The 114,915-nt window shown below is 38.6% G+C and overlaps 2 protein-coding genes across 2 annotated transcripts; one reads left to right on the plus strand and one right to left on the minus strand.

Annotated features, from left to right (window-relative positions):
* Window positions 1-621: 621 nt before the first annotated feature.
* On the minus strand, window positions 622-89,186 carry MFSD14B (major facilitator superfamily domain containing 14B). Its single transcript, XM_070590105.1, has 12 exons — window positions 88,775-89,186; window positions 62,338-62,433; window positions 38,950-39,012; window positions 25,182-25,309; window positions 23,005-23,119; window positions 13,105-13,323; window positions 11,359-11,472; window positions 8,306-8,377; window positions 6,594-6,706; window positions 5,013-5,110; window positions 3,111-3,253; window positions 622-2,410 (listed from the first exon to the last, which is right to left on the minus strand). Exons 1-12 carry the CDS (start codon window positions 88,856-88,858, stop codon window positions 2,159-2,161), a joined length of 1,497 nt encoding a protein of 498 aa, XP_070446206.1. The 5' UTR covers window positions 88,859-89,186; the 3' UTR covers window positions 622-2,158.
* Window positions 88,857-102,123, plus strand: LOC103543168 (sterile alpha motif domain-containing protein 1-like). Its single transcript, XM_070590205.1, has 4 exons — window positions 88,857-88,902; window positions 88,970-89,653; window positions 97,352-97,429; window positions 100,912-102,123. Exons 1-2 carry the CDS (start codon window positions 88,857-88,859, stop codon window positions 89,470-89,472), a joined length of 549 nt encoding a protein of 182 aa, XP_070446306.1. The 3' UTR covers window positions 89,473-89,653; window positions 97,352-97,429; window positions 100,912-102,123.
* Window positions 102,124-114,915: the final 12,792 nt, after the last annotated feature.

A 114,915-nucleotide genomic window follows, 5' to 3' on the forward strand; every position in this document is an offset into this window, starting at 1 on the left:
TACTCTCTGTCTCTATGAATTTGACTAGATATTTCATGTAACTGGAACCATACAGTATTTGTCCTTTTGTGACTAGCTTACTTCACTTAGCATAATATCTTCAATGTTCATCCATGTTGTAGCATGTGTCAGAATTTCCCTCCTTTCTAAGACTGAATAACATTGCATTGTGTGTATATACCATATTTTCTTTATCCATTCATCTAACAGTGGACATATAGGTTGTTTCTACCTTTTGGCTATTGTGGATAATGCTGCTAATAAACATGGGTATACAAATATGTTTATGTTGTTTTCTTTTTTTCTTAAAGATTGGCACCCAAGCTAACATCTGTTGCCGATCTTTTTTTTTTCCTTCTTCTTCTTCTCCCCAAAGCACCCCCAGCACATAGTTCTATATTCTAGTTGTGAGTTCTGTTGCTTTTTTAGAAAATAAAAAATAGTTATGGTCTGTGTTTGAAGGGAGATTTGGAAAGAAGTTTGTTAAAAGTCAAACTTCTTTGAAAACATACAAATCTTTTGCATTAGCTTAAGGATTAAGAACTTATTTTAGTTGGAAACTGCCCAAAAGAGAACCCAAAGATCAATGATACTATTTGCTTTAAAGAAATACAAAAGACATAAAAGTATCCATTGCAAATTTATTATGCATTAGGAAGCTTAACTTAAAAACCAACAGCATAGTAAAAAGATATGTTATCTCTGTTCATAGCAGAACAGGTTTCAAAATATATTTTCTTTTAAATGTATTCAGTCAGTACACAATCCTTTATAAAAGTTGTATATATTTTTTTCTGTCAACATCTTCATTACATTTATAAATACAAGATTTACACAGCACCCCATCAAAAAAAAATTTTAATTCCTTACAAATATCTACATATATTTCATACCTATAAAACTTTCAAAGGAGTGCTCTGTTAAAGATGGGCCCTAGTTAATGGTCCATTTACTGGTGCAGCAAAATACATATAAATCTGTAAAGTTTTCTTTGTCCATAAAACATCTCAAAAAATTAGCAAGACACTTACTGTGGATCTGGGCTTCCTAAACCATCATATTTTAAAAAGGAATTTGATGTGCATATTTCCATGAGATTCAAAAGTCAGATAAACAGACGGAAACAAAGACCGATTGAAAACAAATGCATATTACATAGCAGTTAAGGCAGGAGTGTGATGAATGAGAAAGCTTGAGAAGTAGGACATGGTAGAGGTGGAGATGAGCAAATAGTAATAACACATTACATAAGTCTGACTTGGATATAAACTCCACTGGTATCCAGTTACAACTCTTATCCTCACTTAGGAATGTTTACATTGTTGAAAACTTTCTTAGAAGCACCCTTCAATTTCTATGTTGCCACCAGAATGCTCGATGTGTGTTTTTCCTCTGTAAAATCACCTTGAATCTGACCAAGACACTAGGTCCAGGAATCTGAGTTGCTAGTTCTTCATGATTTAAATTTATAAGAATATTTTCCTTCATCTGGTAAAGGATTTCACTGATCAATATTATTAATTTCCAGAGGTGTATATGCTGAATTTTACTCTAGCCAAGAATAGGAAGTTGAGAGGAGAAAAGGAGAGTAAGATTAGGATTTTGTTTGACCTTTGAACAGAGGCAATAGATCCCTGATACTGAGTGACTCTTGGAGCAGCCACTCATAGACACCTGCAGGCTAAGCGGGCAGTCCAGACACAGAAAGGAAGAAAATAAAAAAGGATTCTCTACGACAAATCTTGCCAGAGATGGCAGTCCCACTACAGTCCTGCACCTCATACTGAAAAGGACATGGAAAGACTGCTGTCACTCTTACTCCAGTTATTAAAGGAAAGCCATCCTTTCTACCAGAGTTACGACTTTTTCTATTTGAGTTTCAAAGTTTGAATTCCAGATAACTTTGAGAGTTGCTATTATTTGCAGGAAAATATTTCAAATCTTAACTGGTTCTAATGTACAAACAGGAAGAAAAAGAATGGAAGAAAAGGAATAGGAGGAAGAGAAGGAAGGCAGAGGGATGGAGGGTGTCACTTCTCAAACTTGGCCCTGAAGGGTGCCACTAGCATCTCCCATCCAGCACCATGATGTCTCCATGTGGTGTGGCTCCCCCCGGCTCTCAGAGACAGCATCTGCAGAATCCTCCTTTCTGCTGAGTTTATAGCTCAGTGCACTGATTCCCAGGCTCCTCGAAGGAAGAGAGCTCCCAGATGCTGCTGTCTTGCAGCAGTGGCTCAATGTCCTCATCACTCCCCTGTTCTGGGGTGTTGGTCAGGGTGCCGCTGATGTTGTTGCTATGCTTTTGAATTCCACTGCCTTTGCTGTATTCAGGGATGAATAAGGCAACTAGAAAAGACATAAAAACTATACATGCCCCAAATAAAAACGGCGGGCCTGGGATGACAGCTTCCTGATGGGTGTGGGAAACAAACGGAGATCAAGAATTTGGTTAGTCTTTTCAACCCAAAATTAGTCATGGATGACCCAAAAAACCATGCCAGGAAAAAAAAAGAACCATTTTGTCATAAGCAAACACTTCATTAAGTGTCAAGGCAAATTCCAATAGAGCCTGTGTTTGGAATATGACAGAGGGCAGCTAATCACTGCTTTTTGCACCTCTTCTCAACAGCTTAACTAACCCTGTAAGCGACACGAGTTTATCTCTAATCCCATCCTGTGACCTGAGATCATGCACTCCATACACAAACATTAATTTCAGTTTTGTAAAGAAATCTACACTAAATACCACTTAGAAGGAGGGAAGAAATATCAAAGAAATAGTAGAAAAAGCACTCTAGCTCAATTTCTAGCTGGAATGTTAGGTCATTTCATATTTTATTTGCCCTGGGCTTCTCCAAGGGACAGCATTCTGATCAGAGTAATTGTGTAGGTGAAAATAGAATCTGAACAAAGATAAGACAAATCCTTTCCACAAGGTATTAAATCACTGAAACAATCCCTCTCCAGTCCCAAGAAGCACTGAACACAGCACTTACTACTGTCACATACAATATTAATATTATACAAATAACACTTTCCAAGTTTAAGGTCAGAAGATTTTGCTATAATCAGACACAATTGTTGTAAAACTAGACTTATCACCAAATTACCTGTAGGGCAGCATTGTTAGAGTTCAATTCCGGTTCCAACTCAGTCAGTTCCACATGGAACATGTAGAATATGAAGCCATACAGTGCTGGCCCCAGGCCATTACACAGTCCTCTTATTCCAGTTATGATCCCCTGGGCAACGCCTAAATCAGAACAAAGAGAAGGGAGCCAGTCTTCTCAGAAAAGCCTCTCGAGATTGGGGACTTAACGGTACTTTCTTACAAACTATGATGTATGTACTGATTCAGCTGCAACGAGTAGTCTGTGCTGAGGAAAGTAGATCAGGGACCTCACCCATCATATCTTCATTCATTGCACAAATGTTTTCTTGCTTTCATTATGTCCTTTTAATGCTGTCCTCACTCTCTGCCCTAAGATCTACAAGGAGATGAAATGACAGTGATGTTTCTGAAATCCCTTTGGGGATGAATTTCTCCCATAATAGCTAAATCTTCCTATAAACAGGGAATAATAAAATGAAAAAAACTTTAATATTCTCCATTTACAGGCAATTTCCACTTTTCTGTGGATTGAGATTTTCCTCCTCATTTAATGGTGCTTTTACAATAAAAATCTGCTCTTTGCCTCTGCAATTGCAGCCCTGCCCGCAGATGAGTCCACAGTAGTCCTGATGCTGTGTGCTCCTGGCACCTCTGGGCAGACTCCATCCCTCATGGTGACCTCTGTGTTGCATGTGCATCTCTCTACAGACCTGCACTGAAAACCTTAGAAGAGTCAATTTCTAGACATCTCTGGTTTCTAAGACAGCAGGTAAAAAATTAGCTTGAACCATATGAAATGGATGTTTTTTTAAGTCAAAAATGGTCAAATATAATTCAATCTAACACAATGTATTCTATTAATTTTGTCTGCTGACATTTAGAAAACATCTGTATTAATATATAAAAGCATAAAAAGAGCCAAAGAAAATTCATGTCCTGAAAGACAGGACAGTGTCTGTCAGACACCAAGGCAGTGCCCATCTCCACAGATGGCTCACGCCTTCACCCCAAACAACACCTCCCAAGGACGCACAGCTAGCGAAGTTACCATAGCCAGGGTGACACACAGAATCTGTGGTCCTCAAGTGACACTATTTAAAAATGGATATGAATAAGATGGCTAATTTCTGATATGGGAAAACAGATAGAATGAATAAACTCTCTTTTCCAATCTAATTTTTTATTGGAACTTTTTAAAGGGCTCTAAGATGTTTAAAACATTTTCCTTCTAAAATTCACTCCTTCCTGACTGTAAGTCTTAAGTCATCTTAAGAGACGGAGAAGGAAAAGGATCAATTCTGGAGGTGAGAACTGCCTGACAGGGAAGCCAGAGGCACCAGAAGGACGAAGTGGTAGAATGCTACTCTCCACATAGTTGTCTTAATTTTGTCTCTCACTCTGAATCTTATTATCAACAACTACATAGATTTATTTGTTCTTTATCCTCTCAAAGAATCATTTCCTAAATTAAGCTAATGGACTTTAAGTGATTCCAAATTAAAGAAATTTTAGTGATTAAATAAAGAATTCACTGCTTGACTAACTAGTCTATCATTATTTAACAGATATCTGTTAAAATATGATCAAAGTCTAGTTAATTCTGATGGTAACACACAAAAGAGGAGTCAAAACTGAAAAGAGAAAATGGATAGCTCTAGTGCTGATTCTTAGTACTCTGAACTGTTGAGTCTGGATTTTAACAATAGGAGTATAAGATCAAAGCAGAGAGGAAAACAGAATTTTCTTATTTGCCAAAGTAAATAGGTACGATTGTTGAGAAGGGACCACATGGTTGTCACCTCCTGCTCTGCTGACGTGGAGAGAGGCTCAGAGCTGCTCATACTTCTGACAGGTACATCTCAGCTGAAGGAAGAAAACAGTGAGGGGACAGTGACCTCACCTTGCTGATCTGACTCTGCATTCCGAGAGACAAGGGCACTGACTGCTGGAAACGTGATGCTGGACATGGCAGCCACGGTCCCTGCTGCCCACATCATCCTGCAATGACAGGACAGGCTGCGGTCAGGCAGTAGGCCAGCTCCAAGGAGCCTGCTGTTCAGAGTACAATCAGTGGCAAACGCACAAAATGCTTTCTGTTTTCTCGTGTAAGTTGTGTTTATTTTTCCCTCTTTAAAAATGGATTTTTTTTTTAACCCAGAAGGTTATACGTTACATTGTTAATACTGATCACTTCACAGGCTGGGAAAGTTTCTTTATTTTATTTTGAATAAAATAAAAATTTAAAAAATCTTTCAAAATCTGCTTTTTCCATATAAGCTCAGTGAAGTTCAAAACCGTTTCTTGTCTATAAATACCTTTTTCCCACCGATTTTCCACTTTTGTGTTTCTATTTCTCAAAGGCTCACCTTCACACTGCCCTCCTGCTGCTTAGTTTGATACCCCTCAACAAAGTGTCATGTGCCACCAATGCAAAAAACAGAGACTGAAGTTCAGGATGACATCCTGTAGACTTTCAAGGCTGCTTCCTTTAGACCTTTGTCCTTTTCTCAACGAAAGGGGTTTAAGTGTATGTCAGTATTAAGAGGAAAGTGAGACCCCAACTGGGCTTAAAACTTGCTTGGCCAGACTTCCTTGGGGATGGCTGACATGCACATATGCCCTTACTGAAAAAGAAAAACCCTTCAGCTCAACAAAATCTTTTTAACGTGGCATGAGTTTGACTGAATCAGCTACTGAACCAAAGTTCAGCACTTAGGACTAAAATCTTAAAGAACAAGAATAATTAACTACTGACCACTAAGCTGCTAAAGCATTTCTAGTTTCTCTAAATTATGTCAACCATCTGTGTACGCAAAATGAGGAACAATGCTAATATTTAAAATGGAGATATGAACTCTGGTATTTGGTAACCAGGCACATAAGGAAACTTGCCACATAACAAAACAGCACTTGAGATTCTTTTTACTTATTTGTATTCTATAGGGCTTATTTTGAGCTTCCTTCCTGTTTATGGGAATCTAATATGCTCTCAGTAATAACTGCCTCACAATACACATGATTTTGGAAGAGATTTTAGTGTTCATCTAACAAACGTTTTATGTTATAAAGATTATGTCACTATCTACAGTCACTGAGCTAATTATGGCAGTGAACTCTGCCATAATCAGTCATTTTTCCTCGTCTTTCTGTTTGGTTTTTGACTACATGTGATATGTCCCTAAAAACTGACAAATGTGTTTAAAAAGTAGACATAAAATTTTGGGGGGGTTGGAGGAGGAGGCACATTCAATTAGGTAACAACTCACTGAAAGCCTGCTGAGATGAAGGCAATCTTCACTAATAATACTAAATCACCGAGCTCCACCCTTCCTCAAATTAAGTCTAAACAGTTTTTGAAATGCAGAATACACCAAACCAGTAAAATAACCCTTGCTTGCTTCACATCACACTCAACGAACTTGAGCTCCTCTAAAAGATGCATCTGTCAGTTAGTTCACGAGAATCCAGGGGAGAGGCTTACCAGGCCTGAGATCCAAAACCGTACCAGGCTAACTGGAACATCTGGAAGCCTAAGCCAAGGAGGACGGTATTCTTATTCCCTAATGATCTCATTAAGATGGTAAGAAAGCCTGTCTGTAAAGCAAAGGAGACAATCCTGAGAAACCATGTGAACACACAGATTTAAGGCAAGCTCTCTGAGGGAAGCCCACTAATGATGACCAGGGACCTCTAAGGGCACACTGCCTGACCTCAGACTTTGAAGTCATGCAGAACTGATGCAGTTCTAAAGGGTAGAGCTTCAGGGGCTCCAGACTGACCTGGAGCTCGGGGCCTTCAGCCTCGTCTCCAGAAGATTGTTTGTCTGATGCTTTGCTAGCACTTCCCAAAAGATCATTCACCAGTTACCATGATTGAGAGGGACACGCCTCAGTCTCTTTGGAGAAACACCAATCACTTACCCACCAGTGAACAGCAAACCCCTGCTGAACATTTACAGAATATGTGGGATTTTGCTGGAGGTTAACAGTTTCACAAAGTTGGATTGACATAAATTTGATTTTAACAAACATATACTCAGCTAAAAAACTAGCTGAGATAGTCTGAAAAGGCACAGGATAAAAGATGAGTTTGTGCTAATTGACTAACCAGAGTTAATATAAAAAACAAACCAAAATCATGAGCAACTTGAAAGTTTAACATAGTTTACATTTGCTGATACAGTTCAACAAAAAATAAAAGGCCTTTGCCTTGACGCGTTACTATGATCTTGTCAATTCTAATTTTTGGGTAAACAGTTTCACAGCCGTCTCATTTCTTGAGAGTTATCACAGAAGAGTACTCCACTTGGGCTACCATGCTTTAGAGCAGCATGTAGCTGTTTCAGAGAAATAGCCTCTAGGCAGTCCCATATGATATGGTGAATGCACCTAAGCACATCAGTAAATTAAAGAACATATGCCCTACTTTTTGTCATCCTATATTTATATAGTCATGCACTGCAGAAGGACATTTCGGTCAATGAAGCGCACATATGATGGTTGTTCATAAGATCAGTACCACAAAGCCTAGGTATGCTGTAGTAGGCTATACCATCTAGGTTTGTTTAAGTACATTCTATGATGTTGGCATGACAAAATTGCCTAACAATGCATTTCTCAGACTGTATTCTCATCATTAAGCGACATACAACTGTAACAGATGGGGAAATGTTTAATGCTCTTTACTCAACACATATATTCTAATGCACTGATTTTCCACATTTCTTCAGTCCTGGCGATAGCAGGGGTTGAAACAGTTACTGATTTTCATTTCTGCTTTTCACTTCTACTTACTTTTCAACATTAAAATAATATGGAAATATTCTCCAGGTTAAGTTAATTTTGTACTATCTAGAGTCAGATTGTGGTTGGTAGCTGTAAAAGCAAATTTTTATTTGCTGATTGACCCAGTAGAGGTAACAACAAGTATTCTAAAAAGTACTGAAAGGTTGTACTAAAGTCCTCCTAAATCACAACCTCAACATTCTATTTAAAATGGAATGGTTCTATGGACCATATGCAAGTTAGTTTACTGGGTCTGATATTGTTTGAGATGTTACCATGGCAGGGGAGGAGGGGGGCTGAGGTGGGGGTGCTGGGAACCTCCATGAACATTCTTTGCAGCTTCCAGTGAATCTACAGTTATTTCAGAACAAGTGTTAAAAAAACAGGGAATGGGTAAAACGACACTCACCTGAGCCACAATAGACAGAATTCCTACCATAGCTATGAATGCTGCAATTTTAACAGATCCAAAACCTATGACCTGTGGAAATGGAAAGAAAACTCTTTCGTAATACAGATATTATAAATATAATATGTGTTATGTTCTATTAAAGCCATAGGATAAAATAGCTGAGTTCATAAAACCTTGACAACAGCAAATTAAGGCAGTGCTGAAAGCTGAACCCATTTAACCAGTAATTTATATCTAAACATGATATAAGAAATCATTACAAGCAGGTACAACTTAATTTAACTTTTAAGGTAATATTTTCTATTATAGGTCTACCTATTATTTCCTATCCCTCTGCATCCCCAACTCATCAATACACAAATATAACATTATCAAGTATTAGAGAGAACATGAAGAAAATGATTTGACTTTTGAGACTGCCAATACAGAATTTGCTTACTAGCAAAGTCAGTAGCTCTCAACTTTGGCTGCACATTAAAATCATGTGGACAACGGAGAAGGTGGGGAAAGGGGAGAGAGAAGAGGGGAGCAATGAGATGCTAGAATCCAGTTGAGACCAATTAAAGCAGACTCTCTGGACCCAGGCACAGGTATGTTTTAAAAAGCTTCCATGGTGACTCTAATGATCAGCCCAAGTTAGCTGGCAATGATTTCTAAGCCTTTTAACCTTAACAGCAGCTCTGAAATGCCTAAAACTTTTAAGTTTTAAATATCAAGTTTTTAAAAAGTTAAATTATTTTGACCTCTATTGAACTTCTATAAAATTCAGAAAAAGGACTTAAAAATTACTGTATGCATTCTTCTCATTTCATAAATGACTGTCTTGCTTCAAGTCACACAACTAGCTAATAAAAGAACTAGAGCTTAACCTCTGGTTCCCAAATGAGTGCTGCTGACATTAACAATGTTCTATTACTTTCTAATCAAATGCAATTTTTAAAAAAAAATTAGAACCTGAAAATGTAGCTTTAGGAATTATTTCTCAGCCTATATTTATAAATATATACACACACATATATATCTATGTATGTACGTATTTTAAATAGTTTTATTGAGATAGAATTTAAATATCATACAATTCATCATTTTAAGTGTACAATCCAATGGTTAGTATATTCAAAGTGTTGGGTAACCACCACCACAATCCATTTTAGAAGATCTCATCACTCCTCAAAGAAACATGGACCTTATTAGGAGTCCCATTCCCCCACCTACCCCTCTGTTCAGCCAGTCATCTACTTCCCCTCTCTATGGATTTGTTTATTCCAAGCATTTCATATAAAGGGAATCATACAATATATGATCCTAACTTCTTTCACTTAGCATAATGTTTCCAAAGTTCACCCATGTTGTAGGATGCATCAGTGCTTCACTGCTTTTTATTGCTAAATAATAACATTCCACTGTATGGCTATACCACATTTATTGATCCATTTCATCAGTTGATAGAAATCTGGGCAGTCTCTACTTTTTGGCTATAATAAATAATAATTTGGGTAAAAGTTTCTGTGTAGACATGTTTTCATTTTTCTTGGCTATATACCTAAGAATAGATCTGCTGGGAACACTATGCTGAACACCTTGAAGAACTGCCAGACTCTTTTCCACAGTGGCTACACCATTTTACATTCCCGCAGGGACGTATGAGGGACTCCCATTTCTCTATATCCTTGTCTTTTTGATTACAGGCACCTGAGCAGGTGGGAAGTGGTCTCTCATTGTTTTGAGTTGCATTTCCTTGATGGCTAATGATGCTAAGCATCTTTTCATGTGCTTATTGGCCATTGTATATCTTCCTTGGAGAAATTATCTATTCAAAATCCTCTGCCTATTTTTTCACTTGGGTTGTCTTCTTGCTGTTGAATTATAAGAGTTCTCTCTATATATACTGGACACAAGTTCCTCACCATATATATAATTTACAAATATCAAATGCAATTTTAACTAAAATGTGTGTGTTAACCTCTCTTAAAAGCGAGCACAAATAGAAAATAACAGAATGCTTCTGATTTTTCATAATTGGTGGTGGTGGCATAAGTATACGTATAGAAAAAAGGGTAAAAAAGGAAAATATTCAGTTGTTTATCATCCATGCAAAGGGATAAGATTTTTCACTTTCTTCCTTGAGTTTTCTCATTTTTCCTATATTATTTTCTACATTAAATGCATATTTAATTATAAATGCATATATAATTTTCTACATTAAACACACTACCTCACCACGCTTCCCTTTAAATCTCCAGCATCCACCCACCCAAAATGAGCCAAACCAACATAGAGCTGCTTGAAAAAATGTTTTACTTCTATGCCACCATATAAAATATTACAGTCTTATATTTTTAGGACAACTCTAAGGATGGCAAGTTTAACAAGTTTATTTAAAAATATCTCCAGAAATACAGAAATTTATCTTGGGAGGAGGCTTGCCCTTCCAAAGTGGAGTAAACCATTAGGAGAAGGACTTCCAGTGAAATCAGTAAAAGACCAAGGCAGGATTGCAATGGAAGGCAACTCAAGTCTCAGCAATCCAGAGACCTGAAACAACAGTCGGAAAAAGGAACTTTCTTTTAATTGCCTTAAGTCAATTGCCTTTTGGGGGACAAAGTAAAGCGTAAATTTTTAAAGAGAGAAAAAATCAGAGGAGAGAAAAGATTATCTTGATTATTGTTTGCGAGCCACCTTAGAGTTTACAGTGGTCTTGAGCTCTGGCCTACCAAAGATGGCTTAGCAGGCTGGCTGTGTTCAGACTCAGGGCAGGGCATTTCTGAAATAAACTTTACCTCTCTGTGAAATTTAATGGATATTATTAAAGATTTAAAATATTATGATAAATCCTGTTTCTGCTAATTCTCATTCTGTATATTTTTTCCACAGTAAACATCTTACTAAATTTTAAAGCATCACTGAATTAAAGGTTTCCTGACTACTAACTGTATGTCAGCACCTACATTTGCAACCAGAAGCAAAAATACACCTTTTTTCTCTACACTGTTTTCTCCCAACCTTTGATTTTCCTCTTGTTCAAAAGCTACTAGGCATCTACTACTCACCTGCCTGAGATAGAGAAAAAAACTTGAATACTGTCCAGCTTCAGGAAGATATGAAAGAAACACAGTGATGCAGATTAGTAAGACGGTAGAATCTTTCCCAACTTTCTTCAGTGACTAGGAATAAGCAGAATGAGAAACACATAAAAAGCAAATACACACTAATGTCACTGCTATTCTGGGACATTGGCTTCACTGTTTTGATGTATTAAGGTGGATAACAAAAATTGAATGGATAAAAGGACGTGAACCTTAATATTAAATCTATTTTCATCTGTCTATGGAAGTTCTAATTTCAGAGGTATGTATTTCAAATATTACAGGCTTTTTTTTTTTTTTTTAAAAAAAACACTTGCTCATCTCTGTTAATAATACTGGTTCACATCCTGAAACAGTCTATGAACAGATCCTGAAAAACACTGCTCCAGATACCTTTTAAGAATATCTCATCTTTCTCTTTCATTCATAATATAACTCCTTTAAAGCCATAAACAGTATGGGGTTTTCATTACACGCAAATTCAGTCTATTCTTTACAACGTTAATATTCAACTTGGCTGTAAAACTGGTAGACAAATAAGTAGGTCCCAGCCATGGGGTCAGTAACAAGATTCTCTGACTAGTAACTTTTTAAATGTTACAATTTTGTCCAAAATTCTTTCTTACATTCCTTTCTATACAGGATCATTGAGGAGACCAAAAAGTGCATCATTTCTAAGGAGTAGAGAGTGCTGCAGAGCATTCTAGTCACCATAACTGTAACCTTATTTTAACTAACAGCAAAAGCAGCTGTCTATTGAGACCTTGCTACATTAGTCCACACCTTGTAGACTAGTTAATTTACATATAATCACTGTAACCCTCACAACAGCCCTGAAAAGGAAGCCACAGTCGTTCCCATCACAGAGGAGTTTCCCTGTCTGACCCACTGCTGGGTTCACACCTGGTTTCCTTCTCCAAGCACCTCCTTCTAGATGTCTGACATCATGCACCAACAGAATGGGCAGGGCCCCCAGGTCGTGCCCTGGGGGGGCTTTTTAGAAAAGAATTTCTAAGTTAGTTTTCCTATTATATGTATTTTTCCTAAAAGGTAGACTTGGGGGGAAAAAGCAAAAATCAAATCTCTGATTATTTTTTCCCCGTACAAATTTTCTTAGGAACAAGTGCAAACCAGATAAGGTGGGAGAAGGGGAGAGAAGATTCTTCTTCTCAGTACTTTTTCTAGTTGTTAATGGGATCCTCCTCATGCAAAAAAATAAATTATAGAAAACAATCCATGCAATCTGTAAAAATATAAGTTCAAAGCCTCTGGTCAAAGTGGATGTACACTAAGAATTTAGAAAATAACTACTTTAGTCAGACCAAATGCATTTATCCTTTCTGAATTTAAGTAAATGAAAACAGTCACTTCAAACAGCCACTTTCATTTATTTTGTCAAAGAAAAAGGATGAAAACAACCATGCAAAAAGAAAACAAAAACAACCCAACTTCCTTCTCAAACCCTTTATCAGGGATTAACTGGACATGTTTCTCTTTTCCCTTATGATAACCACATGCTTGACTTAAGAAGTATCAATTCTGTATATTTCTTGGTACATAGACTACCTCAGTCTCTCACTTGCAATTAAATTTTTTCTATTTTTACTGGAGAAAGAAACGGATCAACAACTGCTGGGATGCCTGAAGTGTTCTTTTGTTTGCACGGCTTAGAAAGATATTTAGGAAAGTAAGTGTTTTGTTTTTATTTACCACAAAAGGGTCTGCTTGTTTCCAAGAAATCTGAGCTCCCCAAGAGAGCGGTCTCATTTTCTCCGGCAAAGACTCTGGAACAGCCAATAAGATAAAGCAGATGTCCAGAAGAGCGACCACTGTGGCCACTAGCACAACGAGGTTGTCTCCATAACTGGCTGAGAGGTATGCTCCAATGGCCGGGCTGCTGACCAGACTGGCTGCAAAGGTGGCTGAGACCTGTGGAAAAGCACATTCTCACCAAGGGTCCCATCTACTGCAGGTGCACACCTACAAAAGCACACTCTCACTTAGTCCCACCTGTTGCAGGGGCACACCTATGTTCACGTTCTCACCCAGGGTCCTACAGGTGCATACCTACAGCCATCTTTCCCTGGCTTTAAACAAGACAAAAGGAATGTGTTGCACATAAATTTTAAGAATGAAAGAATTAAAATAATTGTGTTTTAAGAATTTGTTCACAAACTATTAGCCAATTGGAGATATCCTGGAAAGCTGTAAGAGTGAAAAATGATGATCTTATTAGAAATAAAAATTGTGTGTCCCCATAAATAAAACACATGCACTTTAGTTTTCTTTAATTGAGGAATGGGGATGTGAGGAGAAAGGTAAGAAAAAAATTTCTGCAGGGCTGATGACAAAATCTACAAACCAATGAGGGACTACACTTGATTTCATCTTCCAAAAACATGTACTGTTTCACCATTTTATTATTTGGTAATCATTTCATTAGCTCTGAGAAGGGGAAAAAAAAAATCCCTGATATTCTTAGAAAGAGAAAAAGCTATAACAATAAATCCAAAAGATTTGTTGAGAGATGTCAACACTTTTTAAGTTCCCTGGGCTGTGGATTTCTGTCATGCTGTCACCCCCAACCTCCATCTAATACTAGAGACCACAGAGCCAACTGATCACACTTCCAAGCTGAATCCAGGGCTCCTAGGCGCTAGGGGAGCACTGATGCAGGGTCCTCTGGTGCTAACAGTGACGATCTCGTATCTGCACAAAATGAGTCATTCATTCATAAAAGAGTTTTCCATTATCTTAATCTTCATCATATTTAAAAAAAATTATTTTATTGAGATCATAATGGTTTATAACATTGTGAAATTTCAGGTATACATTATTATTTATCAGCTTCTGTATAGACTGCATTGTGCTTACCACCAATAGTCTAATTTTTATCCCCTTTATGTGCCCCTTTAACCCTTTTACCCACCCCCAAGCCCTTCCCCTCTGTAACCACTAATCTGTTCTCTCTGTGCATGAGTTTATCTTCTACAGATGAGTGAAATCATAGTGGTTGTCTTTCTCTTTCTGGCTTATTTCACTTACCATAATACCCTAAAGGTCCAACCATGTTGTTGCAAATGGGATGATTTTGTCTTTTTTTATGGCTGAGTAGTATTCCATTGTATATATATACATATATATACACATCTTCTTTATCCAATGATCACATGATGGGCGCTTGGGTTGCTTCCACATCTTGGCTATTGTGAATAACGCTGCAGTGAACACAGAGGTGAATAGGTCTCTTCGTATTGTTGATTTCAAGTTCTTTGGATAAATACCCAGTAGTGGGAAAGCTGGATCATATGGCATTTCTATTTTTAATCTTTTGAGAAATCTCCATACTGTTTTCCGCAGTGGCTGCACGAGTTTGCATTCCCACCAGCAATGTATGAGGGTTCCCTTTTCTCCACATCCCCTCCAACATTTATTATTTTTTGTCTTGGTAATTATAGCCATTCTGACCAGTGTAAGGTGATATCTCATTGTAGTTTTGATTTGCATTTGCCTAATGACTAGCGATGTTGAACATCTTTACATGTAACTGTTGGTCATCTGTATATCTTCTTTGGAAAAATGTCTGTTCATATCCTCTGCCCATTTTTTGATCAAGTTTTTTGCTGTTCAGTTGTGTGAGTTCTTTATATATTCTGGAGATTAACCCCTTGTTGGATATATGACTTGAAAATATTTTCTCCCAGTTGGTGGGTTGTCTTTTCATTTTGTTCCTGGTTTCCTTTGCCTTGCAGAAACTCTTTAGTGTGATGTAGTCCCATGTGTTAATTTTCTCTTTTGTTGCCCTTGCCTGAGCGGACATGGTATTCGAAAAGATGCCTCTAAGACTGATGTCAAAGAGTGTACTGCTTATATTTTCTTCTAGGAGTTTTATGGTTTCAGGTCTTACAGTCAAGTCTTTAATCCATTTTGAGTTAATTTTTGTGTATGGCAAAAGATAATGGTCTACTTTCATTCTTCTGCATGTGGCCGTCCAGCTTTCCCAACACCATTTATTGAGGAGACTTTCTTTTCTCCATTGTATGTTCTTGGCTCCTTTGTTGACGATTAACTGTCCATAGATGTGTGGTTTTATTTCTGGGTTTTCAATTCTGTTCCATTGATCTGTGTATCTATTTTTGTGCCAGTACCATGCTGTTTTGATTACTACAGCTTTGTGGTATATTTTGAAGTCAGGGATTGTGATGCCTCCAGTTTTGTTCTTTTTTCTCAGATTGCTTTGACTATTTGAGGTCTTTTGTTGTTCATATAAATTTTAGGATTCTTTGTTCTATTTCTGTAAAGAATGTCATTGGGATTCTGATTGGGATTGCATTGAATCTGTAGATTGCTTTAGGTAGTATGGACATTTTAACTGTATTTATTCTTCCAATCCATGTGCATGGGATCTCTTTCCTTTTTTTCTTTTTAAAGATTTTATTTTTCCTTTTTCTCCCCAAAGCCCCCAGGTACATACTTGTGTATTTTCAGTTGTGGGTCCTTCCAGTTGTGGCATGTGGGATGCCGCTTCAGCATGGCCTGACGAGCCGTGCCATGTCTGCATCCAGAATTCGAACTGGCGAAACCCTGGGCCACCGCAGTGGAGCACGTGAACTTAACTACTCAGCCACAGGGCCAGCCCCTTTCCATTTTTTTATGTCATCTTGGATTTCTTTCAATAATGTCTTACAGTTTTCAGTGTATAGATCTTTCACCTCCTTGGTTAAATTTCTTCCTAGATCGTTTTATTCTTTTGTTACAATTGTAAATGGGACTGTATTCCTGAGTTCTCTTTCTGCTAGTTCCTTAGTAGAGTATAGAAATGCAACAAATTTTTGTAAGTTGATTTTGTACCCTGCAACGTTGCTGTAATTGTTGATCATTTCTAATAGTTTTCTGATGGATTCTTTAGGGTTTTCTACATGTAAAATCATGTCATCTGCAAACAGGGAGAGTTTCACTTCTTCCTTTACAATTTGGACACCATTTCTTTCTTTTTCTTGCCTAATTGCTCTGGCCAAACCTCCAGTACTATGTTGAATAAGAGTGGTGAGAGTGGACACCTTTGTCTTGTTCCTGTTCTCAGAAGGATGGCTTTCAGTTTTCACTGTGAGTATGATGTTGGCTGTGATATCGAACCTGAAGTGAGTTCGCTCACCCACTGCGCAGCAAGCCAATCTCTGACACTGGGTGTAGTGGAAAAAAATAGGAATTTTACTATTGCACAGTGCTGGGCAAGGACAGAGGGCAGCTAATGCTGAAATCCCAAACTCCCCAAAAAAGCTAAAAGGAAGGGTTTTTATTTGGGGTTTTAGGTGGCGTAGGGGGAGCATATGGCCTTTCTGGTCGGAGCCTTCCCACCAGTCTGTCTTTGGCCTTGAGACTACTTGCAGAGAAGAGGGAGCCTGTGACCTTGCTGGTCAGCAGCTTTCCCAACAGCCTGTATCTCTTTGTGGGGAGCAGATAATGAATCCAGATGCTTGTCCTTGGCAGTCTGTCTCCATGGAGGATAGTGGATTCTGGAGCTAGGAAGCCAGGGAGTAAGCAGGGAATGAGTGTTTTGGTTTTAACCCCATAGATGCTGGGTTTAATGTAGGGAGACTGATATCAGGGTTGGTATCAGCTATGGGTTTGTCATATACGGCCTTTATGTTATGGTACTTTCCTTCTATACCCATTTTATAGAGAGTTTTATCATAAATGGATGTTGGATCTTGTCAAATGCTTTCTCTCCATCTATTGAGATAATCATGTGATTTTTATTCCTCATTTTGTTAATGTGGTGCATCACACTGATTGATTTGCAGATGCTGAACCATCCCTGTGTCCCTGGTATAAATCCCACTTGATCATGATGTATGATCCTTTTAATGTATTGTTGTATTTGGTTTGCCAATATTTTGTTGAGCATTTTTGCATCTATGTTCATCAGCAATACTGGCCTATAGTTTTCTTTCTTTGTGTTGTCCTTGTCTGGTATTGGTATCGGGGTGATGTTGGCCTCAGAATGAGTTAGGAAGCATTCCATCTTCTTCAATTTTTTTGTAATATGTCGAGAAGGAGACGTATTAAATCCTCTTTAAATGTTTGGTAGAATTCTCCAGAGAAGCCATCTATTCCTGGAATTTGGTTTTGGGGGAGGTTTTTGATTATGTTTCAATCTCTTTACTTGTGATTGGTCTATTCAGACTCTCGGTTTCTTCTTGGTTCAGTTTTAGGAGGTTGTATGAGTCTAAGAATTAATCCATTTCTTCTGGGTTATCCAATTTGCAGGCATACAGTTTTTCATAGTATTCTCTTATAATCCTTTGTATTTCTGTGTTATCCATTGTAATTTCTCCTCTTTCATTTCTAGTTTTATTTATCTGAATCTTTTCTCTCTCTTTCTTAGTGAGTCTGGCTAAGAGTTTGTCGATTTTTTTTATCTTCTCAAAGAACCAGCTCTTAAGTTTCACTGATCCTTTCCACTGTTTTTTTTACTCTCTATTTCATTTATTTCTGCTCTAATTTTTATTATTTCCCTCCTTCTGCTGACTTTGGGCTTTGTCTGTTCTTCTTTTTCTAGTTCTGTTAGGTGTAGTTTAAAATTACGTATGTGAGATTTTTCTTGTTTGTTGAGGTGGGCCTGTCTTGCTATGAATTTCCCTCTGAAAACCACTTTTGCTGGATCCCATAAGAGTTGGTATGTTGCATTTTCATTTGTGTCCAGGTATTTTTAACTTCTCCTTTGATTTCTTCATTGATCCAAATTGTTCAGAACACTGTTTAGTGTCCACATATTTGTGACTTTCCCAGTTTTTTTTCTTACAGCTGATTTCTAATTTCATAGCATTGTGGTCTTAAAAGACGTTTGATATGATTTCAATCTTCTTAAATTTATTGAGGCTTGCCTTGTTTCCCAACACATAGTCAATCTTTGAGAATGTTCCATGTGTACTTGACAATAATGTGTATTCTGCTGTTTTTGGATGAAATATTTTATATATATCTATTAAGTCCATCTGTTCTAGTTTTTCATTTAATTCCACGATTTCCTAGTTGACTTTCTGTCTGGATGATCTATCCATTGATGTAAGTGGGTTGTTGAGGTCCCCTACTATTATTGTGTTGCTGGTAATTTCTCTCTTTAGGTCTGTTAATAGTTGCTTTATGTACTTTGGTGCTCCTGCGTTAGGTGCATATGTATTCATAAATATTATGTCTTCTTGGTGGAACGTTCCTTATATCATCATATACTGCCCCTCTTTGTCTCTCATTGTCTTTTTTATCTCGAAGTCTGCTTTGTCTGATATAAGTATGGCAACACCTGCTTTCTTTTGCTTGCCATTAGCGTGGAGTATCGTCTTCCATCCCTTTACTCGGAGCCTGCGTTTGTCTTTAGAGCAGAGATGTGTTTCCTGGAGGCAGAATATTGTTGGGTCTTGTTTTTTAATCCATCCAGCCACTCTGTGTCTTTTGATTGGAGAATTTGATCCACTTACATTTAGAGTAATTATTGATATATGAGGGCTTAATACTGCCATTTTATCTCTTGTTTTCTGTTTTTTCTTGTTTTCTCTGGTTTCTATGGTTTCTCTTCCTTTGTGTTTCTGTCACTTCAGTTTGGTGGTTTTCTGTGGAGGTTTTCTCAATTTTCTTCTTTTTTATGAATTGTGGCTCTGCTCTGATTTTTTGTTTAGTGGTTACTGTGAGGTTTGTATAAAAGATCTTGTAGATGAGATAGTCCATTTTCTGACAGCCTCTTACCTCCATTAGTCTAAGCAGGTTCCACCCCTTTCCTCTTCCCCATCTAAGTTATTGTTCTCACAAATTATTGTTTTGTGTTGTGAGTGTGTGATTAAAATGAAGTATTTATAGTTACTTTTGATGCTTTCCTTCCCTTTATCTTTAATGTTATAAAGTGTTTGCTAACCTGTTCTGATAGAGAGCTGCAGTTTTTTGATTGTGTCTATCTCTTTGATCAAGACTTTGTAAACCTTTTCCCTTCTGTTTCAGGTATGAGGGCATTCTTGATCATCTTTGTAGGGGGGCTCTTGTAGCAATGAACTCCCTCAGCTTTTGTTTATTTGGGAAAGTTTTTTTTTCTCCATCATATCTGAAGGATAGTTTCCTTGGATAGAGTTTTCTTGGCTGAAAGTCTTTGTCTTTCATTATTTTTGAATGTATCATTCCACTCTCTCTTAGTCTGTAAGGTTTTTGCTGACAAGTCTGCTGAAAGCCTGATAGGGGTTCCTTTGCAGATTATTCTCTTCTGCTTGCTGCCCTTAATATTTTTTCTTTGTCATTGACTTTTGCCAGTTTTACTACTCTATGCCTCAGAGAAGGTCTTTTTACATTGATGAAATTAGGAGTTCTATTAGCTTCATGTACTTGTAAGTCCAGATCCTTCCCCAGGTTTGGGAAGTTCTCAGCTATTATTTTTTGAACAGGCTCTCTGCTCTTTTTTTCCACTCTTCTCCTTCTTGAATACCCATAATCCTTATGTTGCATTTGCTACTTGAGTCAGATATTTCTTGGAGAATTTCTTCATTTTTTCTTTTAGTCTTAGTTCTCTCTCCTCCTCCACCTAAAGCATTTCTACATTTCTGCCTCTAAATTGCTAATTCTGTCCTGCATAATGTCAGCTCTGTTTTTTAAGGTTTCTAGATTGTTTTTTATTTCATTCATTGTGTTCTTCATCTCCAATATTTATGGGTTTTTTTTTAAGATTGGCACCTGAGCTAATATCTGTTGCCAATCTTCTTTTCTTTTTTCTTTTCCTTTTTCTTCTCCCTAAAATCCCCCAATAGATAGTTGTATATTCTGGTTGTAGGTCCTTCTAGTTGTGCCATGTGGGACGACGCCTCAGCATGGCTTGACGAACAGTGACATATCCACATATCCACAGCCAGGATCTGAACCAGCAAAATCCTGGGCCGCCGAAGCAGAGCATGCAAACTTAACTAGTTGGCCACAGGGCTGGCCCTGGTTTTTTTAGAGGTTCAATCTCTTTTGCAAAAAATTCCTTCTGCTCATTAATTTTATTCCTGAGCTCACTGAACTGTCTTTCTGAGTTTTCTTGTAACTCGTCAAGTTTCTTTATGATAAGTATTTTGAATTCTCTGTCATTTAGATCGTAAATTTCTGTGACTTCAGGATTGGTTTCTGGAGACTTATAATTTTCCTTCTGATCTGGAGTGTTAATGTATTTTTTCATGGTGTTTGATGAAGTGAACCTTGGCCGCTGCATAGCGGTAGGATCTGGTTGCAGATTCCACCTGCCTCTTTAGCAGGGGATTGGGGAGAGCCATGGAACTATGTTTTCTGAAGTTGTGCTGATAGGGCTTGTCTATCACTATTGCTTGGTGGGTCACCGACACAGGTGCAGGCATCCTGGTGTGAATCTGCTGCTCTGACTGACTGGCCAAGCTGATGCACCAGGTGGGAGGGGATGGGTGCTTTCTCTTGCATGTGCAAGTCTGCACTGCACTCACTGGTGGCCTGCCTGGGCTGCTGGGCTTGGTAGGGGCATCCATGCAGTGGCTGATCTGCCTCCTCACCACCTTTTTGTATGTAAATTGAGAAGATACTCTACTACTCAATGTACAAATAAAGAAACAGCAATAGAAAGTTAAACAACTACCTTAAATTCACATAATGAGCAAGAACTTAAAGCCATTTCCAATCTCTCAAATTAATCTTTCCAACAAAAATGTACAGTCAGACCTAGAGCTGCTAAATTTCAGCTGAAATTGCTTTTATAATCCCACAGCATTCCAAGTATAAAGAATCTAAAGATCATGGCATGTACAAAAGAAAGCACTCAATCATTTATTTCATTATTCATCAAAAAGACATTTCTAATTCTCCTATCATAACTGCCTTCTAACCAACTGGACATTTTCCAAGATAAAAATTGTTCAATAACTCAAAATTTGGTCATTAAGAACAATGGAATTAAATTATTATCTACATAACAATGGTTTAATATATAAGAATACATTTGATACATGAGTTTTGAATAAAAATGGCTGCCTTTTACTAAACACCATTCCCCCAAATTTAGAGAGGATACAATAGCTCTTTCAGATGTAAAGGACAAAGAAAGACTGACTATGAGATGAATGCTCATTAATAAAAGATGTACTCCAAACCATGGTATACTTTTAAATTCATCCTTCCCATACATGTGACGCTCCCTGCAACACTGCTCTGAGGAAGAAGTGCTCTGAGTATTTTCTGGTATTTCCATAATTTAAACATTTGTGAACTGACATGGAGAAAACTTGAAATTAGCAAAGGCAGAAATCTTGATGAAATCTTTAAGTCTTGCAAAACAGAGGAAGAAATGAGTATTATTATTTACAAATCTATGTATGCAGAGCCAAAAGCCTCATAACTGACTTAGATGGCACAGCAGGGCAGATGCTCTCAGACAGAGGGGCAGGCCCACCCCCTCCTCCTAACACAGCCCAATTCAGTTAGGCCCTTCAGTGCTCAGGATTCCCTCCTCCCAACTCTCTCTCTACTACTGCCCACCTATAATACCCTAATCTTCCTCTCTCCATTTCCTATACAGTACATGGAAGCAGGTATAGCACCTGGGAGATCAATTTAGTTTCCTAAAGCATGCAAAAAGTAACACATTATTATATACATATGTAGCAATAGTGAGAAATAATAGGAATTTAGTGGGAAAATCTCTGCTATTAAACTATATAATAGGGACTATTCTAGGAGCCAATTTAATCATGTGGAATACGAAAATTAAAGTATCTGGGATCTATGATCTCAACAAATGCTATACAAAATGTTGTGTCTTTCTTAAAACTTAAAGTAGCCTACTTGCTTAGTGTGCATATTTATCTAAACCCCTCTTTCACTTAACGCTCAACATGATGTCTCTGGTGAACAAACCCAAAGGATGACTTCCCCACAACAATCACTCAATGAATGTTGACTGACTTAATATGACTACTGATTGCCATGTCTCTGAAAGAATTACCATTTTCTTGGTTTACTGGAGGGGTTTCAGTAAGGAACGTGTGCATATTCTATATATTCTTTAACATATCTCAAAATGTTCCTAAGAACCTCAGCTAAACTGGATTGACAATCCTGTAATGAATTGGCAAATAAATCCTCCAAAAGGTTCACATATTGAACACATGCACACACATGCTCACATGCCATCTTTCCCCCCTTGAACCACTTGAGTAGCTCTCAGAGACATGGCAGTCTGACTTAAAGGGCTTCAGTCTACCATCTTCTATGGGTACTTCTTCTCCTACATAACCACAATGCCATTGCCATGCATGGAAAACTTAGAGATGATTGCCTAATACTCAATTATCCAAAAAGGGGTCTCCTATAACTTTTGTTATGCATTCCTGCCAATCTTCCAACTCTAAAAACAATAATAAATTACTAGCAATTTCTATCTTGCCTTTTTTAAAAATAGCAAATATCTTTGCTATTTTTAACTTTTTGTAAGTTTCCCTTTTTATTTCAATTGCTTTAGATTTTCTTTTATGTATGTCAATATTTACAACATTTAAAAATCTCATTTTCCTGTGAATTTTTAATAGAATGTTAATTATTTCTCTGGCTAAAAAACATACTCTATTATCTTACCCATCCATAAGCAGTACTTCGCTCATGCTCCTGAGTGACATCAGCTACATAGGCAAATATCACAGAGAACGTGACCGAGAAGACTCCCGATACAGAAATCATAGCAAAATACCACCTATAATAAAAAGATTATTTTAATTACCCAGGAGAGAGGTAAAGAGCCAAAGAGATACAATGTAAACATTATAAACCAAGAAATAAAAAAAATACATGAATACGTATATTTCAAGATATAAAGGACAACTAATAAAATTATAATCAAGATGGGGAGGAAGAAGTAGAAACATATTAATTCTGCCACTGCTCAAAGAGCGTCAGTATGTGCAATTTAAAAAATGAATGAATAAGGGGATTAAGTTATAGTTTTAAAGGTAGCCAACAGCAGAGAAATAAAAACGTTCTAAATTCCCTAGCTTTAGCCAAAGAAAAGACTTGTATAGAAAATGACTTTATTTTATTTATTTATTTTTTTTGAGGAAGATTAGCCCTGAGCTAACATCTGCCGCCCATCCTCCTCTTTTTGTTGAGGAAGTCTGGCCCTGAGCTAAGATCCGTGCCCATCTTCCTCCACTTTATATGTGGGACGCCTGCCACAGCATAGCTTGCCAAGTGGTGCCATGCCTGCACCTGGGATCCGAACCAGCGAACACTGGGCCACCCAAGTGGAATGTGTGAACTTAACTGTTGAGCTACTGAGCTGGCCCAGAAAATGACTTTAAAATGGCTACACAAAAGCAGAAAGCGTAGCAAAAAATATTAATGTAATTAAGACCAAAATTTCTATCATATGCACAGATGCTTTAAAAAAATCCAGTTAAAATACTGGTAACAGAATCTCATAAAACAAAAAGTAGGGTTTACCCCAGAATATAAGGATGTTTCAATATTAGAAAATCTATTAATACAATTCATCCAAGTAATAGATCTAAGGAGAAAAATCAAATGATCTCTATTGATGCAAAAAGTCATCTAATAAAATTTTACATCCAATCTTGATTTTAAAAAAGAAAATCTCTGGATAAAATATGAGTAAGTATTTTTCAACCCAAAAGCTAGCTTAACACTTAATGATGAAACATTATGACGTTTCCTTTATATAAACAATCATCACTTTTATTGAACATTATTCATTGGTCAATACAAATAGCAAACACAGCACCATGAAAACTGGAAGGGAAAAGGTAAAATCATTTAAAGATCTAAAGAAAAAAACTTTAAGGTATTGAGAGGACATTAAAGAAGCCCTAATTCATTGGAAAAGCATGACTTGTTGTTAGACAGAAAGACTCAATACCAAAAAAGTATTTTAGAAAAACTCATCATCTGGTAGAAAATAAAATGATCCATTATGGGTACCCAACAAATTTAGAATGTGACAACTGTTGACATAAAATAAAATGCCGACATCAAATGAGGATATTTTTATATAAGCCAAAAAAAAAGAAAATCTACTATTTGCATTTAAAAATCAAAAAATCAAAAACAAAAACAAATCCCTTCCATTTTAAGGTGTGTTCTTCACATGGGAAGAGTATCTCAGCAACAGGAATTTTGGCCAATATCATCCTCTGGACCATAGAAAAACAACTGAGTTACAGCTTAGGAGCAAATTCCAACCTATCTTTGGTAACTAAATAGACTTGGTTACATGCTAAATATTCTCTATTTATCATGAAAAAATGAAATCAAATTAAAATTCACATCATGATTTAGAATAGACTATTGGTCTTACTACAGGATACACAAAAGTGACTCCTGCCTATTGATATAAACTATGCTGTCGGCATCCCAGAGCAATGAGCTGACAAAAACAGCACATTTGCAAAGTCAACTGAGCCACAGTGGTGCGCAAAGGGAGTAGAGATCGTCAGCCCCCTCCCAGGACCCAATCTTGTAACTGACCTCATGGCAACAGCAGTTGCCCTTAAAGACATCTTGTATTTCTATTTCTTTACCTAAGTAACTTATCTTTGACTTAATTCTATGATGTCTTCATTTCCCCATTTATAAAATGGGCATATAGACAACTGCCCAAACTGGCTTTCAGTATTACCAAAGAGATCAAATGAAAACACAGGTACAACTGCTTCAAAATGGTTAAGAAGTGCTCTGCAGATGTATTTTAAATATGTGACCCAAAACAGTCAGTCATGATGGTGGAAGGCCGAGCCACTCACCACGGGCTGATCCTCATCAGTGGAATTGGGAAGCAGGTGAAGAAGACAGTGCCAAGGAGAAAGGGCTTCCTCCCCAATGCATCAGACAGAGCGCCTATGAGTGGCGCACTCAGAAAAGACAGCAGGCCCTGGAGAAGAAAATAGAAGCAAAGGTCAGATTTATAATGTGATCCTCCAATTACTTGTAATTTTTGTTTTCTAAATGCCCCAATTCATTTTACCAGCCCCCAAACAGAATAATAACAGAGACACTGCAACTTGAGCAACAGTATTGAGGCTAAGAGGAAGCAAAAAACAGAACACCACACACATGCAAAGGAAGTAAAGAAACACATTTACTGCTTCCCCACTATTTGCCAGTTACTCCGCTGGCTGGTCACTTTCACATCACTGTTTGATCTCATGGCTCAGTGGCCACAGGTCTGCCCCTCAGACCCTGCTGGTACCATAGTCCTCACGTCACATGCTCTGTCTACACACACGGCCACCACTGCCTACATTATGGACAGTTTTCCAATCTCTTTATTCTGAGCTCTGTATCTACAGCCAAATGGACTTTTCTACTTGGACATTTAACATGCACACTGTTCTCTGTAAACCTGACCAAACGCCCATACTTCCCACCTTAGCTAAGAAGCCATGCAAAGCTTTTTCCTCCATCCCTCCCCTCCCCAAGGTGATTTTTCCAGACTATTCTCTCTTAATGACTACTCTCTATCCATTTGCTGCTGTAACACACTTCAGCATTTCTTGTCTAGATTAAATAAAACCATCTCCTCACTGGTCCCTGACCTGGGTCCTCCCTTCCTCCAATATGTCCTCCACATACCCCCAAGAGCAACCTTGATGAGCTGCGAACCTCAGCTCTTTGATCCTTTCTCTAAAATCTTGCAATGGTCTCCACTGTGCAGTTTAAATTCTTCAGCAGGTATTTATGGGTGAAATAATGAGTGAACTTTGCTTTTAAATATGACAGATAAACACAAGTGGGGGAAAACTGGGTTGACTCAGACAGGACTGGGAAAATGTTGATAAATAATGAAACTGGGTGATGAGTATGTGGGTGTTAATTATATTTTCTCTACTTTTGTGTATTTGAATTTTCATAACACGTTTAAGAAATTCCTCAGCATATGATACAAATAGGACCCTCCAGAATCTGGCACCTAATACACATCTTACACTTTGGCTATACACAATACTTAAGTTTTCTGAAGATACCACTTTCCTTTGTGTCAATGGGCCTTTGCACAGGCCCTTGCTGTGCCTGCATGCACTTCCCACACCTGGACCCTGTAACCTGCTAGTCATTCTTCACAACTCCAGGCAAGGAGCACCTCCTCCTCTATTTATTCTCTTAGCTACTCAAGCAGAATTAATCACACCATTTTTTGGGGGGTGCAAAACAAACCCCCCTACATTTGGTATGTAACTCCTATATGGTAACATTCTATTACAATTACTTGTCTATCTTCTCTATTGGATTAGAAATTGAAATTAGAGTATAGAGATGACTTCTTTTCATCTCTGTATTCTTGGTGCTATCACAGGGCTTGGTAAAATAAGGACTTTCAAAGAGGTTTGCTGAATTGAACAGAACTTTTAAGAGGAAACCAACTCACAGTAGTTTCCAAGGTCACATCACTGGGAAGAAAAGTCCAGGGGCCAGGAGACAGGTAAACTGAAGTGAGGGGAGGTGAGAGAAAGACTCAACGGAGGGCAGGCAGGATCAGGAGAAACGCTTTTTGGCTCCTCTGAAATAAAATATTAATCCATGCCCATGGATCAAACCTTGTCATTTCTAAGCCACAGCGGATTCTAGGGCATTCGGTAACAGATCAAGTATTAGATGATTTCCTTTAACAAGGATCTAAATGACTGGCAAAGCAGGGCTTAAATCCAGGACTTGTGATGATCAGCTTTAATAAATAAATGACAAGCAATAGGATATACTGGAGTATATGAGGAAGCCATTTGGGTTAAAACTAATTCGGCCCAACCTTGTTTTTCCAAAAGGGCCTGATGTGACCTGTTGAGCAAGCACTGTATATCTGCTTTAAATATTTACTATGTCCCAAAGACAAGAACAATGCCCTTAAAAATAGGAATGTAACTTCCCCCAATATTGAGATTTCTTTAAGGATAAGTATCTCTTCCTGGGAACTAAGGATTAATTCTATGCTCACCTTGTTACCACTGACCACTGATCTGCTGTGGCAGCTAAGCATCTCATGACAGTTATAAAAGGGACATTCCGATCATACGTGATGTATGCTCTTTGTTCCAAGACAGTATATAGCCACTCTGTACACCCCACTTCTTTGGGGAAGGAAAGTCTTGGGTTAGTCCTCAGATCTAGCTCATAATAAACTCACCTCAATTTTGATTTATAGATTGGTTATGGATTATTTGCAATAACAGCTTCATGAATTTTAGAACAGAAAATGTTTCATGTTGCTTCAAAATTCTCTCAAAATAGCAAATTCTGAGCACCTGAGTAGTATAGAACTGGTCGAGAAAAGTATGTAAAGAAATTTAAGAGGATAAGACAGTAGAAATAACAACCAACACAAAAACAGCAACAAAAACTCTTTAAACACAAAGAACCCTGGAAAGTTTTTGGACAGTTCTGATTTCTGATTTCACACAATGCTTTAAAATACGGAATGTGGGGTCAGCCCCGTGGCTGAGAGGTTAAGTTCACATGCTCCACTTCAGGGGCCCAGGTTTTCACTGGTTCAGATCCTAGGCACAGACATGGCACCACTCATCAGCACATACTGAGGCGGTGTACCACATCGCACAACCAGGAGGACCTACAACCAGATTATACAACTATGTACTGTGAGGCTTTGGGGAGAAGAAGAAGAAAAAAAAGAAGATTGGCAACAGATGTTAGCTCACGTGCCAATCTTTAAAAAAAAAAAAATATGGAATGTATGCCATTTTTAAATAAAGGATATGAGAAGGCCAAGCATAAAAGTTACATTTAAAATAATGCAGTCTTTACAGAAAAATGGTACTGTCTTCTAGACTATGGATTTAAATTGTAATTTAATCTGTGGAATTGAAAAAAAGATGTAGTCTCTCAAGTTAAGACACTAAAATGGAGCCAGGCAGATATGAAGAGGAGAGGAACAAACTCTTCCTTCAGGATGAACTCTTGAACTCATCAGATGCCTGAAATGCATCTGCAAGTCTTCTCAAGAAAGACAAGATTATCAGGACAGAGACCTCATTTCTGTCAAAGTCCTCTTCTACATCTCTAAGTTTTAATGGATTGTTTCAGTCGACCCTCACTCCATGACTACCTTGCACTTGGAATTTGTTAAAAGATATTCCCTTCCCTTTTTTCTTTCTTTGTGTTTGTTAGCCATAACTGTAAAACTTTCCTTCTCCCTTCAATGGCTGGAACACAATTCAAGTACTGCTTGAATCTGTGTTCCTGGGCTGCAGTCTTAACAAACCCCAAATAAACTTCTTTTTGTTTAAGTCTGTCAGAGCCTACCTCATAATTGGTTGACAAATCCATTCATTAAATGATATTATTTAAATCAAACACTCAGTAACAATGATAGATATGGGAAGGACCTACTTTTTATTAAGATGCTAAAATACAACCTAACAAAATACTTGCCTCTTTGGAAAACTTGTATTTCCTAAAAAATTAAAGACTTCCTTCTGTCCCAGAGTTATTTCTTCACTACCCAATCGTGCCCCAGATCCTATCAGGTCGCATTATTAGAGCAGTAGATTGAGAAAGACATTTGTACCTTGATTGATTGGGAAAGTACTTCATCAGTCCTAAAGATGCACAGCACAATTTTTATTTTTATTTATTTTTGGATGTACATCATATTTCGAATTCTTATTTTTTTTTTAATTTTCGGAGAGAGCACAATTTTCAAACGAGAACAAAACGTTTAAAAATTAAAACTAGACTGACATCAAAGCCTTAATCTTTACCAGAAATACAGCCAATTCTCATTATTCACAGTATCATGTTCTGTAAGTGTGCCACAAACACTGAATTAGAGAATCCAGGACCATTGCTCCCATGGGAAACACAAGGTTAGGTTCCTGCAAGCCTCTGGTTGCATATTTTCATCAAGTGATCAATACATAGCTTTGGTTTATGTGTGTTTCTATTTAAAGACACCTCATTTAATATATATTGTTGATTTATTAACACTGAACTCTCAGCCAACAACACTGTGACTTACGCCTGAATGAGGCTTATCTAAGACAATATTTTCTCTGTAAGGCACACTGTGGACCTCTTGCACTTAGAAAGACTAGATAGCACTTCAGCACTATATTTGGGGACATTTTAAACAGCAAAATTGCCCCCAAAAAGGGGCACAAAAATGCATAAAACGTGGCACTAAATGGACTGCAGAAAAGACAGGTTTACAGTATGATTTGAAACAAGAAGAGAGACTGTCACCTTGTTTGGCCTCAGCTGGGAAACTGTGGTTGGGCAATTCAAATTCCCCCCTCACCCTGTGCATGAATGACCATGAAAGCACTGGATTGATTTTGGGGATACAAATAAACTTAGTGAGTAGGCTAATTTGCAAATATTGCAGCATCTGAGAATAATGAGGATGACTGTAGTATCCTACCTACGCTATGCTACCATAGCCCAACGAGTACTGCATAAAACACAGCATGTAAGAAGTCTAGGTGTGCATGGCAAAATCAACTAGCCATTAATCACAGTCACTTCAGAAAATTAGATTCCCAGTCCAAACAGGTATTTAAGGTAGCATAATTAATCGGCCAGTAATTCTGACATGGTCTTATAGACTCTAATTTGACAAAATAGCAGTTAAAGTTTATTGTTTAGCTAAATGCAATTATCCAATAAACTTTTCAAAGCATACAAAAAACGGCAAATATAACTCACTTGAACAAACATATATGAATTTTACTCTTTATAGAGCCATCAAATAACTTTTAAGTACACATTTTCCTTAATATATGCAGTTAGCAAATACGTGACTAAAACAGTTTGTTCAGTACCCTTAAAAAGTTTCAAAACTAAAAATGTTTTGTTTTCCTTCAAATATTATAGTTAATTTTGCAACTGAGTTTGAGGGAGCAATGGCACCAATGAAAAATAAAGTCCAAAGCCACTTTCATGGGAAAACAAAAATTTTTATTTTTCCATGAAAAAGTTCACATCTTCTAACAAATGTTCAGTATTCCTTAATAAGCCATGAGTAACTTATAACATGTAGATGTAGGTTACTCCAAAATTCGATTCATTCATTTTGATTTTTCATACAGTATTTTACTAATAATGACTTTTATCTCTTTCATTTCTTAAAAGTAGATCAAAGAGAAAATCTCACACAAATGGAACTGTGGTTTTTATTTATACAAATATTTTTATATAAGAACAATATTAAAACAGGGGTCACGTTTCTGACCTAGGACCCACCAAGACCCCAAGCAGTAACAGAGTTTCCCTTCCCAGCATGCATATCAATCAGTTCAACAGGAGACATGAGAAATGGGACACACAAGGTGACTTTAATTCAATTAAAGTCTGCGAAAGGGGATTTGTGAAGCAGGAGGATGGTCAAAGAACAGCTGGTACCAGAGACTTCAAAGAAAGAACAATATGGGCAAAAAGGCTGGGGTGGTTTTTTTTTGATGTGCGGAGCTAAGTGGAGAGAAGTAGGGAAAAATTCATTGAAAGAAAGCAGAAACAAGCAAAAGCAGATGAAAGTACAATTAAATTTATTTAAATAAATGTAAAGACAGATTTTTCCTTAATCATAGAATCAAATTCTAACTCCAAGAAAGCTCAGGGTATGCTTTAAAGTAATAATAACAGCTAGCATTCATATATGCCAAACTGTTTCTATGCCTTTCACACAAATGTCTACCCTATAAGGTGGGTACTATTAGGGTAAGTAACTAGCCTAAGGCCTAGGGCTCACAAGCAGTAGAGGTGTGATTCAGCTAAGATGTGAGGGAGCTCCAGAACCTAAGCCCTAAACCCTAAGCCCACAATTCAAACCAATTTTTAAACTGATTTGTTGTTGACATTTCAGTGTCTCTAAACTAAAGCACATAAAGTACTATGCTTATCTACTTGTGAGTTCTCTTAAACATGTTTTAATAAATGGATCAATTGCAGTCTGATATGAAGACTATTCTTAAAATTTATGAAGTCATCTCTCTCAAGATGGTTATTTTAATAATTTCATTTACAAATAATAAAAGAGTAGTCTTTACTTAAGTTCCTGTCCAAATTAAGAAAGCAAGAATTTGTGTGTGTATGTTTACAAAAAGCATTCTGTACTTACTAAGTCCAGAGAATAGCTATAAGAGGACTTTAAAGGTATCTTGTTTTTTGGTTTAATTTTTAAAAACATCAGCCAATAGTTTCTGTGTGCTTATGCTAAGCTACTATGCTAAGCACTGCTTGATGATGTAATTCATCCTGCTATTTAAGATAGTAGGATGAGACAGTTCAGCAGCAACTCCTAGGACTACAGAAACTCTTAGTTTTAGTTAGTTTGGGACATTGATGAAGATATCTAATTTTGTTAAAAATATAAAACCTGCTAAAGAAAGAATCTTCAAGGTGAGACATTGGGCAATGAGACCAGCTGGTCTTAATGAAGAAAATGATTACAGTCATTCTACCTGCTTGTGTTAACCAGTGGTCATACCTAGACCTCACCTGCCATGTCATCTTACATCACGGCATCTCAGTCTGGTGTTAAACTTCTGACAAAGTGTAGCCAAAATTTCTATGATAGTTTTATCCGTCAGCTTGGCCAGCCTATAGTACCCAGTTATTTAATTAAACACTAGTGTGGGTATTGTTGTGAAGGTATTTTGTAGATGTGGTTAACATCTACAATTAGTTGGCTTTAAAGTAAAAGGTATTACCCTCAATAATATGGGGAGCCCCATCCAATCAGTTGAATGCCTTAAGAGCAAAATCTGAGGTTTCCAAGAGAAGACAGAATTCTGCCTAAGGACTGCAGCATCAACTCCTTCCTGCCTGAGTTTCCAGTCTGCTGGCCTTGCCCTACATATTTCAGACTTGCCAGCCCCATAATCAAGTGAGTCAATTCCTTAAAATATATCTCTTAATATATATGATTTATTTATTCTACTGGATTTGTTTCTCTGGAGAACCCTGGCTGATACAACTTTTTATTGCTCGTCATATAACAATGTTTGCCACATGTTTTAATTCCATAAAAGTAAAAACTCCTGTAGAAAAATGGTTGGAAAGACTCTGGGAATCTGAGAAGTGGGATCAAGTCTGAGTTTTTTTCCTTTTTAATTGTTAAGATGAACAGGTACTAAATTAATAATCATTAAAATGAGAGGATTATTATAAAATAAAGTACATTCTTCAGAAATAAAGAACTGACAATCCTCATTAGAAAAATAAACAAAGAACTTGAAGGTACTTCATAAAAGTAGTCAGCAAATATATGTAAAAATACCCACCCTCACCTGTAATCAAAGAAATACAAATAAAACCAACAGCGAGATATCATTTGCAAGCTGCAAGACTGGTGAACATCTGAAAAGTAATACCTGGGTTAGAGCATGATGAAACAGACACACACACTGCTGGTGAGAGTCTGAAATGGCACAACTGCTCTCGGAGATAATGTGGTACCACATATTCAAGACATTTAAAAATGCCCACACCTTTTTACTCACTAGTTAAACCTTCATAACTCTATTTTTTAGGAAATAAAAAATACAAAGATTTACTTTTAAAAATTTATTACAGAATTATCTTCAATAGTTTGAAATTAGAAACCCTTTATATAGGAAATGAGTAAATTATGGCATATTCATACAATGGAACAGTATATAACCACTTCAAACAGTACTTGCTGTGCATGGTAGTGGAGGACTGTAAAAATGACTGCAAGCTAAAACCATGTAAAGTGACTTTAATCAATGGGAAAAACTGCGATTTGTTCTATAACCTTTAGAAGTTTTTGTCAGAACACTTAAAAACTCTTTTACTGTCAGTTATAGATGTTTAGTGAATTGAAAGTACATAGTAAAACTAGTATTTATTTAGTACACTGTGGCTTAAAACATTAAGAATTACTGTTTTATTTCTTTGTAAAAACTTATCAAGAGTCATCTGAACAGTGCTTGCCTTCTCCATCAGTCATATAGCGTATGATGTGCAGTGAGCATCTTCCATGCACTGGCAAATTGTCATGCGCCTTTCTAAGTTGGGATCAGCTTCCAACATTTTATCCTTTGTGCTTTCAATGTCATGAAATGCCATCTCTCAGAGTTCCTTTAATGTAAAGCTTTTCACCAGCATCACTTCCTCTGGGACATCTTCATCCTTTTCATCACAACCATTCTCCTCATTTTGCTGATAAGTTTATCTTCACTAAGTTCCTTTGGCTGCACATCTAGAGTCTCTCCAACATGACCCAATCAGCTGTTTCTTCCCTAATTCCACTGAGGTCCTATTTGAATCTCACTTCCAGCATTATCACTATTTATTTCTTTACTGCACTTTCACCTTGCTGGCCAATTCCTTCTTTTGACTATCTATTTTCATAAACCGTCATGAGAGTTTATCACTGGAGTCAAGGAGGCAACACAACTACATGTCTTGCTGTATGTGCATGAACTAAGAGATGTGCGGTGACCAGTCACTGACACTTTGAAATGCCGTGACTGGTCACTGATTATGATGTACACCTGTTATTTATGTAGTGTTTTGTGGCCTGAGGAGCTGGCAGGAATTTGTACTTTATGCAGGTCCTCACAGTTACTAAACCACGGAAACAGAAGTTTGAACTGTGTTGTTGGGGGACTACTCTTATTTAACTGAACCATGGTAACTGAAATTTGTGCACATTGGAACGTGCAAAGAGAGGGCTGCCTGTATTTCATATAGTTTTTAATGTCATGGAGAAATTATTATGATATAATTAGCAATTGCTGATAGAAGAAAAAAAAAGTTACAGTCTCCCTATAAGCTGGATCTTGACTATTTAAAAACGCATAGTTGGGGCCAGCCCAGTGGCATAGTGGCTAGGTTCGTGCACTCTGCTTTGGTGGCCCTGGGTTCACAGGTTTGGACACCGGATAGACCTAGCACAGCTCATCAAACCACACTGTGGCAGCATCCCACATTAAATAGAGGAAGATTGGCACTGATTTTAACTCAGCAACAATCTTCCTCAAGCAAAAAGAGGGGGATTGGTGGCAGATTGTAGCTCAGGGCCAATCTTCCTCAAAAAAAAAAACAAAAAACCATAGAGAAAGACTGGAAACAAATGTTAATATGACAATATTTACTGAGCACCTATCTGTACTGTGTGCCAAGAACTGTTGTTCTAGGTGCTGGGGATAGGAGTAAGTAAAGCAAACAAAAATCCATGCCTTCAAGAAATTTCCAGTCTAAAAGAGGAGGAGTGAGGAAGGCACATGATAACAAGATAAAGATAAAGCAAAATCTATAGCATGTCAGAGGTGAGATGATAATGCTTTGGAGAAAAACAAGGCAGAAAAGGGGGACTGGGAGTGATGAGAACAGGATACATTACTTGAGACAGTAGCCAGTGAAGGCTTCACTGAAAAATGACATCTGGGTGAAGAACTGAGAGTTAGAAGTGAGGCCCACCAATATCTGGGGAAAAGCAATCCAAGCAGAAAAAACAGTCCCTGCAAAGCTTTCAGGCAAGCACAGGCTGAGCAAGTTGTGGCTGGAGTGAGGTCAGCAAGGAGTGGTGGAAAAGAGAACAGGGATGCTGCCAGAGGAGAAAACAGGGTCCGGTGGAGTTGGTTAAGCGACAATCTGGTGTATATGAGTATCTCTACTGAAGGGGAACGAGGACGTGTTTTGATTATAGATCTATTTTGAAGGTAGAACCACAGAATTTGCTGATGTATTGGGTTTGGGATGTAGAAGAGAAAGGAGTCAAGACTGACTCCAAGGATTTTGGTCTCAGCAAGGATGGCATGATCAGTAAGTGAAATGAGGAATACTTGTGAGGAGGTCAGGCTGCAGGGGAAGATGAGGAGCTTCATTTTGGAGACCTTAACTTTGAGATGCCTATCAGACAAGGAGATAGAGAGGTCAATTGGGCAACTGGATACACTATTCTGGAGTTCTGGGCCAAGGTTTAGGAAGATATTTATTTCAGAGTTGAAAGTGATAAGTCTGATGATATCATCAAGGGAGTGACTGTAGAGATAAAAGAAATCGTTGTTGAAGGCTTCAGCCACCTATCTTTCAGAAGTCTAGGAGATGAGGAACACATACTACTTGTCAAAAACAGGGTTAAGAAAGAAGTTAATTTGAAAACATAATAAAAATAAATCAAGTTACCATATGACTCAGTAATTCTACTCCTAGGTATATACCTAGGATTAAGTGAAAACATATGTCCACATGAAAAATTGTACACAAATGTTCACAGCAACATTATTCATAGTAACCAAAAAGTGGAAACAACCCAAATGTTCATCAACTGATGAATGGATAAACCATGGTAGAGCCATACAACGGAATATGATTTGGCCACAAAAAGAATGAAGTACTAATATGTGCTACAACACAGGTGAACCTTGAAAACATTATGCTAAGTGAAAGAAGCCAGTCACAAAAGACTGTTATATTGTATGATTCCACTTATAAGAAATGTCCAGAATAAGCAAAACTATACGGACAGAAAGTAGATATGCGCTTGATTAAGGCTGAGGAGGTTGGGAGGAAATGAGGAGTGACTGCTGATGGGTACAGAACTTCTTTTTAAGGTGAGGAGAATGTTCTAAAATTGATTATATGCTGATGGCTGCACAACTCTGGGAATATACTAAAAAGCAATGAATGTACACTTTATTATTTTTTTTTAAAGATTGGGACTTGAGCTAACATCTGCTGCCAATCTTCTTTTTATTCTTACTCTCCCCAAAGCCCCCCAGTATATAATTATATATTCTTGCTGTAGGTCCCTCTGGCGGTGCTATGTGCGACACCACCTCAGCATGGCTTGATGAGCAGTGCCACGTCCATGGCCCAGGATCCAAACCCACGAAACCCTTGGCCAACCAAGTGGAGCACAAGAACTTAACCACTTGGCCACAGGGCCGGCCCCTGAATGTGCACTTCAAATGCAGGACTTGCACGGTATGTGAATTATATCTCAACAAAACTGCTACTGCTGCAAAAAAAAAAAGAAACTAAAACCAGAGAATTCACAGAACAGTTTACTCTTGTAAGCTTTAATGATGTTCACCCCAATCTAAATCTTCTCCTCCACAGAATTATGATAGTAAACTTACAAAGTAAAAGTTAACTGCAGAAATTCTACAAAGATGAACAAAAGATATAAAGAAGAAAACTAAAAATCATCCATAAATCCACACTTTCAAACTTCAGATGATTCCTTCTTATTAACTCTTTTTTTCTCCTGCTTATATACATGTATTCTGGTCAAAACAAAACGGGAATCATACTGCATAGCTTTATATCCTTTTCCTTTCAAAAATTATATGATGTTCTTCAAAAATGTGTTCTTTATGTGCCTGTATTACATCCTACGGCTGTACCACAACATATTTATTCTTTTAAATTTAAGGCATTTTAATTGTTTCCATGTTTACTATTACAAATAGTCCTTTACCTGAAACTTTGAATAACTCTATTTGATTAGAAGAATTTTCTAGAAATGGAATTACTGTCAAAATATGTGAATATTTTTAAGGCTTTTAAAATACTGCCTTCCACAAAAGCTATACCAATTTATCCTCTCATTAACAGTATATGGGGACCCAATTTACCACACACTGAACTAGTTCTCGTCAGTTTAAACTTTCTTACCAATGCATATGTGAAAATATTATCGCATTTAATTTAGGATTCATTGCCTAAGAGTGACAAACTTATTTTTACACTGACATCTTTTGTAAACTGACAGCTTTCACCCTCCTTTGCCCTTCTGAGATATCACTTTCCTATGGCTTTGAGAGAGCTTTTATGTATTCCTCCTTCTACTACACAGGTTGCAAATAACATTTTGTCATTAGTCTTTTAATTTTTATGATCGTGGTTTGGACTTAGCAAAGTTAAAATATTGATGTAAATGACTCAATCTTTTCCTTTATGAATTCTTTTTCTAAAAAAAGAAAATCTTCCCCCAAACTGGTAAGAAAAATGGCCACCATTTTTCTTTCAGAAGATTTTCTTCTAATATTTTTGTTTTTTACGTATTTTTCTTTGCAACATTTATTATTTAGCACATGGAATATGTGCTAATAGCTTTACATATACTAGCTCATCTAATCCTCATAATCATCCTATTAAAAAGATCTTTTATCTTTCTCATTTCATGAATAATGAAACTGAGGTTAGGGAGGTTAAATTATACAACCAAAGTAACATAGTTAATAAGTTCAGAACAGAGATTTAAAGCTAAAGCAATCTGAAGTCGTATTGATTCCACTGTACTCACATGCATATTAAGATAACTTAATAGAGCTATGTTTTGCTGTAGGCTTCTTTCATGATACGTGAATCCCTGAAATAATAACCAATTATTAAAGTCTTCATTAAAGTTTAATCGTTGTTGAAGTTAAATAAGTCCTTGCCTAAGTCCTTGAATCACTCCAAATACTTTTTGTTTTATGTTTTTTTAGAATAACATTGTGGATGACTCTAGGTGAAAGTGTAACAGGCTGCTTGGCTTTAGGGTGTAGACATAGTTAGTTTTATTTTGCAGAACCAGACTAAAACACATTTTATTAGTCCACAAGACAAAAGATCTATGGAGTAGCTTCTCCAAAAATCTGCTGTAAGGATATACTTACATTATATTTTTATCAATGCTCTCTCTCATTTATTTAGTTTTTCTTTTTATCTATGCTGCTCACAAATTGGTGCTTAAACGACCACATGCCAGATTCTTGATAACATTTCTCTTCTTCTCAAAGAATATTAAAAGCTTCTTGTTTTAACCTTTATTTAAATTGCCCTGTTTTACTTATGTTATTATTGTAAGCATTCCCAAATTCTTTTTGAAATAGGTAAATAATAAGTAGTATTCATTAAAGCTATGAATTCAACAAATTCCTACGGCTGAATTCAGCAAATTACTAGGGCATAATCTGAATCTTAAGTATGCTGTTCAGCGCAAACTAAAATTATGCACAGATTGATATTATCTGAGCTGGGAAGGGCAAATTAGATGCTATACCTGTATACTTCACTGTAAATAGGACTGGAACATAACACTATATTTTAACCTCTTATTTATAAGCTTTTCTGATAAATATCACATTAAGATTTAAACAATGAATTAAGGCTAACTAAGTCAAGTATTTGACAACTCAGAAAGTGATGGCTAGAACACCAGCCTTGAAAAAAATATACATACTCAAGTAAATCTTGATGCTTCCTTCTTCCTCAATCTCAAAGTCTATCTCAAAAGAAGACACTGACACTTGCCCATTTTATTCTTGTTGACAGGCAGAGCAATTAAAAGTTCACATAATTAAATCCTTTTAAACTGCTATGTACATGTTAATAAAAATGAAGGACTGTTTTTTACCAGTAAACCATTCTATGCTTTGTGGATTTGCATTGTATTTTATTTCGACTTTGATAATCCAGCGAAAAATTTAGATTTAGGTCTCCAGAACAAATAATAACTGTTTCCATAAGCCCCATTTAAACTTTCAGAGTTAAACTATGGATTCCTGGTTTTGGTTCATCACGAACCACCCAAAAATTTGTTCTTACCTTTACACCTTGAATGAGACCATTCATGAGGAATGTGTGTTGAGGAAATGTTTCATGTAGAACCTACAAAAAGCAAACAAATGTCAAGACAAATTCAAAAGCAAATTAAACAAAGATTTCTGCCTCTGTTAATGGCAGGATAGAAAAATAAGATGAACTCTGGATTGAAAAAATTTTTAAGTATCAAGGAAATATGCAAAATACCCTAAAAGTATGAAAAGGTAAGAACATAGTGAGGGAGAAATCTAAATAAGGCAACAACCTAAAAACGTATGCCCAGCACTCAGTTGCTTTTGCTATAAAAGCGTTTGCAGCAAAAATAAATTGTTAACTGGCTACCCCTTCAATCACCAACAATTTTAAGCAGGTACCACCAAAGGGTTATACAAACTCAGGTATAAACCTGCAGCCCAGCTTCATGTGACCTAGGTAGTCCAGGAAACCTTAAGTCTTAAAACTGGATTACAGTGATTCCAAACTGGTAGCACCTCCAGATGCCTAGCAGGAAAAAATCTAAAATCACTTCTGAAAAGGCGATCATCTAGGCTTCAAATCAATTATACATATATTTGTTCAAATATAATGACCACCACATAATCAAAAGTAATCAGATACAAAAGGAAATAAGACATCATGAGCAAGAAATAGCAACAAAGAAAAACACAGAACAGAAACAGACTCTCAAAATACTTCACATTTTGGAATTATTCAACAGAGACTTTAAAATCAATATGCTTACTTTGTTCCAAGGTGTAGAAAATAACCTTGAAACTTTTGAATTAGAAACTGTAAAAAGGTACACAGCAGACGGAAAAAAGAAAATTCCAGAAGAGAAAAAATATATTAACTTAGGAACTTTATTGATATGATTAACAAGATTAGACAAAGTTAAGGAAAGAATTACTGAACCCAAACGTAGGTCAAAAGAATCCATCCAGAAGGCAGCATGGAGACACAAAAAGAATACAAAAGAGAAAGTAAGAGACACAGAGGATCTAATATAAAGTGTGATACAAGTTCAATTAAACTTGTCCTGTAATGAGATTGAGGCAGAGACAGTATTTCGCAAGTTAATTGCTGAGAATGTACTAGAACCAATGATAGACATCAATGCAGAGATTAAAGTAGCCTAACAAATTCTAAGCAGTATAAAAAGAAATCCACACTCAAAATCAAAATAAAACTGCAGAAAACCAAAGAAAAATTCTTAAAAGCAAAAAGAGAAATACAGACAGACTGCCTTCAAAGGAGGAACAGGTAGACTAAGAGATGGCTTCATAACAGTAACCATGGAACCCAAACAAGGAACATGCTATTCTATCATCAACGTAATGAGGAAAACAAATGCCAACCTAAAATTCTATACCCAGTTAAAATGTCCTTTGACATGGCACCACTTGGCAAGCCATGCTGTGGTAGGCGTCCCACATATAAAGTAGAGGAAGATGGGCATGGATGTTAGCTCAGGGCTGGCCTTCCTCAGCAAAAAGGAGGATTGACAGCAGATGTTAGCTCAGGGCTAATCTTCCTCAAAAAAAAAAAAAAAAATTAAAATAAAAAAAGACCTCCCCTGATTTAAAATAAATAAATAAATAAATAAAAATAAAATGTCCTTTGAGGACAAAGGCAAATATACACAGTTTTTGATCTAGCAAAAACTAGTTTACTAACTTATAGTAATGAGTTTCTTAACTTATAGACTCCAACTAATGAAATATAAAAAATAGATTTCTGGAAGAAAGAAAATAATCCACGTGTAAGGTCCAAGATACAAAATGTAATAAAGAATAAAGAAAAATAGTTCTCAGAAAAATCATCCAACAATAACAAATTTCATAGGATACAGAGATATAGAAATTTTCTTTAAAGAAAAAGGAATACAAATCATTATCATAATTGTTTAATAACTTAATTTGTCACATGCATCACAAAAATATGGTGAAAGAGCAAAACACAAAAGTCAGTATATTTTTAAGCACGTTTCTCTGATCCTGGGTGTTCCAGTTACTTATCCACTGTCTCAGCCCCATCCTCTCCCTCTGTACTCTGTCAGACCAAGGCTGAGAACCCTCAGACACTTCTCAAACTCTCCTTGCCCACAGGCTTCCTCATGGTTCCTGCCAGTGGGAAACAGAGGGTTGGGTGAGTGCCAGTGAACACTGCACCAACAACTCCAGGGCTGCCCTTATGCTGGAAAAGGGTCAGGAGTGCCGATCCTCCGCTGCACCCAGCTCCATCCTCACATTACCAACCTCTGACCTCTCCTAAAACAATTCTACACTCAAAATGATCCAAACACACAATTACTTATAAGAGACAACCTCTTTAATTTGGTGAAACTGTATCCATGTATGAATGACAGAGTATGCATTTATTGAGCTGCACACCCAGAAGACATTTGTTTTTACAATCCCTGATCTATTCCCTCATTTGTAAATATAAACATATAAAACTAAACAAAAAATTTGAGGAAAGCCACAAAAAAGAACACAAAAAGAAAAGGATAATCTATCTTACTGATAAATAACCAAATTATGGTAGGAAACAGAAGAGAGCTTTAAAATAAGTGTAAGTGTCCTCCAACAGATTCAAGATGCCACATGCTTTAAAAACAACGCACTGCACAGGGACCAGCACCAAACAAAGCAAAAGAAAACAGGTAAGGAAAGTCTTCAAGAACTGACTACAGAAGAAAACACAGAAATACACACAGAAAGAGGAAGAAGAGCACAAGAATGGATAAATATTAGGGTAAACCTAACTGAACACTGACTGTGTAAGATACAACAATGTATTGTAGTGTTTAAAAATATATAGAATTTCATCACAACCATGATGCAAAAGGTAGAAGAGAAATACCTTTCTCTCAACAGATGATAGAACAGGTAGACATCACAGGATATTTCTTCGTTTCAGGTCATATGGAACACTTATCAGAATTAACCACATACTAGGATATAAAGCAAGCTTCAACAAATTTCAAAGAACTGAAATAATTCACAGGGGCTGGCCCTCTGACAGAGTGGTTAAGTTTGCAAGCTCTGCTTCGGCGGCCCAGGGTTTTGCCAGTTTGGATGGTGGGGGTGGAAATGGCACCACTCATCAGGCCATGCTGAGACGGCATCTCATATAGCACAACCAGAAGGACCTCCAGCTAGAATATACAACTATGTCCTGTGGGGCTTTGGGGAGAAGAAGAAGAAAAAGTTTCTTTGAAATAATTCATAATATGATCTCTGACAACACAGTAAGCTAAAAAATCCCCCAAATGTTTAAAAATTAGACAATATACTTCCAATAACCTGGGAATCAAAAACGAAATAACGAGGAACATTAGAAAAAAGAATGAACTAAAAGCAATAGACACAACATATCAAAACTCATGAGTTATATCTACATCAATGCTGATGGAGAAATTTAAAGTTTTAAATACATGCAGCTGAAAACCAAAAAAGGGGGGCTGATCCGGGGGCAGAGCAGTTAAGTGCACACGTTCTGCTTCAGCAGCCGGGGGTTCACCCGTTTGGCTCCTGGGTGCGGACAAGGCACTGCTTGGCAAGCTATGCTGTGGTAGGCGTCCCACATATGGGGTAGAGGAAGATGGGCATAGATGTTAGCTCAGGGCCAGTCTTCCTCAGCAATAAGAAGAGGATTGGCACCAGATGTTAGCTCAGGGTTAATCTTCCTCAAAAAAAAGTAAGAAGAAGAAGAAGAAGAAGAAGAAGAAAACCAAAAAAGGGCTGAAATCAACGTTCTAAGCTTCCATTTAAAGACTCTAGAAAAAAGAACAGCAAAATAACCCAAAGAAATAAGGTACTAAAAAAGCAGAAATCAATGAAATAAAACGTAAACATTCAATAATGAAAAACAACAAAGCCAAAAGTAACTTCTTTGAAAAGATTAGTAAAATTGATAAACTCTTAAGACTGACCAAGAAAAACCCCCACAAATTACTAATATCAAGAATGAAGAATAGGGGGCTGGTCCAGCGGTCAAGTGGTCAAGTTCACATGCTCTACTTCGGCAGCCCAGAGTTTTGCTGGTTTGGATCCTGGGCTTGGACATGGCACTGCTCATCAGGTCATGTTGAGGCAGCGTCCCATACAGCACAACCAGAGGCACTCACAACTAAAATATACAACTATGTACCGGGGGACTTTGGGGAGAAAAAAAAAGGAAGAATAAACACAGTTAAAATGTCCATACTACCCAATGCAAACTGCAGATTCAATGCAATCCCAATCAGAATCCCAATGACATTCTTCACAGAAACAGAACAAAGAATCCTAAAATTCACATAGGGCAACAAAAGAGCCTGAATAGCTAAAGTAATCCCGAGAAAAAAGAACAAAACTGGAGGCATCACAATACTGACTTCAAAAGAAAACTATAAAGCTATAGTAATCAAAACAGCATGGTACTGGTACAAAAACAGACACATAGATCAATGGAACAGAACTGAAAGCCCAGAAATAATACCACATGTATTGGACAGCTAACCTTCAAGAAAGGAGCTAAGAACATACAATGTAGAAAGAAAGTCTCTTGAATAAATAGTGTTGGGAAAACTGGACAGCCACATGTAAAAGAATGAAGGTAGACCATTACCTTTTGCCATACATAAAAATTAACTCAAAATAGGTGCCAGCCTGGTGGCGTAGTGGTTGGGTTTGCATGCTCTGCTTTGGCGGCCCAAGGTTCACAGGTTCAGATCCCAGGCACAGACCTAGTACCGCTCGTCAAGCCACACTGTGGCAGCATCCCACATAAAGCAGAGGAAGATTGGCACAAATGTTAGCTCAGCAACAACCTTCCTCAAGCAAAAAGAGGAAGACTGGCAACAGATGTTAGTTCAGGGCAAATCTTCCTCACATACACATACAAAAAAATTAACTCAAAATGGATTAAAGACTTGACGGTAAGATGTGAAACCATAAAACTCACAGAAGAAAATATAGGCAGTATGCTCTTTGACACTGGTCTTAGAAGGATCTTTTCAAATACCCTATCTACTCAGGCTAGGGAAATAAAAGAAAAAATAAATGGGATTACATCAGACTAAAGACCTTCTACAAGGCAAAGGAAACCAGGAACAAAACAAAAAGACAATCCATCAACTGGGAGAAAATATTTCCAAATCATATATCCAACAAGGGGTTAATCTCCAAAATACATAAAGAACTCACACAACTCAACAAAAAAACAAACAACCTGATCAAAAAATGAGCTGAGGATATGAACTGACATTTTTCCAAAGAAGATATACAGATGGCCAACAAGCACGTGTAAAGATGTTCAATATCACTAATCATCAGGGAAATGCAAATCAAAACTATAATGAGATATCACCTTATACCTGTTAGAATGGCTATAATTACTAAGACAAAAAACAAGAAATGTTGGAGAGGATGTGGGGAAAAAGAAACCCTCATACACTGCTGGTGGGAATGCAAACGGTGCAGTCACTATGGAAAACAGTATGGAGATTTCTCAAAAAATTAAAAATAGAAATACCACACGACCCAGCTATTCCACTACTGTGTATTTATCCAAAGAACTTGAAATCAATACAAAGAGACCTATGCACCTCTCTGTTCATTGCAGCATTATTCACAATAGCCAAGAAGTGGAAGCAACCCAAGTACTCTTCTACAGGTGAATGGATAAAAAAGATGTGGTATATATATACAATGGAACATTACTCAGCCATAAAAAAAGACAAAATCATCCCATTTGCAGCGACATGGATGGAACCTGAGGGTATTATGTTAAGTGAGATAAGCCAGACAGAGAAAGACAAATGTCATATAATTTCAGTCCTATCTGGAAGATAAACAAATACATGGACAAAGAGAGCAGATTAGTGGTTACTAGAGGGTAATGGTGACTGACAATAATGTCAACTGAAATTTCACAGTTATAAACTATTATGACATCAATAAAAAATACATATATAAAAACAACTATTGTATTCATGAGAATAAAATTAGTAAAGCAAAGTGAAAACACACAAAAAAAGAATGAGGAGGGCCAGCCCCAGTGGCTAATGGTTAAGTTCAGCGTGCTCCACTTTGGCGGTGCAGGGTTCGTTTCCTGGGAGCGGACCTACACCACTTGTCTATCAATGGACATGCTGTGATGGTGGCTCACATACAAAATAGAAGAAGACTGGCAGTGGATGTTAGCTCAGGGTGAATCTTCCTCAGAGGGGAGGGAAGGGAAGTGGAGAGGAGGGGAGGGAAGGGGAGATAAGGAAGGAAGGAAGGGAGGTAGGGAGGGAGGAAGAAAAGAACGAAGATTCTGCACAGCAAAGAAACTATCAACAAAATGAAGAGCCAACTAAGTGAATGGGAGAAAATATCTGCAAATCATATCCCTGATAAGGGGTTAATATTCAAAATATACAAAGAATTCACACAGTTTAACAGCAAAAAGAGCCACCATCTGATTAAAAAATGGGCATAAAATCTGAACAGAAATTTTTCCAAAGAAGACATACAGATAGCCAATAGGTACATAAAAAGATGTTCAACATCATTAACCATCAGGAAAATGCAAATCAAAACCACAATGAGATATCGCACCTGTTAGAATAGCTATTATCAAAAAGACTAGAAATAACAAATGTTGGCAAGGATGTGGAGAAAAGGGACCCTTGTGCACTCTTGCTAGGAATGCAAATTGGTGCAGCCACTGTGGAAAACAGTAAGGAGATTCTTCAAAAAATTAAAAATGGAACTATCATATGATCCAACAATTCTACTTCTGGGTATTTATCCAAAGAAAACAAAAACACTCACTCAAAAAGATACATGCACCTCTATGTTCACTGCAGCACTATTTACAGCACCCAACATATGGAAACAACCAAAGTATTCATCAATGGATGACTGGATAAAGAAATTGTGTTTTATATATAAATATATATCTCCATATATACATTTATTCTATTTATTTACAGACCCGGAATATCATTCAGCCATAAAAAAGAATTAAATCTTGCCATTTGCAACAACATGGATGGACCTTGAAGGCATATGCTAGCTGAAATAACTCAGACAGAGAAAGATAGATACGGTATGATCTCACTTATATGTGAAATCTAAAAAAAAATAACCAAGCTCAGAGATACAGAGAACAGATTGGTGATTGCCAGAGGCGGAGAGTGGGGCTGGGTGAAATGGGTGACAGGGGTCAAAAGGTACAAACTTCCAGTTATAAAATAAGCATGTCATGGGATGTAATGTACAGCATGGTGACTATGGTTAATAACGCTGTATTGCATATTTGAAAGCTGGTAAGAAAGTAGATCTTAAAAGTTCTCATCACAAGAAAAAAAAATTTTGTAACTATGTATGGTGATGGATGTTAACTAGACTTATTGAGATCATTTTGCAATATATACAAATACTGAATCATGATGTTGTACACCTGAAATGAATATACATGTAATTATTAATATAAATTATATTGTATATATACTATATAATAAATATATATTATATATATATATATATAAAACTAGGGTTATATGTCAATTATACCTCCATTAAAAAAAAAGAATGGAGACGTTATGAACAACATTTTGCCAATAAACTAGATTCTTATATATTTAGTGAAGAAATTCTTTGAAAAATACAAGTTAACAAAACAGACACTAGAAGAAACTGAAAATCTAAATAGTCACAATTCATTTTTAAAAATTAAATATTAAAAATCCTTGCTAAAATAAACAAACAAAAAAACCCTTCAGCCCTAGCAAATTCTTCCAAACATTTAAAGAAGAAATATCAGCAATTTCATTCAAACTTTTCCAGAGACTAGAAAGAGATACTTCCTAATTAATTTTTATAAGGCCAAGAAAAATCTTAATACTAAAACATGATGAGGACATTACAAGAAAAAAAAATCACACACCACTATCTTATGACCATAGATGCAAAGATACTAACAAAATACTAGTAAATCATACCCAGCAATATCTAAAAAATATATATATCACAACTAACTGAGTGAAAGCTATTCCAAGAATTCAAGGGTGGCTTAAAGTTCAAAAGTTAATATAACTGGCCACATTAGCAGGATAAAGAGAAAAATCTAATTATTATCTGCTTATATGCAGAAACTTCATTTGATAAAATTTAATACTCATTCATGAAAACAACTCTAAGTAACAAAGGAAGAGAAGGGAACTTCCTTCCTATGATAAAGAGTACCTACAAAGACAAATCTACAGCAAACATCATACTTCGTGGTGAATTTTACATTGCTCTCCACCAGAGATCATCCATGAGATAAGGATGCCCACTATGGTTACTTCTATTCAACACTGTCATAGTCGATGCAATAAGAAAAGAAAAAGAAGTTAAAAACTGTCATTATTCACAAAAGATATGAACGTGTGTATAAAAATCTACAGATTAAACTATTAGGATTAATCAGTGAATTTACCAAAATCATTACACACAAGGTCAAAACACAAAAACAAACTGTTGTTTTACGTATCAGCAATAAAAAAATGAACCATTAACTACATTGTTTACAATAGCATAAAAACCATCAAATACCTATGAATAAATCTAGTGAAAAACCTCTACACTGAGAAATATAAAATATTATTCAGAGCAATTTTTTTTTCCCAAGGCTACAGCTAAGTGTTTTATTTCGCTTTGCCACAAAAATTATCATAAAAGTCACACGTTACAAATCACATGATAGTACTTAATTTAATTTTCATTTAAATCTTTTTTTCCCCTATCAAGGCCCCTATTCCTTGACATATATCCCACAGGTTTGGGACAAGGTTGGCTATTCACATGTTTTCTAAACTTAGAAAACACACTTAATGATACAAGTAGCCCCGGGTGCAAGTTTTGATTATTAATGAAATTGGTTCTCCTATCAGTTTTGTGGGATCTTCTTCCAAAAGGCTCCTGTCCTGTTGAAGTTAGCCTAGCTGATTTCTATTTCTTGTAACCAAGAATCCTAAATAATATCCAACATTTTAACCACCAAGAAATATCAGTTTAAATATTAGCTATCGTTATATTCTAAAAGAATAGATATTTCAAATTTTAATACATAAGAAAAAAGACCAGAACCTCAAAGTAAAGGTTATTCTTTTAAAGCGAATATTAGCTCTTTGCAAACATCACCTTATTCTTGTTTCTCTGCAGATGACTGACACCTTCACCAGAGACTGGATGCCAGTCCAAGAATTGGCACTCGGCAACCACAAAGTGCACTCAAAGTCTAACATGGAGTAAGTCTCATTATGTTTGTTGAGTTGAAAATATGCAACTCTTTATTAAAACAGTGAAGTGTAAACATTAGCATTTCTAACTGCCATATATTTTTCAAGGCTTTTAGAAGAAAAGTTGCAGTATCAACTTGGATTAGATAGTTTCCCAGTGGTAGAAATGAATTTTGTTTTTTCTGGTGGCCCTCACTATAGGATCATGTTTGTAACGTTAAAAAATCTAAGGAACAATGGAGCTAGAAGCTTCTAGAAGGCTATAATTTTTTCTTTTGCCCAGTGTCCATCTCTAGTCCTCACCCCACCTCTTCCCTCAAACCTTTCACACAGCTCCATCAGATCCCCACCGTCCTGGCTCAACACGCGCACCTGGCCAACAGGCTTCCAGGTTCGTTAAAGTCCTGCGGGAAAGACAGTACACAGTGGGCGGGAACCTTTGAGTAAAAAGAGAACTGCTACCTGAGTGTCAGCTGAACATGTTGAAACTGTGCTCTTTTCGAGCACCAGAGTGTTGTTTACAGTTTTTTTATTGAGTTAATGATAGGTTACAATCTTGTGAAATTTCAGTTGTCCATTAATGATTGTCATTCGTGTTGTAGGTGCACCACTTCACCCTTTGTGCCCACCCCCGACCCCACCTTTCCCCTGGTATCCACTAAACTGTTCTTAGTCCATAATTTTAAATTCCTCATATGAGTGGAGTCATACACAGATTATCATTCTCTAGCTGGCTTATTTCACTTAACATAATTCCCTCAAGGTCCATCCATGTTATTGCAAATGGAATGATTTTGTTCTGTTTTGCAGCTGAGTAGTATTCCATTGTATATATGTACCACATCTTCTTTATCCATTCGTCTGTTGCTCGGCACTTAGGTTGCTTCCATGTCTTGGCTGTTGTAAACAGTGCTGCAATAAACATTGGGGTGCATGGGACCTTTGGGATTGCTGACTTCAAGCTCTTTGGATAAATACCCAGTAGTGGGATGGCTGGATCGTATGGTAGTTCTATTTTTAATTTTTTGAGGAATCTCCATACTGTTTTCCATAGTGGCTGCACCAGTTTGCATTCCCACCAACAGTGTATGAGGGTTCCTTTTTCTCCACAACCTCTCCAACATTTGTTACTATTAGTTTTAGATATTTTTGTCATTCTAATGGGTGTAAAGTGATATCTTAGTGTAGTTTTGATTTGCATTTCCCTGATGATTAGCGATGATGAGCATCTTTTCATGTGCCTATTGGCCATCCGCATATCTTCTTTGGAGAAATGTCTGTTCATGTCTGCAGCCCATTTTTTGATTGGGTTGTTTGATTTTTTGTTGTTGAGTTGTGAGAGTTCTTTATATATTATGGATATTAAGCCTTTGTCAGATATATGACTTGCAAATATTTTTTCCCAGTTAGTGGGTTGTTTTTTTGTTTCAATCCTGTTTTCATTTGCCTTGAAGAAGCTCTTTAGTCTGATGAAGTCCCATTTGTTTATTATTTCCATTGTTTCCCTTCTCTGAGAAGGCATGGTGTCCGAAAAGATCCTTTTCATACTGATGTCAAAGAGTGTACTGCCTACGTTTTCTTCCAGAAGCCTTATGGTTTCAGGTCTCACCTTTAGGTCTTTGATCCATTTTGAGTTTATTTTGGTGAATGGTGAAAAAGAATGGTCAATTTTCATTCTTTTACATGTGGCTTTCCAGTTTTCCCAGCACCATTTGTTGAAAAGACTTTCTTTTCTCCATTGTATGCCCTCAGCTCCTTTGTCAAAGATAAGCTGTCCATAGATGTGTGGTTTTATTTCTGGACTTTCAGTTCTGTTCCATTGATCTGTGCACCTGTTTTTGTATCAGTACCATGCTGTTTTGATTATTGTAGCTTTGTAGTATGTTTTGCAGTCAGGGATTGTGATGCCTCCCGCTTTGTTCTTTTTTCTCAGGACTGCTTTAGAAATTCGGGGTCTTTTGTTGCCCCATATGAATTTTAGGATTCTTTGCTCTAATTCTGTAAAGAATGTCATTGGGATTCTGATTGGGATGGCGCTGAATCTGTAGATTGCTTTAGGTAGAACGGACATTTTAACTATGTTTATTCTTCTAATCCATGTACATGGAATGTCTTTCCATCTCCTTATGTCATCTAATTCTCTCAAAAAGGCCTTGTAATTTTCATTATATAAATTTACCCCAAGGTATTTTATTGCGATTGTGAATGGTATTGTGTTCTTGAGTTCTTTTTCTGTTAGTTCGCTATTGGAGTATAGAAATGCTACTGATTTATGCAAATTGATTTTGTACCCTGCAACTTTGCTGTAGTTGTTGATTACTTCTAAGAGTTTTCCAATGGATTCTTTGGGGTTTTCTATATATAAGATCATGTCGTCTGCAAACAGTGAGAGTTTCATTTCTTCCCTCCCTATTTGGATTCCTTTTATTCCTTTTTCTTGCCTGATTGCTCTGGCCAGGACCTCCAGTACTATGTTAAATAAGAGTGGTGATAGAAGGCATCCTTGTCTCGTTCCTGTTTTCAGGGGGATAGTGTTCAGTTCTTGCCCATTGAGTATGATGTTGGCTATGGGTTTGTCATATATGGCCTTTATTATGTTGAGGTAGTTTCCTTCTATGCCCATTTTGTTCAGAGTTTTTATCATAAATGGCTGTTGGATCTTGTCAAATGCCTTCTTTGCATCTATTGAGATGATCATGTGGTTTTTATTCCTCAGTTTGTTGATGGGGTGTATCACGTTGATTGATTTGCGGATGTTGAACCATCCCTGTGTCCCTGGTATGAATCCCACCTGATCATGATGTATGATCCTTTTGATGAATCGCTGAATTCTGGTTGCCAAAATTTTGTTGAGAATTTTTGCATCTATGTTCATCAGTGATATTGGCCTGTAGTTCTCTTTTTTCATGGTGTCCTTGTCAGGTTTTGGTATCAGCGTGATGTTGGCCTCATAGAATGTGTTAGGAAGTGTTCCATCTTCCCTAATTTTTTGGAATACCTTGAAAAGGATAGGTATTAAATTCTCTCTGAAAGTTTGGTAGAATTCCCCAGGAAAGCCATCTGGTCCTGGGGTATTATTCTTTGGGATGTTTTTGATTGCTGTTTCAATCTCTTTCCTTGTGATTGGTCTGTTCAAGTTGTCTGCCTCTTCTTGAGTGAGCTTTGGGAGATTGTAGGAGTCCAAGAATTTATCCATTTCCTCTAGGTTATCCATTCTGTTGGCATATAGTTTTTCGTAGTATTCTCTTATATAATCTGTTGTATTTCTGCAGAGTCTGTTGTTATTTCTCCTCTTTCATTTCTGATTTTGTTTATTTGAGCTTTCTCTCTTTTTTTCTTTGTAAGTCTGGCCAGTGGTTTGTCAATTTTATTTATCTTCTCAAAAAACCAGCTCTTTGTTTCATTGATCCTTTCTACTGCCTTTTTCGTTTCAATAGTATTTATTTCTGCTCTGATTTTCATTATTTCTCTCCTTCTGCTGACTTCGGGCTTTATATTGTTCTTTTTTCTCTAGTTCAGTTAGGTGTACTTTAAGATTGCTTATTTGGGATTTGTCTTGTTTGTTAAGATGTGCCTGTATTGTGATGAATTTTCCTCTTAACACAGCTTTTGCTGTATCCCATATGAGTTGGTATGGCATGCTATCATTTTCATTTGTTTCCAGGTATTTTTTTTTCTTTAATTTCTTCAATGATCCATTGCTTGTTCAGTAGTGTGTTGTTTAGTCTCCACATCTTTGTGCCTTTCTCAGCTTCTTTCTTGTAATTAATTTCTAGGCTTATAGCATTCTGATCGGAGAAGATGCTTGTTGTTATTTCAATTTTTTTAAATTTGTAGAGGCTTGCCTTGTTTCCTAACATATGGTCTATCCTTGAGAATGTTCCATGTGCACTTAAGAATGTGTATTCAGCTCTTTTAGGGTGAAGTGATCTATATATGTCTATTAAGTCCAATTGTTTTAGTTTTTCATTTAGCTCCACTATTTCCTTGTTGATTTTCTGTCTGGATGATCTGTCAATTGATATGAGTGGGGTGTTGAGGTCCCCTACTATTATTGTGTTGTTTTTAACATCTTCCTTTAGGTCTGTTAATAGTTGCTTTATGAATCTTGGTGCTCCTGTGTTGGGTGCATAGATATTTATAAGCGTTATTTCTTCTTGATGAAGTGTCCCTTTGATCATTATATATTGTCCCTCTGTGTCTCTCTTTACCTGTCTTATTTTGAAATCCACTTGGTCTGATATAAGAATTGCAACACCTGGCTTTTTTTCCTTGCTATTAGCTTGAAGTATTGTCCTCCACCCCTTCACCCTGAGCCTGTGTTTGTCCTTGGGGCTGAGGTGTGTTTCCTGGAGGCAACAAATTGTTGGATCTTGTTCTTTAATCCTTTTTGCCACTCTGTGTCTTTTTATTGGAGAGTTCAATCTGTTTACATTGAGAGTGATTATTGATGCATGTGGACTTAATGCTGTCAATCTGTTGCTCATTATCTTGTTTTCCTGTGTTTCTTTTCCTGTGTGCTTTAGACTACCCATTTAATACTGCAATTTCTTATGCTGGGTTTCTTAGATTTTCCCTTATTTATGATTTGTGACTCTGTTCTGTATTTTATTTTAGTGTCTACCTTGAAGTTTGTATTTAGAATCTCGTGTATAATATAGTCTATTCTCTGGTGGTCTCTTACTTACTTGCCCAATACTGATTTAGACTCTTTGCTCTTCCCCTCCTAAATAATTATTTTCATTTCTTATTCCAACTCGTGTTATGAATTTGTAGTTAGAGTGATAAGATCGTCCTTGCTTTGGTAGTTTCCTTACCTTTACCCTAATGCTATAGTTGAATATTTGCTATCCTGTTCTGGTTCTATCCATTGGTCTCCCTAGTCAGTGGTTTGTAGCCCCTTTCTCCCTTTTTTCTTTTTTAAGGTATGAGAGCCTTCTTGAGGATTTCTTGTAGTGGAGGGCTTTTAGTTACAAATTCCCTTTTGTTTGTCTGGAAAAGATTTAATTTCTCCCTCATATCTGAAGGAAATTCTTGCTGGATAGAGCATTCTTGGCTGAAGATTTTTATCTTTTAAAGCTTTGAATATGTCACTCCATTCTCTCCTAGCTTGTAAGGTTTCTGTAGAGAAATCCACTGACAGTCTGATAGGGGCTCCTTTAGGGTTATTCTCTTCTTCTTTCTTACTTCCCTGAGTATTCTTTCCTTATCTTTCCTTCTTGCCAATTTTACTACTATGTGCCTTGCAGTAGGTCTTTTTACACTGACAAATCTAGGAGATCTGAAAGCTTCCTCTACACACATTTCTCCGTCAATCCCTAGATTTGGGAAGTTCTCTTCAATAATTTCGTTAAGCACACTTTCTGCTCCATTTTCCTTTTCCACGTTCTCGGGAATTCCTATGATCCTTATGTTCTCACTCCTCATTGAATCCACTATCTCTCAGAGATTTTCCTCGTTTTTTTAAATTCTTAGTTCTCTTTCTTCCTCTGTCTGGAGCCATTCAGCCTGTCTATCTTCAATTATGTTAATTTGCTCTTCTATGGTGTCTACACGGGCATTCAGGGAATCCGTATTCTGTTTTATCTGGTCCATTGTGTTTTTCATCTCTAGTAATTATGTTTGATTCTTCTTTATGATTTCAGTCTCTTTTGTGAAGTAACTCCAGAACTCGGCTTGTTTCTCTCTCTTTCTCTGTACCTCATTGAGTTTTTTGATTATAGCTGCTCTGAACTCATTATCACTTAGCTTACCTAATTCCAAGTCCTCAGGACTTAATTCTATGTTTTTATTGTTTTCCTTCTGCTCTGGGACTTTTATAAATTGCTGGATGGTAGAGGAGCGGTTTTTTCATATGGTGGTAGAATTCGGTTACAGTTACAGCCTGTCGCCACTAGATGGGGGTCGAGAGCGGCATGTTATGAGCTCTCTGCCTTCGGGCAATATGGCTGCGCCCAGTGGCTTTGCCGGGAGGGAGGGGCTGCTATTCTCACGTGCCAACCTGGATTCAGATCAGTTCTGTTCTCTGGTCTCCCGAGGCCCTGGGTTTATGGGGTCCCCGCGGACGGAAGCTTTCCCCCCATCAGCGCGTTTCCACTGAACCAGCGGCAAGAGTCCTGGATGATCCCCAGTCGTGCGGCCCCTCCCCCGCTCCTTCCTGACCAGCGCAGCAGCGATTGCAGACTCTAGGGGAGGGAGTGATGTTCTCTCCTACCGTTCCAGCACCTCCGAGGCTGTAAGTAAGGTTTATGATCTCCGCCTTCTTGGTATTGTAGGTCTCTAACGTGTTGGCATTAGATTTATTCTCTGAAATTCGGTTTTTCCAATCCTTTGTTGTATTTTGGAGGGAAGAGAATCCCGGGTCAGCTCACCCTGCCATTTTCCTCCCTACAGTTTTTGAGTCATCCAGAGCAATTTTTAAAGACTAGATAGAAGGAGGATATGCCATATAGATTAGAAGACTCAATATTTTAAAAATGTCAGTTCTCCCCCAATTAATCTATAGTCAATGCAATCACAATCAAAATTTCCAGCAAGTAATTTTGTGAATATTGAAGAGTTGATTATAAAATGTACATGGATCTATAAAAGGCCTAGAATAACCAAGACAATCTTGGGGAAGAAGAACCAAGCAACAGATGTTACACAAGATATCAAGATATTGCTATAGAAATCAACACAGCATGGTACTGACACAGGACATACAGATAATTTAGAATACAAAACCTAGAAACAAATCCATATATACATGGTTGCCTGATTTATCACCAAGTTGACACATATAGTGGGAAAAAGATTTTCTTCAATAAATGATGCTGGTCCAACTATACATCCATATGGAACCAAAATGAATCTTGAGCCCAGAAAACACAATCATTGTTTCTAGATGGATGGTAGATCTATGCACGAAAAATAAAGCAAATAAGGTTTGAGGGAGAAGAAACTTTCTTAAACAAGATTTTTAAAAAGCACTAACCGTAAGGAAAAAATTAATAAGTTGAACTACATAAAAATGATGAACTTCTGTTCATCACAAGACACCATTAAAAGAGTGAAAAGGCAATCCAAGGAAGGGGGAGAGATATTAGCAATAAATATGTGCATTTTTACACACACAAACACATACATACATGCAAAAGAAGAACATATGTCCAGAACATATAAAGAATTTCTACAAACAGTAAGGATAGACAATCTAACTATTTAAAATAGACGAAACACTTGAACTGACACATCACAAAGATATTCACATGGCCAATAAATAGATGCAAAGGGAGTTAACTTCACTGATTATTAGGAAGAGGCAAATTAAGACCCCTGTACCCATCAGAATGGCTAAAATGAAATACCAATTGTTGGTGAAGATGTGGAGCCTGGCTGGCTGGAGGGTAAACTGGTTCAACCACTCTGAGAAACTTTTGGCAGTATATACTGAAGATGATCAAAACTCTGCAATTTTACTCCTATGTATATATTATAAGAAACATGTATACAGTCACCAAAAGACATATACAAGAAATATCACAACAGCAATATTTGTAATCACAACAGCAATATTTGTAATAGGGAAAACTGGACACCCGAATGCTCATCAACAATAGAATGAATTTCAGTGATTTGTTAGAAGGATTAACAGGATTCAGAAACTGTTATGCTCACAGTTACAATTTACTATAGCAAAAGGATACAGCTCAGAACCACAAACTTACTTTTCTTGCCTAACATTCAGTAGCTTAATATATAAATGCTTCTCAGTTTGTTGTATGCCTTTCACTGAATTCCAGAGCACTGAAATTATTGTTTTTGACTGTTTTGTCCAGCTCTATTTGGAGAGAATTTGCTGACCTCCTTATATCGTCATGTTAAAAGTCAGAAGTTTGACAGTAACTTTTGGGAAAAAAATGAACGCCTCAGAGACCTGAGAAATATTATCAAGTGCAAAGACATGTATAATGACAAGTTTAAAAGGAAAGGAGAGAAGGTGCAGCAAAAATATTTGATGAAATAAGGGCCAAAAACTTCCCAAATTAGATAAAAAATATTAATCTATATATCCCAGAAGCTAAACAAACCCCAAGTAACACAAAGAGATCCATTCCTAGACACATTATAGCACAAACAGTTGAAAGACAAAGAGAAAACCTCTAAAGCGGCAAGAAAAAGAAAATGAATCACCACATACAACAGGGACTGACAAACTTATTTTGTAAGGGGACATATAGTATATAGTAAATATTTTAGGGTACATGGTCTGTGTTGTAAGTAGTCAACTCTGCCACTGTAGCACAAAAGCAGCCACATTCAATGTGCATCATTGTGATCCAACAAAATTTCATTTATGGATACTTATATTTCAATTTCACATAATTTTCTTGTGTCACCAAATACCTTCCTTTGATTTTTTCCAACTATATAAATATGTAAAAACCATTGTTAGTGCACAGACCACTTAAAAGCAGGCAGTAGGCCAGATTAGGCCTGTGGGCCACAGTTTGCAGACCCCTGATGTAAAAGGAACAATACTTACTAACAGCTGACTGCCCATCAGATATAATGGATGCTGGAAGGCAATATGATGATATAGTAAAAGTGCTAAAAAAATCAGAATGCACACCAAATGTTTTATATACCAAATTTTAAGACAAGGAGAGCCACCAACAGTTACTTTATATTTCTATGTCAACTTTTTCTATAATTGTATTGATTAGGGAAGTTGGAAATTAGCATTTTTTAAGCATTCACAAGTTTATTAATATAAAAGTATGCTACAGACTCCAACATATAACACACAATAATAGGAGAGAAAGAAATTCCAAGCAAAGGTCATTGCATCTACGTAGTTAATGCTCATTATATCATAATAGTCATGCAAGAGAAAGCAAAGATTTAATACATTGTGGTTATATATTATAGATACTTCTAGTGAGTGCTATGTACCTCATTTTAATAATTACAATGCACACAAGAGGGCAGGTTCTGAGTACTTTGGTCAAAATGCCATTAGAAAACTATCAAAATCATAAGATGAGCCTGGAACATCTTGTGATTCCAGAAAGCAAGACAGTCTCCATGTGACTATAATTAGAACCTTATTTCCTTTTCATGTGAGAGCAAATCACCTAACAAAGAGCCTGTATATTATGTCAAAAATGCCTGCCAAACAGTCCTGTCCCCTCCCACCCACCCCAACTCCCAAGAGGAAACAGTGGTTAAGTGAAGAAGACAGAAGGGCTGGACCGCAGAGCAAATACGGGCTGACAAGATAGAATACATCTGTTGAATGAATGGGCACATATTCTGAGAGTAAGGAAAAAGGAATAAGAAAATTAAATGTGACAGGAAAATGTTTAAAGAGCATTCTTTGCGTTATTAGATCACCATATGGAGAGGATGGCATAGTGGGGAATACTGAGTCCTTGAATCTCTAGCAGGATTTCAGGAAGGTCAGCTTACAAAATCAAATCTGCAAATTACAAGAATAAAATCCTTCGCTCACAGGAACTAATATTAAGTATATCTTTATTGAAATAAGTGTTCTATTTAAATATATCTGAAGACATTTAAATTAATTTAATCAGATTACTTTATTTACATTAAAATGAGACCAAGCCCTCTAAAGCAATGCACGTTTTGACTAGAGGGTAGAATGTCAGGCAGGGATGTAAGACAAAAGAGGTCATTTTTATGTACAAACTACTACTATTAGAAGCTAAGGCCACTGTGTGAGCCAACTTTACAAATCTGCTTCAGTGTATTGGAGTGAAGACCTTTCTGATGGTGCTTAATTAACAAATTAAAGTTGTAATCTAGGACATGGCTACACAAGATAGGCAACAAATCTCACAGAGAAAATGACTAAGAAGTAGTAAATTGTTCTAAACTACTTTGAAGGGAGTGTTCTAAGGAGTGCTAGGATGCAGAGATAGTCAAGATTAGATAAAATATTAATAGGTATGTACGGTTCTCTATCTTCAAATCCTGATCTCAAGACTGTTTTTCTCACCTTGATGGAAACAGGACAGAGCGCTGTTCACCAGTCAGAGTGAGGGAAAAAAAAAAAAGAACACACATGAACCATTATCCTAATAACTACACCATGGTGGGTGAAAGATTAATGATGCTAACAACTAGAAATCAGACAATAGTAAACCCCAACATAAAGGAAGAGGATCAATGAACTCCAGCTGTAATGAAATAAACCCTAATTTTGTCCCTTCTTTATCAAATCACCTAACTTACCACTTCGCCGTCCAAAAGTCAGAAAGTGGAAGGGATATACCAGGGAAAATCTTTTCAAAAGGTGGAGTGCACCAGTCCCCCCACATCAAAAAAAGAAAATAGCAAAGTGGTGTAAAGGCTGGGGAAAATAGGAATGTAAAGGACTTGTAGCATAATTTAGCAACACCAAGAACTCCAAAAAAGGGGATTAGCACACCTACTAACTCAGCAACACTTGTATGACATCAGAGTGTGATGCTGATGCGGGGTTGGTGAGCTGAGGAGTTGAAAGAAAGATTTCTTAGACTCTTAAGATCTGGCAGTAGTGCTCTTTTATTTAGAGAATAGAATAGCATGGGGACAGGACCCATGGGCAGGCAGAGCTGCTGCGTGGGGACAGGATCCATGGGCAGGAGGAGCCGCTGCTGCTGCCACTTCTGCTGCTGCCCCAAGTTGAGGGTTAGAGCTAAATTTAAGGTATAGGTATGTGAGCTACCTCTTTATAAGACAAAGGATACATAAAAAAGTTAAAACGGTATCAGTGCCCGTAGGGTCCAGCTATTTGTTGGTCCCACAACTTTTAGATAAGAATCAAACCAGATTGAGTAAATGGCAGAAGTCACCGCTTAAATATTATCCTCAGCGAAAGACAAACGAGGATTTTGCGGGGGGGGGGGTCAGTTACATGAGGTTGCCAGACAGCAAACAACTTAAGTTCTTGCCTTCCCCATTAAGAGTTTCCAGAGAGAGGGCCATCCCCCCTTCCTTCTGGCACAGAGAGGGAGGCACGGAGATTTCCTTCACAAATGCAACTGTCTCTGATCAAAGGGCAAGCAAATTCCACTCCTCGGTGGGGAGCCCGCTTCTCATCTGTAGTTTTAAAATTAACCAACCTAAAAATCCTCATCATAAACCGTTTTAAAATTAACCAGCCTAAAAATCCTCATCAATGCTAATGTGGGGACCTGGAAATGGCCACCCCAAGATATGTCTCTTTGGCATGATGATTATTTGAGGCTAGTTACTTTGCAGACAGGAAAGAAACTGAAAAGTAGAATTTACTTACCCTTTCTAAGAGACATTTACATTGTAAACGACCTATCCATCTGTAAAGATCTCTCTAGAAACTCTTAATCAATGGGGAAGGCAAGGACTTAAATCTGCATTTTATTGTGCTTCTCTGGTAACCTCCTGTAACTGACTTCCCTCCCCCTCCCAACATTGGCATTTCTTTAAGGATTAAGCATCTTTCCATAGGCTAGAAACTGATTGCTGCGCTCACCTGTGGCCACCCAGCTCAAGACAATAGACTTGCCTCCTGCTACACCCACCGAGATAGCAGACCCACTATTTGCTGTGTCCATCAAGTGCCGTGCCAACAGGGCAATCTTGTGACTATTGTGGGAGGGACATTTCAATCATATGTGAAATATCCTGTTTGGGGGTATATAACCACTCTGCACCCCACTTCTTCGGTGCCCTTTCTTCCTTTGGGAAGAAAGGTCCCGGGCCATGGTCCTCATAAAGCTTTGTTTAATTTTCTCTTGCTATTCTGTCTCATGTGAATTTAATTCGTTCTCCGGCCAGACGAACCCACTTTGGATAGAGGAAATGTCTTCCTCCCCTACACTAACAACTCTTTACTCCTCTCACATAAATGTTTATTTTAACCAAATTTTTGCAAGCAGCAGAACTGCTTGGAAACTGCAAAAAGGCAGCAGAGAAACATTTTAGATAGCTTCTAAGACTGCATTCCAGGGTCTAACAGAGATATATAAACCCTATGAAAATTACCTGCTTTGGGTAATAAGAAGGAAGGTGCATCAGTCCCTGGGGCATATTAAAATTAAGTAACTAATTAACTAAAATTAAAAGGGATCTTGGGGCCAGCCTGGTGGCATAGTGGTTGGGTTTACACACCCCGCTCCAGCAGCCCGGGGTTTGTAGATCTGTGTATCGCTTATCAAACCATGCTGTGGCAGGCGTCCCACATATAAAATAGAGGAAGGTGGGCACAGATGTTGGCTCAGGGCTAATCTTCCTTACCAAAGGGAGGATTGGCTGTGGATGTTAGCTCAGGACTAATCTTCCTCATCAAAAACAAAGAAACAAACATAAAAGGGATATGACAATCTGATCTAGGGTCAAAAAGGTGAAAGGATTTTAACTGTCTGGAAGAAGGTTTCAGAATTTCCGACAGGCCATCAGAAACACTAAAGTATTCTTCATTTCAATTTGAATTCTTACCAAATAAAGAATAATTACAAGAATACTTCTATATTGAGAAACCTGCTGAACCAGTATAACAGATTATAGGCAAGTGATTGCATCAGAAAAACACTATTTTGAAACTCTTAACTTTGCAACCTAAAGAAGCTGGGGGGGGCGGGAATTCAGAGAACTATGGCCAAAAATTAAATAATAACACAGTTCCTTAAAATGAGTGGCTTTGTGCGTCTATATTCATACTAAAAATATGTCTTGAAGAAACAATCACTCGAGGATGCATGTGCGTGTGACTGCAACACATCTATTTGTTCAAAGAAAATACATATTGAGCTCCAACTGTGTCCCAGGTAGCCCTAGGCACCAGGGACACAGTGATAAACATGGCAGGCAGGATCTCACGAAAGTTAAAATGAGGACCATGTATCCTCATTAACTAATAACCAGTTACCTTCTGTAGTTAAGCATTAAGAAGAAAAAGGCAGTACAATGAGAAAGAATAAAACAGAGGATTAAAAACACAGGCAATTTTGGGGGCCGGTCCCATGGCCAAGTGTTACGTTCGCACGCTCTGCTTCAAGGGGCCCAGAGTTTCACCGGTTCAGATCCTGGGCACAGACATGGTATGGCTTGTCAGGCCATGTTGTGGCAGCGTCTCACACAGCACAACCAGAGGCACTCACAACTAGAATATACAACTATGTACTGGGGGGCTTTGGGGAGGAGAAGAAGAAGGAAAAAAAAGGAAGATTGGCAACAGATGTTAGTTCAGGTTCCAATCTTTAGGGAAAAACCAACAGGCAACTTTTTAGGTCTACTGTTTTATCCAAGTTGTAATTTTAATTAAATCAAATTGTATTTTAAATGTGCCAGAAGAATTAAAAACTTTAAAAAGTGTATAGCAAAGCCTTATATAAGGCCAACAGCCACCCTCTAAAGTTCTCTACTTTCTAAACCTAATTTGGGAACAAAGTTTATCTGTATGCAAAAGAATTCTTTGGTAAGGCAAAATGGTGATTGGGAAGAGTTAACCACCAATGATTTTTAAAGCACAATTTAAGACAACTGAAATTTAAGGCCAGTTTAAAAATATCTTTATTAAGTGTTAAATATTCACTAGGTACCTAAAACCTACACCCTCATCTTTTCTTCAGCATTTCCCCTTCCTCTAACCACAACATACATCAAACATCCAAGTTCTTGCTAAGAAATTCAGTACAGCCTCCGCAAAGAAATGATTGCAGCTAAGCTACCAAAAATGGAAATTTGGACATTCCTATAATCATCACTTTCATTGTTACAAAGTACTTACCAATCTCCTATTTACTATATTCTTAAGTCAAAGGCCATTATAATCTATACAAAGTAAGTTACAAACTTCAACAAAGCTTCGCGATAATTTCCTCTAGGGCATCTTAACCATCTTCTTAAATATATATAGTTCATTCACAGCACTCCCAAGATTCTGGTTCAGTGGAAGGGCAATGCTACCCAGGAATATTTAACAAGCAGCCTAGGTGTTTTGTGGCAGGTAGTTCACAGTCCACACAGTGGAAACAAGCCAATGGAATAAGCAGCCTTAAATCACTGTCAAGAGTTACTCTCAAACATACCTAGACATACAGCCCTGGGCATATATATGCTTAAGAACTTCTCTTTTGCTCTCAAAGACCCAGTTCAGCAGTACTTACAGTTAACATTGGAGTTGTCAATAGGCCCCACGCAAAAAATTCAAGGAAGATGACAATAGCAGCATGGTATACACTCGGTCGGCCAAAGCCTTGTAGCTAAAAAATGAAGAAAGTTATTATGAAACACAGTAAAGAGATATAAGAGATCCACTATCCCAAAATGGTATCAAACACCAAAAAAGTAAAAAGAAACTGTATAAAATAAACTCAGAACCTAACTATACAATTTAAGGTAAAACTCCATTCTGTGGTATCCCTAATCCCTTCATCTTCCCTAATCATAGAAGGTGCCAAGATTACAGACTTTCTACTTGTTTCATCAGCGCAAATCACTGAAGCTTTGGTAGAAAATCACCTGAGTCTTCCAGAGACTGAAGTTCCAGAACTTGACTATTCTGTCTCTCATTAACTATGTATTCCTCAGCAGCTTGGCCTGGAAGCCTGAAGTTTCCCTAGCTACATAATGAGAGAGGTGGGCATCAGGGTCATATGCTCAAAAGCTTCAGGGGCAGCCTAGATGATTTATATGATAGGGGGTGGGGGAAGAACAATAAGGACTAGGTCAAACCTGAAAACACACTCCCTACCTAAAGGTGTTAAAATCCAGCTTTCTGTTTCTGACTTGTGTTAAGACTGTGTCTATTCTGCTAGTTTTCTGTACTTTGTGATTTCTGGAGATGAAATCTAAAATTCCCCTCAATTTAATCTTCTTTGATTCTGTGACAATGCTTATTACAGGATCAGATGCTTTGCTAACTAGCACTTGGTAGTAACTGGAAGTGATAGTTTGAAAAGACTTTGTAAAACCTATACTATTCTTATGCTTATATTTTTAAATCTTCAAAAGGTAAAAGTACCATCTCTCTCCCTTCGAATCTACAACTAATTGGACAGTCATCGCTTAACAAAGGATATCCATATAGCATCTCAGGATGCCTGAGAGACCCATGTTGCTATACATCGGAAGGCAGACGGACTTCCCCCCAGGAGAAGGTGGAGATAGGTGAAAACTCTCCGACCCTGACCCCCGAACAGCCTAGTACCTGCAAGCGGCTTTCTTCCAGCAGACGCCCCCAGAACATCACCACACATCAAGGGCAGGAGGGTGCGCACACCAGAGGAGTGACGGTGGAAACAGGTGACCACAGCCCTACCTAAGGCCCCGTGATTACACCTAAGCCCAGGGGGAAACTCCAGAGTCCCACACCAGAGGCGGCAGGGAAAACCTCTATTGGCCATTAGCCAAGAGGCCCCTCCCAGCATCCACAACGCCGGGAGGCTCCCAGAGAGAATCCCGAATGGGGCAGTAGCCCGCCAGCTGCCGCCACCGGTCTCACAGACTGCGGCTGTTGCCCAGTTGGGGTACAGGGCTACCAGAGATCTCCTGGGAGAGGACTGGAGCTGGGTGCAGTTCCAGTGGCTGGGTCCGCGGCCCAGGGGGAAACTCCGGGGTCCCGTTCTGGCAGCAGGGAAAGCCTCTACTCGCCATTAGTGGAGAGGCTCTGCCCAGCATTCAGAATGCTGGGAGGGTCCCGAAGAGGAGAATCCCAGGCAGGGCAGCAGCCGGCCAGCTGCCACTGAACTCACGGTCTCCGGCTGTCCCCCAGACAGGGCAAGGGGCTCCCTGAGATCCTGGGGGAAAGGACTGGGGCTGGGTGGAGTTCCAGCGGCCTGGCTCCGTGGCCCAGGGGGAAACTCTACAGTCTCACAGCAGCCTCAGTGAAAGCCTCTGCACAGCACTAGTAGAGAGCCCCCACCCGGCAACCACAAGGCTGGAAGACCCTGGGACAAAAGCAGCATAGCTAGGTGAGCTAACCACAGACTGCAGAAGATGCCCATAGCTCTGCTGTGACCTATAGTGGACAAGTGAGATTTTGCGGGCGCCAACAGTGACAGAGCTGCAAATACAGGTGATCCTGCCCCTGGCCACTGGGAAAGCCCATAACACTACTGCAGACCCTAAGGAGGGAGCATGTCTAGGAGGTCTGCAACAGCAGGCACCAGCGGCCTGAAGCCCCCTGTGACCGCCCCCACAGCTGAAGAGGGACCCCACAGGACCACAGTGACTACGAGGAGGGGCCCAGGCCCAGTTAGCAACAGCTGATAGGGTTCCTGGTTGGTGCAGTATAAACAGCTGTTCCCCCACCATGCCAGTAGAAACAAGTGGAAGCAGTAACTAAACTCTATCTCTATGTGGAGGCACAAATCTACACCATCAAGCAATATGAAAAAATATATTAAATCTCCAGAACAGAAGGAAAATGACAAATACCCAGAAAACAGTCCCAAAGACAATGAAATATATAACCTAAATGACGATGACTTCAAAACAGACATCATTAAAAAACTCAATGAGTTCAAAGAGAATTCAGATAGACGACTCAGCGAGTTCAGGAGCTATGTCACAAAAGAGTTTGATACTATAAAGAAGAACCAAACAGAAATACTGGAAATGAAGAACACAACAGAGGAGATTAAGAAAAACCTAGACAAGCTGAACTGTAGGGCCGATAATATGGAGGACAGAATTAGCAATTTGGAAGATAGGAATATAGAAATGCTGCAGGCAGAGGAGGAGAGAGAACTAAAACTAAAAAGAAATGAAGAAACTCTCTGAGAATTATCTGACTCAATTAGGAGATGCAACGTAAGGATTATAGGTATACCAGAGGGAGAAGAGAAGGAGAAGGGGGCAGAAAGCCTGTTCAAAGAAATAATGGCTGAGAACTTCCCAAACCTGGGGAGAGAGATGGAACTTCATGTGACAGAAGCCAATAGATCTCCAAACTTTATCAATGCAAGAAGACCAACCCCCAAGGCACATAGTAGTGAAGCTAGCAAAAGTCAATGACAAGGAGAAAATACTAAGGGCAGCCAGGCAGAAGAAAATAACTTACAAAGGAACCCCCATCAGGCTATCAGCAGATTTCTCAGCAGAAACTTTACAGGCTAGAAGAGAGTGGAATGATATATTCAAAACTCTGAAGGACAAAAACCTGCAGCCAAGAATACTCTACCCAGCGAAAATATCCTTCAAATATGGTGGAGAAATAAAAGCTTTCCCAGATAAACAAAAATTAAGGGAGTTCATTGCCACAAAACCTCCTTTTCAAGAAATGCTCAGGAAAACCCTCATTCCTGAAAAATCAAAAAAAGGAAAGGGGCTACAAAACCAAGAGCAAAGGAGATAAGTAGAAGGACAACAACAGAAAGTAGCAGCTCTCCATCAGAACAGGTAGCAAAAGTTAAATAAAACATTAAAGATAAAAGGAAGGGAAACAGCAAGAATAAATATAACCCTGTCATTTTAACCACAAACTCACAACACAAGAAAGAAGGGGGAAAAAAAAATCTGACAGTAACAACCTAGAAGGGGAAGAGAAAAAGGATAGAAGGTTTTAATTTAAGGGAATAAGAGGCTATCAGAAAATGGACTATCTCATCTATGAGATGTTTTATACTAAACATATGGTAACCACTAAACAAATAACAAGAATAAAGACACAAATTACAAATAAGAAGACACCCAATACAGAAATTTACATACCTGAATTAGTAATCCAAAAGCATGGGATGAGAAACAAAGGAAATGCAAGAGAACTGGAAAACAAGAGATAAAATAGCAGCAGTAGGCCCCCACATTTCAATAATCACTCTAAATGTAAATGGATTGAACTCTCCAATCAAAAGACACAGAGTGGCAGGATGGATCAAAGAACAAGACCCAACAATATGCTGCCTCCAGGAAACACACCTCAGCCTCAAAGACAAACACAGACTCAGAGTGAAAGGATGGAAGACAATACTCCAAGCTAATAATGAACAAAAGAAAGCAGGTGTCGCTATACTACTATCAGACAGAGCAGACTTCAAAGCAAAACAGATAAAGAAAGACAAAGAGGGACAGTATATACTGATAAAAGGGACACTCCACCAAGATGACATAACACTTATAAATATTTACGCACCCAACAGAGGAGCACCAAAACTTGTAAAGCAACTCTTAACAGAACTAAAAGGAGACATCAACAACAATACAATAATAGTAGGGGACCTCAACACCCCATTAACACCAATGGATAGATCATCCAGACAGAAAATCAACAAGGAAATTATAGAATTAAATGAAAAATTAGACCAGATGGACTTATAGATATATATAGAACACTTCATCCAAAAACAGCAGGTTACACATTCTTCTCAAGTGCGCATGGAACATTCTCAAGGATAGACCATATCTTGGGAAACAAAGCAAGCATCAATAAATACAAGAGAGTTGAAATAATATCAAGCATCTTTTCTGATCATAATGCTATGAAACTAGAAATCAATTACAAGAATGAAGCAGGGAAAGGTGCAAAAATGTGGAGACTAAACAACACGCTACTGAACAAACAATGGATTATTGAAGAAATTAAAGAAGAAATCAAATATTATCTGGAGACAAATGAAAATGAAAACACGCCATACCAACTCATTTGGGATGCAGTAAAAGCAGTCCTAAGAGGGAAATTCATTGTAATACAGGCTCACCTCACTAAACAAGAAAAATCTCACATAAGCAACCTCAAACGACACCTAACAGAATTAGAAAAAGAAGAACAAACAAAGCCCAAAGTCAGTAGAAGGAGAAAAATAATAAAAATTACAGTAGAAATAAACAATATTGAAACAAAAAAGACAGGACAAAGGATCAATGAAACAAAGAGTTGGTTCTTCGAAAAAATTAACAAAATTGACAAACGCTTAGCCAGACTCACTAAGAAAAGAAGACAGAAATCTCAAATAAATAAAATTAGGAATGAGAGAGGAGAAATCACAATGGATACCAAAGAAATACAAGGGATCATAAGAGAATACTATGAAAAACTATATGCCAACAAATTGAACAACCTAGAAGAAATGGACAAATTCCTAGACTCTTACAACCTCCCCAAACTGAATCAGAAAGAAACAGAGAATCTGAATAGACCAATCACAAGAAAGAGAAACAGTAATCAAAAACCTCCCCAAAAATAAGAGTGCAGGACCAGACGGCTTCTCTGGAGAATTCTACCAAACATTCAAAGAAGATTTAATACCTATCCTTCTCAAACTATTCCAGAAAATTAAGGAAGATGGAGCACTCCCTAACACATTCTATGAAGTCAACATCACTCTGATCCCCAAACCTGACAAGGACAACACAAAGAAGGAAAACTACAGGCCGATATCACTGATGAACATAGATGCAAAAATCCTCAACAAAATTCTGGCAAACTGAATACAGCAATACATCAAAAAGATTATACACCATGACCAAGTGGGATTTACACCAGGGACACAGGGATGGTTCAATATCCGCAAGTCAATCAACGTGATACACTACATTAACAAAATGAGAAACAAAAACCACATGATCATCTCAATAGATGCAGAGAAAGCATTCGACAAGATCCAACATCCATTTATGATAAAAACCCTCAATAAAATGGGTATAGAACTAAAGTACTTCAACATCATAAAGGCCATATATGACAAACCCACAGCCAACATCATACTCAACGGACAAAAACTGAAAGCCATCCCTCTGAGAACATGAACAAGACAAGGGTGCCCACTTTCACCACTCCTATTCAACATAGTACTGGAGGTGTTGGGCAGAGCAATTCGGCAGGAAAAAGAAATAAAAGGAACCCAAATAGGCAAAGAAGAAGTAAAACTCTCGCTGTTTGATCTTATATATAGAAAAGCCCAAAGACTCCATAGGAAAACTATTAGAAACAATCAACAGCTAAAGCAAAGTTGCAGGGTATAAAATCAACATACATAAATCAGTAGCATTTATACACACTAACAATAAACTAACAGAAAAAGAACTCAAGAACTGGGGCTGGCCCCGTGGCCGAGAGGTTAAGTTCGCACACTGCGCTGCAGGCGGCCCAGTGTTTCGTTGGTTCGAATCCTGGGCGCGGACATGACACCGCTCATCGAACCACGCTGAGGCGGCGTCCCACGTGCCACAACTAGAAGGACCCACAACAAAGAATATACAACTATGTACTTGGAGGGCTTTGGGGAGAAAGAGGAAAAAATAAAATCTTTAAAAAAACAACAACAACAAAAAAAGAACTCAAGAACTCAATCCCATTCACAATCGCAACGAAAAGAATAAAATACCTTGGGATAAATTTAACCAAGGAAGTGAAAGATTTATATAACGAAAACTACAAGACTTTGTTGAAAGAAATTGATGACGACATAAAGAGATGGAAAGACATTCCATGCACATGGATTGGAAGAATAAACATAGTTAAAAGGTCCATACTACCTAAAGCAATCTACAGATTCAACACTATCCCAATCAGAATCCCAATGTCATTCTTTACAGAAATTGAGCAAAGAATCCTAAAATTCATATGGGGCAACAAAAGACCACGAATTGCTAAAGCAATCCTGAGTAAGAAAAACAAAGTCGGAGGCATCACAATCCCTGATTTGAAAACATACTACAAAGCTACAGTGATCAAAACAGCATGGTACTGGTACAAAAACAGTTGCACAGATCAATGGAACAGAATTGAAAGCCCAGAAATAAAACCACGCATCTATGGACAGCTAATCTTCGACAAAGGAGCTGAGGGCCTACAATGGAGAAAAGAAAGTCTCTTTAACAAATGGTCGTGGGAAAACTGGACAGCCACAGGTAAAAGATTGAAAATTGACCATTCTTTTTCACCATTCACAAAAATAAACTCAAAATGGATCAAAGACCTAAAGATTAGGCCTGAAACAATAAGTCTTCTAGAAGAGAATATAGGCAGTACACTCTTCGACATCAGCTTCAAAAGAATCTTTTCGGGCACCGTAACCCCTCAGACAAGGGAAACAATAGAAAGAATAAACAAATGGGACTTCATCAGACTAAAGAGCTTCTTCAAGGCAAGGGAAAACAGGATTAAAACAAAAAAACAGCCCAGTAATTGGGAAAAAATATTTACAAGCTACTTATCTGACAAAGGGTTAATCGTCATAATATATAAAGAACTCACACATCTCAACAACAAAAAAACAAACAACCCGATCAAAAAATGGACAGAGGACATGAACAGACATTTCTCCAAAAAAGATATAAGGATGGCCAATAGACACATGAAAAAGATGCTCATCATCACTAATCATCAGGGAAATGCAAATCAAAACTACACTAAGCTATCACCTTACACCCGTTAGATTGGCAAAAATATCCAAAACCAAGAGTGACAAATGTTGGAGAGGTTGTGGAGAAAAAGGAACCCTCATACACTGTTGGTGGGAATGCAAACTGGTGCAGCCACTATGGAAAACAGTATGGAGATTTCTCAAAAAATTAAAAATAGAAATACCTTATGACCCAGCCATCCCACTACTGGGTATGTATCCTAAGAACCTGAAATCAGCAATTCCAAGAGTCTCATGCACCCCAATGTTCATCGCAGCATTATTTACAATAGCCAAGACGTGGAACCAACCTAAGTGCCCAGCAACTGATGATTGGATGAAGAAGATATGCTATATATACACAATGGAATTCTACTCAGCCATAAAAAAGGACAAAATCGTCCCATCCGCATCAACATGGATGGACTTTGAGGGTATTATGTTAAGCGAAATAAGCCAGAGAAAGACAAACTCTATATGACTCCACTCATAGGTGGAAGTTAACATATAGACAAGGAGAACTGATCAGTGGTTACCTGGGAAAAGGGGGGGGGGGGGAGGGCACAAAGGGTGAAGTGGTGTACCCACAACATGACTAACAATAATGTACAACTGAAATCTCACAAGGTTGTAATCTATCATAATCTTAATGAAAAAAAAAGGTAAAAGTACCTCCGCATGCTTTAACTAAAAGCTAATCATAAGGAATTGATCAGACAAATCCACATTGTGGGACATCCTACAAGACAACTGGTCTAGTGTCCTTAAAAATGTCAGCGTTGGGGCCAGCCCAGTGGCATAGCAGTTAAGCTCACGCACTCCGCTTCCGCTTCAGCGGTCTGGGGTTCACCGGTTGGGATCCCGCGCACTGATCTATGCACCGCTTATCAAGCCATGCTGTGGTGGGTATCACACATATAAAACAGAGAAAGATGGACACAGATGTTAGCTCAGGGCCAATCTTCCTCAGCAAAAAGAGGAGGACTGGCAGTGTATGTTAGCTCAGGGCTAATTTTCCTCAAAAAAAGTGTCAATGTCATAGAAGACAAAAGTAAAGGTAGGGAGACTTGTACAGTTTAAAGGAGATGAGAGTCCTGACAACCAAATGGAGGATACTAGACTAGATCCTAGATGAAAAGGGGACAAAAGGAAAAAACATGAATATGGACTGTATATTAGATAACCATAGGGCATTAATGTTAAATTTCATGGGTGTTCTTGATGTCTGCAACTCACTGTCAAATAGTTTGGGGGAAAAAATGGTACATAGCTACTTTCTAAAGCAAATGTCACAAAATGTTAATTGCTGAATTTAGATGAAGGGAACATTTACTATTCTTTTAATTTTCTGTAGCTTTAAAATTTTTCAAAAAGAGCCAAGAACAATTGTTATTAAAAATCCAACTTATAAATTTCTAAATTTTTGCAATGTCTAATAATAAGCAGTTTTAAATGCCATTAAATAAGACATTTGCAAAACAGAAAGCATTGTACAAATTAAGAGGAAAAAAAGAACCATTTAATCATCTAACAATTCAAAAAAAAAAACGATCAAAAGGCCTTTAACATAACATAACCTTCAAAATGTACCAGTTTTTACAAATCTTTTACCAACAGAATACAGAATGGAAATGGTAGCAGCTATTCAGCCTCTGCCTGTGACTAAGCCTTCTGAGGCTGTCTGCGTCAATCTTTCCAGCCACTGGAGCCAGACACTTGCCATTGTCCTTGACTCCTCTCTGGCTAGCTAGCTCTCCCCAGTCTGATCCTCTACCATCTCTTGCCCACATTACAGAGCAGCTTTCCACCCTTGCTTCTTCACCCACTGCACAGCAGCCAGATTTAATGGAAATCTGATTTAAATGTATTTAAATGAAATTTAAATGATTTAAATGTAAATGGGATCATGTTATTCCTCTGTTGCACCCTCCTTGGCTCCTACCACATTCTGACACAACTTACACTTAGCCACACATCTTACACATCCAACAAAGTCCTACACCTCCCTATCCCCTTGTTATGCTCTACTGTTTTCTAGAGAATTTCTAACAAACTTTACCATTCATTTCTGTTTACTGTCCACCTTCTCTGGAATGCAAATGTCAATGCCATGAAGGAAAGGATTTTTGTCTCTTTTGTTCAATGATGTATCCCAAAGTGCCCTTCTCTCACCCCACTCTAGTAACAAAGCACTCAACAGAATACATGTGAGAGGGAAAAAGGATCTCTTCTGACACTAACATCTTTTCTCTGTTCTTTTAAACAAGAAAATCCAGAAGTAGAAAAAATTTTGAAACAAATGACCTAGTTTCTTCAACACAGAAATGGTATGGGCAAAGAAAAAAATGGAGGGAGAACTATGTTAGTATAGAGATTATAAGAATTTAAGAAATATTAACTGAAAGCAATATGAGGACTTTGGGTTTTGACTCAAATAAACTAACTAGAAAAAAGAAAATTTTGAGTCAATCATGGAAATTTGAAAATGGACTGGGTATTAGATGACACTAAAGAATTATATCCATAGAGGAAGATGGGCACGGAAGTTAGCTCAGGGCCAGTCTTCCTCAGCAAAAAGGGGAGGATTGGCAGCAGTTAGCTTAGGGCTAATCTTCCTAAAAAAAAAAAAAATTACATTCATTGTAAATAATGGCACTGAAGTAATAATTTTTTAAAAAGTCATTATCTCTTAGAGATACATAGCAATATATTTATTTGTGAAATAAGATGTCTGAAATCTGTTTTAAAATCTACAGCAAAAAAACCCCAAAAGTAGGAGAAATGGTGGCAAAAATAAATTTTAAAAAGTAAATAGCCTATATGCATTTACTAATAATTTCCTAATTATTTGGGTGAAAATTCTGATAGTCAACCACCTCACATTTGAAAGCAATTGCTTCCAAACAGCGGGTGAATATGTCAACAAAAAGCCCAACTATTCCTCTGGAATCTTTTATTTTTATCATGCATGGCATACAAGAATCTCAAAAACCTCTCAAAACAGCTCACAGTAAGAAGCACAGGAGGGCTACCCTATTACTTCTTTGCAATTTCCGTGGTTTGGTGCTCTTTCCCAGGCAATGAATCTCTATTTATGGAGACCATTGGGATAGAGATCCGTGTGGCTGCAGTGCTGATTAATATAAAAACAGGTACACACACTTTAGATTGTGCATATACAATGGCATGCTGCATATACCACAGTGGTCCCATAAGATTAGTACCATATAGCCTAGGTGTATAGTAGACTATACTGTCCAAGTTTGTGTAAGTACACACTATGAAGGTCTCACAATGATGACATCACCTAACGATGCATTTCTTGGAAAATATCTCTGTCGTTAAGTGACAGATGAACATATCTTTCACTATTATGCTATTTTCAGCATCTTGCAAAGAAAGACTATCTGTTTACATATTACATGTTTAGATATATCAATGAGAAACTGTTTAAACTAATAAACATCTCTTCTGAAATGCAGACACTTCTTACTCTCACATCAACATAAATTACTTTAATTGAACTATCATTCATCCCTGGCCAACACAAATGATACATAAGAGAAACATGGCATGACAGGTGGGCCTTGGTATGGTGGGAACTTTGTGTGGGTAACTGGATATAAGAAGGTGACAAAAATAAATCAGTCTTCCTTCCAAAGGAAATAAAAATTCAAGCAGAAATGAATACAATAGAAACCAAAAAAAAAAAAAAATAGTAGAAAGGATAAATTAAACTAAGAGTTGGTTCTTTGAGAAGATTAAAAAAATTGACAACCCTTAGCCAGACTAAGAAAAAAAAAGAGGAAGGCTCTAATAAATAAAATCAGAAATGAAAGAGGAGAAATTACAATGGATACTGCAGAAATACAAAGGATTCTAAGAGAATACTATGAAAAACTATATTCCCACAAATTGGACAATCTAGAAGAAACGGATAAATTCTTAGACTCATACAACCTCCTAAAACAGAAACAAGAAGAAACAGAGAATCTGAGTAGACCAATCACAAGTAAAGAGATTGAAACAGTAATCAAAAACTTGCCAAAAAATAAAAGTCCAGGACAAGATGGCTTCTCTGGAGAATTCTACCAAACATTCAAAGATTCAATATCTGTCTTTCTCAAACTATTCCAAAAAATTGAAGATGATGAAACACTTCCTAACATTCTACAAGGTCAACATCATCCTGATCCCAAAGCCAGACAAGGACAACACAAAGAAGGAAAATTACAGGCCAATGTCGCTGATGAACATAGATGCAAAAATCCTCAACAAAATATTGGCAACCCGAATACAGCAATACATCAAAAAGACCATACATCATGATCAAGTGTGATTTATACCAGGGACACAGGGATGGTTCAACATCCACAAAATCAATGTGATACACCACATTAACAAAATGAGGAATAAAAATCACATAATCATCTTAAAAAATGCAGAGAAAGCATTTAACAAGATCCAACATCTATTTATGATAAAAACTCTCCATAAAATGGGTATAGAACTAAAGTATTTCAACATCATAAAGGCCTTATATGACAAACCCACAGCCAACATCATACTCAACGGTGAAAAACTGAAAGCTATCCCTCTAAGAACAGGAACAAGACAAGGGCACCCACTCCTGCCACTCTTATTCAACAAAGTACTGGAGGTTTGGCCAGAGCAAATAGGCAAGAAAAAGAAATAAAAGGTGTCCAAATTGTAAAGGAAGAAGTGAAACTCTCGCTGTTCGCAGACGACATGATTTTACATGTAGAAAACCCTAAAGAAACCATCAGAAAACTATTAGAAATAATCAACAACTACAGCAAAGTTGTAGGATACCAAATCAACTTACAAAAAATCTGATGCATTTCTATACTCTAATAAGGAAGTAGCAGAAAGAGAACTCAAGAATACAATCCCATTTACAACCACAACAAAAAGAATAAAATATCTAGGAATAAATTTAACCAAAGAGGGGCCAGCCCAGTGGCCAAGTAGATAAGTTCGTGCACTCCACTTTGGCGGCCCAGGGTTTTACCGGTTCGGATCCTGGGTGCAGACATGGCACTGACCATCAGGCCATGCTGAGGTGGCATCCCACATGGTACAACCAGAAAGACCTACAACTACAATATACAAGTGTGTACTGAGGGGCTTTGGGGTAAACAAGGAAAAAAAAATGACTGGCAACAGATGTTAGCTTAGGTGCCAATCTTTAAAAAAAAAAGAAAAAATTTAACCAAGGAGATGAAAGACCTATTCAATGAAAACTACAAGAAATTATTGAAGGAAATTGATGATGACATAAAGAAAGGGAATGATATTCCATGCTCATGGATTGAAAGAATAAACATAGTTAAAACGTCCACACTACCTAAAGCAATCTACAGATTCAATGCAATGTCATTCAGAATCCCAATGACATTCTTCACAGAAATAGAACAAAGAATCCTAAAATTCACATGGGGCAACAAAAGACCCCAAAGAGCTAACGAAATCTTGAGAAAAAAGAACAGAGCTGGAGACATCACACAATCCCCGACTGCAAAATATACTATAAAGCTGTAGTAATCAAAACAGCATAGTACTGGTACAAAAACAGACACACAGATCAATGGAACAGAACTGAAAGCCCAGAAATAAAACCACACATATTAGGCAGCTAATCTTCAACAAAGGAAGATTATAAAAGATCTGAAATCAATAATGTACCTTTTTACTGTAAGGAACTAGAAAAGAGCAAACTAAACACAATGCAAAAAAGAAAAAGAAAAGAAATAATAAAGATTAGAGCAGAAATAAATGCCATACAAAATAGAAAAGCAAGACAGAAAATCAACAAAATCAAAAGTGGATTTTATGAAACTACCAAAAAAACCTGACAAATCTTTAACGAAACTGACCAAGGAAAATAGAGGGAAGACCTGGATTACTAAAATTGGAAATGAAAGAGGTACTATAAGGGAGTACTACGGGCAGCTGTAAGCCAAGAAATTGGATAAACTAGATGAAATGGACAAATTCCTGGAAACACACACTCTACTAAAACTGGATCATAAAGTAACAGAACATGTTAATAGACCCAGAACTAGTAAAGAGATCGAATCGGTGATCAAAAACTTCCCAACAAAGAAAAGCCCTGGACCTGATGGCTTCATTGGTAAATTCTACCAAACATTTAAAGAAGAACTAACATCAATCCCTCTCAAACCCTTCTAAAAATGAAGAGGAGGGGGTGTGAGGGCGATCTGGCTGTGACATCTGTCACCCCACTGATTGCTAGGGTTGATTCAGCTAATCTGGCTGGCTAAGCAGGTATCCCCTTCCTCCCTCACTGCTCCATGTGCCTCGCTCCCAAAGCTGCGCCCTTGGTCAAAGAGGACGACCTTCCCAGATAGAGGACAATCATTCTTCAGTCAAGGGTATAGAAGTAGTTGCACTCCCCCCTGCTAGAACCTCCAAATAAGCTATCAAGGTCCAGTTGTAGGAGAACGTAAGGTAGTCAAGCTTCCAAGACTCTAGACACATCCAAATGAGCTGCTGTATGTGGCAGTCTGCCTTTAAAAAAAAAAAAAAAAGAAGAGGAGGGAACACTTCTTAACATATTCCATGAAGACAGCATTACCGGTACCAAAGCCAGACAAAGACACCACAAGAAAAGACAAATACAAATTAATTTCCCTTATGCTATCAATGCAAAAATCCTTAACAAAATACCACCAAACTGCATTCAGCAACATATTAAAAGGGATATGCCCTGACCATGTGAGATTTATTCCTGGAATGCAAGAACAGTTCACATATGAAAATCAATCAATGGAATACATCATATTAAAATGAAAGGAACAGAAAATACATGGTCACAGGGGCTGGCCCCGTGGCCGAGTGGTTAAGTTCGCGCGCTCCGCTGCAGGCGGCCTAGTGTTTCGTTGGTTTGAATCCTGGGCGCGGACATGGCACTGCTCATCGAGCCACGCTGAGGCGGCGTCCCACATGCCACAGCTAGAAGGACCCACAACGAAGAATATACAGCTATGTACCGGGGGGCTTTGGGGAGAAAAAGGAAAAATAAAATCTTTAAAAAAAAAAAACAGAAAATACATGGTCATCCCAACTGATGCAGAAAAAGCATCTGACAAAATTAACATCCTTTCATGATTTAAAAAAATTTTTTAAAAACTGGGATAGAAAGAAACTATCTCAATATAATAAAGGCCACATATGAAAAATCCACATCTATCATTCACACTCAATAGTGAAAGGCTGTAAAAACTTTCTCTAAGATCAGGAACAAGACAAGGATGCCTGCTTTCACCACTTCTACTCAACACAGTATTGGAAGTTCTAGCTAGAGTAATTAAGGAAGAAAAAGACATAAAAGGCATCCAACTGGAAAAGAAAAGATACATTGTTTCTGTTTGCAAATGCCAAGATCTTATACATAGAAATCCCCAAAGGTTCCACAAAAAAACTGTTAGAGCTAATAAGCGAATTCAGCAAAGTTGCAGGCCAAAAAAAAAAAATCAACATTCAAAAATCAGTTGCATTTATATACTAACAACGAATAATCCAAAAAGGAAATTACAAAAACAATTACATTTACAACAGCATCCAAAAGAATAAAATTCTCAGGAAAACTTAACCAAGTTCGCAAAACACTTATACATTGAAACCTACATAACATTGCTGAAAGAAATTAAGAAGACATAAATAAATGGAAAGACATTTCATGTTCATGAATCAGGAAACTTAATACTGTTTAGATGTCAATACTACCCGAAGTGATCTACGTATTTAATGAGATTTCTATAAAAATCCCAATGACATTTTTTGCAGAAATAGAAAAATCCATCCTAAAATTCATATGGAATCTCAAGAGACCCCAAATAGCCAAAACCACCTTGAAGAAAAAGAATGAAACTGCAGTACTCACACCTCCTGACAAAACATACTAAAAGGCTATTCAAAACAGTGTGGTACTGGCATAAAGACAGACGCACAGACCAAGGGAATATAAGAGAGTCCAGAAATAAACACTCACATAATGGTCAAATAATTTGTGACAAGGGTGCTTAAGACCATTCAATGGGGAAAGGACAGTCTCTTCAACAAGTGGTGCTGGGAAAACTGGATATCCACGTGAAAAAGAATGAAGTTGGACCTTTTTTCCTTACATCAGATACAGAAAATTAACCCAAAATGGATCAAAGCCTTAAACGTAAGAGCCATAACCACAAAACTCTTAGAAGATAACATAGGGGAAAAGCTTCATGACATTCTATTTGGCAGCGATTTCTTAGATACAACACCAAAAAAACAGGCAACAAAAGAAAAAGAAAATAAATAAATTGGACTCAATCAAACTGAAAAAACTTTTGTGCATCAAAGGAAATTACCAAGAGAATGAAAAGGCAACCCACAGAATGGGAGAAAATATTTTCAAATTATCTGGTAAGGCATAAATACCCTGAATATATAAAAACTCCTACAACTTGACCAAAAAAAGCTGATTAAAAAATGGCAAAGGACAGATAAATACATGGAAAGATGCTCAACATCACTACTCATTATGGAAATGCAAAGCAAAAACACAATGAGATATTACCTCCTGCTCATTAGGATGGCTACGATTAAAAAACACAATGTTTTTAACCAGAAAATAACAATTGTTGGCAAGGACGCAGACAAATTGGAACTCTTGTGCACTGTTGGTAGGAATGTAAAATGGTATAGCCACTCTGAAAAACAGTACAGGGTTTTAAAAAATTAAAAATAGAATTACCTAATGATCCAGCAATTCTACTTCTGGGTATATATCCAAAAGAATTGAAAGTAGGGTCTCAAAGAGATATTTGTACACCCATGTTCACAGCATTATTCATAACAGCCAAAAGGTGGAAGCCACAAAAGTGTCCATCCACAGAAGAATGTATAAACAAAATATGGCATATGCATACAGTGGAATATTATTCAGCCATAAAAAGGAAATTCTGACACATGCTACGGACATGGATAAACTGTGAAGACATTATGCTAAGTGTAATAAGCCAAACATAAAAGGTGAGATACTGTATGATTCCACTTACATAAGGTATCTAGAGTAGTCAAATTTATAGAGACAGAAAGTAGAATGGTGGTTGCCAGGGGCTGGGGGGGGGGGCAAGGAAATGGGGAGTTATTGTTTAATGGGGATAAAATTCAGTTTGGGGTGATGAAAAGTTCTGGAGATGGACAATGGTAATGGTTGCACAACAACATTAACATCACTGAACTATACCCTTAAAAATGGCTAAAATGGGGGCCGGCCCTGTGGCCGAGTGTTTAAGTTGGCGCTGCACGGATCCTGGGCGTGGACATGGCACTGCTCATCAGGCCATGCTGAGGTGGCATCCCACATGCCATACAACTATGTACTGGGGGACTTTGAGGAGAAAAAGGAAAAAAATAAAATCTTAAAAAAAAAAGGCTAAAACGGTAAGTTTTATGTTATGTATATTTTACCACAATAGAAAAAAGTACCTCAATAGTTCATAGACCTAAAAGTAAGGTCCCTTAGCTTCATGACGTGTTTGTATACACAACACTAAAGACACCATCTATGCAAGAAAAAGTTGATATGTTAGACGCCATTAAAATTAAAAACTTGGGCTCTGCGAAAAACAGTCGAGAGAATCAAAAGATAAGCCAGAGATTGGAAGAAAATATTTGTAAAACTCATATCTAATAAGGGACTTGATCAAGAATATATAAACAGCTCTAATAACTCGTTCATAAAATGACATATAACCATGTTCAAAAATGGGCAAAGGACCTGAATAGATATTTCTCTAAAGAAGATACACAAGTGGTCAATAACCACATGAAAAGATGTTCAACATCATTAGCGATCAAGGAAATGGAAAATAGTTTGGCAGTTCCTCAAAATATTAAACAGAGTTACCATATAACTCAGTTACTCAAGAAATCTGAAAATATACGTTCATACAAAAACTTATACGCATATGTTCATAGTAACAGTATTCACAGTATCCAAACATGGAAATAACCCAAATGTTTACCAGTTGATGACTGGCTAAACATAATGGTACATCCACAGAACGCAATATTATTCAGCCATAAAAAAGAATAAAGTATTGGGGCCAGCCAGGTGGCGCAGAGGTTAAGTTCACATGTTCCACTTCAGTGGCCCAGGGTTCGCCGGTTCAGATCCCTGGTGCAAACCTACGCACCACTTGTCAAGCCATGCTGTGGCAGGCATCCCACATATAAAGTAGAGGAGGATGGGAATGGATGTTAGCTCAGGGCCAGTCTTTCTCAGCAAAAAGAGGATTGGCAGCAGATGTTAGCTCAGGGCTAATCTTCCTCCAAAAAATAAAAATTTTAAAAATGTGAAAAGAAAAAGAAAGTATCAATTCATGCTACAATATGGATGAACTTTGAAAATGTTATGCTAAGTAGAAGAAGCCAGAACAAAGGCTACATACAGTGTGATTCTATTTATGTGAAATGTCCAGAATAGACAACTCCACAGAGACAGAAAGCAGATTAGTGGTCACCAGAGTCTGAAGCTATGGGAAAATGAAGAGTGACGGCTAATGGGTACAGGGTTTCACTTTGGGGAGACGAAAATGTTCTGATAATGGTGATGGTTGCACAACCTTGTGAAAACACTAAAAATAACTGAATTGTACACTTTAAAAGTGAATTTTATGGTACGTAAATATATCTCAATAAAAAATGCAATAGTAAAAACAGAGATGAGAAAAAGATGCAGAGAGAGGCTTACTCTGATGCTTTTCTGCCTCTGGACATTGCTGACTGTGTGTGAAGCCTGGAACCAGACAGCCATCTTGAGACCATGAGACCCAGAAAAGTCAACACACTGAAAATAGAAAGCACCTGGGTCCTTGATGACACTGTTTAAATGCTAAATAAACCAATCCTGGAACTGTCTTTCCACCAGACTTCTTGTTAAATGAATTAATAAATCCCCTAATTGTAAAATGGGCAGGGGGGATCTGAACAGACTCCTAACCAAAGATGATATACAGATGGCAAATAAACATACGAAAAGATGCTCAACATATGTCATTTAAAAATGCAAATTAAAATGAGACTTTTGGATGATGGATCTTAAATGCATATTGCTAAGTGAAAGAAGCAAGTCTAGAAGGTTATATAATGTACGATCGCATTTATATGACATTCCAGAAAAGGCAAAACTATAGATGTAGTAAACAGATCATTGATTGCTAGGAATTGAGGGGGTAGGGTTAAATAGGTGAAGCACAGGGGACTTTTTCAGGCAGTGAAACTATTCTGTATGATACTGTAATGGTAGATAAATGACACTACACATTTGTCAAAACTCACAGATCTTCAAAGAACAAAAAGTGAAGAATGCTAGTACGTGCTAATTTTTAAAAAAATGTTTATGAGGTCAGGGAATCCCAGCATGAAATGCAGAATGTGAAAAAGAAACTAACTGTATTACAGATGCATGAGTCAACTTCACTGAAGAGAGTAGGGGGAAAAGTTGGTGATCCAAGTAACATTAGGAATGAGTAGAGTCTGTAAGACTGAAGGCAAAAGCAACTGCATATAAGCACTGTATTCTAATTGATAAAGTTGCTGCCCACAAGGGTACAGGTAACAATTCTGAAACCACTACACATATACAGTGGAATTGAACAATTAAGTAAACGGACGGCAAATGGTGGGAGTCTGTTTTCTCACTACTAGAGTGGAAGGTTACAAATAAACAAGGGGAGGAAGCCAGAATGAGCCATTTAATAATGGATTAGAGTTGGAGATATCATTATGAACTCATTTTAGCATCACATGGATACAGATACATAGATACATCACATACAAAAATATTTATAGATATGTGTATACACACAGGCTAGTATCACACATATATTTCCTTGCCCTGTCAGGTGAGAGAGTTAAAAGCAATGACACCCCGGAAGCCCAAGATCTAGTGCCCAGGTCTTGGTTTCAAATACCATTCTCCAATAAAAGGAACCAAGGCTCCTTGGAGAAATAGTAATCTTAGGACTAGGGCAGGAAATATACAAGAAGAGCCTGGCGAATCTTGTAGTGCCAGAATATAAGTGCACAAAAAAAGAGAGCTGGGGTATGTCAAAGAGCCCAGTGGCCAAAGCTGGAACAATCTGAGCAATGAAAAAATAAAGCAGTATTGGATTACAACCCAAATTATAAAATACTTGTAATTTTTTATGATATAATAACCAAATGGCAGAGAATAGACAAATCTCCTGTGCTGAGGAATTCCAAATAATTTACATAGATACTCTGTACTCAAGGAGGTGGAACATAACTTCCCATTCCGTAACTGTTGGCTGCAGATAGTGACTCCTTTCCAAAGAGTACAGTATAGAAAGAGGGGAAAAGGAGTCACTTTACAGTGGAGAAATCTGACAAACACTACTTCAGACAGAAGATTAATATCAACAGTGATATGTATCCTTGATATGATGTAATGAAAATGGCACTTCACTTCTGTGGGCTTCCTCTCCAAAACCCTAAATTCCACTCTAATCATGAGGAAAACAACAGATGAATCCCAACTGACAGACTTTCTACAAAATACCTAACCAGTACTCGTCAAAATTATTAAGGTCATCAAAAACAAGGAACGTCCGAGAAACTACCAGAGCCCAGAGGAACTTAAGAAGACAGGACAAATAAATGTAATGAGAAACTGAAATAGAAAAAAAGGCATTCAGTAAAAAACAGAAAATCTGAATAAAGAAAGGGCTTTAGTTGATAATAACGTATGGATATTGATTTACTAATTTCAACAAATATACCATACTATGTTAATAATAGGATGCTAATAATAGGAGGAAAAAATCTCTATGCTATCTTCATAATTTTTTTGTAAATCCAAAACTATTCTAAAATAAAGCTTACTTTAAAAATAAATGGACAATAATATACAAAGAACTCACACAACTCAACAACAAAAAATCAAACAACCCAATCAAAAAATGGGCAGGAGACATGAACAGACATTTCACCAAAGAAGATATACGGATGGCCAATAAGCACATGAAAAGCTGTTCATCATTGCTGATCATCAGGGAAATGCAAATCAAAACTACACTAAGATATCACCTTACACTCATTAGAATGACAAAAATAACTAAAACAAATAGTAACAAATATTGGAGAGGTTGTGGAGAAAAAGGAACCCTCATACACTGCTGGTGGGAATGCAAACTGGTGCAGCCACTATGGAAAACAGTATGGAGATTCCTCAAAAAATTAAAAATAGAACTACCATACGAACAGATTAGTGGCTACCAGGGGAAAGGTGGGGTGGGGGGTGGGCACAAAGGGTGAAGGGGTGCACCTACAACACAACTGACAGACAATAACATACAACTGAAATTTCACAAGATTGTAACCTATCATTAACTCAATAAAAAGTAAAAATAAAATAAATAAAATAAAATAAAATAAAAAGTAAGTGGACAAGAATACAAAAACATCCTGAAGGAGAGAAAGCAAAGAGTAGGGGAAAAACTAGTGCCACTAAATATTAGAGCAGGCGTTGGCAAACTACAGCCCACAGTCCAAATCCATTGTCAGTTTTTGTGAAATGACTATACCTGAAGGCTTTGCTTTTCTTCCTCCAACCTAATAGCATTTGAAGGCAAGGAGGAAAAAAAAATTTACTGCCTATTTCTCCACATGTAATAACTTTCCCACAAAAACTATAAAAACTTTCTCAGTATTACATTAATAGTTGAATAAATGACATGGTTACCATTTTGGATAGACCAAGCATTCATTAAACATTTGTAAAAGAACTGCTTTTCACTCAACTTTTCAAACTCTTAATTTACCAACCACCACCCAACTTAAAGCTAACCTAGATGACAAGAACTGTTTTTGTAAATATTTCTATCTCTATCAACATTCTTTAAGAATGAAAATATTCAACTCCAACTGATTAATTCATTCAACACATATTTGTTGAGTTCTACTATATGTCAACTAGATGCTGGGAACAATGGTAGCAGCTATCCCCGCTCCCATTTCACGGAATGTGAAATGTTAAATGGAAATAAACACTGTGAAGGACAAGGACACGGGTCAGGGACAGTCTATTACAAAGGATCCTGAGCTATATCCAGGCAAAAACTATCCCATAACAGCAGGAGTAGCAACAGACACTGTGCCAAACCCTGATCAAGGACATTACAGATACTATCACTTTATCCTCACTACAATGTTTTGAGATAGGAACTATTATTATCCCTATTTCATAGATGACAAAACTCAGATGCAGAGAAGTTAAGTAGTTTGCCCAATTTACACATTTAGCAAGTGGCACTGAGAAAACTGAATTTCTACATATAAAGAATGAAGTTGGATACTACCTCACACCTTACAAAAACTAACTCAAAACAAATGAATAAGCTAAAACAATAAAACTCCTAAAAGAAAATATAGAGGTGAATCTTGGATTTAGTAATAGATTCTTAGACATGATTGCAAAACTATAAGCCAAAAAAGAAAAAATAGATATTGGGCTTCATCAAAATTACAAACTTTTAAAATGAACCAAAGACTTAAACGTAAGACTTAAAGCTATAAAACTCTTAGAAGACAACACAGGGGAAAAGCTTGATGATACTGGATTTGACGATGATTCCTTGCATATGACACTAAAAAACACAGGCAACAAAGTAAAAATGGAAATTGGACGTTATCAAAATTTAAAACTTCTATGCATCAAAGCACACAATCAACAAAGTGAAAAGACAACCTAAGGAGAAAATATTTGCAAAGCATGTATCTGATAAGGAGCTAATATCCAGAATATATAAAGAACTTCTACAAGTCAACAACAAAAAACCCCAAATAACCCAATTTAAAAATGGACAAAGGACTTAAATAGACATTTCCCCAAGGAAGATAAACAAATGGCCGAGAAGCACATAGAAAGATGCTCAACATCACTAACCACTAAGGAAATGCAAAATCAAAACGAGGTATCACCTCACACCCATCAGGATGGCTAATATCCAAACAAAACAAAACAAACTTCAGAAACTAACGAGTGTTGATGAGGATATAGAGGAACTGGAACCTTTGTGCACTGTTGGTGCAACCGCTACAGGAAACAGTATGACAGTTCCTCAAAAAATTAAACATCGAATTATGCAACGACCCAGCAATTCCACTTCTGGGTAGATATCCAAAAGAACTAAAAGCAGGGTCTCAAAGAGATATTTGTATACTCATGTTCACATCAGCATTATTCACAATAGCCAGAAGACAGAAGCAACCCAAGTGCTCATCAATAGATAAATGGAGAAGCAAAACGTGGCATATGCATAAAATGAAGTATTATTCAGTCTTAAAGGAAGAAAATTCTAACACACGCCACACGTCTTCAACAATCTTGAAGACAACGTGTCAGCAACAAACTTGAGGACATTACGCTAAGTGAAATAAGCCAGTCACAAAAAGACAGCATATGATTCCACTTGTATGAGGTATCTAGAATAGTCAAACTCATGGAAACTGAAAGCAGAATGGTGCTTACTAGGGGCTGGGGGATGGGGTAAATGGAGAGTTGCTGTTTAATGGATATAGAGTTTCGGTTTTACAAGATGAAAAAAGTTCTGGAGACTGGTTGCACAATAACGTAAATAGATTTAACACTCGTGAATTGTACACTTAAAAATGGTTAAAATTGTAAATTTTATGTTACATGTATAACACTACAATTAAAAATTTTTCTCGGGGCCAGCCCTGTGGCTAGCCCACTGGCTGAGTTCCTGCACTCCGCTTTGGCGGCCCAGGGTTTCGCCAGTTTGGATCCTGGGCGCAGATGCAGCACCACTCGTCGGGCCATCCTGAGGCGGCGTCCCACATGCCACAACTAGAGGGACCCACAACTAAAAATATACAACTATGTACCAGGGGGGCTCTGGGGAGAAAAAGGAAAAATAAAAATAAAAAAGCTTTTTCTCAAATCAACTATTTCCATATATTGCCAGCAAACAATTATAAACTTAAAAAATTTTTAAGAACTCACATTTATATTACATTTAAATCACATATACAGCATCCTGAAAGGCCCTACATCAGGGCTCTTAACTGGTATCCCAGTAGTGGCTTCTTGGAGTCCATGAACATCCTGAAATAGTATGTTAAACTTAGTTTTGTTTTCTTTGCAGCAAATCCTTAACTCTCATCAGATGCTCAAGGGTAAATGACTCCAAAAGGACTTTTCCCTTACCTGGCAATGAAAGTTAAGTATAATATAGGAAAATATGCACACAAGGATAATGCAAATAATTCTGAGGAAACATCTCAAGGTGTGTGCACACATAATTAGGGAGGGAAAGAGCAAAGAGAGGACAAGAAAACAACTTTTTTGCTAGACACACCTCCCTTTTCTAGAAGGCAATGATCTCTTGGAGTAAATATTTGATTCCCTTCTATTATTCAGGTCAACACATCTCTTTACCAAACAAGGCAGAAAAAAGTTGTCAGCCAATTCCCTATACATGGGAAGTCTTCCCTGTGGTTATTAGTAGCATCTAAGAAGCTGAAACCATGAGCATACTGGAATCAAGCTATAAGGAAGTTCCAACACATTAAAATGAAATCAAGTCATGGAGGCTGTATAGAACATAGCACCTGGAACTGATACTAGACAGAAACTGTAAGCACGAAAGATGCATAATTTGGGGGTAGTGGCAGATGACACGAACATATATGATTAAAGGGTTAGTTAGCCTTCCCAGCCACCACACATTCCAAAAAGAACCAGTGTCTGAACTCTGCCCCTAGTCATCTCACTAAGTACAGCAAGCACCAAAAAAACTCAGTCAGGAGCCAGCCCTGTGGCTGAGTGGTTAAGCACGCACACTCCGCTTTGGCGGCCCAGGGTTTCACCCATTCGGATCCTGGGTGCAGACATAGCACCGCTTGTCAGGTCACGTTGAGGTGGAATCCCACATGCCACAACTAGAAGGACCCACAACTAAAAATACACAACTATGTATCTGGGGGCTTTGGGGAGAAGAAAAAAAAAAGATTGGCAACAGATATTAGCGCAGGTGCCAATCTTAAAAAAAAACCAAAACAGTCATTATTCATTGCAGTTTATCAATACCAACCTGAGATGCACCTTCAGAGATAAGACTAGGCAGGAATCCACTTGAGCTCAAATTGGGATCAGGATCCACAGGAGAAGGAATCAGGAAATAAACTGTCTAGGTTTCTCTGAGTAAATATCCCTCAAAAGTTCCTGCTCTAAGCACACAAAATCAGAAACTTGAATTCTTAGGTTAGATTCTAGTTCCTCTATAGATTAGTAAATGGGAGAGAACTGAATAGTTTTATCCGTCAGGATTCAACTACACATTCTGACCAATCAGTAAAGCCAAAAATATTGAGAAATAAGAACAATAACAGCTAATATTTATTGAAGATTTACCAGGGGCCAGGTTGCAATAACCCACGCAATTCTCTGAGGTAAATACTATTATTACTTCAGAGAGGTTATGTAAATTGCCCAAAGTTATACAGGTAATAAAAGGCAGGACTGGGATCCCAAGCGTGCTCACCAACCACTATGCTAAAACGCTTCATCCTCCCAGGTTATTGTTTCATCATGTAAGCCAAGGGGAGCCAATGAAAAAGTTTAAGGCCAGCAGTAATGATCATATTTCCACGTCGGATCACACTTGATCAACGCTCTGGAGGGCAAACTGACGGTGAGGCAAGCAAGAGTCTCAACAGATAGTCACAATCAAAGTCACAAATGCTGAGGAACTGAACCCTAGTAATGCAGAGAACAGGATAAAAACCTAAAATCTTTACCTGGCAAACTTGGCTAGACTTAGTAACATCCTGGATGCTGTAGGTATGGGAAAGATGAAGGCGGCTACCTCTCAGGTTACCAGCTTGGCCACTGTTAGTAATTACTGCCCATCAACTCCAAGACAGAAGGAAGAGCGAGCAGTTTGGTTGTGTTTAGGTGACAGAAGATGACAAGTCCACTTTTTACATAATCAAACATAAAATGAGAAAAAACAACTCCATAGAATTTCCCTCCCCCTACCAAGATAAACTCCCCACTTTCCAGAAACCTTATCTTTGAAGTGAGGAACCCCTAACGCTTTTTCAAAAATAAGCAGCACGCGGGCAGGGGAGGCTGCAGCATCGCCGGCCTCCAGCGCGGCGCCCTAGGTGCTGGGGGACCAGGACCGAGCCAGCTCTGCGGCTCCTCCTGCTCCGCCCGCCGCTCCTCCTGCTCCGCCCGCGCCCCCAAGTCCACCGCCGGGACTCACACCACCGAACGTCACCTTCAGCATTCTCTAAACGCAAATCTACATCATGGGAGCGAAAGCGCTGACGCCGAGAGCAGACGTTTAATTTTCCTAAAATTTCTACTTTTCTTTGGAAAAACGTTTCCTTGGTGTTACATTTTCTATTCACTGCAGCGTTTCTACGTTTTATGTCCTAAATAGACCAACAAAATAAGGTCCTTAAGAAATGACAGACTCGCGGGACCAGCCGGGGGTGCAGCAGTTGAGTTCGCACTTCCGCTTTGGAGGCCCGGTTCCCCGCGGGGATCCCGGGTGGGACCTAGCACCGCATATCATGCCAGGCTGTGGCGGCGTCCCACATATAAAGTGGGGGAGGATGGGCACGGATGTTAGCTCAGGGCCAGTCTTCCTCAAAAAAAAAAGGAAAAGAAAAGAAATGACAGACTCTCCATGGTGTTCCATCATAAGTAACTGAGCGCCACCAACGGAACTAGCGCTTCAGAAGCGCCCGAACCTCCCGCAAAACTGGAACCAGAGGCCGCCCGAACGCTCCTCAGCCGCCGGCGGAGGGGGCAGGCGCTGCCCAGCCCCGCGCCAACTTCCCGGTCCGCCGGCCGCTTCCCAGGCCGCACACGCCCGAGAAGGCTCGCCCAATCCGCCGGCGGCAGCGGCCCGCAGCGAGCGGAGGCCCTGGACGCACGGCGCCGCTGCCCCGCGCGCCCCGCTCCGGCGCCTCCGAAACGCCCCCCTCAAGTCGAGCCCGCTGGGCAGCCGAGGAAGCCCGGTCGTGGCGAATGCGGGCCGACCGGAAAAGGGCGCTGGCCGCGGCCGGGCCGCGGCCGGGCAGCCTCCCTCCCGCCCTCCGGAGCCGGGCCGACCGGCGGCTCCGACCCGGCCCCGCCCAGCCTCCCGCCGCCGGCCCCGGCGCCCGCGCTCACCGAGCTGCCGCCCGCGGCCTGCGCGCCCGCGCGCTTCCCGGGCATGGCTCCCGCCTCGGGCTTCGGCGGCGGCTCCGCGCTCATGCCGCGGCCATGCCCGCGCCGGCTCGGGGCGCTCCGGGACGACGGCGACGCCGCGGAGGCGGCGGAGGGGCCCGCGCCCTCATGGGCTCCGCGCCCCTCGGCGGCCTGCAGATCGGGCTGCGGCGCCAGCGGCGACGCCGAGCGCTGTGAGGACGGCCGAGGCTGGACCCCAGGAGGCGGGGAGAGGAGCGCAGCCGGGGGGCCACCCGTCGCGGCTGCCAGCGGCCTCAGTGGCCCCACGGGCGGTCCGGAGGCCAAGGCCGCCCCGCCCCGCCCCGCAGCACCTCAAGCCGGCCCGGCAGGAGGCCCCGCCCCGGGCTCCGCTCCCGCCTCCGGCTCGGCCGGCGGAAGCCTCCCGGCGCCCCGCCCACCTCAGGCCCCGCCCCCACGTCCCGGCAGCCTTGGCACGGGGCCTGGCGTCGCGCCGGGACGACGTCATCGCCCGCGGTCCCAGTGCCCTTTTCTGTTTCCTGAGTCTGGCGAGCAGAGCCAAGGGGAGTCTCAGGTGTAAGGGGAGTTTTGCAGTGATGGCGCCTCTGGTCTTGGTTGGGCGCCAAACCGCCAGACGGACTATTCCTGATGCCCCCAGCAAGTACAGAGGGCGTCTGACTTAGGATGGTTTGACGTGATTTTTCGGCTTTGCAATGGTGCGACAGCATATGCATTCAGCAGAAACTGTACTTCAAATTTTGAATTTTGATCTTTCCCCTGGCTAGGCGATATGCGGTTGGATGCTTTCTCGGGATGCTGGCAGCGGCAGCGAGCGTGGGATCCCAGTCGGCCACTCGATGGAGGGTAAACAACCGATACATTTAAACCGTTCTGTACCCAGACGCCATTCTGTTTTCACTTTCAGTACAGTATTCAATTAGTTACATGAGATATTTAACACTTTATTTTAAAATAGGCTTTGTGTTAGATGATTTTTCACAGCCAGGCCAATGAAAGTGTTCTGAGCATGTTTAAGGTGCGCTGAGATATAATATTCAAAAGGTTAGATGTATTAAATGCAATTTTGACTCAACGATATTTTCAACTTGCTATGGGTTTATCCGGACTTAACTTCATTGTAAGTGGAGGAAGATCTATATATAGATGGGCACGTTCTGACCACAGGAAGAGAGCCCTCTGGGCTGGAATCCTGAACTGGAAGAGTGCCATATGCAATAACCAGGATGTTCTGTTTCAAAATCTAAAGAGAAACTGATGGAGAGCTTACCATGGGATGAGTGCAAAGGGCAGTCTTAAAAAGCATACGAGCCCACGTTCTAATCCATAACTACTTGATGATACCAACACCAAGACTATGAACTAATTACTCAAAGTCACGATCCTCATCTATAAAATGGAGACAATAGCTTACTTTGGGTAAGATGATAGTGTACAGAAATCAGTTACCACTAATACTGGCTCCATAAATGTTAGTTGTTATTATTATGGGCCCAAAAGGACCTTGTGAGATATTACATCCTATTTTGCAGACGCCAACCTAAGCTTCAAAAGGTAAGCAATTTGCCTAGTTATAAAGGTAAGGTAACAGGTAGGACCTGCTCCACAAGTTTGGAGTACAAATATACTCAGAATTTTTTTTTCTTTTTTGAGGAAGATTACCCCTGAGCTAACATCTGGTGCCAACCTTCCTCTTTTTGCTGAGGAAGATTGGCCCTGAGCCAACATCTGTGCCCATCTTCTATTTTTCATATGTGGGACGCCTGCCACAGCATGGCTTGATGAGCAGTGTATAGGTCCTGCACCCAGGATCCAAACCTGTGAACTCTGGGCCACCGAAGTGGAGCACGTGAACTTAACTGATATGCCACGGGGCTGACCCCCAGAATATTTTTTCCTGTTAGATGTTTGAGTATCCGGTGCCTCTTCAAAAGAAGATGAATACCTTGAGACCGTAAAGACTTTATGTCTTCCACCTTATTAAAGTCACCCAGATGGACTTACTGGAGAATAGGATAAATTTGATCAGTTCATTATTGATTTGCATTTTATAGTTTTGTTGCAAAAAGGTTATAGATAATCCTAAAGATTCTTGTCTGCCCTGCTATAGTGTATCTGCTGGCTTAGGACCCTCTCATGCCTTAGGCTGGTATAACCTTGGTGTCTTAGTCAGCTCAGGTTGCCATAACAAAATACTACAGACTGGATGGGTTAAACAACAGAAATTGAGTTCTTACAGCTCTGGATGCTGGAAGTCTGAACTCAGCATGCCAGCAGGTCTCGTTCTGATGAGAACTCTCTTCCTGGCTTGCAGATGGCCACCTCACTGTGTCCTCATATGAGAGAGAAAGAGAGAGCAAGCTCTCTGGTGTCTCTTTTTATAAGGGCCCTGACGCCATCATGATGACTTACCCCCATCTACCTTCATGACCTCATCTAAACCTCAGTACCTCCCAAGGTCTCATTTTCAAATTCCATCATGTTGGGGGGTAGGGTTTTGATATATGAATTTTGAGATGACGCAATTCAGTGTATAGCACTTGGGGTACAGAGTTACAGATTAATTTACACTCACTGTTCAGACATTGCTTCCCAAAGCACGTTGATGTCCAAAATTGTCCCTTCCTGTGGGAACACAGAAGTTCTTTTCTTGAGTTCAAGTGATCTACCTAGACTGTCCATTATTGTGGGAACTTTACTGCTTTCTTGGCCTTGACTGGAGACTCTTTAGTCTGCACTAGGAGACTGACAGTATTGTAGAAGCCACCAGCCCTGAATTGAGAGCAGGCAATTACCCCAGAAGATTGTCTCCTACCCTCTACTTAAATATAGCCAGAGAAGAGGATGTGTTAAACAGACCCAGTACCTTTATGAATAGCTGTCATTTTTTGAAATTATGTTCTTTTATTTGGCCAAAGACTGCCTGCATGTTTCAGCCATGGTTTGATTCTGGTGCTGCCTTCTATACCTATACAGAAATGTCTAATTCCACTTGTTTAAAATGCCAAGATGAACCTGTTATCTTTCCTGATTATCCTCCAAATATATACCAGTTTGTGAAAATCCCAGTTAAGGTGCATTGCCAAAAATATAACACTGTAAATAATATTTGATGATATCACTCTGAGGTCTGGTCCCTTGATCTGTAGAGTCATAAAAGTGATTTTTGAGAGATGAATTGTTTATTGCATTATGTTGATAGTTATATCATAGGAATTAAATAGACCCTTATCTTTACCTTCTAATTAATTCTGCACTAATGGGGGCCAAAGACCTGGGATTCCACATAATTTAATTCAACATCCTAGACTCTAGGAGGGTAATGGTGCTCACTGAAAGATGTGTGTGTTACCTTGTTTCATCCAAGAGTGGTTAAGATATCTCTATCATTTGAATTCATATTAATGAAAAGATGCTCCTCAGGATGTTAATAGGTGTGCAAGAGGAAGAGTCTTCCTCTGGTAGGAAATAACTTTGTGTGTGTGTTAAATGACAAAATTAAAGTGTTTTCTTTTTTTGTTGCCAGATTTCCTCAAGTTTTAATATGCTAATGAGTATCGTGATTTTCCAAGAAGAGAATATAGTAAGCAGTGTTTCCTAAACTTACTTGAACATAACATTTTTATTCTTGAAACATTGATTAGTATCTTGCAGATATGAAGTTTGGGAAATGCTCCTTTTTATCTTTGATTTTGAAAGATGCATAAAATATTATAGAACGATATGCATAAAATACTGTAGCATAGAAAAATTATAAAACAATACTATTGTTTGATCGTTTTAAAAACTTTAATAGAAAAAGAATGAAAGTATTTCTCTTAACAGTAGTTAGCTCTAGAATTAAGAATATTTTTTCATATAAATTTCTGATTTTTTGTTATGAATATGTAATAGCATACTTTTATAATCAGAAAAATAGACATATTTTCCAATCTATAAAAAAAATATGGGGCCGGCCCTGTGGCTGAGTGGTTAAGTTCGCACTCTCCACTTCAGTGGCCCAGGGTTTTGCTGGTTCAGATCCTGGACACAGACAGGGTGCTGCTCATCAGGCCATGTTGAGGCAGCATCCCATGTGCCACAACTAGAAGGACCCACAATTTAAAAAAAATGTACAACTGGGGGATTTGGGGAGAAAAAAGCAAAAAGTACATATATGTATAATGAATTATATACTTTTTATTAGTTTCCTATTGTTACGTGGCAAATTACCACAAACTTAGTGGCTTAAATCAGCACAAATGTATTATCTCAGTGTCTGTGGGTCAAGAGACTGGCACGTATTAATTAGGTCCTCTGGTGAGGGTCTCACAAGGCTTAAATTAAGATGTCAGAGAGCTGACTCTCCCATTTGGAGGGTCAGCTAAGTAAAGATCTGCTTCCAAATTCCCTCAAGTTATTGCTAGAATTTATTTCCTTGTGGTCCTGTGACTAAGGGCCCCATATTCTTCCTCACTGTCAGTCAGCTACTTCTCTTAGCTCTTAGAGGCAGTTCTCAGGTCCTTGCCATGGAGTCTTCTCCACAACACTTTGCTCCTTCAATTATCTCTCTGACACATTACCTTCTTGTAAAAAGCTCACTTGAGTAGGTCAGGCCCATCCAGGATAATCTCTATTTTGAGTAACCCAAAGACAGTTGATTAGTAGCCTGACCACAGAATGACATCCCATCATCTTCACTGGTCCTCCCTGCACTCTAGTGGAGGGGATTATGCAGCGTGTGCACACTAGGGGACAGGAATCTCGGGGACCATCTTAGGATTCTGCCTACCATACACTTCTTTAGAACAAGGAAATTCTCTCACTTATCTTTGTAGTCCCATGGCCTTGCTCACTGCCCAGAATGGAGGAGATGCTCAGTAAACACTTGTAGAATTAAACCAAGATAATACTGTTTCAAACAGCGTAGTTAAGAAGGAGGGCCTCAAACTGTGAAATTGGGAGTCTTTTCTACTTCATTTTCCTAGACTCATACGGTATAATGGGTATTGTTGATCATGTTTTAGAAGGCAGAAACATTCATAGGTACATAAGGAACAAGTGACAACCTGAAAGAATTATAAACAAGGATTAGGATGCAATTCTCTAGTTCTTACCTATGTCTATGCCAGGTTTTAGAACTTTAACTGGAATTGTCAGTTGAGGTTCATGTGAATCAGATATCTAACAGTAAAAACCTGCAGTTCTTTAATTCCCAACTTTTAAGAAATAAACAGAAGGAAGTGGTAGTGTGTAGTAATTGAAAGACCAACTTGAGCTGGAACCTCAGTTTCACCACTTACAGGTTGTGGAACCCTGTGAAAGTTGTTCAACCTTCCTAATCCTCATTCTCCTCAATTATAAATTTGGGATAATAATACCTAGCTTATTAGGATTGTTGTGATATTAATTACATAAAGCATATCATTTACTTATATGTACATACAGATAATTAATTTAAATAATTAGTTGAGATAATTAATGTAAAGCTCTTAGCAGAGTAGCTCTCAGTGTGTTTTCTATTATTTTTCTTTCTTCCTATATATTCTCTGTCTCCACTCACTGACTGTGGGAAGAGTTGAGTAATATTTGAAATACACACACTTTGCAGAAGTCTTTGACTTTGTTACTTCTTTTAATGTACACTTCCTCCCTTGTTGAAATAGTTTGGGGTTTTGCTATTTGTTGCACTGCTTATGACTAGGTAGACTATTTTTTCTCACATCCTTAAATTTAAGTGAAAACAAGAGCAACTTTTTTTTTTTTTTAAAGATTAGACATGTTTTAATGGTACATGTACATATCCCAAGATTCTAGAAAATTGTCTCATTCTTGAAACCAGTGGTTCTCCGCCAGGGGTGATTTTGCTTCCCAGGGGGCATTTGGCAATGTCTGGAGATGTTTTTTATTCTCATGACCTCCAGGGAGGGAGAGGTTGCTAAGAGGCCAGCGATGCTGATAAATATCCTATAATGGATAAGATAGTCCAGAACAGCAAAGAATTATGTGGTCCAAAATGTGAGTAGTGCTGAGGTTTGAGACACTTGCTTTACACAAAGGAATTTGTATAATGTAATGCAGTCCATGTATTCTTTTCAAAATAAAATATATGCATTATCTCATAAATCATGATGTGTTTACACAATGAAATACCATACAGCAATGAAAATGAATGAACTACAACTATTCTTAACAACATCATTGAATCTCACAAGGTGATGTTGAATAAAAGAAGCCAGACATAAAAGAATATAGACAATGTGATTCCTTTTGCATGACTGAAAAAATAGGAAAAATTAATTTGTGGTGATCAAAGTCATGGTATCACTATCATAGAGGTCTCTACAAGGCTGTTGTCTTTCTGGATCTGGGAGTTGAGTACACAGATGTGTACTCTTGGTGAAAATTCATCAAGTGTTTACTTGTGATTTGTCTACTTTTGTGAATGAATGTTTTATTTCAACAGTTATCTAAACAAGAAGGTAAATACATGCTTTATGCCATGCTATTTAATTGTAATGATTATGTCATTACGTGATTAAATCCAAGAGTTATCTCATTATGAGCTAGAGTATTGTTTTCTGATTCCTGGGTCCATAAAATAGAAAATTTTATAGGCACTTTCTTAAGATAACTCCCAGTGGAGTTGTTCTAGAGGGAACAAGGAGGTTTTTGAATTTTGTTTTTTCTTTATCACAACCTATACTGAAGTTTGCTATAACATTGGCAGTACAGTCGTGTGCCACATAATGACATTTCGGTCAATGACAGACCACACATAAACAGTGGTCCCATAAGATTAGTACCACATAGCCTAGATGTGTAGTAGGTTATAGCATCTAGATTTGTGTAAGTACACTCCATGATGTTTGCACAATGACAAAATTGCCTAAACACACACTTCTCAGAACCCATCATTAAGCAACGCATGACTATATATATAGAACAAGGTGTGATTGTACTAAGGCAAATTTTAAAATTATTGCAAGATAAGGATGCCATTAGATCATTGATGATAGATATTGCTATGTCAGAGCAGAATGTGCTAATACAGTTCTTTTTCCTGTGCTCTTTTTTTAAGGGGAGAAATCCAAGAGTTTGCTCATTTTGGTTTTATTTTTTTCTTGAGTTTCTTTCCATTTAAATGAATTAATCATGTAGTCTTAAAGCTGGATTTTAAAATTGAGGTAAACTTAATGCTGCATTACACTAAAATCAGGTATTTAATGGTACAATTTGGAGCCAGGTGTTCCCAAGACTACCATCAGGTTCAATGACTCACTAGGACTCAGAATTCAAAAAAGATGTTATAGGAGATGGATGTCGAAAAGATAATGGGGGCCAGCCTGGTGGCGCAGCGGTTAAGTGTGCACATTCCACTTTGGCAAAAAGAGGATTGGCAGTGGATGTTAGCTCAGGGCTAATCTTCCTCAAAAAAAAAAAAAAAAAAAAATCCCTTTTACAATAGTCACAAGATTGCCCTGTGGCACAGTGATTGATGACACAGCAGGAAGTAGGTCAGTTGTCTTGAGCTGGGTGGTCACAGGTGAGCACAGCAATCAATTCCTAGTCTAGAGAGAGATGCTTATCCTTAAGGAAATGCTAATGTGGGAGAAGTTGCACCTTTATATTAAGGGCATCTGTTCCTGCCTTTGGGACATAGCAAATGCTTAAAGCAGATAAATAATGCATGCTCAATGGCCACACCAGGCCCTTTTGGAAAAAAATAAGGTTAGGTCAAATCAGCTTTGCACCAAGTGGCTTCCTCATATACTCCAATATATCCTATTGCTTGCCATTTTTATCATATTGATTGGCTGCATATTTGAAGGAGTAGTCTCCTCTTCCAGACTATACAGACTGGCTTCCCTGATGAAAGACCTTCACCTACAGTTAGGTGTGAGTGTGCTGGCTGGGTGAGGTGCAGCAGCTCCAGCTCTGGGTGAGTGTGTGTGTGTGTATGTGTGTGTGTGTGTAATAGGGTGGACTCTGGGCAGCTGCAACAACTAAGGTTAGCATTGGTGAAGACTTGGGAGGTCCTTGGCAGAAATGGCTGCAGGTGTATATGATGGCAGCAAGAGCTGCTGGGGTTCTTGGTGAAGAATGCTGAGGTTCTCCTGCTTGCCTTTCCTCTGCAGGGGATAGTTATGGATGAGGGGATCCCTCTTGGTGCTGAGGTCCTGGGCACAGGTGTGTGGGGTCTGGGATGTGGGCATGTGCACAGCAGCACCAGAATCTGGGGTGTGCATGATGGCGCTGGGCTGAGGAGGATGGAGTGGCTCCAGCACCAGAGGGTCAAGCAGTGGCTCCTTCTCTGGGGAGCATAGTGGCACAGACTCCAGGCACCTCCATCAGTGGCAGTCAGTGTTGGCCAATACTGTGGGTATCCTCAGTGACAAAAGCTGCAGCTGTCTGTAGCACAGGTGAAGCCTGCTGGACTCCTCTTGCTTGCTTTTTCCCCCAGTGAAGGAGGCTGCAGCTGAGAAGATCCCTCTTGGTGCCTAACTTTACTGCACCAGGAGATGGGTGACACAGGTAAAATGCTTCCTCTGCTTTTCTATACAGACATCCTGTGTTTTTGTTCTGCTGGGCTCCTACAGCTTCTTCATTGTACTCCAGAGCTCCCCAGAGCTATATTTTTTGGTAAGTAGTTGTTAAATTGTTGTTTTTGTTGGGGGACAAGAGTTGGGACCTCCTAAGTCCATTATCTTTTTTTTTTTTTTTTGAGGAAGATTAGCCCTGAGCTAACATCCACTGCCAATCCTCCTTTTTGCTGAGGAAGGCTGGCCCTGAGCTAACATCCGTGCCCATCTTCCTCTACTTTATATGTGGGACGCCTGCCACAGCATGGCTTGACAAGCAGTGCCATGTCCACACCTGGGATCTGAACTGGCAAACCCTGGCCACCGAAGTGGAATGTGTGCACTTAACTGCTGTGCCACCGGGCCAGCCCCTAAAAGGGACTTTTCAGTCATGCGTGATACATGCTCTTTGATGGTATATGAATACTCTATACACTCCCACTTCTTTGGAGTGCTCCATTTCTTTGTGGAAGGACTCTCCCAGGCTATCTGTTCCTCACATTTGGCTCATGATAAACTCGCCCCAGTTTTGATTTATAGATTGGTTTTGAGTTATTTGTGTCAACAAATATAAGACTATAAGGAACACAAAAAAATCAAGGAAACATGATACCATGAAAAGAATGCAGTACTTTTCCAGTAATGGATCACAAAGAAACGGAGACCTATGAATCACCTGAAAAATAATCCAAAATATTTGTTTTAAAGAAGTTTGTTGAGCTACAAGAGAACACAGATGGATAACTCAATGAAATCAAGAAAAAAATACATGAGCAAAACAAGAAGGTCAACAAAGAGATAGAATCAAACAAATTGTGGAATTGAAGAATAAATAAAATGAAAAGTGCAGTAGAGGCAACGGCAGACTCAATCACACAGAGGAAAGAATCTGCAAATTCAAAGACAGATCTTTTGAAGATTTCCAGGAAAATCCTGCTGTGGTTTCTATTGGCATTGTTATTAATATATAATACAGTGACTAAGATGAAAATTACATTGGATGGGATTAATGACAGCTCAGACTTAGCAGAAAAGATTAGTGAACTTGGAAACAACAATAGAAGCTATGTAAAATGAAACAGAGTGAAATACAAACTGGAAGAAAAATGAAGAGTGCCTCATTTTGTGTGTCACAACTCTAAGTGGCCTAATCTATAATTTGAGTTCCCAAAGGAGAATGACGAGGAGCATAGAAAGTGTTTGAAGAAACGGTCAAAATTTTACAAATTTCATAGTCTATAAACCCACAGATCCAAGAAGCTCAGCAATCCCTAAGCACAAGAAACATGAAGAAAACTACACCAAAGCACATCATAATCAGTTTGCTTAAAAGTAGTTAGCAGAAAGTCTTAAAAAACAGCCCAAGAAAAAAAGACATATACAAAGAACAAAGATAAGGATGACAGCCGAGTTTTCAGTAGGAGATGGTGGACCTACGTCTTTAGAGCACTGAGAGAAGAAAAGGGCCAACCTAGAACTCTGTTGGTATTTATTTTTGTTGTTCAAATTTGGAGCTCTTTCAGGTTTTATCCTGTGTCCTTTTGAGAAATCTTTTTTTTTTTTTTTTTCATAATTTTGTTACTTTCTGACATTACGAGATACTCCGGGTTCATCTTATCTTGAATTTTCTCAGCCCAGCCCTATAATCAGCCATTTCTGGTTCCTTTTACTAGAGACCAACGTTTGAGTGCTGGGTATGCTTGTTGCTACTGAGGTGTTGATGCTTCTAGACCCTCTCATGTATACACATATCTGTATTTATTTCTATATCTGTCTCTTGTTTCAGAGGATTCACCTTAGTTGGCTTTTTTTTAATGGAGAACTATCCTTACTGAATCTTCTCAATTTGCATTCCATCCAGCACTAGGCTAAAAGGCAAATGTGACTTACCTTCTGAAAAAAAGTATGTTAAGCTGTTATGCATTCTACAATGATTCAGAATCAGATTGAGTGGGCAAACATTTCATAAGGAAGGATGGAATTTTGAGTGAGCCAGGCAAACAGAGTTTATTCTACAATGTGTGTGAACTATGTAAGAAGTTAGGAATGTGAGGACTTTTTTCCTTTTCCTACTTCTCTGTTTCACGTGCTGGATATGCACATGCTGCCACCTGATACAATCTCTATGCCTAAAGCAGGAATTGTTGCTGATATAGGTCAACTCCATCTCCTTGCCGCCCCCTCATTATAATTTATCACATGTTGCTCTTCTCACCTCCTACCTCTCTCTCCACCCCCACATCCAAGCAATCATCATGCTTCGCTTATTCTAAATCTCAAATCATTCTGTGCCTGCTCAATCCTACTGCCACTGCCTTAGTTCATACGTTTCTCATCTCTCAGGAGTTTAGCGTCTTTGTCTTTGGGTTCACTTCCACCTATGCATACTCCCTTTAAGCGAAATTGGTCTTAATAATACAAATCCATCTTACTGTGTCACTTCCTTGCTAAAAATTCCTCAAGGTCTCCTGTTGTTATGCAGAATAAGGCTCTAGCTCATTAGCATGATATGCATAGCTCAGTATCTAGCGTTTGCCCACCTCTCAGCCTCATAATCTGGCATCATTCTACACCCCTGTCATTGTGTTCCCATACCTGAGCCTCCTCTGTCTGGAATAGCTTCTTCTCATTCCCCCCAACACAGGTGTCCTCTCCACCAGGTCTTCCTCATCTCCTCTTCTGCATCACATACACTTTCCTTGCGCCTTCTTTGAACTTGTGTATATTTCTTTGTGAACATGTAATTCTCTAAATGTTAAACACGTATTTCTCATCCAAAGAGATAGTGAGCACATAACAATATTTCATTTATCTCAGTGATAAGAAAACTCATAGGGGCCGGCCCAGTGGCGCAGCAGTTAAGTTTGCACATTCCGCTTCTTGGTGGCCTGGGGTTCGCTGGTTCAGATCCCGGGTGTGGACATGGCACTGCTTGGCAAAGCCATGCTGTGGTAGGCATCCCACATATAAAGTAGAGGAAGATGGGCATGGATGTTAGCTCAGGGCCAGCCTTCCTCAGCAAAAAGAGGAGGACTGGCAGTAGTTAGCTCAGGGCTAATCTTCCTCAAAAAAATAAAATAAAATAAAATAATTTAAAAGAAAGAGAACTCATAAAGTAAGTTCAAAAGAGAATTTGAAAAACTAGGATTGTTACAGTGAATGAGAACAAAAATGAATAATGAAATAAGATAGCTAAATTGGATGCAGCTCTAGTTAATGTCCTATAGGGCAATCAAACTGTAACATTTGGTGTTACCTTGTTTTCCCACCACAGAAAAGAAAACTCATCAGTTTCTTATAGGATAACTTCTAACTTTACAAGGCTGTAAAATATCTGGGTCTAATGTTTCAATAGAAACTCTAATACGCACTGTAGATATTAGATTCTAGTTCTGCTAATTGCCTTTGAGGTTTTGTTTCCCACCTGTAAATTGGACTGGATCCTGAATTCTTCCAGTTTCCACAAATATTTGGCTACAACTCTCCAAACTAATACTTCCAATTTTTCTCCCACTTTTGACTTGGAATCATTGAAAAATAAAGCTGCCATTTTCCTGAAGCTCTGCAAACTGAAGCTGAACAACTTGATATAAACTTAAGAGAAATCACCACAATAGCCCATATTTAGACAATCTTTGTGCCTGTTGCTGTGTAAGCCACTCGGAAAGTTTACCTGAACACCTGATGACATCATCAGAGACATTTCAAACTGCAAAAGATGCTTCAACCCTAACAACTAGAAAACTGGCTGCCTTCAGAACTCAGAAACTTAGACTATAGTCATCTCCAATCATTAGCCATTGTTTTTCTTTTGTTTCCATAGGAATGTGTCTTATTAAATACCTGATTGCTTGTACCATAGGCCTAATTTTGGGAGCCCACCTGCATCACCACCTCTAAAATGAGACACAAACTTTAACTTAACTGATCTAACCTCAGGACTAAGAAACTGGTTCAACGAGATATGGAGCAATCTAGCAACTCAGGACAGGTTCAAACCTACTTACACCAGATGGCCAAAGATGCTAAAATATTTCCCAGTATTACGCAAATCTTTGAACAGATTCCTAGGGCCCCCAAGATCGCTGACTTAGTTTCATTGAAGGATCCTTTCAAGTTTGGGACAATAGCTAATGACTAGATTTCAGACTATTGCCTGTATAATTATGATAGGATTTGCTTCTGTAATCCTATTTAGATGTGTACTTTCTGGGTTACCGTGTGCCCTATTCTTGACCTTTAACAGATCAGCTACCCAGCAGTTAGTGTCCTCCATTGACTCTGCCGCCTCCACATCACAGGGTCGATTGTAGCGGCAGCCTTGGTTCTCCTTTTTGTAATGCAAGTGCCTGACTTAAGGTTTGATTGCTGAGGCATTCATGTCAAAGGGGCGTCCACGGCAAAGAGGGCTATCTTGAATAAACACATTGCCAGCCACAGGACTAGATAAAGAACCAGGCCGCCTCCCCACACTGAGGCGCCTTTGTTTTAGAGATATTGATTGATTTCAATAACTGACCACTTGGACTATTTTTTTTCTTCTGATGCTTTAAATTACTGCTCTTACGTTTTAAATTCACCAATGAAGAGTGAGCCTGTAAAACTACTAGGCCCCCACCCTTGACCCTATTAAAAGCAGAACCTCAGGCTCACATGCTCTCTCTGTCTCTCCCCCCATGACCTCACTGTGTGGCCCTATGTGTGCTGTGTAATTTATAGGTCTTACAACTAATAAACGTTATTTTTTTCAAAGTTTCCTGATGGTTATGGCTGAAGGGCATCTTGCAATCATACTAAGAACCATAGGGGCCCATCCAGACACATTGGTTGTTGATAGGCTGACATGGCACAGAACACCCTTCAAGGTATAAAGCCCATAATACAGGATTACAAGGCTCAGGGCCTCATGATCACTTGCTCTAGTCCGTGTAATACTCCTATTTTACCTGTGAGAAAAACCAAGGGCCAAGGGTGGAGGTTTGTGCAGACCTCCAGTAAACAACATTGTTATCTTTCAACACCCTGTTCTTCCTAACATCCATCCCAACTGAAAGCAAATTCTTTACTGTAATTGATTTAAGCAGTGCATTTTTTACTATTCCTGTTGAAGCTAGCCAATACCTTTTTGCCTTTACTTGGAAGAAGAACAATTCACCTGGAGAGTAATGTCTCAGGGTTTCACCCAGACCCCTTTTTATTTCTCAGAAACCCTAACTGCTGGTCTGGATGATATCAAGTTCCCTAGGGATTCTACTTTGTTGCAATATGTGGACGATTTGCTTCTTTGCTCTCCCTTCCAAACCTCCTCACGGAAAGACAGCATCCACTTGCTAAGGCTTTTAGCCTTAAAGGGAAACAAAGTTTCCAGTGAAAAATTGCAGTTTGTCCAAGCTCACATCAATATTTAAGACATCTGGCATCAGAACAAGGGCTACACTTAAATCCAGCTAGGCTTTATGGTGTCCTAAGTTTCCCAAAGCCGGAAACTAATCATCAAATGTGACGTTTTCTTAGTCTAGCTGGTTATTGTTGAATTTGGTTTCCAGATTTTTTTCGTAATGGCCAAACCTCTGTATGTCTTACTAAAGAACGACAACCCTGACCCAATTTTACAGGAAGAATGAATGACATATGCTTTACAGCCCTAAAGCAGAGTCTAATGAACCCATCTGCCCTTGGGCATCCCAATTATCAGATTCCCTTTTTCACTTTTGTATATAAAAAGGAAGGAAATGACCTTGGAGTACTCACCCAGAAACACAGGACACCATTGGCCCATAGGGTATTATAGCCAGCAACTGGACCCTGTGGTATGGGGATACCCCCTTGCCTTAGAGGCATTACTGCCACTGTCCTTTCAGTTAAAGCCACTGAGGAAATAGTTGTGTGATCCTCTTTAACCACCTTTGTAGCTCATGCAGTAGAAGCTCTCCTGAATTCTCGTCACACTCAACGTTTTTCAGTCAGCTGCCTCACTGCCTATGAAATCCTTTTGCTAGCTGTTCCTCACATAACTCTTCTATGGTGTAATAACCCCAGCCCTGCTACTCTTCTCCCCTCCATTGCTGAGGAAGCCCCTCACAACTGTGAACAGTGATGGATCACCTCCTGACCCCTTCTGATGATCTGCAGGGAACTCCCTTTAGTGATACTGACTTCTCATGGTTCATTGAGGGTTCTTACTTAAAAGGCAAGAATGGTAAATATTGTCCTGGATATGAAATATCAACACCCTTTGATCTAATGGAAGCAGCAACTTTACCTTTGGCTTCTACAGCCCAACAAGCTGAAATATACACACTCACACAGACCTGCACTCTAGCCAAAAGCAAAACTGCCAACAGTGGTACTGATAGTAGATACACTTTCAGAGTAGCTCACGATTTTAAAATGTCATGGAGGCAATGTGGCGTCCTTACTTCCAGCAGAGAGAAAATTAAAAATGGCCCATGTGTTCAAGAATTATTGGGTGCTATACTTTTACCTGCTGCTTTAGCTATTATTAAGAACCTGGGGCATTCTAAATTTGACTCTCTGGTAGCTAAAGACTCTGGAATCAACTTGCTGACATTTCCACAAGGGATGCATCCCTTAAAGGAACCAACAGCAGCAAAAACTCTGTCATGATGCAAGGGGATATTTCCCCAAATGATAACTTTGAAAAATTGGCTATAGAGGCCCAAGAATCAGCCTCAGAAAAGGAAACACAATGTTGGAAATTCAATAATTGTTGGTTTGATAAAAAGAGAAAACTCTGGTTTGGGCCAAATAACAACCCAGTCCTACCAAAGACTCTAAAATTGCCATTCCTAACCACTCTACACATGTGAAATCATTGGTTCACTGACAAAGTGATAGCATTTATGAATCAATATTTGTGGGGGAATATTAAGAAGGCCACAAAAAGCCTCACTTGTCCCACCTGTCCAAAACACAATCCAGGGAAACCTGTTTGTGCTGCTCCTGGATGTTGAAAATCGCCTTTTAAGGATTGGCAAATGGATTTCATACAGTTGCTCCTGTCTCATGGAGATACATACGTTTTAGTCATGGTCTGTATAATTGCTCACTGGACTGAAGCCTTCCCTTGCAGACAGGCTACTGCCTCTTCTAAAAGTGGCTGAAGTCCTTTTGGGAAGGATTATTCCACCTGGGGAACTCCTCTGAAACTTCTAGTGATCAAGGAACTCATTTTACTGGTTAGGTACTTTGACATATCTGCACTATTTGGTTAGTTCACAACAGTTTTACTTTGCTGACCACCTCAGTCCTCTGGTTTAGTCGAATACACCAATGGCATTATTAAGACTCAGTTGGCAAAATTTGTAGTGACCCTCCAAATACCTTGACCACAAGCATTGCCATTGGTTCTTCTAAATCTCAGATCTACCCCCTTCAAAACTCATAAAGTCTCACCCTTTGAGATAGTCATAGAATGCCCAATGCACCTGGCCCCTTCCTCTTTTGATCCACAGCTGATAAAGAGAGATATACTTCAATATTGTAAAGACCTTATTGCTTTGGTCAAAAGTAACCATGTTTTCGTAGAGCAATCTTTTCACAGTTGGTGCATGTATAGTCCTCCAAACTCTGCACATGGTACAAAATGTGCCCTAGTAAGGTATGTTGCGGGGGGGGGGGGGGGGGGGGGCGAGATTTTTGTGTAGTAACGAACCAGAGGCAACCTCAGGTCCCCTCCAAGTCCCTCTGTGCAGGCGAGGCTCCCTGGTCAGGTTAGAGCTGGTTGAGAGTGGTTTGCTCTTGGAATTTCTCTGAGGTGGAAGCCCAGCTCAGCTGAAAAACATCTCAAAGGAAGGTGTTAGATGTGGGGCAAAGCTAAGTTTTTCTGTTAGGAATACATGTCACTGTGCCAGGGATGCGGATGGAATGAGTTTGGGAAATGCAGGCCAACCAAAGTAGCTTGGATTACATTACTATAAAATTTAAATCTCCTGGTCACTCTCCCTGTGTCTGCTACCTTTTACCTTGTGCACACTTCTTTTTTATTGTACTTATTACAATTATTTGTGTACCAAACAGCTTCTCTTTCTTTGTAGACTTTCATCTTTTTTGAGAACGATACTTTGTATTATTCATCTGTTAACAAATAGTCAAAATAAACCCAACTGGCACACCAAACTGCAAGCATCTTGAGGACAAGTCTGTGCCTTATTCACAATTGTAAACCAGTGTCAACACAGAAAGAATAATAGACGTTTCCTGAGAGCTAACTGTATGCCAGGCCTGTACTAAGCGCTTTAATACACAGACATTGGTGCATCAGGACAAACCTCTGGGTTGTCTGCATTTTAAATGCAGGGAAACAGAAATACAGAGATCAGTTATGGTGCACAAAGCCACCCAGCCAGTGAGTGGTGGTGCCAGGATTCAGAGAGGCAGAATGACCCTGGGGTTCCTGACCACAAGTTGATATTATCTCACAAATTGGATTTGTCAGAGTGTATGAGTAATGAACAAAACAGCCTCAGGTTACTGACTTGGTTTTTCAATAGGCTTTGAGAGGATCAGGGTTCAGGTGACCCACTTTGACCTGGAGAGAGAAAATTCTTCCTATCTAGGGGGTGGAGAAGAGCAGCAGCAGCTGGCGGCTGTGGGGCCGCAGGGAGGGGCTCAAAGGCACCAGCACCAGGGAGAGACCCAGAGGATGGTGGGCTTGCACTCGAGTTCACCAATGTGTTCTTGGGGACTTATCCACAAGCACAGTGGGACACTGTGGTAGGAACTGAGTCCCAGCACGAACAGATGCATTAGGGAATGGCGATCAGAGCTGTGGAATTGTGACATTCATGTTCATGTGGTTGTGCTGTTACTAACAGGCTGGGAAAGCTTGAGAAATTCTGGTTTCACTACAAGTCTTCAAGAAATTATGAAAGTATTTTACAGTTTTCTTAGATCATCCATTTACTCTTATTTTAATTTTTTTGTAAGAAAAATAAAGTGCTGAATAAAGTGTCTCATTTTCTCTTTCAACATTTTTGCTGTTGAAGTTATGAAATCCTTGTCCTCATACGATGACTCAGAGGCTTGAAACCAGATTTCAACTCCATTGTAAACCTTCAACAATGTTCCCATTATTTTCCAGTTCCCACAAGTTCAGCCACTAAAACCAGTGTCACTTTGACCAAGCCCCCTCATCTCCATGGGACACAGTGTCCTCGTCTAGTAAATAAGAGTGAGCTGTTTTCTACTATCCTTTCATAATCACAAAGACAATGACAGGAGGCATGACCCTTTAAATGCCCAAAGTGGATTACTGTAGTATGTTTGCCTTTAAGACACTACTTACCAGTTTATGATTTATTTGCTGTTAGTGAGCCTTTGGTCAGAGTGCAATTCCAAGTTTAGCTTTGTTTCCATAGAAGGGAACTGCCACGACCTGAGTTAAGACCAATGGCCAGTTGTACCCTGTGTAGAAAGCTAGGGTTTCTTATAATCCAACTTGAGAAGCATTGGCCCTATGGAAACCCACAAAGCAGAGAAGATGAACTCAGAGGAAAATACAGCATAAATCACCAAAACAGACAGATATGCACTCCATCAAGTAATGAATACGCTTTAACCAAATAGATATGTTGAAAGATTATAGATAATAAAATATTGAATGGCCAGAGAGATTATTAGGGATTTTATCAATTTTTCAGAGTGATGTAGTTCGTTGACACTATAAGAAATAAAACAGCTCCAAAGATAGTGCCACCCACCTCCCCCAAACCCAAGAATTCTCAGTAGTGGAATTTCAGAGCAAATTTTTCAAGATATTATATGGAGGATAAAATTGTTTGTACAAATGTTTTCATAGGAGTATCTTATAAGGTATTTCACCACCTAGTGATTCACTAGTAGACATTATCTAATAAAGATCATCATGATAGTTGGTGTCATTGTGTAATGGAAATAAGATAGATGTGCAGACTGTATATAGTCCCATTTAACTATCAATATGAGTTGGTATTTAACTACTAAATATGAACAGCATCTATTAACTCAATGTCTGACTTTCTTGTAGAAACCAAATCAGGTTTATTAAATAGCATCCCAAGATATCAGTGTAGCAGGAAGGGGAAGGTGATGCTAAAATCCATCTCCTGCCTCACAACCTCTAATTAGATGACTAGCTGGCCTGGCTTGTGTAGGACTGTGTGTTTCCCAAGACATGGGACATTCAATGTTAAAACCAGGGTAGGCCCAGGGTACAGGGATGGCTGGTCTTCTATAGACCTCTAGTTCTTTTTAAACATATGGGGCTTTCATACGTCTTTATCCTGGGACTTTTCTGCTTGCTTGGGAGGCTCTCCCGGCCAGTCACAGAGCTGTATGACGGAGCGCGCTAAGGGATGGTCATGCCTCCGGGGCATCCACCTCTGCCTGGAGATGTCTTGACCATAACTCCAGCGTTCTTACTTCCTGTGGGCTGGTGGTGACTGCTGCTAGGCAGCTGGGACAGGGTTGTCCTGGATGACTTTTGTCTTAACAAAGAGTAACTTCCACTTCTCAGAGTTTCTCTCATGTCTGTAATTTTTAAAAAGCAACCAGCCCAAAATAATCCTCATGCCAAAGAGATGTATCTTGGGGTGGCCAATTCCAGTGCACCACAATGATGTGGTCAATGCTTGCCTTGTAAGGGAGACCAGCTGACCAAGGGGCCTCCTCCTAGCTCCTATCCTGCACATCTGTATTGCACCATAGGTCTCTCAGTCTTTTTTTCTGGATCTACACATTGGTCTCCAAGCCTTTGCTCACCTGGAAGGAGCCTCTACTGCATTTTTTTAAAAAATTGAGGTGAAATTCACATAACATAAAATTAAACACTTAAGGCATACAGTTCAGTGGCATTTAGTACGTCCACAAGGTTGGGCAACCATCACCTCTATCTAGTTCCAAAACATTTTTATCACCCCAAAGGAGACCCCATACCCATCAAGCAGTCACTCACCATTCCCTCATCCTTCAGTCCCTGGCAACCACCAATCTGCTTTTCTGTTTTTATGGATTTACCTGTATTATTTCATATAAATGGAGTTATACAATATGTGATTTGTGGTTGGCTTCTTTCACTTATCATAATATTCACATTGTATCATGTATTAGTACTTTGTGTTTTTAAACTTGTGGTAAAATATGCATCAAATAAAATTTATCATTTTAACCATTTTTAAGTGTACAGTTCTGCAGCATTAAATATACTAGCATTTTTGTGCAACCATCACCACCATCCATCTCCAGAATGATTTCATCCTCCCAAACTGAAACTCTGAATCCATTCAACAACAAATCCCCACCTCTCCCGCCCCTCAGCTCCTGACAACACCATTCTGCTTTCTGTCTCTATGAATTTGATCACTCTAGGAACCTCACGGAAGTGGAATCACACAGCATTTGTTTTTTTGGGATTGGCTTATTTCACTCAGCATAATATCCTCAAGGTTCATCTGTGTCATAGTGTATATCGAAATTTCCTTCATTTTTAGACTGAATAATATTCTATTGTGTATTTACACCACAGTTATTTATGCTCATCGTTTGATGAACATTTGGGTTGTTTCTACCCTTTGACTGTTATGAATAGTGCTGCTAAGAACATTTGTGTACAAGTTTTTGTTTGAACACTGCTTTCAGTTCTTTTGGGTATATACCTAGGAGTGCAATTTCTGGGTCATAATTATATGTTTAACTTTTTGAGAAGCCCCCAAACTGTTTTCCACAGCGGCTACACCATTTTACTTCCACCAGCAATGTCAGAGAGTTCCAATTTCTCCATATTCTCACTGATACTCATTTTCCATTTTTGTTTGGTTTTGTTATAGTTATTGCAGGAGCATTAGAGGGTGTGCCCCTTTAATGGCCATGTGTCCTTGAGGCTTCTTATCTGGGCTATGTGCCAACGCTCACGATGACAGCAGTACTGGGCTTGGCTGACCCAGCTCCTTTCTCGTGGGATAATTGGCACAAAGACCCTCGAGGTCTGGGGGGTGGTGCTCTGGTCCTGGGAAAGCAGATCATACAGGGACAATCCCCCTTGGCAAGCATGCAGCCTTTGTTCCTCTGTCTACTTAAGCAAGATTCTCCCATGGGACAGAAGCTGTGTGCAAATCCATGTCCAGCCAGCCACCACTGGACACTCTCCCTGTAAGTAAGTCCTAATAAACCTATATGTCTCTTTCACAGTCTCTGGGTCATTTCTTCAGGCTCTCAGCATGATACCCCACCGCCCTAGCCCAGCTGAGCTTTCAGCCTTACAGTTATCATCATGGGTGTGAAGTGGTACCTCATTGTGGTTTCGACTTGCATTTCCCTAACAACTAATGATGTTGGGCACCTTTTTATGAACTGGCTGACTGTGTTACTTCACAAAATTGGGGTTCTCTTGCCTGATGCACATAAACAGCCAGTTAATTGCAGCATCAACTTTTGGGAAAAGAGATCAGCTTTATTCTGCAAGATGGATCTGCAGGGACAACACAGGGCAGGTGCCCTCAGATCTGTCTCTCTGATTCAGGATTTGGGGTGAAATGTAAGAGGTTAGGGAGAATAGGCTGGCACCTGGAAACACTGGTGGGACAGGTTTTGGTCGGTGGGCTTCAAACATTTATGGTAAAGTTGTAAACCTTTATGACAGGGTTCTAAACATTTATGATGAGGCTGTAAACTTTTATGATGGGATTCTAAACAATTTTGATGAGGCGGGGAAGGAATTTTAACGCTGGATCTTCCTGAATGAAGGACCCCTTGCTTCTGATAAGAATCTGGCTTTCAAGTTCCAGTCATGTCCTGGTCTTTGGGTTCCGTGGGAAGGAGGATCTTTGGTTCCATGGTCATGTCAGATCAAGATTTCTTTTTGCATGCTCTGGCTATGTGATTTTGCAGATTTTCTGAAAGACAATTCTTAATCACTCTGTTAATAAGAGATGGGGTCAATTGAACTGGTCTTGGAGGTCCTATGGTTATATTTGTGTATTTTCTTCAGATAAATGTCTATTCAAGTCCTTTTTCCATATTTTAATCAGGTTGTTTGTTTTTTTTTATGTTGAGTTGTAATAGTTCTTTTTTTTTAATTCTTGAAAAATAATTTTCTTCCAGCTGTATTGAGATATAATTGATATATAGCATCATGTAAATTTAAGGTGTATAATGTAATGATTTGATATATCTATGTATTGCAAAATGATTACCACAATAGGGTTAGTTAACACCTCCATCACTTCACATAATTACCTTTTTGTGTGTGTATGTGTGGTGAGAACATTTAAGATCTACTCTCTTAGCATCTTTCAAGTGTATAATACAGTATTTTAACTGTAGTAACCATGCTCTATGTTAGATCCCCAGAACTTACTCATATTATGACTGGAAGTTTGTACCCTTTGACCAACTCTCCTCATTTCTCAAACTGCCACCCCAACTCCCTGTCCCTGGCAGCCACCATTCTACTGTGTAAGGGTTCTTTATATATTCTGCATACTAGATCCAGGATCTCCTTTTAGAGATGTTGGACCATGTGGTCCTCCTTAGCAGTTCACACTTTCCAAGTGTCTCCACAAGACCTGATGAAAGGAGAAACACTTTCCCTTCATTCACAATTTTCTAGGACAAAGGAGAGTTTCTGTATGCCAGTCTTTTTTCTCCTCCTTTTTCCACCAAAGGCCTGGTTGCCTTGACTTCTTCTGAAAGTAGCTGGGAAGTACAGTCATCCGCAAAGGGTAGCTACATGGTGAGCCTCCAACCCTGGATAATGAACTCGACTATCGGGGAAACATAGCCAACTCCAAACATATTTTAGACTACATCAAATGTCTGTCCTCTTTTACAGCCTTTGTACCTGAGATACTGGTGAAGTTTACAGCGCGGGGGCCCAGGTAAACCCTCTGTCCCACCCTTTGCATTGCCCAGCTCTCACAAGGGAGGGAAGCTCCTCCTTCCGGTGCTGCGACCAGTCCTGTCACAATGTCAGGGTTATGCAGGTTACTAAACACCGCTTGCAAATAAGCTGCTAAGTGGTTTCATGAAGTTTCCAAGGAAGTAAAACTTTCTGAGCCACAGACTGTAAGTGGCTTCCCAGCAGAACATTTCTGCTCACCTAACATTGCACTTATGACCTCAAGTGGGATATGGAAGCATCTTTTCAACCAAGGTGGGTCACTTCTTGTAAGGAATTCTATTATTCACTGAAAAAAAAGAATGACAATGTTAAAGTTTTGACAGTAAATAATTAAAATTTTTACTTCCATATAATGAAAATAACATCTTTGACGTGTTCCTAGGGCAGTTCATTGCTGGAAATCATAAATCAAAGGGACTATTTGACTGTAATAAACATCCAAGTTTGACTTTAAAAATTATGACTGCTTATCATAATTCAAGCAAAAAGTATGTTAAGTGATTTTATTTCTGTGTAGGATAAAGAAATATTTTTCCTAAAATTAATCATGTAAAGAAAAACGCTTCCTCTGCAAAGTTATAACATAGCCCAGTCATTCTCAAAGTGTGGTGTACGGAACCCTGAGAGTCCCCAAGGCTTTCTTGGGGGTCCATGAGGTCAAAACTATTCTCAAAATAATACTAAGAATGTTTGCTTAATTCTCTCTTTATCTCATGAGTGCACAGGGGAATCTTCCCAAGGCTGCATGACACGTACAATCAAAGCAGATTGAAAACAGAAGCAGGCATGATGGTCTAACATCTTCTGTTCAGGCAGACATTAAAGAGATCTGCAAAATTGTGAGACAATGCCACTTTCCTCACTACGCTTTTTTTTCTTTTGGAAAGCTATATTTCATAAACTATGTTATTTATGCTAACAGGTAGTGGATTTATTATTTTATTTTTTTAAGTTAATCTACAGTAAAATTGTATGTTTAACTTTATGAAAATATAGCCAAACCTTTTCCAGAGTGTCTGCACCATTTTGGGCTCCATCAGCACTGTGTGCAAGCTCCAGTTGCTCCACCCTCTTCACAGCCCTTGGTAATGTCAGTCTTTTCTATTTCAGCCCTTCTAGTGCTGTGGTCTCTCACCATGCTTCTAATTTACACTTCCCTGATGGCTACTGATGTTGAAAATCTTTTCATGTGCTCATTTGCCATCTGTATATCCTCTTTGAGCAAGTGGCTGCTCAAATATTTTGCTCATTTTTTACTTAAACTCTTTGTTTTCTTGCTGTTGAGCTTTGAGCGTTCTTTATATACTCTGGATACTAATCTTTGTCAGATAAGACATTTACAAACATTTTCTCTAAGTCTGTGGCTTTTCTCTTTATCCTCTTAACAGTTTATTAAGCATAGCAAAAGTCTTTAATTTTGTGAAGTCTGATTTACCATTTTTTGAATGGATCATTAATTTGACATCATAGTTAAGAAGTTTTTGCCTAAACTCATGAAGATTTTCTTCTGTTTTCTTTAAAATTTTTTTTATAATTTTACTTTTTGCAATTACAAATATAATGAAATTTTGGTTAATTTTTGTATAAAGTGACATTTAGTCAAGGTTCATTTTTTTGCAGCATGTCCTGTGTTCCAACACTGTTCTTGCAAAGGCTCTCCCTTCTCTTTGAAGAGCTTTTGTGGCTTTGTTAACAACCAACTGGCCATCACCTCACATCATCTATCAGGATGGCTACTCTCACAAGAACCAACAGAAAATAACAAGTTTTGATAAGGATATGGAGAAATTGGAAAGCTTGTTCGACATTGGTAAAGATGTAAAATTGTTTAGCCACTATGGAAAACATGGTAGTTCCTCAAAAAATTAAAAATAGAATTACCAAATGGTCCAGAAATTCCATTTCTGGGTGTTGACCCAAGAGAATTGGAAGCAGGGTCTCAGAGATATTTGCACATCCATGTTCATAGCATTATTCATAACAGCCAAAAGGTGGAAGCAACCTGTATCCATCAATGGATAAATGGATAAACAAAAGGTCGTATACCCATACGATGGAATATTTATTCAGCCATAAAAGGAAGGAAATTCTGACACATGCTACAACATGGATGAACCTTGAGGACATTATACTAAGTGAAATAGCCAGTCACAAGAGGATACTGTATGATTCCGCTTATATGAGGTCCCTAGAGGAGTCAAATTCATAGGGACAGAAAGAAGAATGCTGATTGCCAGGGGCTGGGGGATTAGGGGAAATGGGAAGTTACTGTGTAAGGGGTTTTCAGTTTTATATCTTTTAAAATAGACTTTCAGTTTTGCAAGATGAAAAATTCTGGAGATTGCACAACACTATGAATATGCTTAAAACTATACACTTAACAATGATTAAGATGGCAAAATTTACATGTTTTACTGCAATTTAAAAAACATCACTTGGTCATATTTTGTGAAGTCCATGTCAGGACTACTCTCTTCCATTGATCTATATGTTTATCTCTTCACCAATACAATACTGTTTTGATTACTGTAGCTTTACAGTAAATCTTAAAGTAGAACAGTGCTTAGTTTTTATTTAGAGAAGGGGTGAGGTAAGATGTATAGCTGCAAACAGAATCACTACTATTGTAAATAGATTGATTTGTTTATTTTCTGGTGAGGAAGATTGGCCCTGAGCTAACGTCTGTTGCCAATCTCCCTCTTTTTTTTCCTCCCCCAATCCCCAGTACATAGTTGTATATCCTAGTTGTGGGTCATTCTAATTCTTCTTTGTGGGATGCCCTTGAAGCAAGGTCTGATGGGCCCAGGATCTGAACCAGCAAACCCTGGGCCCCCAAAGCGGAGCGTGTGAACTTAACCACTTGGCCACGGGGCTGGCCCCCTGTAAATACATTTTTAAATAAACACAGTGGACCCAGTCTTATTGGTCCTGTGTTGAGGAGGATGGGACCATGTTACAGTCGTCTAATTCCCAGTGCCCACCGTGAACTAAGCACAAGCACTCAGTAAATTCCCAGGGCCTGCTGTGGACTAAGCACAAGCTCTCAATAAATTTTCGATGAAGAAATGAAGATACCACTTTACCCCTTGCAGCCTAAAATGCAAAAAAGCTTAGGAATTTTGAAACTAGAAGTTGTTTTGCAAAAAATAAATTTAATCACACAGAATATTTTCAAACATACACAACAAAATGTACAGTCAAAAAATACATTGAAGTGTTACTTAGAATGGGGAGAAAGTGCAAGGAATATCAAGTGAAACAGAGAAGTGTGACATGAAAATTCTCCTATGCATCATCTGTGTGTGACAACGTCCATAAACTTCGTCCTTTATACTGACCTTGTTCACACTAGTGAAGGGCCACCTTTGACCAGCATTCTGACTCTGATGATGATGGCAGTGTGGATATTGTGGGAACATTTTCAACTCCTCTTTTTTCTCATTGTTATAGTATTTTCAGGTAGCTTGATATTCTGTCTGTATTTCTTTCTTTCTATGGAGCTTCCACTAAGATGAAAAAGAGATTCTAAATGGCACCTGATTGACAGAGAGAGGGATTCAGTGTGTGGCTTGGGCAGGTCATCTGTCTTCTAGACTCTTTTCTGTCCTCCACGAAAGTGAGATTCTGCAATAGATGTTACTCTTTCTTAT

Source organism: Equus przewalskii, chromosome 22 (genome assembly GCF_037783145.1).
Source record: "Equus przewalskii isolate Varuska chromosome 22, EquPr2, whole genome shotgun sequence".
NCBI classification, from domain to species: domain Eukaryota; kingdom Metazoa; phylum Chordata; class Mammalia; order Perissodactyla; family Equidae; genus Equus; species Equus przewalskii.

Bases quoted from the DNA above. Each gene is read 5' to 3' on its own strand.
- LOC103543168 (XM_070590205.1), top strand. From the start codon at position 88,857: ATGCCGCGGCCATGCCCGCGCCGGCTCGGGGCGCTCCGGGACGACG. The intron at 88,903-88,969 runs GCGACGCCGCGG...GGCGGCCTGCAG, and splicing joins CGGGGCGCTCCGGGACGACG to ATCGGGCTGCGGCGCCAGCG.
- MFSD14B (XM_070590105.1), bottom strand. From the start codon at position 88,858: ATGAGCGCGGAGCCGCCGCCGAAGCCCGAGGCGGGAGCCATGCCCGGG. The intron at 25,310-38,949 runs GTAAGAACAAAT...TTTCTTCTCCAG, and splicing joins GTCTCATTCAAGGTGTAAAG to GGCCTGCTGTCTTTTCTGAG. The intron at 3,254-5,012 runs GTGAGGTCACTG...GTTCTGATTTAG, and splicing joins TGCAGAGTCAGATCAGCAAG to GCGTTGCCCAGGGGATCATA.